The following is a 118733-nucleotide window of genomic DNA, read 5'->3' as shown; positions in this document are numbered from 1 at the left end:
CATGTGGTATGCATTTGGCTTCAAATTTGCATGCTAGCTAGTGTCCTTATCCTTGACTCCCCCCACTTCTCTGACCAGCCTCTTTTAGTGTACTTCTAGCTAGTCCCACTGAAATTTCAGCATCCTGGGGCTAAAGTGAAGCAGGGCTGTCTGCATTCATGTTGGATTGGTGGAGTTCAGTCCGAATTCCCTAACAAAGGCTGATGGCCTGTCTATGAATGTTGGGTCTGTATGTTCCCTTTGGACTTAAACTACTGACGCCTTCTTGCCATCGCTTCTTGATGGTTTTCTTTACTCTTGCAGACCCTGAGAAACTGTGTTTATTGTGTTTGTATTATCTCATTTGCAGCTGCAAGTGGATTTGTGTCATCAGTATATTTCATTATCTCTCAGAAGTGTAGAGAGATGCCCAAATGTTCACAAAACCAACTTACAAGATATCAAACCCCAAACATTTACAACACAAGCTAAGAAATGGAAATAAAACTTGAGAGCAGGAACTTTTAGCTTGTCTCGAAGGGAAAACTTTGGACCACCTGCCATAACAAGAAGTGTTGGATACCTGCTCCTTTACTGGGAGCTCCTCTACTTCCAAGCACCTGGGATGTCAGAGGCAGCAGGCTTGAACATGAAATCTCACAGACCAATGTGCCATTTCTCAGCTACAAAAGGACTGTTTTTTCAAGCAATTTGAGCAGAAGAAATAGCTTCATTTCATGCTGAGCAGAAAGCTCTTTAAGAAACATAAATGTGCAGACTAATAACAATTGTGTAAACAAAAACTGACAAACTGCATCACAGCTGTGTGTTTATGATACTTAATTCCCCAAAGATTCAAGCTTGCGAAATATATTTGAACTCCTTTTGCATTCGGAAAAAAAATATTCAAACCCAGAGTCAAGAAGCCTTTCCTTAAATCTATTGCTTAATTTGGGTTGATCCCCAATTACAATTTTCCTAGGTCAGTATTAACTACTTTAGTGTTCTTTTTAATAAGTATTGTGTGTTTGATTCCAAGCCTTCTGTCATTTAAAAAGCAATTTATGATGCCAGGAGATATAGGTGTGTTTACTTATTTCACAGAAGTGCTAGAATGATGCTTTAGCTGAGGACCATATGGAAAATCCAAGAATATTGTTCATAATGACACTGAAGTTGAAGACTTCTGGCATGGTGTAGCTAGGGGAATTCTGTAATTGCCTGTCTCTCGTTAGACCACAGTCACACCAGTGGTCCTAACAGCTGCATGGTGATATGCAAGAAGCAAGGCTGTCAGAAATTCAGAAAAAGCAGTTCTCATAATGTTATACCAACTGTTACTCTATTAGGGCTGGGTTTAGAAAACCCAGTCTTCTGGGTAATGGTATTTTACTGCCTCAAGGATCAAACAGGATTTCTGAAGGGGTTGGGCCAAAAACAGGGGTAGCAGGAGGAGTCACAGGGGACTGTCACAGGGGATTGAGTCAGGGCAGAGAGGTGAGCTAGGGAACTTCGACGGGGAGCAACTGGTCTCAAAGGACAAGAGCAACCTCTCCTCATGCCCTCCTGTTCCTGTCCATCTTCCCATGTCCAGAGCACTTTGTCCCAGAGCAGCCTTGTCTGATGAGACACAGGGTCACCATCTTCTTCACACAACCATCCACCCCTCAGGGAAGCATCCCTTTCTCCCCCTCCCACTGGGACACCTCTGGGTAGCTGCCATTCCCACTGTGGAGGTGGAGAAAGGCATGGGCCAGGACAGAGCTCCGGAAAGCGGGAATCTGGAGACCCCTGATGATAGAAATAGTTATGAGATGTGCTGCTCCCTTGTCACCTTCACTCTCCTCCCAGGCTGCTCACAGCAGCAGCACTGGGAGCAGAGACCTATGGAGGTGGGAAGGAGACATCCCTGCTCTGACCCCTGCAGGCAGGACAGCCTCCGCCCCTGCCACCTCTTTTGCTCCTTCACTGAGCCTGGTGAGGTGCCAGGGATGGCCCCATGCCCCACACCATGCTGTGTAGCTGTGATACCCTGTCTGAGCACAGCAGTGAGTACGTGATTGATATGTGTAATCTAGGAACTTATTAAGCAATCACACTCCCAAGACTTTACTGCAAAATTAAATGCTTGTAATTAACTACATATTAAAGTCTTGAAACAGGGCCAGTTCCAAACTGCAAACCTGCTTGCTACTTGCCAATTTGCTTTCTCCTATGTTTTTTTCTTTCTTCCCTTTCGAATTCACAAGCTTTCTTTGAGCTGTACTCCACATGAAACCTGCTTAACTTGCCTCTTCCTTCTTATCCAGGCATGAAGCAGCTCCCACTCCTGAAGAGCTGCTGGTCCAAAAAAAGCTTCTACACGTGGGACAGAAGGAGTCAGTGTGTTTAAACCAACTCAGAAGTGGCCATGCCCAGGCTGAGAACAGCGAAATAGGTACCACCTCAGCCCCTGACAGGTAGCTTTGGGTGCAGTTACCCAGTATGTCGTGACAGCAAAGCCTACCTTCACCACCAGCAGAAATGCATGTTATGATGCAACCTCAGTCCCCAGTTCACCCCATCCTCAGTTGTTTATCAAGTCATCTGAATAGGATCTAGCCTTGTAATACCCATACTGTTTGCACAGCTTGTCTCAGGTAGGTCCTGCTACCTTTACAGCAGGTATCAGTAGTTCAACTATGCAAAAGAAGTAACAAACCTAAGGCTTAGGCTGCAAACCCTTTCGGGATGGGGCTTGTTCTTTGCAGTCACACAGGGCTGCTCAACAGGAAGTTGAAGCCCTGGGAGCCATGGGCTTCCCAGTCTGGGTGGCTGAGGTGTCAGGCTGGGTAGAGACACAGGGATAACCGCAGATGGCATGTGCTGTACCTGTTCTGTGACATCCCAGAGCTGGGAAGGCTGGTCTGGCCAGCTCCATCCCTGGCTCTGCTGATAGATGTAGTTATCCTTCCAGACACCTCTTGGAGGAATTTTGTAAAGTGCTTGGGTGGGTGGGCTCAGGAAAATTCTCTGATCAGCGTTTAAGAAAACCTGTGTGTTTTTCCTGAAGTGCCTAGCACACCCTCCAGGCTCTGTGCCAGTAGTTACAGGGCTGCCTGCACTCCTTTGCTCACTTCAGTAACCTGTTATCAGTGCACCCTTTGATAAGAGTGGCTCTACAAACCCCAAGCACACTGTGGGGTGACCTTGCCATCTCCTTGGGAAGTCAGATCAAAGTAACAGGACCCGAGGGACCACAGCACAGGTTCACAACAAGCCAAGCTGCCCAAGGACCAGCTCCTTCTCCCTGGGTAGCTCAAGCATCCTCATCCTGGCCCAAACAGTGCTCACACAGCGCCCCAGCAGCCCATGAGGCCAAATGCCAGTGGTACAGGAGCTCGGCATATTCCTGCTCTTGGCAAAAGTCATGCCACCTCATGACTGCAGAAATGAAACCTTCAGAGGACAAACTCCAGAAACACGTCATGCCCTGTGCCATGGCAAAAGCTAAGGAGTAAGAACTGTGGACTGAGCTCTCTTTGTCACCAAGGGAGATGTTCCTAGGTTGCACAATACTAGGTGGTAATTAATGTTCAAGGAAGAAATGAGTTCAAGCTGTGACTTTTGGATCTAGATGCAAATAATCTTAAACTAGAGGGCTTTGCCAAATATAGTGTGGTTATCATCTAAGAAAAATGTGTTAGTAGTACGTGAGCCAACCATGAAGTACACTTTGTTTCTCTCAGTTATAAAATAAGTTCTCATGGTGCAAATAAATATCAGGTGCAAACATGAGCTTTTTGAAATAACTTGAGCAGACTAAAAACAAGGTGCATAGGCTCCCTCTACAGTCAGTTCTTAGAGATCCAGGTCTCAGTGCTGACACAAGCTCCAGCTGCTATTAGCAGCTCTGGGTGTACAGATCTGCCATTAAGCACCACTGTAGGCTCCTGCTCCACAGGTGGATATATATCCAGAGGTAACTAGATGTTACATGTTCAGCTTTTACATGGCTGACATCAGCCCAGGTGAAACAGTATGCAAAACTACAAGACAGATGATCTTTCCATCGCCACAAGGACACCCTGCTTCTTCCCAGCTTCCCTCTCCCAGCAGCTTGAGCCATGTGGTCCTGTGCCTTCCTTTGTGCTGAATTTTCCACAGCCCTTCACTGAGCCCCTGCAACTGACTACTGCAGACAGCATCAGCCTCTGTCTACTTAGCAAGTTGACTCATTCATGGTGTACAGGACCAACAAGTGCCACGACAGGCTGTAGGAAAGAGGATGAGGCCCTTGCACCAAGAAACCAGACTGGCTAAGCCTGGCTGAAATACCTGCACCCCACTGAACAGGCAGTGCATCTCAGTGGTGCATGATTTGCTGTTTTTATGGATGTGACCAGTGACCCTCCATCACATTCCTCTGAATCAAGCATGTCCTGCTCAGGTACATGGCAGCATGGGATTATGACAGACAGTATGCTCAGAGCTCCCTGTTGAAAATCTGTGTGCTTAATACATTCACAGGAAACAGAGTTAAGAGAAGGTCCAAATACACAGCTAAGTACTGAACCAAAATAATCACTAAATGGCAAGGATGAAAGAATGACTCACTAGAAGGAAATCAATGCAGAAGTGTTTAGTTGTGCAAGAAGGTTTGTAGGACAATGTGTCAGGAAGCACCTGAATGGAAAAGTTCGTCTAAGGCACCTCTAGCAAACTGTTTTAGCCTAAATTCTCAAAGATCTGAAAACCATTTTCTCTGAAGATCTAACCTGCTAGATCTCTCTGCCTCAGTTTCTCAGTCTTCATGAGTGATTTAATGAGAAGATGCTTTCAGATCTTTGCGTTGGGGCTAACAGCCAACAGCTATTTATACAATCATTATCAGTATGCCTTTTATCTGTAATTTTTTTACAGGAGTAGGTTTGGCTTTGTTCACATTTCACCAACACTTCGAGCCTACATCTAAAGCTCAGGAAGGTCAGAGTACAGGAACATTTAGCTTTTGAACGCTGACGTGTTTTAAAGCAGTCATGATAATGGTTCACTACTGCAGGTGAAGGGATTACTGATTATATCCAGCAAACCTGTCATACTTGACACTGTTGCATGAACCTGCCACTGCAGAGTGATATGGGTCTTCTGTCAGGGGCACAGATGCCCTCTGCTAACAGAGTTGATCTGGCTTTTTTCACTTTGCTCGTCTGGCTGAATTACCTGTTACATGCTGATTGATGCTGTGCTGCATCTGTGCTGATAAATGGGTAGGCTGGAGGCAATGGCTCACATCTGTATACACCATCCCCAGTCAAGGTGATCTTTTCCCTCCTGACTACGAGAAACAGCCTGCCTGTCATCACCTCCCCAAACCTGCCTGGGTGTTGTGTGGTGCTAGCAGGAAACAGGCAAAACAGTACTGGGAACCGTGGTAAAGATTAAGCACTGTGGGTATGGGACAGTGCTTGAGCCCATACACAGTCATGTTCAGTTTTTCAGTACAGGGGTCACCCTGACAAGCTCTCGTGCTGCCTCCATTCACATGCAGTCAGATCTACCAGAAGAACTGCATACATGCTCACTGCTTGCTCTGTCCCCCACAAAGTGGAAAAAACCATGCTAAAAACATCTTAAAGATGTCTTACTCAGGTGTGTCAAGGTGACAAGAGTCACCTGCCTTTATATTGGTGGGTTGGACCACTCAGTTCCTCGAAGACTGGTGAGACCATACACAGGAGAGAGTCTGGTAAGGATTATTTGAGGGCAGCTTGGATGACAGCAGGGAAAACCTCTGGACTTTATGCAATATGTAAAGCTACTAGTGGTCACTCCCACTGTAGGACACTTTCCTTCCTGGCGATAAAAGAGGATACTCAAGTGACAGTGGAGGTTTTCCAGAAGAAATAACATTAACCATAATCAGAGATACAACCTTCTGCCAGCATAACTGGCATGTGAACCCCATACTGGCTGCTTTCTTCTTGCTTTCACCAGCATGAAACTACAGTAGGCAGAATCAGAAAAGGGAGTAAAGCAGATTTCTAGAGTTCATGCACTTCTTGTTGCACTTAATTCAGTTTTGGCTGAGACAGGCTTTAGATGGTAACCACTGCATCAATTATGTGCACTGCTGAGTAGTCTGTGTGCAGAAGGGTGCAAGGTTTAAAAACTGCTGGTGCAGTGAGCTCCTTGAGCATTAACGGGGGAATAGTCTGTTCTTGCTTCTAATGAAACCAGATTGAACAGAGATACATAAACTCTTCAGTTGTACACAGTCAAAGGGCTGGTCTTTTCTTAGCTGCAAAAGATATTTATTGCAAAGGAGCAGTCCTGTTTGTGATTCATGAAATTTCCTAGGAATGCTGGTCATTGTAACTCAAGAGCACTTGTTTTTAATAGCCCTTTAAAATATTACATTACTTATCACCTCTGTTTTCCTCACTATTTAGTTTTGTGCTTCATAAAACTCAGAGAGCTCCCTGAGTGCTCCTCAGGGGAAAATTAACCCAGGGACAGCAGCCTGCTCAGAGGCTCCCTTCAGAAGCACTAACCAAGCTACAGAGTCTTTGTCTGGCTTAGAAAGATTTGCAGATGACAGAAAGATGGCAGAACATATTCAGGCAGAAATTGTTGCCCATAGATGTTTTTTGTCCACATCCACACTTTTGATGTTCAGCTGCATCATTCCTCCAGTCCTCCATCATTGAAGGAAATGGGGAATGACATGCAAGGACCTTATGCAACCATGGACATGGGAACACAGCATTAATCACCCCCTCAAGTAAAGAAGGCTGAGGATGTCTCCATTGCTTAATCACACATGTTAGCATTGTCTAATAAATTCTCATTTAATAGCTGTTAAGCATTTATGAGATGGAGCTGCAGCTTGCAGCAGCCTCTGCCATCTGCCTCCCCAGGGTGCAAGGCAGGTCAGGAGGCAGAGGGCAGGATGGGCATGCAAGGGCTGGTGACCGGTCTCAGGGCCACTCTCAGTTCCCTGAGTGTGAGGCAGCTGCAGGCGAACCCCTGCACGTTCCATTTGATCACCTCTGACTCAGAAGTCCCAACTCACACTGCAGTGACTGGTCTGCCTCCCATTTGAGGCACAACACTATTCTTTAACCACTAAGTGCCTCAAAGAAATCTGCCCTGTTGTTGTGTTTTTGCTGTACTGTTTTCTTCTATTCCCTCAACAGAGCATACAAGCAGTCATCTATGTCCCTTGTAATTTTAAGGTTCTTCAGTTTATATGTATATGAGGAAGAGGATCATACTGCTTTCATAGTACTTAAGGCCTCTGAAAATACTGGACAGAGGAATTACCACCTGCCCAACACTGTGCACTGACAGATTCTCAGTGACAGACTGAAATGGCCATAAGCTAAGACTACAGATCCTGCATTTCAAGTATGTCATATATAAAACAAATTAACAACAGAAGTCAAAAAGAAGAGCCAAAGTGTGTTTAGAAATGGCATTTAGGAAACAAAGGTTGAGATGCATGGCTTGACAATTGACAAAGTTAATTATTTGTCTGTGAGTTTTAAGCAAACACTTCAGCTATTATTTAAGCATGCAGTGATGTCCAAAGCCCTGGAAGCAACCGAGTTAGATACTTTCATGATCTGTGACAAACAAAGATGCCAGCTTTGGATGACATTTTAGAGCAGGTCGGAGAATTCGACTTCTTTCAGAAGAAAGCCCTCTTTGTCTTATGCCTGCTTTCTGCTACTTTTGCTCCCATTTATGTGGGGATTTTTTTCCTGGGATTCACCCCTGAACATCGCTGCTTCAGCCCCGGGGTGGCTGAGCTGAGCCAGCGGTGTGGCTGGAGCCTGGAGGAGCAGCTGAATCACACAGTTCCCGAGTGGGATGGCCACGGGGCCAGCTTTGACAGCCGCTGCAGGAGGTACGAGGTGGACTGGAACGCAACAGGCATCAGCTGCACTGACCCCCTCGGCAGCCTGGTGGGCAGTGGGAGCACCGTCCCCCTCGGTCCCTGCCGGGATGGCTGGGTCTACAACTCCCCAGGGAGCTCTCTCGTCACCGAGGTAAGACATAGCTTGTCCAGAGAAATCGCTCCTGTCTGCACAGCTTAAAGATACAATATGCTGGATTAATAAAGTTTGCTTTTGGTGTACTGTCTGAGTCTGACTGCTAGTAAACCCTCAATATCAGAACCTGCTAGGCACTTAGATCAAAGATTCATATACACAACAAGGGGAAATTATTGCTTTTCCTGGCAGCATAATACTGCAATCTTGTCATCAGTGGCTATTCTCACAATTATTTCCATTACCAAACAGAGGGTAGCACCCCCTTAGCCCAGACTGAGGAACTGTACTTTTGAGTGATAATCCAGACACTCGTCCATAATGAGCAAGAAGCAGAGGACACGTCTACATTTCTCACATAATGCTTTAGCAACAGCAGTGCTGCTTTATCTCAATTTACAGTATCTAAACCACATAATCTAGACTATAAAAACTATGCAAACCAGTACTAATAGTCTTAAAGCCACGTAGAGTGAGTATAGGAATGACCTCCAAAGAGATCTCTTCTACTTCCCCACCACTGCCAAATCTGTATTAGCTATACCTAAACCATGCCTAGCAGATGTTTGTGTAACTCGATCTTAAAACAGTGCATCGCTGGATGCTTCACAGCTTCCATGAGCAGGGCATTCATATTTCCTTGCTTCACTGTAATCACTGTTACAAAGCAAGTCCACCCTGTTTTCTCTTGGGACAGATGGGCTGGGGCAGAGAAGAGCACTCCAGCTGTCCTCCACACCCGGGAAACTGAGCTGAGCTGTTTGGTGTGGCCCCAGCAAACTTGTCTGGGTTAGAAAAAGATTAAATATGCAGCCAAATACATTAATGCTTCTTTCTGGGCTGAAGGCTAATTACACTTGAGTGAATATTTCCAGCTGTAGAAAAGTTATTACCAATTTGCCCTCCTCCCTTTGTTGGGTGTGCCCTGACAACCTATTAATTGTAAATCAAAAGCAAGTGGCCCTTCCCTGCAGAAAAAAAGTCAGCCCAAGCCTGGGCCTTTTGCCAGTACTAATGAGGTGAGGGATACCCCAGCTCCTGGCTCCACCCCAGCAGGGCTCATGGCAGCACCTCCATCTCTCTCGCCTGGCACTGCTTTCATGCAGCAAGGAAACACATGGATTGAAATAGGTCTTGGCATCTGGGAAGCTGACAATGCTCCAAGTGTCGTTCAAATTTCAAGCAGATGGGTGGGGACAAGAGGATGAGATTTTTCTGAACTTTTTTATTTGTTCTTTCAGAGTTTTCTTCCTTTCTCACTCTCCATATGTGTCATTATGCAATAATTTTCCGGGATGTAACTTTTTCACAAGGTTTGGGAAAATCCAACCAAGATGCATCGCAGATGTCAGCTTAAGAGGTTAGAGGGTTTCTTTCCTGGAGTCTATTTTCTCGCTGATGCCGTTGGTTTCCCTCCTTCTCAAACAGGCATGGTTTGTAGGGAATGTCCCTGTGCTTCTAACTGTGTTTGCCCTTACAGTTTAATCTGGTGTGCGAGGACTCCTGGAAGCTGGACCTCTTCCAGTCATGTGTGAATGCTGGGTTTTTTATTGGCTCCATGAGCATTGGCTACATAGCAGACAGGTATGGGGTGAACCCTTTACTCTGGTTATTTGCTTTCTGATGTTGTTGAACAGCATTCACAATTTAGAAGGAAAATGAATGCAACCAAAACCTGATTGAGAAGGTCTGTGTGTCACATAAAAGGGAGGTGGGTGGCGGTTTCTAAGATCCTGCTTTCGAAGGCTGTTTTGCCCCAAGAATCCACAGAAATGCCAAGGTATCCCTCCACTTTTACAGCTCTGAGGAATTCGCACAAGTGAAGAGATTTTGTTTTCTCTCACAGGTACAAACTGCAACACAAGCTCAGAGTCCAAGATGAAATTTTAACTCTTGTACCAAGAACTATTTGCTCATCTTTGTGATAATTTTGTTTCACATTAATTTTAACAGTATCCAGATGGCCATAAATCAGTTTCAAAATAGGAGTTTTTCTCAGATACAGAAATAGAAGTAGTTGTTTCTTCCTAAATTTTATTTGATTGTCCTTTTTTTTCAGCTGAGTCTGTGTTTAGCCAGTTCTAGACCTTATTGTCCCTCATTTCCTCTTTTCCATCACAATTGTCATTGTGCTGTATATCTGCCCAGTGGAATTTTTTTTTTTAGGTTAGATTCTGAACAAATTTAGTGCTTTGTAGCTGATCTTCCTCTGCATATTTACCAAATTTTTCAGTAAAATAACAAGAGAGAATGGGACTGGAACTTGAAGAAATGGAGGTAACAGGGAGTGAACAATCCTTCTGGAGGTCCAGTCTGTCCTGATTTTTGTTTTTTTTTTTACTTTGTATTCTCAATAACCTTTTCCTTCCAAGACTGACCCCAAAATTGTCTCTGTTGAACAGATATTGCTATTGTTCCCTTCTTTTCACTGTCCCACTTCAAGGGGGAAGGGCCACAGCCATCCCCTGTAGTAGTTCTGCAGTGTCACAAAATTAGGATAGGCTTGTGTTTGTCTCATTGGTCCCTGCTCCCTAGTTTCAGTGCAGGCAAACACACCATCAGTTAGGTTGTGCAGACAAATCTGCTTGTGAAGAAGCCCATCTATGCACAGATTGGACAGACTGCTTTCCCATCTTCATTAAACCATTACCTCACTGCCAGTGAGCCAGACCAGCTTTTTTATAAGCTTTCTGCTTAAATGGATTTTTCATCAGTAGACAGTGATTTACTAAAGTAACCTTTTGTGCCCACATCTTGTGTGTGGCTACACCTCTGGCAAAAGAGATTCTCAGGTGAAAGACATCAAATGGCTACAGCAGTACTACAAAAATACTACATCCAGTCTTCAGTCCTGGGGTCTAGTCCTCTCTCTGTTTTCAAGGACAAAAGTGGACAAATTTATGACAATTTTGGCTTTTCTTTGCATGCATTTTGGAAGATCTTTGTTTCTTTTTTTCTTCTTTTTAATCAGAAACGTTTGTCACCCCCCTCATCCTCTCTTTCCCTCAAATCCAAGTTCTTGTTTTCTGACTAATCTCCTAGTAAATTTGAAAGCATTCCCTCCTTTTGCCCGGAACTGAGGCTTGGATGGTGATGCACACTCCTACAGGCATAACAGGACATGAAATAGCAGTGAGCAGATTCCATGAGCATCAGAAGCACCACATTTCAGATCCCTTTCCATGCCGTCATGTTCACTAGCAAAGGCATTTCTTGCCACCATATGATGCTGAGAGCCAACAAAAGCCAGAGCTTCCAAATTCATAGCCATTTATATCCGAAATGCTCTCCCTTTGTGTCAAAATACTGAAGGATCTTTTTACAAAGGCTTTTTTTGAAGCAGAAGTAGGAAAATACATGAGGAAGTAGGATATAATTCCTCCTAAGATAAAACACATGTATGTCAGTGTTAAGGGGTCTTCACTCTGCTTACACCACTCTGTCCCAGCTCACTGCTGCTCCTGCACTGCGAGCACCTGAGAGCAACACAAAATACCATAACAAAATGTATTGTGCTCAGGGTAAAAACAAAACCAGAACTCTCAAATGTGGTCTGATGAGGCTTTCTTGGGTAGAACTTTCAGGCAAGTAAAACATATCTGTTTGTCAGGCTCATTAGAGGAGGAAATTTGAGTGATGGGATCTGCTGATGTTACTGTGGAGAACAAAAGACATGTATTTTGGCTAGCACTTATTATTGCACTATTTTTGTTAGTGGATATTGACTAATTCAATGGTTTTTATAGTTCATACTTCTAACAGAATATGCATCTCTTTTCAGCTAGAAAACAAATGCTTTTCTAGTGTTCCAGCCCACTTATTTCTTTTGGAAACCCTCTACTTCTGGCCATCAGGGAGTCACGGCAATGGAGGGAATGACAAATAACAGGGACGCACAAAACCCTATTCAAGAAGAGCTCAGTAGTCAGCCAAGGTTGATAAAACATGTAAAGATCACAGTTAGCAAACAAATCCCCATTAAAAAGCTCTGGCAGCTTTGAAAGATGGGTTGGGGAGCCAGATCAGAGCAATCTTGAATTAATTGCCTTAGTCATTAACCAAAAGTGAGCAATGACCTGAAAACACAAAACCAGGGGAGTTTCCTGAACCTCCATTGGGATTGAAAATGTGGCAAAGGGAATAACAGATATAGGCTCCTATTCAAAATGAGCAGAGACCCTCTCCAGCCTCTTCAAACCCTTTGGTCTGCCACGCTACCCTCCCAGGAGATGAGCCTCTTTCTTTTTGTTTTTTCCCTCTGCAGGTTTGGGCGCAAGCTCTGCCTTCTGGTCACAGTCCTCATCAACGCGGTTTCAGGGGTTCTGATGGCCTTTGCACCAAGCTACACCTGGACGGTGACCTTCCGCCTGATCCAGGGACTGGTCAGCAAGGGAGGCTGGCTCACAGGCTACATCCTCAGTTACACAGTTTGCAATTGCACCTTCTGGGCTGGGACCCTTGTTTAGCAGCAGGGCTGACCCCCACTGGTGCCATCTGATTTCCTGAGCCCTGTTGTGTAACGAGAGCAGACAGTGACACTGTGGTACTTACTGCCAAACTGCGCCTCTTTGCTTAAATGCAGGTGCTTGTGACCTGAGCTTGCACCAGCTCATAGACATAAATGGAATAATTAGGAGGCAGCTCTGAAAACTAAGAAACGTTCATACTTGGAGAGCACATGCCAAAATGATGGGCAAGGTCTAGAGGCACAAACAAATTGAAAATACTGTGAAGATGTGTAGCCCCTTTCTGGGAACGGCAACAAGCAGTGATGTAAGACAACACTCATGTTTCACAGCCTTGGTGCCAAAATGACTTTTGCTGTGCTGATCCAGCTGCTTGGTGGGTAGGGAGGTTCTGTTCCCAAGCCATAGGGGAGGAGGGAGATGGAGGCAAACAAGTCACATCAGTCGATTTTATTTTGCCATTTATTTCATAGCTTGAAGGAGTGGGTTGAAGAGAGCAGCCTTTGCCCTGTGTTGATGGGTGAGGGCCTGACACTCAAAGGAGGGGGCAAAGTCCGCAGCTGACCAGGGCTGGGGCTTGCCCTGTGACCGAGATCAGCTCTGCTCTCCCACCCAAACCCATGGCCGTGTGCCATGACCCAAGGACACAGCTCAGCACAGGGGCTACACGTGGTCTCAGCTGGTAGGAGTTATGCTCCCCTGGCTCTCCAAACCAATATGTTTGCTCATATGACTTGTCTTTGCAGTTGCAGAATTTGTTGGTTCAGACTACCGGAGGGCAACAGGCATCATTTACCAGCTTGCCTTCACCCTGGGACTCCTCATCCTCACCGCCCTGGCTTACGCACTTCCACACTGGAGGTGGCTCCAGCTTGCGGTCACGCTGCCCAGTTTCTTTCTCCTGCTCTACTATTGGTAAGTGCCTGCTGTTGCAGCTCCCAGTAATGCCACACCACACTGACAGGGTCAGGGGACAGTGGCTGAGAGCTGAAGGTTCTCCTTAGAGAACAGCTGCAGTGCTACAAATAGGATTTCCAAGATTATATTAGAAGAGATTTGGCCTTTTTCTGTTCCCTCTGCCCAAGGGTTTACTCTGACTCACCTAAGAGCAAGGGGCTACCTGCAACATGGTGTAATGCTTCTGTGTTTGGAGTCCTTGCCACACATCACAAAATAATATGTCATTATTTCTTGACCAGTCCTTGAGCTACTGTGGGAAGGGAGTTTTCTAACCATCTATCATAATTGGTTTTGATTGTTTGGGTTTTTTAATGCAATCGGCACAGGGTTGTTTGTGGTTTTCTTTAATTGATTAAAAATGCTTCTTAGAATATAACTAGATCAGGGAAAAGAATTGGGATGTGATCTTTTTTTTTGAAAGGTTATTTTTAGCGTGGTAGAAATTAAGGATCAGATTTTGAGCTATTCTTTTTTATATCCATAGACTATTAGCTATTTCTAAAACTCGTCAAGAGAATTTATCTCAGACTAATGTTTCCAAACTATAATAAACTGGGTTTAGATTTAAAAAAAAGAGAATAAATTCAGGCAAGGCTACCTTGCCACTCAAATGGAGCACAAATCAGAGTGCAATCACTGGCAGCCACAGCTACCACTGAGTTCAATTCCACCTGTGAATCCTCAAAGCACTGTAGGATCCTAGCCTGAGCAACTCAGTTCCATGTTCATTTTCCAGGTACCAGTAATGCGCATTTTCCTTCCGTGTAGCTGTTATGCTTATATGTGTTGCAGGTGTCTGCCTGAGTCTCCCAGGTGGCTCATAGCTCAAAAGCAGAATGATGAAGCTATCAAAGTTATTAAGCACATCGCCAAGGGAAACAGGAAGAAGCCACCTCTTTCTTTCCAGGTGACTGCACTGCATTTGCTGCATGTGTGCATACTTCAAGACAAATAATGTTATGAGTTTAGGATTGTGTTGGGTTTAGAGCAGGGAGCAGTCGAAATCATTGCAGCTTCCAAAAGCAAAGGCAAGTGAGTTCCCATTTACTGCCTAGGAGCCTCACAGAGAGTATTTGGGAGATTTCATGACTTTAAATTCCAGAACATCCTTATTCATTACTTTTTTTTAAATGTTGCTTCATGCCATACACAACTACAACAGATATGAAGATTGTCTGTATAAATTTTCGTATTTCCTTTACCCAAAGTACTCTGGAGAAATCATTTTGCCCTCAGTTACTTAACTGGCAAATGAAAACCCTCATCCTCCCATCAGCCTAAAGGAAAATATTCGCTGTAGTGCTCACCACCTTCTCCTCCTCCCACTGTGACCTCTTGTCCTGTCACTTCTGTTCCCAGAATCTCAGCTCTGAAGAGGAAGATGGAGAAAAGTTGAAACCTTCGTTCTTAGACCTGGTCAGGACACCTCAGATCAGAAAATACACATTCATTTTGATGTACAGTTGGTAAGGATGGGAAGGCTTTTGCAGCCCAAATGGAGGTGTGTGATTTGGGGTCATTAAATCATTGTCATTGATTTAAGCCTGTTTTGCTCCTGACCAGCTGCAAATCTCAGTTCTTTGCATAAAATGTCTCCCAGGGGGGTCGGCTTCATTTGCACCCTCTTCTCTGCCCAGGTTCACGAGTTCTGTCCTCTATCAGGGGCTCATCATGCACATGGGAATAGCTGCTGGGAGCATGTATCTGGATTTCCTTTATTCTGCTCTTGTCGAGTTCCCAGCCGCCTTCATCCTCCTGCTGACGTTGGATCGAATCGGCCGTCGCCACACCTGGGCTGCAGCCAGTGTGATGACAGGGGCTGCTTGCCTCATTGCAGCGTTCCTGCCAGACAGTGAGTTCTGCAAACCTCCTCTGTCAAGGAATTCTCTCCCCGTCTCTTGCTTTTTGCCCTGGAAAATAGAAAAAGATCCTTGATAACCTGGCCCATGTCAGTACTGTGATCCAGTGCAGTCAAATACCATAAAAGCAGCAGTATTTATACCTGCTAATGAGAGGCTGGAGAAATGGGGCAAATCAGATTTCCAGAATGGCATCAAATCAGATCATAAGTCTGCAGGTGCTAGGTCATGAAGAATGCCATGTTCACATGTCCACAATTTTTATCTGACCAGAAGTTGTATTTTAATGCACGATTCAGGGGTTTCATCCAAAAATCCCCACACTTTCTGTTCCTAAAAAGGAAAAATGTGTAGGCACATGCACACACTTAAACAATGTCTGGGTACAGTAAGTGCTTTCTGCCATCAGTGCTGCTGCCATGAATGTAGGATGTCAAACAACCACGGTGACCGACACTCGGCTTTGGTTTAGCTGAGCGCCTGCTCCAAGATCATTGTCTCAAAGCAGTGCATCACTTAAGGGCCACCAAATGAAATTCCTTTCCTTTTGTTTTATGGAATATAAGTAGACTGAAACTACAGCTATTACAGTGCCACACAACTGTGAGTTCATTGGGGAGACAAGAACAAACACACAAAATGTTATAGTAAAATGTTATATGCATAAACCCCAGAGCACCCAGACAATGGAAAACCATTTTAGGACGCAACTGGGGAGCGCAGTGGCTGTGCAAGGTGCAAGGGCCCTGCTGAGGGAGTGCAGGAGTGGGTGTCCTGTGGCCCCACAGCTACTGCCTGTGCCAGGGCATGGGGCACAGTAGTGCCTGAGAGAGCACCTCACTCTGGGGACAGAGGTGTGGATGACTTGGGACCTAAAACCCCACGTGGCAGACAGAGGTGTCCTGGGCTGACTCTCTGTGTAGGGCTAGGACATTCGTTTATTTGCAGCAGACATCTGCAGGTGTGAAAGCATTTATAGATCACCCTCTGAGGTGGGGAGGCAAACACAAACTTGTCCCAGCTTGAAAGCCATCACAAGCCTCTGTGCAAAGGTACAGAGTACCTTCCTGCTAAGCAGATTTCAACTACCAAACAATGCCCTCTGTTAAGTTTTATTGCAAGCAACAAGTGGTGCCCTGTGTAAGCTTTTGTTTAACACACTAGATAACCCAAACTACTTTGTGTCATGAATTTCTCCTCTCTGTGACAGCAGCCTAGCAAAGTCTCATGTCTTGGTTATTTGCTTGAATCAAAAGACAATTGCATTCTGAATTCTTTGTTGAGTGAAACAACAGCATCATGCTTTACTGTTTCATTAAATTAAATATTTAATGCTGTTTTATGTCAAGAGCAGAAGAAAACCATAGTTTTGTATTCAAACCTCAATGTGCACAATGTCTTTCCAGGTCTTTATTGGCTTAAAATGACTGCAGCTTGCTTGGGCAGGATGGGAATTACCATGTGCTATGAAATTATATGTGTGGCAAATCCTGAGCTGTATCCAACATTTCTCAGGTAAGTGCACCACCTTCTGTCAGCAGGTAAAAGCACTGGGTGTTTCTCTTTGACAGACCAAGAGACTGGCTTACAGCTAAGGATGTCATGGAAGATGAATTTGCTTGTATAAAGCACACCTGGCAGAGCTGGTGATGTGTGTGTGTATTTGCATGTGCACTGCAGGAACCTGGGAGTCCTTGTCTGCTCCTCCCTGTGTGACCTCGGTGGGATCATAACACCTTTCCTTGTGTACAGACTGGCAGACCTCTGGCATGAACTGCCCCTGGTCATCTTTGGTAAGAGCTGGAAGAGGGGTTGGTTGGCCAAAGCTGAGATGAATTAGTTTGGTGATTTATTTTCTGTCTTTAAAAAAAAAAAAAACGCGGAGAGATGCATACACATGTACACACGTTTAAGATACAGCTTGGTGAGTCTGTTCATCTGGGTGTTTGGAAGTGGTAGCAAAGTCACCTCTTAGCCCCTTCTGCGCTGAAGGGGACCCCATGCTTTTGGGATAGCCCTTTCAAGCTTTGACTTTCTCCTGCTGAGCCCTTTCCAAGGGAGGAAAAACTTTGGGTTCTGTCCCTCTCATAGGCAGCATGGTTACCTGAACTGAGGTGCCAGCAACATGACCTTGTCTCCCTGCAGAAAAGTTATACTCCATCTCAGGGTGGCCAGTCTATCAAGGATGCCCTGGCAATTTAGGATGGCAAAGGAGCATGTCAGCCCTAATGTTAAGGTTTCTATCACAAGAAAAGGGCTGCCTTGAATGTCAGCTGCTGCACATACTCAAACCTGTGTGCCTGCATGAACCATCTGCCCTCACTAGGGTCACAGAGGGTCTAAAACTAATCAGAAGGTGAAACTGGCCAGGTGGACTGGTAGTAACCTTTCATGCATGTCCTAATCAAGCCAAAAGTAGTGATGACAGCTAGCCAGTGTCACCTCAATCCCATGCCAGCTGGACAATCATAAGCAAAACCTGCTTCCTCTGCACTGTGTGCCTGAAGCAAGGAAGCCAGACTCCCTCTGGGTCTGTGCCTCAGGACAGCTTTCCAGGGCTCAGATGTACCTCAGAAATGTCAGCAATTACTCTGACAAATAAGAATCATGCAGATAAAAATCCAAGTGTTATTATTACTTTGAGGCACCCTTATTCTGCCACTGGGGCAGACATTGTCTGTCCATTGGGGCATTAATTAGTGACTTGGAATTAAACATAGGCATGACAATTGCACTGCCTTTGTGATCCTTGTTCTGTGCTTGCAGCTGTGATTGTTCTAATCAACAGTGGCTTAGTTTTGCTCCTACCTGAAATGAAGGGAAAAGCTCTGCCTGAGACCATTGAAGACGCTGAAAATCTGCACAGGTATGGTGTTAAACAGTGTCCTCTAAAGCAACTCACCTTCACATCTGCAAAATCTGCTTTAGAATCTCCATTTATTGTACATATCTGGAGATTTGTTGGGTTTTGTTGTACCCATATAAATACAGTTGGTGTCTGGTGGGTGACACATCCCTGATTGCAATATCAGGCTCTGGGCTCTCCTGTATGATCTGACTGGAATCCATAAACACCTTACATATGAGCCAGACATTGGGAAATGGTGTGGAAGGTAGTGCCATGGGCCACCTGAAAAGCATTGATCAGTGAGGGGACTGTTGATATCCCCAAAGATGCTCTCACAGCAAGGACAAAGCTGGCTGAGATGTGGTTTTAAATCTGGGAAGCAATTCAGTGACTGTCCTGTGGTTTCAGTGCTCTTGCCTTTTGGCTCAACCTGCAGCTTCTGGAGCACCTCCCAGGGTTGGGGGTAGAGCTCCACAAACACTGGAAGGGTTGCTTAAATTTACTGAAGCTCCTGTGAAGCCAAAAAATACTTGGCCTGGTAAAAAACTGGGTGTGGGAAAAAAAGGACCTAACGTGGCCAGAAAGAGATGGCAATGTAGCACAGCATAGAGCAGGGACAACATGCCTCTAGGAAACATTAGGAAAATCATACATGCAACCACACACCCAGATGTCACTTTAGAATCCACTTAGAATAAGAGTTTTTACAGTAGGAAATGCCAGAGTTGAAGTTTCTAAAGGTACCGTTGGGATATGATTTCCAGACAGCAGCACAGTTGCAATGAGGCCACAGAAACTCTCAAATTTGCTCCTTACTCTGCTGCTCTTCAAAATAGCCTAACCTCGTTTGAGCAATTGCCAGTGCCAAGATAACAGTTAAACCTAGTTTTGTTGAATGAATGCAAGAATATGGATTATGTGGCAGATCATGCTGTTAAACACCAGGAACATCATCTGTTTTTTCCTCTTTCCTTCCACAGGCAGGAGAGAAGTAAAGAAAAAAACATTTATCTCCACGTTCTGACTTCCGAAGTTGCCCCAAAGTAAGGGCTCATTTTGCCCTGGATCTGCCTTTGTTGGGGCAGGGAGGCAGAAGAGGGCCAGCAGAGCAGCCACAAGCCTGGACCTCATCCCACATCCAGAGGATGAGCCATCCCACTGCGATGATCTTTCCCTGTTGCACTCCCCCAGCTGCCAGCACTCTGACACTTGGGGACTTCTGGAGCCAGAAGCATTTCTGCTTCACTCCCTCATGGACCATGTTGCAAATTTTTTCTATTTGCCTCCTGAACACTTTCATGTCTCTGGTGTCCCAGGCCATCTGGCAGCAGCACCTCATATGACATGAGTGGGAAATTGATAAAGGAACACTTTCTTCTCCTTCTTATAAAACTAAAAATCTCTTTGCGCTGCTCACTCACAGCTCATTTCTATAGCAAGTAGGAGTGCAGTCATGAGCCCAATTCACTTCCTTCAAGCTACACCTGACTCTGCACAAAAGTAACACATAGGCAGTATCTGATTTACTGTCACAATTCCCTCTACATCCCTTAAAATCTTTGAGCTGTTGGTTGGTCTATGGCTCCTGCTTCCCAGCTCAGCTCTGTGATTCAGCTCCTGCCACCCAGGCAACAAGCACTGCCACTGTAGAGACCACTGTGGGAGCCTGAGGCATCCACAAGCTCCTTTTCCTTCCTAGTTTTGCTCTTCTTCTTCCAGAGAAATAAGGACAAAAAATAAGCACTTTTAAGTCCAAGCTGACTTTTAAGATTTGGTATTCCGTAATTTGACAGGATATTAGGCAAGCTGGAAAATTAAAAGGAAGAAAATGAGGAATTGGAGGCAGTGAAGCCTCAGGATGCAGTGGGCTGCATACAACTGCACCAGCATTTGGGATCAGTGACAGGGAAGGGGCAGGAAGCCCCACCACCATCACCCCCTGGGACCAGCACAAACAGTAACAGGACACTGTGCCCTGCGTATTAAAACATATTAAAGTTTGTGTTTATGCATGAATGCTTTCCTAATGCTCAGAGCTTGATTATTTACATGGCCAAACTCCCAAACATCTGTCAGAAAAAAGGACTGAGGCAGGGGGAAAGATAAGTCAAAAAAAGGATATGGGTTTTAAAGTTGATCTCCCTCCATACCATGCTGGAGAATCACTGCGCTAGTGCCTCTGAAGGTTGAAGAGTCCTCTCCGCAGCTTTTGGGAAGCTGTGATTCACAGCATAGTCATCAACTTTTGTACATTCTCTGGATCTGAGTTTGCCTCCTGACCAGTTCGAGTTGTGGGAAATGGCCCAGTTTCTTAATATTTTAAAATATTAAGAAACCCAGCGGTGTAGGGTAGGGATGGGATAGGAGCACCGAAGTGTCTGAACAACAGCTATCCTTGCGTGTTGGCGTTTGGATTTAGGTGTTGACAGCAACAGCAGAGGAAAAGAACAGTGCTTAGAAAGGTGCAGCCCTTGGCCACAAGATCATCTGCCCATCAGAGGCTGCCATGGAGAACACCAGAAACTTTGTAAAAGTAAAAAGCAATTCTTCCCAAAACCCAGCTGGTGGGTGGGTACCCCAAAACACGGAGCTTTTACGTTCTCTTCAGGCACGGTTGATATAAAGTCCAGATTTAAGTAATTAGGTGAGGGACAGGGTCTTCTTAAGGGGCCAGTCCCACTTTCATTTACCTGCCCTGTTTACATGCTGCCAGGCTCCTTGACAGAGTCAGATGGTGCTTGGTCCTGAAGCACTCCTTCCCAAGCTCCAAGGACAGCCCTGCCACTGGGCTGGTTATGCTCCAGCAGCCCCAGGAGCAGACAGGCTTCAGCTGCTCTTAAGGGGAAGGGAAGCTCAAACTGTGTGACTTGAGGCAGGATGTGAGCTTCAGTCACAGTCTGGGGGAGACACACTCCTGCCACCCCACCAGGACACAATGCTGCTGCTCCACATTTTGAGAGCAGCCATTTGCAGCTGGACCAGCTTTCACATCTCTTTGACTTCCCAACTCCAGGAAGCAATCCATGAATGGACAAAGGTCACCAGAAAGGAAATCAGTGACGGACATTTGCCCTTGTGTTTATTAAGCTGCCACCAGAAGCAGATGCCACTATCACTTGTAGGTGACTGCAAAGCAAAGGCACACCAGAACCTGCCACCTCTGTAGCTCCTGCTGTGGCAGTAGCAGTGCTTATGGAAATAAATACCAGTGGGATGGGTAAGGGTCTTGGGACTCAGCTTTTTTAGTTACTCATTTATTCATCTCAGTATTTGCTTTGCTTGACTTGTTGCTACCTCCCCCGTTTTCTATCTGCAGAGTTTTCAACAGGTTTTATATCAAAGAACTGTAAGTCAGAAGTTCTGATAGATTTCTATTAGTGCAGAGCAGAGACATGTCTGCAACTGCAGCAGGACACCTGCTCTACCAAACAGGTAATTGCACCCACCCTGTCCCTCTTGCCCTCTCAGCACAAGCTTGTTCCCCCCTGATCCTGAAGCAAATATTAGTTTTGCAACTGCCCAGACCAAAGTCATGTCATTCCTGATCTGTCTGTACCCTTCTCAGGGCAACCTTGCCATGGCCCTGCCTCAGTGAACAACATGCTTCCCTGCCTTGGAGGCCCTCACAGCAACACTGAACATTAACTGAGGCTCAGGTCAGCTGAAAGCTGGTGCAAGGTCACTGGGATGCAATCCTGGGGGAATTTCACCCTGCCTGCTAGAGTCCAGCAGTGCCTTGCTCAGCTGGGAGTTCTCTCCCTGCAGCTGATTATCACTGGGCAGAGGTTATCTCGTACCCTGATCACAGTAGCCTTATGGAAAACCAGTGTTTCCCAGCAGTGACAGGGACCAGCAACACTAACAGGAAAAGGGAGCCACAGAAGGATTGTTTCTGTTTTGATCTGCAACCAAAGGTTGGTTACAGCCACTCAGTCGGAGGGACTAGGAAATTTGTGAAGGTGCTGGATATTTCCTGGAAGACCCAGTGCTGCCCCTCATGCTCCCTGAGGCACAGGACCCTTGGTCAGGGTCCTGCAAGTCCCCAAGCCTGATCCCAGTTCATTCCAAAGAATGCCCCAACAGGACACGCATATAATGATATTACTTTATGAAGGAAATTAGTTTTTCTCCTGTGCATTCTTTTTTGTGCTCTGGAGTTGCCACATGCCCACCCTTGTGAGTAGCCAATAAAATAGGAGAAAATAAAATCAGTTTTTAAAAAACTCTGTGCAAGTCGTCACACGACTGACCCAGGTTTGTAGTTACCTTGATTCTACAATGGAGATAAATCTCTGTTATATTGTGCTGCCCCTTGGTAAGAAAAATCAAGTCAGACTTTATGGAGGCTTACAAAGTTTTGTCGGGATGGATCCCACCACATTCAAGTTAAGATCTCTTGAAGTCCACGTTGAAGTCCACACAGGTGATACAAAAATTCCCCAGCCCTAAAATATGTTTCTCTTGGTGTACAGCTATGCAGCAATAGGGACAATTCCCTCAGAAAACCCTAAACATTGTAAATAAAGGATATGCAGAGAAATTGAAATAAGACAGGCAAGACTTTTGAGGGGGTATTTATTCTAAGTGGCATTTCTGTGCTACTGCCCTAAAGCAGACTACCCAGCAAGAGTTACACCTTCTTCAGCCACATGTTACTTCTGATCCTTGGACATGGAGATAGATTTTTTTGGCCTTTGGAGCACTTTGCCTGCAAGGGTAACAAGACATGAACATCAGCCAGGAATGAAGGTGTTAAGTGAGCACCTAACTTCAAGTTCTTTACCTGCTCTGCCTTGGCCCCAGGAAAATGATCATATATTCCTTTAAGTTTGTCCTGGCTCCTCAGCAGATACTGGTGCTCCACGCACCACGTGTGAAGCTGCTATCAAGACTGTCCTTTTTCTGTTCAATTGTTAAGGGTTTTTTTTTAACACAAATGCCATTTATAATGGTGTTGCAGCACGTTGGAGAGGCAAGTGCAGCTATTCACAGGCCAGTAAAGGCCTAGGCTACTTTTCAAGATGCCTAGGTAAATGTGTGGTAAAAGGAGTCCAGAATCTGTCCAGTTAGAGTCTGGAAATTACTCAGCGACTTCTTGGAATCAAAGAAGGCAGCCAAGTAATCCCTGGGCTTCCCTCTGGACAGGGATTTTGCCCAATTTCAAGTGAAAGCTGCTAAAAGTTCATCATCATGACTTACCTGTGAAAGTTTTCAACATCCTCCACAGTTTCAGGCAAAACTCTTCCTTTGGTTTCAGGCAGAAGCAGCACCAATCCACCCGCAGTCAAACCAAGAACAGCTTCAAAACAGAGGCACAAAGCTTGTAAACATTTATCAAGCACTTTCTACTGCCAGACAGAAAGGACTCGTCAATGGCACTTTATTTTGTTCCTCATGCAAGATGTGCACCTCAAGCCTCTATATGCAGAACTGCTGTGCTGGTACAAAAATGGAAGCTGTGGCTGCCCTGTGGAGACAGCGCCAAGCCAAGTCCTCTTGTGTGTTATGCACTGAACTAGGACACCTCTAACAGGGCAGACAATCCTTCCTTTGTAGAGGAAAGAAGTTTTTTTAGTGCTAGAGCATGCCAGGAAACATATTCCATTTTTATGCTATTCACATAAGATTAGAAAATGTGTACAGAATGTATTATCTCTTAAAAAACGTGATCAACTTCTCCACTGATAATTTCTTTTATCCAGTTCATACATGTTTGGTATAAATATTTTTAATGTACTAAGCACCCTTCTAGATGTCCTGTCTGTTAAAATCTGCATATTGCCATTCAAGGTACTTCTCTATAAATAATGTGCTGACCTAAGATTCATAAAAATGTTGCAGGCCCTGACCTGAAAGTTCAGGTCACTAGTCTGCAAAACTTATCTTGCATTTATTTACCAGCTGCTTTCCAAATAGCTGGAGAAGAGCCAGTTAAAGTGTCAGAAAAGCTGAAGCGTAACAGCCGTACTTGTACTCCATTAAATAGGCAATTATGTGAAATTCTAGGGGTTCACTGCTGGACAGACAATATAATACACAGAAAAGCAGTAAATCAGCATTGAAGCCATCAAATATTCATCTCATCAAAATTTTTCTGAGCCCTTTGCCATCTGTCAAGTATGTATTTGGCTCTAACTTCCTTTAAAATACAAGGAGAAATCATAGGGGCAAGGAAGACATGGAATGCATAAACAAGTTCCAGCTTGTCATAAACTGAAGGCTAAGGCCTTGTAGAGAGCAATGGGCTTCTGCTGAATTTACAGCAGCTGCCTTGGTGGCTTTTCCCTCCCTTTGGAACTTGGGTCCCCCTGCTGCACCCTGGGCAAGGAGGTGCGGTGGCACTTACTGAAGACAATCAGTGGCAGATCGTGCCAGACTTCCACCAGTCTGTAGACAATGAAGGGGACGAGGACTCCACCAATATCACACAAAGAGGAGCAAACCATCACCCCAAGATTCCTGGTTTGGCAGCAAAGGGATCATGTTAGTGTCAGAGTACTGCAGCTGGAAAGGGATGGATCACAACTCTCACCCATGCACAGGAAAGATCCAGGCACGCTGTGGGACTTCAGATCCCTCACCCACCCTAGTTCTCCCAAGGTTTCCTTTTATTTTGTTCATGTGAGTTTCCCCTTGTGTAAATGTACATTTCTTTTCTTTATTAAGCTATGTTTTTAAAGCATTTTAGCTGTGCTTCACCTACTTTATGTTCAACAGTACCTGTGTAGTTCTGACACATTTGAGGATAACTAAATTTAGCATAAAACATAACATACACATCAGCCTCAATTATTTGTTTCCAGGCCAAATGCCAGCTGGGAAGAGGATACACCTACCTGATATAAGTTGGATACAGTTCAGTGCTTACAAAGCAAACCATTTCAAAAGCCATTGTAATTCCCATTCTCCCAATGCAAGCAGCAACCACTTTTAATGAATGCATGTCTGCAGAGAAAATACATTCAACACATTTAAAAGTATCCCAGTGATTTAGCAGGTGTCAATTAATACAGCAGTGTTATTTTGTGGGACTTCTGATCCCATGTCAGTTGATCTTCTCAAGGGACTTTGTTTCACCCATGTGAGTGAGGGAACAGTGAGCACCACATGAACAGTGGCACAGGGACCCTCACAAAGCAGCATGGGGGTTCCAGATGACAGGGTGGGAAGCCCCAGAGGGCTTCACTCAGGGGACTTACCCTCTGGGATGAGGGCTGTGGCAAGGCAGGCGGCCCCAGCCACCACATTCGACACAGCCCAGGGGTAGCGCCGCCCGAGACGGTCAATAGTGACAATGATGATGAAGGCGGCTGGGAATTCAACAAGTGCAGAATAGAGGAAATCCAGATACATGTTCTCAGCATCCATTCCCATGTGCATGATGAGCCCCTGGTAGAGGACAGAGCTTGTGAACCTGGGCAGAGAAGAGCATCCTGGATTTGTTAGTCGGTCGGAGAACAGAGGTCTGCGTCCTGATGGAGTTTGCAAATCCAGAACTCCAAACCAGCTCTCTAGCGTTATATTCTTACCAGTTGAACATCAAAATGAGTGTGTTTTTTCTTATCTGTGGTGTCCTGAAAAGGTCCATCAGTGAGGGATTCTGCTTTCCACAATCTTCTTCTTCAAATTGAATATCCTATGGAAGAGCCAGTACATAATACATTAAATTTCTTCTGGGAGGAACTGATGGAAGGTACTATCACATGCTGCTTACTTACATGCACGAGCAAACCCTGAGCTCACCTGAAAATGCGAAGGCATCTTTTTCCCGTTTTTTTTAGCCATATCACTGACAATTTTCATAGCTTTTTCATTTTTCCCTTGAGATATCAGCCACCTGGGAGACTCTGGGAGGCACCTACAATGCGAGTAGATGCCATTATATGACAAAACATAAAGCCTACCTATTCTCCCATGCATGGAGACTTTGGAGGGACTAAATAGAGGCAGATGGATTTTTTTTTTTTGGTTGGGTGGGTTTTGTGAGCTACTTCCCACTCCTGCAGTATGGGGAAAAGTACTGTATCCCATGGCTGAGACTGGAAAAGGAACAGTTGAGATAGTGGCTTTGGTCAAAGAGGAGTTTACTAAAGATAAGTCAGGGAGGGGCTTTGAGTGAGAGTGGTGCTCTCATCTTATGCAGCCCATTCACCACAAACCAGCTCCTCTTAGGGAGCCATTTTTCACTTCCGCTATTACAGGTTAAGAAGTAGTAAACAAGATAGAACTGGCTTACCAATTCAAAAATATGGAAGAAGGAAGGCAACAAATTTCTTTCTACTAGTCCTAACCCATCCAGACAATTTCTCAAATCCAAAGCACTCAAACCAAAAAATGTCAATTAAAAAGAGAAGAGAGAAACTAAAATGAAGGAGTACCCAGGTGCTTTTTTTTGGTTGGATGGCAAAAATCTGCAACTTTTTTCCTTAAAAGAACATGCTAACAACCTGTTAGAGTTGTTAGCACTAGATGGTCTCTCAGTAACCATATTTTCAATGTAAGGACAACTAAATTATGCCAAGGCACATATTTTCTTTTATGAAATGCTTAAAGAAAATAATAAATTATATTAATCCACTTTTCCTCCAGTGTTTTTTCAAAGTGGTCTGCTTTTTAAACACAATGTCAGGTGAGGTGCACAGGCTAGGATTCAACAAGATCTCAGTTGCTGAGGGGTCCTATTTCCCTCTCCTTTTTGCCGTGAACCTCCTCTTTGCACCAAGAGATGTGCACAACCAAAAAGGAGCGCCCAGTCTCTCTCAGTATCAAGCCTTGGGAAGCAGGAGAAGCTGGGGTTTTTTGGGTCGTGGGCAGAGCTACAACAAAAGGGCCCTTACCAGTAGTAGAGCAGGAAGAAGCAGGTGGGCAGGGTGACAGTGAGCTGCAGCCACCGCCAGTGAGGGATGGCGTAAGCGATGGCATCGAAGACCAGGAGCCCGACAGAAAAGGCCACCTGGTAGAGGATCCCCACCGTCCTCCGGTACTGCGGGCCCACCACTTCTGTCACTGCAAAGGCACACACGGACAGGTGAGCGCCATGGCTGCTCCACACAGGAGAAACCTGCTTCGAGGGGATGCTGGAAGACCAGCACTACAGTAACACCTTGGAGAAACATTGGTCATCATGGGCATCCCAGCATAATGCTTCCAGACAAAATCCCCTGGTTTGCTTTTCTGGCACCCAAAGTCCAGTAGGGAAGAAAACACTGCTGCTGGTAGTACATTGGCCTAAGACATCCTGGAACATCTGCTGTGGAGATCTCTGAGTAAATCAAGCATTTGTACAGACAGATTTTGTTGTGAAATCTAATGCCAACATACATAATGTCTCCAACCCAACAACAAAGCTGAACATTTGGTTTCCTAAGTGCAGTGTTTCGGCCTGCATCTCACTCCAAGGACATAAGGAAAACCGGTTTCACATGATGGCACAGAGCTCCCAGGCCAGGGTGGCATCACGATGCATTTGCACTTTGCAAGTCAGCATCACAGTACCACATCACACATTAACTCTCTATTAACAAGACTTTAAAGTAACTATTCCAGCCAGCAGGCACAAGCACACTCAACATTTTGTGTGCAGTTGTGTGATTCCAAGAAAGAAAACTCATTAGAAAAAGAACAGTAAGGAAATAATTAGCAGCCAAAGGAACTGCTGAGTTTTGGAACTACAGATTAGCTAATGCTGCTCAGCTAAATTATGCACAAAGACATCTCCTCAGGCTCAGTAGAACTGAGCCAGAAGCAGCTGAAGGGCAGACAAGTGCCCCAGCAGAGCAGGACAGCAAGGTTGTTCTGTCCTTGTATCCTTCCCTGGACATTCAGTATTGCCCACCCTCAGGGAAAAGATGAAAGTTTCATAGAGCTTTGGGGCTGCTCCTGGATAGCATTTTTTCAGGAGAGAGTTTTAAGAGAATTCAGGAGTAACAAGATGTAACAGAGAAAATATCAGGATAGGGCAAATCATTGTCCTGAAAAGGACTTCGTGCTCTAAAATGGCTTAAAGTTCCCCAGAAGAGGGGATGAAGATTTCGTATGTGCCAGGAAAAGATTTAAGAGCCCAAGCGAGTATCCAGAAATGCACAGGAAGGAATAATCGTGTCCTAGCAGAAGACATTCTGGACTGTGGGATAGGTACTTTTATTTTAGTCATATCAGACATCTGGATAACTGCATTAGCAAGATGCCCCCACTGAAAGACTTAATGGAAGTTTAGGGCACTGACTTTTACATTTTTACCACTATCACAGCGAACTGCATCTCTCAGAGATATTTGGTAGAGCCTTCTGACATCCTAACCCAGTTAAGGTTCTATCAGTCAGCTTTTAAAATACTTAATCTGCTGCTTCAGTGATTGCTTGCAGTTGGGTAGTTTGGACAGGAGACTGAACATCACTCCAGAAAAATCAGAGAAGTCCCAGGAAGCTCTACCCTGCACCAGAAAATTGTCCTGAGATGGGCAACCAACCGTGCCTCACCAGCAGACACAGCTGGTGCAGGGCTCTGGGAGAGGCACCCACACAGGCTGGGTCTTCCACTGCTTGGCCTCCCCTCAGACTAGTGGATACACACAGGTACACAAACACCTTGTCTTTTCATCAGCAAGTACATGCTGTTCTTCAGATATTTTTAGATGCTGAAGCCTCTGTTTGCCCTTTAATGCTCTTCATGTCATAAAAATGCCGCAAGTTTTCCCCACCCTCTGCCTGCTTCTTTAATGGCCTCCTCTGTCACCATCCTGTCGCTGCCTGGGCTAGAGGGGCTGTGGTCTGCCAAGTCACCTTCCCCAGCCAGAGCCTGACGAGAGGAAGAGGAGCCATGGGGCCCAGATAGATCTGCAAAGGTGAGCTGTGCCATAGGGGAAAGCCTATCTCTACATAAGAGCCCTAATATACCACCATTTGCTCCAGCTTTGAAGGCTACTGCTATTTCTCCCTAATGACAGTGCTTGAAAACATCCTGAGAAGCCAAAGAGGGAGAAAACTCCTTAATAAAACACTGTGGGAGGCATTTTTTTTAAATGGCTTTTTTTCAAGTTTTTTGGAGTTGAGTTCATTTCCTCCATCTTCTGCAGCTAGTCTTGCTCCTGGGAGAAGGTCCTGAACTCACCCAGGATGTAGCCCGCAGTCCAGCAGCCCTTGCTGACCAGCCCTTGCAAGAACCGGATGATGACTATCCACAGGTAGGTGGGCACGAAGACCAGAAGGATTCCACACACAATGTTTGCAAGGATTGTCGTTAAAAGGCAAAATTTACGGCCAAACCTGGATTGGAAAATAATAGGCATGAAGCAAACCACTAGTCATGGAAGCATTTTAAACTAGCAAGAGCTTTGTGTATCTTTGGGGAAAAAATCCAATTTTGCTATGCAAAATAGAGACATGCTTTTTATTCCTCGCCCACTACTCATTACTCTGCTATTCTATTCCATGAAAAGTTAGTGTGCCAGCTGCTCTGCAATTCCACAAAATCTTTCAGGAAAAAAAGAATTGTCCCACATTTACTTCTATTACATTGGGAATGAAAAATAAGTATGGGTTATATATATATAAAGCGGGAGCTCCAAACCAGCATTTCCTGGCTTTGGTTAACACCTAAGGGTTCTGATGTGGCACACTAGGAAGTTTGGGGTGTGCAGTTCTAAAAAAATCCTCGTGGGCTCTGCAGGACTTGCTGAGCAGATCTGTGCTCAGCACCAGGTATAACCTAAAAGGCAGGATACTGGCTCATGCTGCAACTGAATATCCACGGGGACGACCCTCTTTTCAGAAGAGCAGAGATGGTATCAGTTGCACAACCTTTACCTAAGTTTGGCTGCTGAACATGGATAAGGGAGGTCAGAGAGTTTTATGGTCAGCCCACACATACCTGTCTGCAATGTAGCCAATGTTTATGGAGCCAATAAAAAACCCAGCGTTCACAGATGACTGAAAGAGATCCAACTTCCAAGAGTCCTCACACACCAGGTCAAACTAAAGGAGAACACAGAGACAAAAGAGTGAAATGGCTCACATCCACAAGTTTCCTTCGCTTCGGTTAAAGATTTAAACTTGTTTCTGGGTCAATGCCTGTTTTGTCAGCACACAGAAATCCTACCAACTTAACTAATTGTCCAACATTAAAAACTGGAACAAGCCCTTAAGCAGTTTACTGGCATTTCCCATTCATGTCTCATCTCTCTTTTCTGGAAAGAATGTGAGTTACTGTCTGTCCAAACTGACACCCTAACCTGTGTTGGCCCTCATTGATCAAATAAGCATCATCGCCCTGAGTTTTTCAAACAGCTTTTTCTTTGTGATGATGATGGTGAACCTTTCTAAGTAGTTCTTGTTGCCTCATACCTTGGCATGGCACAGAAGTACCCACAGACCACTCAGGACTAGGTGTGATGCCTTTACTAAAAGTATCCTAGATGCCTTCAGAAGCCTGCCTTTTCCAGCTTCCCATGGAGCACTGGTCTCCTGGAGGAGCGTGGAAGTATCTACATCTGCCCTGAGGCATGGATTTTTTTTTTTGTTTCTGTGTTCGTTATACATACAGGGGAAAGAATCCCGACTACCACCACCTCTGCAGCATTGCTGGAAACATTTGGTGGAACTTTCTATGATGAAATCAAGATTGTCATCACAGTTACTGGTTTATTCTTAAAGCACCTAAACTGCTAAAGTACACTAAGTAGTTAAGTACAATTTTCAGTTTATTCACTCCTCCTGAGAACACAAAAGTCATTGGCTTTTCTACAGTTTATTCCTGACTAATGCTGTTTAATTGTGGGAAACATTTACCTTTCCCCCACACTGACTGACATTCATTTTTATTTGAGACCAACTTTGAAAGACTTTATTCCTTAAAAAAAAAAGGAAAAAAAAGAGAAAAAAGAAGGGAATGGGGGAAAGAAATGAAGATCTTTGCATTGGCCAGTTTTGTTTGCAGCCCTGCAAGCTGCACTGTTTACACACCTTCACAAATCGGACCACTCATGTGACAGGAATTTCATTCAGAACTGGACTTTATCTACCTGGGGATTTATTTGCTGAAACATGCTTTGCTCCCCAGCTGGAGATATAAGCCTCCTGAGCAGCCAAAGCAATACTTCACAGCAAGGACAGAGGGAAGATGACTTGTAAAGCCCCCAGCGCAAGTTCACAGTGAGAGACAATCCTTTCTCCAGGTAAGTAGGCGATATTCTAACACAGCCAAGGCTCACCAACCCTCTCCCACACCTCTCACCTTGTCTGTAACAGAGGGGACAGGGCAAAGGGGGCTGTTTTTACCTCGGTGACGAGAGAGCTCCCTGGGGAGTTGTAGACCCAGCCATCCCGGCAGGGACCGAGGGGGACGGTGCTCCCACTGCCCACCAGGCTGCCGAGGGGGTCAGTGCAGCTGATGCCTGTTGCGTTCCAGTCCACCTCGTACCTCCTGCAGCGGCTGTCAAAGCTGGCCCCGTGGCCATCCCACTCGGGAACTGTGTGATTCAGCTGCTCCTCCAGGCTCCAGCCACACCGCTGGCTCAGCTCAGCCACCCCGGGGCTGAAGCAGCGATGTTCAGGAATGAACCCGAAGAAGAAGACCCCCACGTACACTGGGGTGAAGGAAGCAGATAACAAACACAGGACAAAAAAAGTTTGCTTCTGGAACCTGTCAAACTCTCCAATGTGCTCTAAAATGTCATCTAGGGTTGGCATTTTGGCATCAAAACCACATCAAAAACCTCAACTAGGTCCTCTCTGCAACACTGATATATTTAGTTGGCAGCAAAGCTACTTAAGTAACAAAGATATTTGACCAAAAGTCAAGACTAACTCTATAAATTATTAAACTACATGTTGCAAGCTTTATTTTTTAGGTTTCATCTGAAATCAGACCTTAATTCACCCAGGGAGAATTTGCATTTAACCCCTAATCAGAGCGCTTGTATGTTCCTGTTCTCTGGAAAAGCTCCTATGGGCCACAGGCCTTCAGTTTTGTTGGGGGTTTTGGGGTTATTTTTTTAATTAAACAAGTCAGCTCCTCAAATAATAGGCATTTTTAAAGAGCATAGATGGAAAATTCTACCAACATACAAGCAACACATGGGTTTAGTGCAGAATGGCTGGGCACCACAGGTGAGCAAAGCTTCTTAACCAGAATCTGTAAAAAATAGGTGGGTACACTCTGAAAAAGAAGTGTCTCTACGTTGAGCCACATAGCAGTAAAGGAAGAGCTTTCCTGAAAATTCCTGTATCATGTGTGTCTCATCCCTCACCCTCCACACTCTTCCATTCCCATGGAAAACATCTCCCCACCTGTATCAGGGAACACAATTTTCACCTGACCATATTTTTGTAGGGATACAAAAGAGAAAAAGCATTCACTACAGAATTATGCACTGGGAATAGCTGTGGGAAGCCACAATATACAGTATCTATGGCCAAAACACCTATTTTTTTTACCACAGAAGACCTAGAAGACTTTAGGTAGACTTTATTGCAGGCACCCCAAATAAATGCAGTTATATCAGGCCCTAGTGGTACATTGTCCTGCCTATGGATAGATACCAACTACTCCCATATCTTTTGCTGACAACAGCAGCCTTCCATCAGAAAGAAAAGCGTAAGTGAAGGTAACATTTAAAAGACATTAAAGAAGTGAAAAACTGCCCGGAAAGCAATTTGAATAGCTTAGGCAACAATGAAAAATATTTAAAGACACAATACACTCAAAAAAACCCCCAAAAAACCAGAACTTGGTCTTGCTGCTCATCATCTACAGACCAACAGTGGCGCGAGCAGCTGTGAAAGCTGCTTTGCAGGCCAACACTTCAAGATCATTCCCCACATCACACAGATGTAATTTCTCCTCTCCTGCTTCGTCCTCTTCTCCATCAGGAACATCTACACCAAGTTAACAAGAACTCCCCTCCTGGCCACTCACAGCTGTGTCACCCTCAGCCTAGCACAGCACCATCCCACAACAGACCTTTGCCTCCCTGGCTGCAGGTGTTCCGTGTGGAGCTGGCAAGGGAAACACTGATGCAAAAGTGCACAGCAGTCACCACGCTGAGAGCCAGTCCCTGCAAGCCTTCCTCAGCAGGAGAAGGTGTGCAGTCAGCTGGGGCCAATGGAACTGAAGCCAAAGCTTGCCTGGGAAGTGGGTGAAGCTAAGGCATTAGGCTGCATCTTAAAAACACACCCAAAAAACCCTCACATCTTTTCCAAGCAGTATGATTTAAACAGTTGGTAATGGTGTGTTAAAGTTTCCCTTGAACCATGAAAGTTCAACGAACACTGGGCCAGTTTTCCCCATCTCCCACCATTCTCTCTGCAGCCAGCCCAAAGGAGGCTGGGTGGGAGTGTGCCAGGCAGGTGGGTTTCTAAGGGACACTTCCCAAGGAGTCATGTTGCTGACTGGCAAACTTTCTCCTCCTGGCCCATCCATTTGTACATACTCATCTGGGCCCTGCTATCCTCATAACCCTTCCCTCCCTACAGGTAAGTAGAGTATTCTTCTGGGAAAAACAGTCTGGTGAAGCTGGTTTGCATCCAGTTCTCTATGAGGTAAGATTCAGCCAGCCTACCTACCTCCCACTGCTGTCAGATACAAATTCTATCATTGATATTGCTCAAATAAGCACCCCCAGACAGGGCAGCTCTGTTCTACCTACGCCTCGTTAGGCATAGCCCAAACAAAGAGACCACGTGACTTCACACAGGAGAAATAATTTCATGCAGTGGGTTCATGGATCAAACAACTCCAAAATGCCAGCCTTGATGACTTGAGGAAGGGAAACAGAACTCTCCAACATGCATTGAGAGAACTGTGTAATGATAACTGACAGTATTAAAAATACACCATCAAGCCTCTGATTTCCCCCAGCTCACCTAATTCTAAATATGAAAAATGCTGATTTAAGTTTGAAAAGATGAAGCTTAAGCCAAACTGATTTACAGCTCCACTGGTAGCAATACAAGAAGAAGAAAACCCAAGTCTGATAAAAGAACATACCACCAGAGCCTACCTACCTATTCTGATCTTTGTCATCAAACACTGGTTCTCATTTTGAGTGACACAATTGAGGTATAAACCATCCCAGCAGGAAAGGGTCACGCTAGGCTGGTGAGCAGCATACGGAATAGTGTAAGAAGGATTCCAGACTTGAGATGTGGGATTTGGAATACCCACTTCATATCTTTTATTGAAATTGCTGAATACTTTATATTACACTATTTTGATTCAAAATGGAGTTTTTATAAAAAGAAACCATTGTTGAAACTGAATAAGCCAGCCAAAAGGAACAACAAAAAGTTTCAAAAAATTCTGACCAATGCATGTTCTTGTACAATGCTTTGAAACCCTATAATTGTCCATAATTTTATTTAGGAAATATCTGGAGAAGAGCAAGACTGCTAGAGAAAAATTGACTTGCATTCATTACCAGCAACATTTCAAATCAATGACCATGGCCAGGATCATAGCATATGGACTAGAAATCAGGCTATCAGAAAACATTGGCCCAAATTTATTTTCTTGATACTAATACCAGAGAGAGGCATTATGCAGACTAGGGCTTCTCTAGTCCTTGGGCTTTTCTTGGTGATGACAAACTGGGTAGCACAGATTGTATTACAGGAACTCTGCCTCTACATCCTTGAAAACTCTGGTTGTCTGTGCAGTTGGCCTAGTCCAGCCATAATCAAGGAAAAAAAAAATCTTTGGGTGCTTGTCAGCTGCTTAGGCAAATACTGATAAAGTCAGTCATACGACCAGTACCAAAAAAAAAATACCATGCGAAGAACAGCAACCATTTCAGGCTAAAGCTATACAGAATTGTACCTTTCCATCCACACCTTTGAACCAATTATCTGTTTAAATTAGAATGGATATTCAAATTTACAGGATAAATTAGACCAGTTCCAAAATTTACATCAAATCATCCCAACACACAAAAGTTATACTTTTCCTTGTCTCACAATGGGTGAACCCATAGAATAATACCCTGCCGGCAGGAAGAACATGTTACTATCAAGCAAACCTGAGTAGTGAGGATCAATAAATACAAGGAGTTAAAACGAGAGTAGTCAGATAACTTGAATCTCAGAAGCCAGGGGCTTCATTGAGCCTTAATCCTTTCCTTTCAAAGGTTTCTCTTTTTTAAGCAAGCATTTAACATCTATGCTGAGACTTCAAAAAAAAAAAAGTGTCCTGGCTAGAGAGAGTCAACTAACTCAGCCAACTGGATGTCAGAAATCCAGTCATTACTGAACAGATCATTGTAAACAATCACAGAATCTTTCTCTTCTTCCCTTTTCAATGGTTTCTTGTTAAAGGCAAAATTCAGAAAAATCTTTCAGGCTGAAGTCCTCATATTTGGTTGGAAATGTTGTCCCGTTATATATAATCTCTCTATATATATATTTGATTAGGCACAAGAGGGGTTATTAAATATTCAACAAGTCCTCATCACTATCATCATGAAATGATACTGTATTTGTAGAGTTCTGTGCCTTCTGCTGGCCTGGCTTGGCTATTGCTTTCCTTTCCTTTCCTCCATTCAGTAAATAAGACTTGTTATCACTGCCAAGACTGTGTGGCTTCTTTTGTGGGTGCTTGCTCTTGTCTAGTCCTCTTCCTGTTTGAATCTTTACATCTGGAATGGTTAACACTTCATCCTCACTGTCCAGGTCATCCACATGGAGAGAGGTAAGGGCTTCAGATGTAACAGACTTGGTAGCAATGTGACCATTCTCCTGCCCTCCTTTGGCCATTCTTGGATTTGGTGCTGCGACTTCCTCCATAAGCCACTCGGTCTCATTCTCATTAGCTTCTTCTTCGCTGTTTATCTGCAAGAAAAGAAAAGACCAGACTGTATCTGCCACTCCAGACTGACACACACTGATCTCCCCAATCGTCAGACCCCACAGCACACACGACCTTGGTTTAATGTAGCTGTGACAGTAACACTGCAAGAGCATCACTTTTCACTGCACTGAAACAGACTTTGTTCTCTTCTTGTACGTTTGCACGTTACTTGGTGATTTATAGACCGCTCTTCAATTCTTTATCTTCCTTTCCCATTTCACAGTATAAATATATACATATCTCAGCTATGTGGCTTTCCTGATGCCACACAGTACGGTATCCATGCAGTAAAGGAACTAGAAATTAAGGGGGTTATTTATTTATTAAAAAAAAGCTTAATTTAACAAAAACTTTACAAGAAACAAATTTGATTTTGTCACTGTATTACCTTTGTGTATTTGTAGGAAACACCAGATGATCTTCTGCAGCAGTTTGTTATCTTGCTTATTACAATTTCCCTAAAGAAAAGGAAGAATACTACATTAGAAAGACTATATCCACTTACTAGCCCTCACTTTTCTTCATTGGATTTCTACCATCAACATAAAGCATGTCAACAAATGAGCTGCAAACTATCATATTGACCCTGAACCACTCTAACAAAATTCAGTCTGGGAAGATGTACATCTTCCCCCTTGCTAAAGCTTCAGGCTGACTGTTCTGAAACCCCTCTGGCTTTCATATCTAAGGGAAAAACACCCCAAAAGTTGTCTGGAAAGCAGAGGAACGGCAGGACTTGCACTTGTTCCTTGACACTGCTGTATGGATATGGCCTGACTTCATGAAAGGAGAGGGATATCAAATGCTAACGATATTGTCATGCTGTTTTATTTTCCTTAATTAGCAGTTGTCCACAACATAGGCTAGACCAACTCAGTTGTACATCCCAGCCCTCTTTTATATGGGCCTTCAGACAGTACTGGAGAATTTGAAGGAACCAGCAGTTTGACAGTTGATGCTGCCAACTAAAAAACAGAACTCAAATCTCTAAAGTTTACTATTTCCCTTTCACTTTTGGCAGAAAACCAAGTCCTGACAAAGAAACTTCTAAAGACTCTTAATAATTTCTTACCTCCTCTCTTTTTTGTAGAACAGCAAGATTATGAGACACGCAGTGAGAACAACCAGGAGGACACTCAGCACAGCACCAACAGCCTGGCTTCTCCTTGAAAGACCTTTATGTATTTGGGTCTCCTCATCTGTCTGGTGCTGATTGTTTCCTGGATCATTGGTTAATCTAGCAATGTAAATTGAAAAGATAGGATCTATTGATAAATTCTGTTAAACTGGATTAGAAACAGCAGATTAAAAGACAACATGCTACACCATCCTGTCAGTCCAACCTAAGAGCTGCATAAACAGATTTAGGGGATTTCATCTAAGTAAAAAACAACTTGAAAAACACAAATAGATGTACTGTGCCTACATCCCAGTATGCTATCAAATAGTGCACGAAACTACAGTCAAGACTGCAGACCACAATTAAGCACTCCAGAGTTTATACAGCAGCAGTTGTCCACACAAAGCTGCTGTTTTAGAACCAAATCTGCACTTGCATAAGCTGCAACAGCTACAGAAATTATCTTTCATCTGACTGTGGCACAGACCAAACTCCCTCAATGGGTTTAAATCAGAATCAAGAGTTTCCCTTTTCTTTCAAGCTAGCAGGCAGAAAGTAAACACTCCCAGAAGTAGTCACTCCATTTTTCACAGTGAGGCTGCCTACCTGTCAAGAATGCTGTAAGCACTTAGATACAGACACTCTGCTTTTAACACTGTCCCCTCACTAATCAGGAGATTAGCTGATCATATTTAATTGCAGAAATACTTCATTATTCCTTTAAGGCCTGTAATGATTTTCCATTCCAGGCTACAGAAGTGGGCAGATAGAGGGAAAGGACAGTCTTTGTCACAGCTTCAAAGTTTTCCAGACAGTAAGACAAGGGGGACCAAAGACCTCACCCACGAACTGTTTGCTCCTCTCAGTAACACAAAACAGCATGTTCTGTCAGCTGCAGTGGGTTTTACTTAGTGAAAACAATGATACTAATTCCAATGTGCCTCTCCAGCTTTAGGTCCAGATCAGTTTAGCAAGCTTTAATTTAGTGGTCATGTGCCAAACACTGCATACACCATCATCAATTTATCTACTGCTTTTTTAGCTTTTCCCCTTTTACCAATCACTGTGATGAACAAATACAAAGAAGCCTTTGGCTGAGAAGTGCTGACAAAAGCTGCTTTCAGAAAATGGTTAACTACTCACATTAATGGACACACAGCAGATGTGTACCAGGTAAATAAATACTGGCAATCTGCTGTCTCATGAAGGAATTCAGGGATGCCTTCCTTTGCTTGTGGATTGCAGTGGAAGAAAATGGTTGAAGACACAAACTTTGATTTATCTTTACCGCATCTGGAGTCAGATGAAAATATGACATCCAAATCATCATCTACAACGAGAAGAAAACCTTGTAGTTTACTACTTCCTTGAGAACAATGTTAACATTAGACCCTGAAAAGAAAAGTAGCTAGCTGAAGGAAATCATTGCTTATGCAGCAGCACAGAGGGAAACAGGAGACCAAAGTCTTCTATCTCACATTGTTTTTAACAAAGTCTTTCAGTCTTCAAGTGTCCAGCCCTAACCCATATTAAGGCTGTATTTGCAACTGAGCTTACACAGCAAAAAAACCCAATCTAAATTATGCTAGACAGACTTTGGATAGCTTTACAGAAACAGATGAGCACAGATGTTGTTAATCAAGAACCATTTTCTGATGAAGCAATTCACAGAACATCAAGCAAATCTCTGTGGTGAGCAGGTACTTACCGTCAACGTAATATTTGGCATTTCTGGCAGAACCAACTCTCCGAACACGCTGTTCATTAGTTTTCACCTGGCAGATGTTTGCTCCAAAGCATTCGGGGAAACTTGAGTTTATTATACCAGAAAGTTGAATTTGATATACATATTTATCACCATTTGTCCGTTCATCACCAGAAGCTGTGTACAACCTGAGGAAACAGAGGACAAGTCTGTTCTTAAGTCTAAACACACAGGCTGGGGTTATTCCTAAGACATAAAACTGGCAACAGTGGTAGATGCTATCACTGGGTGATACCAGAGCAAGCTGAGTGACCAATTCAGCAACCAGAAAAGATGCAGGACTGTGGCTTCCTCCCTGAACAGTAGAAGTAAGGATTACATTTAGCATAAGTATAATCCTTAGCAAGCACAGAAAGCAAACTTTTCCAGCTACACTGCCCTCAGTGTGTGAGTGAACATGTAAATACCTCCAAAGGTTTAAGATAAACTGAAGACAAAAGCATGATTCAGTGGCTCATACACACTCCTGACTGAGAACCATATGGTGTGATCTGCAGCGACGATAAATGGCACAGCTTAGCAATCTTCTCCAGAAAGGTAACTAGTTCTACCATTCTGTTGGTTTGGTGTTTGTTTGGGGCTTTTTTACTCACTTGTAATAAACATCCCCTAAAGAAAAGTTTTTCCCAGTTGCAGGATTAATGACTGTTCCGTTCACCACCTCTACCTCCTGCTGCTTCACAGCACAAGCTGCACGTGTATCCCATGTGATGTAGTAGGCACAGTTTTCTTCATCAAACCTACCAAAATGAAAGATACAGCTGATGATATCAGGAAAGAGTAACAAGTTTTTAGCATCCTGACAAAAGGAAAAGACAACTGCTAACCCATGTGTGACAACATCCTGCCTAAGCATCACACCGAGAGTAAGCTAAAACAGTCAAGTAGCACTCAAAAAAAGCTACCTGAAGAATTGCAATGGATTTTTCTGCACTTTCATGATTTTAGAAGACCTGGCTGTACCTCAGCTTCCTACTGAAAATTCCAGAATTCCCATAGTGTATCAAAGGGTTTTATTGATATATTTTAGCTAGCGAACATATCAGGCTGCTTTTTTGCAGCATGCTAAACCTGCCTTTTATTTAAGCAGAACAATAGGTATAAGCTAGTGTCCTGGTTCTGGCCAGGACAGCGTTAATTTTTGCAGTAGCCAGGAAAGCCCATGGCCAGGACCCAGAGGTTATTCTATACCACCTCACATCATTGTTAGGAACAGGGGGAAGGACATCTTCTCTAGGGAGAACGGGTCCCTCCTGGGCCAGCACAGCACGGCAGAGGGACCCCAGTCATGTATCGTTGTCTCATTTGAATCATTCAGCTCCTTCTTGTATCCTCTGTCATTGGTATTAATGTTGTTACCGTTTCTTTTCTTATCTCATTTCTGTTTCAGTAAATTGGTCTTATCTCAACCCATTATATTTATCTTCTGTGCCTCCACTTCTCCTCTCCAGCCCTTGGAAGGGGAAAGGGGGAACAAGCAGTATATAGTTTCAGTGGGAGCACTGAATTAGAGAATATCATTCCTAAACCCTGACAGCTAGTCAAACTTTGCTGCCTAGTTCTTTGACTCACACAGAGCATTTTGTTCAGTTTTCCAATTCTACAAGCAATATGGAGTTAATATAGAGACTAAGAAAAAAGTCCTCAAGCTTTCTAAGTATTTGTGATCATGCATATATACCTCACTTTAGACAGATTCTGGTTAAATACACTGTATTGAGGCAGAAATAAACCATGCTTTAGTAGCTCACTTACTGACAGTAAATGTCCTTCAATAAACAGATTTTGAACAGAGTTAAGAGTGGTTGTACAATGACATTGGCTAGGCACATTGAAACAACAGCATCCAAGCCACTGTCAGATCTAATTTGAAATCGGAATGTTTAGATTTTTTCCCAGAAATTTTAAGATAAATACAAAATACGATGTGTATGGAAATGAACAATTGCACAAACTCCAGAAGACCCCATGCCTCGCAAGTACAGACCATGGATCATTTTAGGGACTGTCCAACAGAGCAGACAGTCCCTGTCCTGAGATTTAAGGGTTTACTAGACAGGTACAAAGGAATTGGCCATGAAGATCAGTGGTGTGTAAATTTATTACTCACCTCTGCAGCATGGGCATGCCAACTGTTCTTGCACATTTCAGTTCTATAATTGTTCTTACTTTCTTATTTTTCCTACATTCTTGTCCACTGGAATAACTAATATACACTGTATCACCTAGAAGAAAAAAATGGTGATAAAAGGTTTTTGTAAGCAGCTGTCAGGAGTTTCCTTTGCTCATTCCCTAGACTTCCTTCCTTCTAGCATTCTTTTCCCCTGCATAGACCATATACCAATTACAGTACTTCAGTAATTCGAGGCATTCACACTTGTGATCATTTAAAAATCACTCCTCAAACACCTTTGCCTTTACATTGTACCCTGTGTTCAGGTCCCCAGTATGGCTGTAACAAAAGTTTAAATGTAAAGTATCATTTTTTTAAACATACAAATAAATGAAGATACCCATTTATAAAGGAACTCAGGCAATAAACACAGGCAATACATGTCACTGCTTTTGTAAATGGATGGAAAATTTCCCTGAGCACCAATTTGAAAAACATTCCTTAAACTAGAAGCTTGAATAAAGTTGACATTATTGGTTTGTATTTGTTTTCCTAAGAGTGAAGCCAGTTAATCATCCTTCACATGCTGCTTTAATTGAAGAAGTCAGTAGATGCAGAGTAAGTCTTTTCAAACTGGATGAACAAAAATTACTTCCCCTCTCACAATTATAGAATCACAGATTGGCTGAGGCTGAAAGGGACCCCTGGAGGTCGTCTGGTCCAAACTCCCTGCTCAAGTGGGGTCACTTGGAGCCAGCTGTCCAGGACTATGTCCAGACAGTCTCTGAATACCTCCAAGGTAGGAAACTCCACAACCTCTTTAGACAACCTGTGCCAGTGTTTGGATATCCTCACTGTAATAAAAGGGTCTCTTGATGTTCAGATAGGTAATTCATTTCTTACAGCTTTAATGACAACACTGTTTATTTGCTTCAATATTTTCTCATGGCTTAAGCATCACATTCTGTTTTCATTTTTAAACAGAAGATTCACTGATAAAAATATTTCAAAATAAAGGCTTCAGCATAATTTAAGAACTACTATAGCCAGGACATAAGATTTAATCCTTTAATCTCTAGCTCTCCACAGGAACAAAACAGAACTCTCTACCTGTCACATTCAGCTTCTGTGTATGAACAAGTCCAAGAACTTGAACATCTCCATTGTAGCTTTTCCTGCAAATACTGGCTCTTTCAGGGCAGCCTGTGGGTCCCTCGTGTACCCTCTGACAGAGGTTCACATAGTACCTATACAGAACATGGTAGACAAAACTTCTTTAAAATTCATTTAGGCTAAACTGAAGAAGTGATATGCAAACTTTAGAATCTTCATAGGAAGCTAGACAGGTTGCAAGAAACTAATCTCCAATTAGCTGACAGAATAAAGCATATACTAGGTTTGGCAGATTACTTCTAACTGTCATTTTCAAGTAAAAGACTATGCAAAAAAAAAAATTAATCATTTACCAGATTAGGTCCAAACTAGAAATTGGAACAGAGTCAAGAAATATCCAAAAGTTTTTTCATTTATAAAGATTATAGTACTACCCTAAATTCAGCATCTCCTCGGAGCTATACAAGCTCAGATACGCTAGGGCAGAGAACTGCTAGCGAGGTGGTGAATGAAGTGTTTTGTTACCCCACAGTCTATCATAAGTTTAGAATTAGATGCTGTCATCCTTGCCAGTTCATTTCTATTTCCTCACTGGAGGAGGGAGGCTGGAGAGGTTGATGACTTCCTGACATCCATATTTTCCACTATGCTAACACATCGAGAAATATGGGTAAAAAGTCCCGGTTAAACTTTAGACAACAACTTACACATTTGAGTCAAAAGAAAGCAACTAAGTAATAAAGATTTTTCTTCAACACTATTAAGAATCAAAAAAAAATAGCATTTAAACAACAAAATTACATTTTTAAGATAGAAGTTTAAATAGAAAGCTTTTAAATGGCTTTTAGTTTAGACATATTCATCCTTTTAAAAGGGTTACCAATAGAGGGAAAGGGTGAGAATGAAGAATGTGATTACTCAGTCCCTTCAGATTTTTTATTTATATGAAGTGTTAAGCATTGACAGCTTTAAGACGCTGAGCAGGGACCAAACAGAAATACTATGTCACATTACAACTGTACTGATAAGCAAGCTGCTCCCTCTGAGTTGCTCATTACTCACGAGTTCCCATTGTGGAAAAAGATCCATGATCCTGTCAGGGACGAGAGCATTCTCAAATCATAAGTTCTGTGTTTTTGGACAAATTTGCACTCCATTTTCTTGGGAGGACAAACAGCCTGAGTCTTCCATTCAAATGTCACAGCACAACCAAGAGTCTCACTGAGAAGGTATGGGCTCCCAACACCAGCATTTTCATCACATGTAAAGATAATGGTAGATTCCTTTCTTGCAGTTGCTATAAGGGGAAAGGTTGGAAAAAAGAAAAAGCGTATTTTACATGAGTCTTTCAGGCATGTATGGATTTTAGTGCAGCTAAATCTCTGTGTTAGCTAAGACCCTTGTACATGAAGTATAGGAAGTACTTACTGCTACTACAGAATCCCCATTTTTCATCTCCCTGGTAGTTTTCAGTTGTAGCACACCACGGCCTGTTCTTCCCTTCTGTAATACATTCCTCATAGGTCTTCCCTTTGTACTTGAAGGGGAACACACAGAGCTCTCCCTTTTCAGTCACTGAGAAGGAAAGATATAATCTCTTAACTACACACAGTAGAACAGGAGGCATATCCACATTTGGAACCTTATTCAAAGCCTGTACTTCAATATATTTCTTCTTAAAGAAAGGTCAGTGACAGACAACAGAAATACTGAAACATTGAATTTAAACCCAATTGGAGAACTAGATGTAGCACACAGTTAGCTACAATCATCCCTGCAGAAAAGTTGCACTGTTTCTTCTAGGGAGATACATGTAGACCTTGCAGATTAGTATGATGCTTGTGATTTAGCAAAACTACATGTTTCTTTTGCTATATGTAAAATCTATGTTGCTTCCTCCTGTCACAACAAAACCTCACGTGTTAAGGGAAAAATATCCTGACAAGTTTTGAACATAAAGAATGGGTCTGCTCCAATCTCACCTGGAGGGCACCGATCACCTCCTGTATATTGCAAGATGACTTTTTCATCCTGGTGGCTGTAGTCCATTCTCATTTCCTTTAGGTTTCCAAAGGATGACACGCCACTTTTAGATGTCAGACACACTGCCCCATCTCTGCATTTTCCCTGGGGCAAGCCTACACTGCACACACCAACGTGGTAATTGTTGGACCCAGAAAATACCTGTGTAGAAAATCAGAAACATCACAGCAAGTCTAGAGTTAATACTTACAAAATCACACAAGTGCTTCATAAAACAAGTCTTAGGCAGCACTTGCATAATGCAGGAGAAGATAACTAATTTTGCAAGTCTGGCCTTTCTTAATATGACAAAACTGCAGATAAAGCACACAGGACCACAGATAAAATCTGCTCAGCAGACCTGCTCTCTCATTCAAGACTCTATCAAAGGTGAAGATTTCTCATGCCTTTACCCATCACTGTGTCCATTAAATTTACTTTCAAAAATATTAAAATGTTATACCCTCTAATATTATTTCCTCTGCCAGAAGCCAAACAAGTATTGATACTGACCACAGCACATTTCAGCCTTTTCTCACACCCCAGAATGCTTAAAAGAAACCCTTCCTGCAGTTTTAAAGTGCTGATAGCAATAGGGAATTATAAATAAATAAGTAAATAAAAAACCAAACAAATAAATGTCACACCACCAGAAGGCACTACCTCGAATGATCTTCCAGAAAGGCTGGTCAGGTTAAAAGTATAGTGTAGCTGTTCATCAATCACAGAGCAGCCTAAAGTTTTCACTTTATCAGGACACACAACTGGAGTTTCCCACTCAAACACAAAAGTGCAATCAACTTTCCTTATCATCTTCGGATTACCCTGTTACCAAAGAACACGGGAAGACACATTTAATTTTTGGAGAATTTGTTGTTGTCTCTGCATTTTCCCCCCTCCCCAATAGTTAACCTCAGTTACTACCATGGCTAGACTTCACTGATTGTAGGACAAACACCGTATTATAATCAGTACCTAAAAAACTTAAAAGGGAAGTGCATTCTACCTAGCTCCAGAAAACAATCAAGGTACACAAGCTTTCTTAATTAGGGTTGAGATTTTGATGCTCAGCTCAGTTGCAAGCAACAAAAGTGTGAGAGCTGTGCTTCTTGATGGCAGAGAGCATTAAGAAATTTCACTGAGTTAGGGTTTAAAGAGAATATTGTTTACTTTATCATGTTTTCAACTGAAGTATTAGTATGATCTGTGTAATATTCAGAGCTGCCTCAAGTTTCAGCTCATGCCCTATGTTGACAAAAATGGTTTCATGATCTTCAGCAAGCTCTAGTTTGACAAACATCATATCTAAGTGCTTCTCTACAGTTTGCTGAAGTATTAAAAAAATTCAAGAAGTGCTAGATTCACATCACCATGCAAACTCAATTTAGTGTTCAGGTGTTGACACAAAATAAAAACATAAGCAACTAAATGCAAATTTTTAAAGTTGTGTGTGATTATGGAAAACGTTACAGCATAGGGAGAACACTTCACAGTAATACCTGTACAGTTACACTGGTTCTTGTGTTAGCTTGAGGTACAAGTACAAACTTTAGGATCTAAACAAGGTGCAACACAGCATAAAGTTTAAAGTCAGCGATAAGTTATCATTACATTACTTCCATGGAATCTGATCCTTGAAATCATTAGAACCTGTAACTTTCAAGCTTAAAGTTCAGGCAGTCAGTAAAATTTTGGCCAGTTAAGAATACAAATATGGTACTTCTTCTTGAAACAAGTCCATCCATACATTCTGGAAACAAATCCTTGACTTAGTTTTAAACACAGCTAACACCGGTTACTACCCACTTTCCATTACACTCCAATATTAACATAACTTTAATGGATATCTCACCAGACTAGTTCCTTGGCTGCAGTGAAATACAATAACAGAAGTATAGTTCAATCTGTTGCTTATTTGACAAGGAGTAGTGCTGTTGTAAGTGATGTAAACTTCATTTGCTGCCTTATTGAACTGGGGAGGTTCAGTAACACGACCAATATCCTACACAAGCAAAAATGTTATTAGTAGAAGTACAGGACACATCTAGATTCCAGATCAGCCCAGAGATTAGATCAGCTCAGATTCATCTGTTTGGTTTACACAGGAGCACTACTATTGCTCTTTTGAAAACTGCATTCTATACTCAAAGAACAGCCATTACATTTCAATCCTAACAAAACACAAGCTGAGCAACTCAAAACAGATTTTGACAAAACTTGACAAAAGCCAGGGAGGTTCTGCATCTTAGAGGTAGATTCTTCTTTACATCAGTGTGCCAAATTACCAACACATCACTTAAAAATAGCATTAAGAATGAAGTAAGGTCCCTAGATTAATATGGAAATTCATGGGAAACAATCTGAGCTTTTTATGCCTATCTTCTAGAGCTTGCAAACGAGTCCTCAAAAGCAAAAGCCTAGATCTCTAAGGCAGTAACACAGACAAGTTAATCAATCCTCTGTAACAGGCTCACTATTTATGCAGCTGTCAAGTTCTTCCATGAAAGATCTAAGTGCATTTTGAAGCATGCTAGGGTCTAGACTGCTCCAGTTGCAACAGGCTATCACAATATCAATTAAGCCACAGAATGGCTAAGACATCCTGCTTCCCAGTGTCCATATTTGGCACACAGCACTTTGGGACACAGAATTTATTTTTCACTTCATGAAAAAAATTCTCTGTAGCAATTTTTCATATTTATCACTGTATTGAATCTTCTGACATCCAAAAAAAATCAGTGGGGTTCAGAATAGAAAAATACTTCTTCATAGGGAAAAGCAATAAAAGGGAACTTTGCAGAGGAGATTTTAATTCTGCATTCCATTTCTTTAATCCATTGTCAAGCCTCTGGCTCAAATAGGGTCTCTACACAGGGATACTATATTAAGCTCTTAGAGAAATGCACATTTCAGTGATTCCTGGCATGGTACTTACTATTGGCAATCCATTAACAGGAACCATGCAAACAGCTGCTCCAGGTGGGCAGCTGACATCTTTGATAGGATTGAGAGGCTCACAAATGTTGATGTAGAAGTCTGGAGAAACATCTGTACTATCTTCATCCACAAATGCCTCATAATATCCAGTGCGATGGATCAGAGGAGACAGGTCAATCAGGGAACTGCCATTCATTACTGAGCACTTCACCTACAAGAAGGTACATTTATTGCTCTTATTCTTTTACTACTTGCTTTGATTAATTGACAAACATCTTATCCTTCTTGGGGCCAGAAGCATGGCTCCATTCAAAAGTTTCAAATATAAGTAAAGCAGCATTCATTATAATTTTCGCTTGTCTACAGATACTAAACACCTACAAGCAACATATGAAAAACCTTGATAATTTAAACATTCTTATGGAATGGAGTCCCTATCAGAACAATACCAAGACAAAGCTCTGGCACACGTACTCCAGCAAATGTAGTCACTATGAGGTTTTAAGATCGGGCCCCGTCCCTTCCTCTCCTCATCTCCCACACATCATTGGACCACCTCCAACAAACAAGCTTGGTTATAACAGTGTAAAGTTAGTGTATTGCAAGTTGATGGCTTGAGTACTACATTTCCTCAGAACCAATTTCATACACTCTTAACATGCATAAACCTACTGACAGTCTATGTGGAATTTGAGAAATCTATTCTTGTTTAGATATTGGTTAAGGAGCAACTAACAAAATTACCATTTAATTTAAGAACAAATAATCACTGTTGCTACCCAGATATCATCATACTGAAATAGCTTGGGTCACTGTGAAAAAAGTGATCAGAAGTGCACTAAGGATCACCACATGGAACTAACAGGCTAGAAAACACAGTGGGGTTGGGTACTGTTGATTTCTATTGCAGCATGGTACATATTACTGAAGGGGAAACCAGAACTGTGTGTAGCTGAAAGAGGGGACATGTGAAAGTTCCTGCTGGATAAAGAAAAACTGGAAGGTGTTTTCCTAAATGGAAGCCAGAGCTATTGTAGTATAGAAACAGTGATGAGGAGGAAAAACAATTTATTGCAGGGAATGATGGTCACACTAGAGGTAATCAAAACAGCAAAAAGAATGATTAGGCCAATTCACAAAAAGAAATATTCAGGTATTAAGAAAGGATCTAAATTCATCCAATAGCTCATTTAGCCTTCCATTCCTAGTGCTGCCTTTTACTCCGTGCACCCACCAATACTGGTCATTTTTAATTAGCTAAAATTAACTACAGACTATCTCAGAGCATTGTCTGGAGCACCAGTTCAACTAAACTGACCAAATTATGTTGTTACAGCATGTGTCGTACATCAGAAGCAGATTCTAAATTCATGCTATCAAAGTTTATCAGGTTTTGCACTGAGCAAACTGATCATGTACTTGCTTGGCCTCTAGTCACCTGCCTAGAAACAAAGACTATCCCCATGCACAGAGATGCTATCCATCCTCAAGCACTGAAGTATCTTAACCATCACTTCCCAAAATGACACTCTATGGCTTCTATTTGAACTGTACAGAAAAGCAGCTAAGTAGGTTCCACGAAGGGGTTACTCTCAAGTGTTACAAGTTTTAACTTGGCTCAACACAGAAACCAGGATTTTGTCAAGTATTGCTCACCCCTGTTGAAAATGTCAGTATGGAAAGCACACAAGAACTCTTGTATGAATTTGTCTTCTGTACTACAGGAAGAAACCCTTCCCCCAAAGAATTTAAAATATACTGCTATTATATCTAATCCCCCCCAGAAATTTTAAGTCCCACAAGTGTTTTCTGAAAAAGTGATTCTCACCTCTTCTTCACAAGCCAAGGAAGTATGCCAAGAGAAGTAACTAGTGCATGTCTGCTCGTCAAAAGACACAAGAACAGGCCGGCTCTCATCTCCAGCTTCAGACTTGCATACAAAGCTAAAATAGCTTTTATGCCTCAGCACAGGGTCTGCAGGGCAAGGATCTCCATCTTCATAGACAAGCTTTAACACTTGATCTTCATAACTTAAAGTTTTACTCTGTTTTCCAGCATTAACTGGTTTTCGGCCACCTGTGATGCAGACAGCTAAAGTAGAGAGAGAAAAATAAAGAAAACAGATCAAGTCTGATGCAACTGCCCTGAAAAATTGCACCATACAACATAAGCAGCAGGCAACTTAAGATTTTAAGGTCACTTTAATTTTCTTAAGAAGAATAGGCTTTGCCACACTATCCAGAGTTGCCATTAAACTGAGCTGAACTGCAAGGACCAAATGTTGCCTTTAATACTTCATCAACCAGCTGAATGTACTGCATCTATACATGCTTAAGCAACCACAGAGCAGTGTTTGGTTATTGCTTCTCTGAAAACCAAGCAATTAACACAAAATGTCAGGCAGATTTTATGTAATTTTATTAAGATGCCTATTAAAAACCAAATCAATCCAATATTCTTCTAACTACACAAAAATAATTTTCACAACGAACAATATTCCTATTTTAGCACCTAATATGCTTAAGTATTATTTCATATTCACTTTGACAGAAGAGCTAGTAATTCAACCTGCAATTAAGCAGCTTAAAAACCAGTTAATTAAGCAGAAAGTTGACTTCTACTGATGTTTCAGAAGCACCCACATCAGAACAGAAAGCTAGAAAGAGGGCTCGCAAAGGTTTCAAGTGCAGACACAAAGCCCAGTGCGGATGCAGTACAGTAATGCACCACCACTGAGTTCACTCTAGCTGGAAGCTTGTAATGGCTCCATTTTCAGAACATTAAAGACGTGCAATAGAAGCACCTACATTCCTGCCCTCATGTCCAAAAAAATACCCATTCATTAGGAACTAAAGGGACAGGGACTTGAAGTGAGTCCATGCAAATGGTGTTTGGTAGAAATACATGGCCTCATTTCCTAAAACAGTTTCAGGGTTTTTTGCTAGCCATTACAGCCACACAGCTGTTCCCTTCACTCCTTCTGCATTTGAAGTAAAACATCACATTTTACCGTAAACTTGAGCATAAGCATTTCTTTTGGCTACCCTATAGTCAATGATCACAGTACCAGAGAGGATAAGATGCTTACCAGCTCCATTAGCACATGAACTTTTAGCTTCAGCACAAACATTCAACTCAATTATTCTGTTATGTGAATCACTGATGGTATAGCCAGACTCTCGCTTTAATGACGTCAAATCAAAGAGGTGGCCTATAGAGAGATCAGGGAACAACTTAATCTCTTTTTCAGATTCAAAATCAAGACATTTCTTTGTATTATAAGCTTTCGGGAACTTAATTTAGTAGAAAGGTTAACCAGACCCTTTTTGCCTGCTAGCTTAGAAAGGAAAACAGTTACTTACATTAACAGAGGAAAAACTAGTTTTGAACTATGGACTATTTATGTTCCAAGGGATATTGCAGCACAAGATATTTCTGCTGTCAGTAAGCTTGTTAGTCACTCCCCAGAGGATGTGTCACACTGCCCTTTTCTAACAAAGTCCCTCAAGAACACAAACACAGTAGTGCTGCTTCCAGCAGCCTCTTCCACATACAAAATCCTGAGGCCTCCTCCTTACCTGTTGCAGGATTGGTTACCCGACAGTCATTTTGCACATTGCTTTTAAGAGGACATGCAGCAGCAGTGAACCATAAGAAGGTATATTCACAATCTTCAATGGCAGTTATAAGTTCTGGCTTTGATTCCTAAACACAAAACAGTGGAGAGAGTGACATCTCTATAGAGTGATAGTGTTAAGATTCCATGCCAACAGGTTTATCCCTGCAGCCTGTAGCTGAGCTCAATTCAAACACACCAGTCCTAGAAACCAACACATCATCATGGTCCAGTGAATTTATCCAAAGTCCGAGTATTTTACTGTGATTATTTCAAATACACAACAGTACAGAATCACTGTCAGGAGAAATAAAATTAATGAGAGGAGAGCTAAAGGTAGCCTAGGCCAACAGAAAATCCAAAAGGCGATTCAAATCTCATCAAATGGAAGAGTACTTAATGGCAAGGCATACAGATGTGCAAGCGTTAAGAACTACGCAGCCAATAGCATTATTTACTAACTGAAACACTTCCCAACCTGCACTACATTCATCTTCAAGATGGAAGCAGATGATCTGACACTATTACAGATGACAAAATTTGTGCCAACAGACTACAAAATGACCTCTTAAAAATTGCTCAGCATCTAAAATACATGAACACAAAATCCCAGCAGAAGGAACCCACTTACAATTTTGCTTTCATCACACTTGAGGCGCAATACTGTTGTTTTCTTCCGAATTTTATCTGGACACTGATCTCCATTAATGTATTTCAGGACAGAAGTGACATTTTCCCAACGAGGACCATCAGCAACTTCCCCAAGACTGGTACATTTTGTACCCTCAATGAGGGAGGCAGCAGCATCAGAAGGGCAGGAACCTATACAAATAAACAAAAACTGCATTATCACTTCAAATGTTAGAAAGGTGTACTTGCCTGGAATAAAACTCCACTACTTGACTTTCAGGTATATTATGGCTTCTATGGATCTATCTCCAGGCCATTGTCCAAACCATACTCATTGGGGAGTATTTTCCCCAAAAATCACAACTAGCAGCAATTGTCTCACTTCATTTAAGGTCATGCAAAAAGTAGTGGCAGCTACCACAGTGGAAGTAGATTGCTACAGACTGGAAAGCTACAGTCTGGCCTTGCATTGCACAAAACAGAGTCAATCACAAGATGACAGAGAAGTTCTGAACTGATTATTTTAATCTTTAAGAGCTACAGCATACTTTGGATAAGGACAGAAGAGCCAGAGTGATAAAGTTATCAAGAGAAGGTAAGAGCTGCTAGTGAATCTCACCCACTAAGATGGAAATCAGGCCCACAGTCTACCTTTCCCTCTGGCGCTGAAATCACACCACTGTCTCCACATACTTTCCTGTGTGATTTTTCTCACCCAGAGCAGCCACCAGCAGTACTGTCCTACCACTTGCCATCCCTAGCTATAGGAAGAATATATCTTTATTTTGCACTTACGTGTAGGACTATACGGCACTAAGGGCTTGCAGACATTAATGTAGTATTTCTGGGTAGTAGCAGATACAGCAATTGCCTCCCAGTTCTCTCTATGTCGCGTCAGGGATGAAAAGTCATAGAAGTTTCCTTCATCATCCCTGTACAAAAGATTAAAGGCACGTAAAATAATTAAGTACTTTAAAGTTGCAATTCTTAAGTTACTACAGTAATTTTAACCTGATAACTCTAAGCAGGGAATTACGCTGGGAAAAGAAGTCTGCATTGGACTCAGTGCTCCCCAGAAACTTCAAATTCAGTAGAGAGATATATCACTGCACCAGCTATCCCCACAGAAACTGTCCACATGCAAACAGCTCTCAGCCAATGCAAGTGTAATTCCAACTTTTAATTCAAGCATGCTGGCTTTCAGTGCATGGCATGCACACACACAGTTACAGTGCACTGTTTCACCTTAGGGTAGTGACCTATAATGAGGCCAGATGTTCAAACTCTGGGCCAATTATTAGCCACATTTGACCCCACTAACCCAATCTTAATGAGCTAATACTTGGTTGTGACAGATTTAAATGACATTTTTCCTGAAGCATTCTTTGGTGGAAGTTTCAAACCTACAGTTGTAGTCTTACTCAAATTAGATATTGTTAAATAATAACTAGACACTTCCAACAACCTAACATACTCAGCATTCAACCATCAATAAATACATACCAAACAGTACCCTTTTATTACTCTCCAGAAGAACATCAAAGTATTTTTTTTCCAATGAAATTAGTTTTCGGAAGCACAGGTTGCAAACGTTATTTAAAATATTATGCATTGGCATTGAATGCTACATTAGCTGGTCAAAACACAACAGCTAAAGGAGCAGTGGTGCACTGAATTGCAAGAAGGCCGTATTTGTCTCTCTCAACATACAGCTCCATTTTAGTTTTGTGGAAACAACTTACTTGTAGGAGCACTCAGTAGATTTAAGAGGTGGGCAAGCATACTGAGTATGCCATTCAAACATGTAGGTGCAGTCTGGAGTTTCCTTCAAAAATACAGGCTGAAAGAACACAAGACAAAAGTAATTTGCTTTCTCAATTAGACACATTGAAACTGAAATGTCTCAGTCATGCTACAGGAAGATCCAGGAACATACATATTATCTTAGAGCCACACTATGCCTCTGACCAGCTGAAAAGCACGGCTTCTCCCAAACCTGAGTTTATCCACATGCACACTTCTGATAAAAGGGCAGCCATTAGGAATTGTTGCCTCCCCCATGAAATAAGAAAAGTAATTCTAGACACCATTGTTTAAGAACAGGAAGAGATGCACAAATACAGACAGATACTAAAAGCAATTAACCAGCTTAGTCTGGCCATGTAATACCTGCTTTGTTGCATATTAAGCCTTCTACCTTTTATTTCTTACAAAGAAACAGCTGTTATTTACGGAAGAACATCCCTTCCTAACTTCTCCAAGAGTTTTGGTAATGATAGATGTCCCTTAAAGGAACAACATGCCCTGATTTTCCTGGGCAATGATAAAGGTACCATCCATAAATAGGAAATTCAAAACATTCTTCTTTTTTTTTGTCCCCTACCAGGACCATTGAATCACCTGTCTAACCTGTAAATGATCAGGCATGTTCATGTTCTTCACCCTACCCTTCCATACTTTAAAAAAAGAGGGCAACTCTGGAAGACAGTATGTACAGGAAGCATGTTTTGAAACTAACCTCAGATGTAGTCTTGTCACAATAGAATAATATGGCAGTTGATCTTTCATATATTTTATGACATTTTTCTCCACTGGTGTAATTAATCATTATTAAACCATTTTTGAAAGTCAGCTTGTCTGTACGTAAGCCTAGAAGCAAAGAGTTGAGAGAAGTCAACAGCTACAGTAAACACACAACTGCAGTAATGCCTCTGGCAACAGGGTCACACAAACACCAATAACATGCACAATTAAAGAACTGATAGACAGACTTCAATCTTCCTCTAAAACTTGCGATCTAGTTATTGAGTGACTACTCCAGTACAGTAAGGTTGAGCTCATTTGTAACTGAGTGTCAAGGTAACTACATGTATGACATTTTATCTGCACATTGAGCAGAAGCAGCGAGGTGCTTTATCTCATTAGATGTATAAGATTAGCAAGAACCCTTCTTCTATTACACCCTGGCTAATCTTCCCATTCCCTAGGTTTGTTTCAGTAAGTGCAGTACCTGCTACTTTTCTGAAAGTACTGTCCATCTTCTTTACTTGACAGGATGCAACACTGTGACCCTCTGCAACACTGTGACCCTCCGCGCTGCAAGGTTGTGTTATTTCTCCACAAACTCTGAAGTAGTAGTCATACTCATCTGTGCTCACTTTTATGTCATTATTGGAAAGTGGCTTCAGGTTAAAAACGTGACCATACCTTGGATCTTTCACCTGGCAATCCTTTCCTTTAAAGAGAAGTTAAGAATTTAAAATACAACTTAAGATCTACTAGCCTTGCCAAATACAGCGGGAATAATTAAGGCTTACTAAAACAAATAAGGCCACAAAAATGAGTAGCTACTTTAGTGCCTTAACACTGAAGAACCATCTTAGTTCAGCTAAGGAACTCATTTCGTGAAGTCACCAATATCTAGAACTACGTGACTATGTATAAATGGCACATTTCTTTTATAACTGTCACTAAAGCAAGATGCAAAAGTCACACTGTAATTCAAAAACTACCTCAGAGTGGTCTCAAGTGCTTCCTTCAGCTGTGATGAAGGTTAAGTACAGAATCAGAGACACTAAGTCCAGAACTTGCTTAATTATCTAGAAAGAACAGCAAGGTCACAAAATCAAAGCAAAAGGTGTCTGAGATGTCAGTCTTGTATCTTCTTTTAACAGCTCTGAAGTTTGCTGATTTAAGAAAATAATCGGTCATAGGAAATATTTACTCCAGCTAACAAATCTACAAAGATGTATATAAAAGAAGATTTAGGAAAATTCTTGTTTCATGAGTCTCATTAGCTGATATATGTCAGTGACTTTGCTGTTGATCAACTCCTCAGTTTTAAAGTGACTCTTTACTAAATATTCTGAAGCTTTTTTAAAAAAATCATCAGATTGTATCACATGAACATTATGCTCTTCTCAATTATACAAGTTGGTAACAAGCTAAAGACATCAGTTTCCCTCCCTTCAAAACAACAATTCAGTCACCAGTGTCCTGCACAGTAATTATGTGCTACAGAGCAGTAGTTTGTGAACATTCCTCATGCCACGTGAGATCACTGGCAGTTTCAATAATGTCTAGGACTGTTGCGATAGATCCTTTACAGGAAGTCCAGATGTTTTATAAGGAATTATCTACAAGCTGCAAAAAAAAGCCTGCAAAGGCAAAGAAGATGCCTACACACTTAACCCTCCATCTAAGAGATGATAATCAAGTACCAGAACTAGAACTTGTGATTCTTTGTTGTACATCCTGGAGTCAAATGCAAACCGAGACTCTCTCACTGGTCTCTCCCCCATTGTTTAACAAGGGCCAAGTTTAAAGCCTTGCTTCCAGTCTTCAGTGAGGGACAAGGGAATGACTTGCCAGGCATAGAATCAACTCTGTTCTCATGAAACCTGATGCTTTAATATTTACTAGCAAGTCTGTCTGTGATTTAATAAGGTAGTACAAGGGTTTCTTAAACCAGCATTATTACACTACCTTCTTTCCCTAGACAGGCAAGTACATTTGCCTGTCATTGTGAGATAGGATTTGTAGTTAGTTTAAAGCTCCACAAGCCAACACTTTTTACAGAAAGATTCACAGGGCAAGAAACCAACATAGCTTCCTAAGTATTTACTACTTGTACAGTTTGATTGAGAATTTAAAGCTCAGCTAACTACACTTACCTTCTGCTTTGTGAACAGGACATGCTGCCAAGGTCCTCCAAACAAAGACAAATTCACAGTCAGTCTCTTGCTCCAACACTGGTGATCCCTGCAGAAAAGAGCCATATGAAGGAGGCTTACTACAAGTAAGCCTTACTTACACTGCAAGTCTCAAAACATACATGCATGGCGCTTTTTTTTACTGCAGTTTCACAGTCTAAGATCTCCACTATCAAATTCCAGTACTCATGTTCAGCAAAGAGCTGCTTTTGGTGGCTCACAGGATTCCGATAGTTCACTGTTGTGTTCTACAAGTTCAGTAAGGCAGACAGAGCTTTATTAAGAAGAGACAAGGAAAAACCCGGTATGTAAGTTTTTACGTTTTAGAACCAGTCTCTCCATTTTAAGAGGAGCAAGCACAGTCTATTCTGTTACCAGCACTAAAATTCTCATTAACAACAAGTAGAACAGAAAATTACCGTTGTTTGATCACACTGGAAGATTATACGTGTAGAGTAACGCTGATTATCTTTGCATGTGTCACCATTCAAGTAGATAATGCTTAATGACCCATCAGTAGCAGCCTGGGGGTTTATCTGAATGACTCCAAGGTTCTTGCTTTTATCAGCGTATTTCACACAAGATCCTATGGCACCACCTACAGGAAAAGAACTGGGTTTTAGCTCAAAGCTTTGACAACTAGAGTTAAATTTAATGTAAAATAATGTAACAGGGTAGCTTTAAGAGAGCTTTGAAGTAAACTGTCTCAAACTCCTGAAGCAGAACACAACACATACATATTCATAAATACAGATAGAGACATTGTGTACCTAAAGCCTCTGAGGAATAGAACAAGTTACTGTCCTGCAAACACTGAAATCTTTCAAACTCCACTGATTTATCTGGTTCCACAGACTTGTAAAAGACTACAGTAGTGTTAAATACATTAAACTGGCTAGAAATGCAGTAAGACAAGGTATAAGCTTCTCATTCTGGCCTCATTCAGTTAGGAGATTTCAACAACAGTTGACTTTCTGTACTAGTTTCAGCTGGGTAGTTAATTTTCTTCACAGTGGTGAGTATGGGGCTGTGTTTTGGATTTGTGCTGAACACAGGGCTGATAACAGAGATGTTTTTGTTACTGCTGAGCAGGGCTTACACAGAGCCAAGGTCTTTTCTGCTTTCATACTGCCACACTGGCAAGGGGGTGGGGGTGCACAGGAGGCTGGGAGGAGACAAAGACGGGACAGCTGACCCCAACAGACAAAAGGGATATTCCAGACCATATGACATCATGCTCAGTATATAGAGTGGGGGGAAGAAAAAGGAAGGGGGGACCATTTGGAATAATGGTGTTTGTCTTCCCAAGTCACTGTTACACATGATGCAGCCCTGCCCTCCTGGACATGGCTGAACACCTGCCTGCCCATGGGAAGCAGGGAATTAATGCCTTCTTTTGCTTTGCTTGTACGCACAGCTTATGTTTTGCCCATTAAACTGTCTTCACCTGAAACTGCTCACTTTCACCCTTCTGATTTTCTCCCCGATCCTACAAGTGAGGAAGTGAGCAAGCAGCTGCATGGGGCTTGATTGCTGGCTGGGGTTAAACTATGACACTTTCCTATCTTCTTTAAAAAATAATAATAAAATCACAGAACCCAGCAATACTGCCCTCCATGCAATTTTCCCAAATGCATTCACATACATCTCAATGCGAGAATCCTGATAAGCATTAAGACTGCTCTCAGTTTGCAAAAGTCTGTTTATTAATACTCCTGACACATGTCACCCAGGTCTAAGCTATTTCCATGATTAAACAGACAGAGTCAATAAACCCTACTAAAATATGCAGGAACATCATTCTGACTATAAGGTCTTGCATCAGAAGCCACAAGTCAAGAAGTGCTTGCCACTTGGCTTACCAGGACATCCAGTCACATAGGGCAAGGGCTTGCAGACATTCAAGAAAAATGTTCGCTTTTTTGCTTCCTTTGAAGTGTCTATAGGAACCCATGGCTCACCCTCTTTGCTCAAGTCACTTAAGTCATACTCATTGCCAGCAGCATCTGGAAGAAATGCAGTAAACTGAGAGAACTTACAGCAGAACTGGGTTTGAAATGTTACCGGTTTCACTGACAAATATACAATTCAAAATAATTTTCAGAATCCCATTAGATACATATTATGAGAACGTACTGTTGCCACCAGAACATCACGATGCCAAACGCAGATCATAGTTCCCCTGACAGTTACTTCCCAAATGTAACTTCTCCACAATTCACAGGTGTATTTTTACAGATGTCAATACTAAATTAACTCATTTGCTTCAGAGCTGGGCTGAAGCAGCATCAGTCACAATAAGGATTAGTTTTCAAAGTAATTATCAGCTTTCTTGTGTATACCACAACATTTTAAATTAGCTTCTTTCCCTGTTTGTGTAAGTTAAACCTGCTTCAATTTGCCTCCTCTCCTACCCTACAACTTCTATAAAGATTTTAAGTCTTACAAATGTCTTCACAATAGGTATTTTTAAAGCCCTCCACTGACCAGAAGTTTGCTGTTCAGTTAGTCCTTCCAACACAGGACAGAGCCTGCTCAAATTCCAGGTACTTACCTGTAACCTGACAATCTACAGGAGCAGGAGCACAAGCAAGAGCTGTGTGAAACTCAAAAAAAGTATCATGGACATCCAGCACTGTGTTTATCTCCTCACGCACAAACTTAAGCTCTCCAGGATATGAATCATTACAAATGAAAGTCACTCTGAACATGTCTGATGTTCCTGTAAAACAAACATTTATCTGCTGATGGTTCTGTTTGGAACACCTGAATTTAAGTTCGAGCTAATACTTGACGTCACAATTTTCTAACAGTTTCTTATTACTAACTGCTTCAAGGATAACACTACCTTACTCATTATGGGTCTTAGCTATAAATATGCAAACGTTCTTTAGAAAGCTATGAAAAATTGCCTAGGAGCCCCAGCTACGTCTACAAATAAGAGACCAAAATGCCTTGACACATTTCAAGAACATAATTACCTTCACTGACCTGTGTTCCCTATGTTCTTTGACATATATGAAGAAACACAAAAGCTTTAAATTACTGCTTTTAAATTACATCACACAAAGTTCTGGGTTTGGGGGTTTTGTTTGTTTGTAAGAAGTTCAGTGTAATGACTGCAGAACAAATAATACTGATCCTATCAAAGCACTATATTTTAAGCTCTGTTTAGTTCTCAAGAAGTGACAGAATTATGTAAGGGAGTATTATGTGTCATCAAAATGCTTAGTAGTGTTATAAAAACTGTAGAACCTCTCAAAGCAAAATACGTAAGAGCCCAATCATTGTTTCATATTATGTACAAAAATGTCACAACTGAGAAAATAAGAGATATCACCCCAGCAATTTGTACAGAGGACAAGCACACAGAAGCATCTGAGGGTCCTGAATTCAAAACCCAGTTTTCCCGAAGTCTTTTATTGCTAAAATGTCATATTCCTTTCTATGAAGCTCAGTTTCAGTATAACTGGAGAGCATGTAACATCAAAAAACTAGATACACATTTTTCATTTGTTTTATCTGCAAAAGAGACTTAAATTCATGAAGTAGATATACATGAAGTATTAGAGCACCAATTCAAAAAATTCCATACAGGAGAGTATAAGCTTACTGAAAACTGACCTTTCAGATATGAAACAACTTTAGAGAGCACTATCCATGAAACTGAAAATAAAAGCTATTACTTCACTTAGAAAAAGAGCCAGATTTAATTTTATTTGACTATCCATTTCTCTATGCAAGGACCACTATTTTTCATCTGCTAAGGAAAAAACCCTATACTGTATTGAGTCACTTTCCTAGAGTTTTGAAATGCACATGTATTACTGAAAACTGAGTCTTTACCATTCTGTGTAGCTTTTTTTCTTCCTGAAATTTCCATATGAACCAGTTTGTTTAAGTAATTAATACCAAGCCAAACAGACTTCAGTACATGAACAAAAGAAAGAATGAAGACCAGTCACACTAACTTTTTACAATACAAGCATCCATTTCCACTGCGTATTTCCGGAACTCACCTGACTCCACATGAAGAGGACCTCTGTAGGTAAGAGTGAGAAACCCTTCACTGGACAGAGAGAGGGTTTTGTCCAATTCCACCCGCCTCACAGGTGTCAGATTTTCTCTTTCACACCCAGCAGCTGTTTTGCCATTGATTTTACCACAATATGGCAAGTGTCCACAAATGTTTAGCTAGAAGGTTTGAGAACATGTAGATATACAGAATATTAACTGCATCAGAAAAACAAGGTCCACGTAGCCATTTCTACATCAGTAAAACTCCCTTGCCAAGAACTATTTCAAACAACATGGTTGTCTTACAGTCTGGAAACGACAGACATTTCAACTATAATACAGTAACAGTATCCTCAATCTTCAGATTACAGGGTCCACAAATTCTCCCCACTAGAAGTACAGGGTGTGGTTCAGCAAGTTCATTCTTGGCCTAAGATACCACTACAGTTTTATCTGTGACAGCCTAGGACTACTGACACATGCAGATTACATTAAAAACACTGATATGGACAGATTAATCCCTTTCTAGGCTTTCCCTGTCGATTTCTTCAGAAACAGCAGGTAAATTGGTAGTACACAACAGAGTCCATAAGGGGAAAATCATCTCAGAAAGGTAGCCTCAAAAGTGTGGCAACCTTATGTTCACCAAGAACCAGAAGTTTAATGCTTTTAAGACCATCTCAGATGAATGAAGTTATCTTTCATTCCTTCTCTCAATCACAGTGCTTTCCTGACAACTCATATTTCCTAGGAGGACTGAGTGAAAGCTCCACTAGATCATTGAGCAACACAAAAACATGCAACAACAGCGCTCATAAACAACAGACTGCACAGTTGAAATCCTTACCAAGAAATTCTTCCCATTACCAGTAGCCGAATAGCCCTCATCAGAAGCCAATGGCTGCAGGTTGAACACAAAGCCAGTGTTTGGATCTCGCACAGAGCAGGACTGGAAAAAAAAAATTACAACAGAATTACTTTCTCCTTCTGCATTTCTTCTGTTTAGGTTTTACCTCTAACTTGTTTCAAGAACCAAAGCAGTGATGTAGATATATTCCTAGCCTGCATACCAGAACACCAGAATACAGCTCTGGCAGTAGCTTCATTCAATTCTTTTGTACATTTATTCAATTATTTTTGTTCACTGACATCAGCCACACCAACATATCAAAGTGGAATTTAACAGATGGCATCCATCATATATTAGTAAGAGCAAGGAAATTTTAACTGAGGGCTGTCTTCACACTTATGTGTTGAGACCTGTAAAGCAGAAGCAACTGAGTAGATTTCACAGAATATTCTGCACTGGAAGGGACCCACAAGGATCACTAAGTCCAACTCTTTAATGTATGGCTCATATGGGGATCGAACAGGGATCAAACCCTCAACCTTGGTGCTATTAGCACCATGCTCCAACCGAGCTAATCTGAGGGTTTAGCGTGAAAAAAGAAAAGTCTCATTTGATGATCTGCACAAAACAAGGACAATACATATCCTTACATATAAACTCAGTTTTACAAGCAACGTAGCAAGGGAATGAAACATTCAATTACAAGAGCAAGTAAACTGTTCTCAAGAGAAATCACCTGAATACTTTGGTCAGAAATCAGACATTTCAGAAACACTTCAAAAATAAAGCAATAAGATATCACATGACTCCATCATGATCAACTTAAGATTTCACTTTAGTTAGTTATCTTCAAGAGCCATTTAAACACAGCAACCAAGAGTGCTAGAAAAAAAAAAAATAGTACATTGGGACTACAAATACAATTTACATTCTCCTTTCTCACCTGAGAATCATCTTTTGTTTCCTTGATTGGACAAGCAGCCTCAGTTTCCCATAAGAAAGTGGCCACACAATCCAGAATAGCTATAAACCGTGGGCTGCTACTCTGGAAACAGATTGCAGAGGAAGACCAGAGTAAGTGTAATAGCTATCACTTTCTCATGTTTGAGATTCCACCTTGCAAGAAACTGTCAGGTTCTTCTAAAAAACTTCACTACAAAGGCACACAATTCTCACCCAAATTCCCTCGCCCCGATTTACCTTGAAGGTCATCATCGAAAATTTTGTCTAGTTAAACACTTACCATGTCACCAAGCATTAGCCAAGAACTGAATCTGACATCCAAATATTCAGATTAAATTCAATATTTAACCTAGACATGTGTAACTAGATCTTGTCTCAGTCTAAGCTTTGAAGAGTTTTGGGGTATAATACATAGTCCATAATTAAAAAAAAAAAAAGCAAAAGTAAAGCAACATAAGCCTGTTAGGTGAGGTACCAAGATAACAGGAATATTAATTATATACACTTCATGTCAGTTTTCAGACAAAAGCAAAGCAGTTCATGTCTGCAGGTCATAACTGCTCCATGTCACAGATTTTTCACCACACCTCTTAGGCTAAAGATCATGTGGGTGATGAGAGTAAGACCTGCAGATTCACAAAACCAAGCAAGCTTAAGTCTAACAATCCCCTCAGTCTAAACTTCAATATGTGGAGTTCTATCACTGAAAACTCTACAGATTTAAGAATTCTAGAATTAATAATCTAAGGAGGATGCAGAACCTAAGCCTGAAGATACACTTTACAATATTCTTCCTCTTAAGAGGGTCCGTAATGTTTGCAGTTTTAAGTCCTCATGTATTCTTCATGCTAATTGGACCAGTCTGAAATAGTATTGTCCATCTAAGCTGTTAGTTTTTATCTAGCTCTTATTTATGTAAAATACTGAGACATGTGCTTCTCTATCATCTAAATCAGCTTTGTTTTTATATCTCTGTTTTAACACCTCAAGAAGTCTGCCTTGTCACAAATCTGCTATACACTACACGTCTTCATGTGGTTTCATGTTACAGGATGAAAAACCTACTATGATGAAATAACAACTGGAAGATCATTTGTCCTTACAAGAGTTCCCCTGGAACAGACAAAGTGGATGGTGGTGGTATAAGTAGTTGTCTTTCCATCAGCATTGATGCACACAGAGCCATTTGCATAGGTTAGAGAAACATGTCCAGGTCTTTCAATTACTAGTTCTTTGCTGGCAACACCAAGATTACTAATAGAAGTGACTTCAGAATAAGAAGCCTAGAAATAAAGAAAAGCATGTCAGCAACATTTAAAAAAATAGATACAACCAAAAAGAAAATAACCTGTATACAAGAGTATTGTAGTAGGTATCTTGAGAGTTTTGAAGATAACAAAGGTATAGAGATATCTCTACATTTCTCTCCCATTCTGTTTCACATATGTAACAGACAACCTCCACAACCAGGGTCGGGGGGGCAACAAAGAATCTTAAAACAAATTTTTTCCACAGCTGATTCTAAAACAAGCTAGAAGCAGGACAAAATATCCAGGATGACAGCCTATTCCTAAAGAAATGTGTATTCCTAGCAGTCTCAGACTCCAGCAACTCATACAGAAGAGATGCAGTCTGTCTGCCTTTGAAACACAGGGCAAAAAATCATGAATGTCAAACATGACATTGGTACACTTGTAAAAATTAAAGCTTTGGTCTCTGAAGAGGTGAACAGGAGGTCTATCATTCTGCTACGGATATGCAATGGTATGGGTACACAGAATATTCCTTTGCACAAGGAGTCAGAATTCACAAGGGTGTCTTAATCTCACTTGTGTCTGTTTCAATCTCACTTGTGTCTGTTTCAATCTCACTTGCAGCAAACCAGCTCTGAGCTGGGATGTAAAGGGTACTCACAGAAACAAGCTTGTATTCCATCTGACAGACAGATGCTCGCCGGTCACATCCTGGGACAGCAATCAGGGGTCGACAGACATTTATGTAGTACTTCTTGCGTTCACTTGGTCTTGAATTATCCATGGCATACCAGTTTTCACCTCTCTTCTCAGATTTTGCTAATCTGAGCAGAAAGAGGAAGTTCTACTCTAAGAACACACATTCCTCATAGACTCTCTCTACCCTTCTCAGTCTCAAGAAACAGAGCAACCTTAAGGCATTCCAGAGTAACTTTTCCCCCTCATTTTTAAGTGCTACAATTAAGAAAGAATACTCCTGGGACACACAGCACAGCTGACAAGGTAGTAAGTTTTTATAAGCAAAACCATCCCAAAAAGTCAGTTTGCATCCTAGGAGGCAATTCAACATACTAGAGGGATTTCAACACACTTGCAGTCAAGACTGTTACAACAGGTGAAGCTTCTGGTGCTGTCTACACAGGAAACCAACTTCAGCCAGAACTATCAGCCAGAACACCAAACTAGAATAGCTAAGTTACACTGCATGTGTCACTTTCCTACCTTGACAAGTCATACTGGTCCATGGTGTTGCTATCAGTCACAACACATTCCAGTGGAATTTCTGGACAAGCATGTTCAGTGTACCACCTGAAGTTGTAGGTATAGCTATCTTCTTTCTACAAATGAGCAGAATAGGTCAGAGAGGGTTTCCACACAGACTACTTTGTGACTCATAGCTACTCCTTTATATGTCAAGCTTGCCATCTCCCCTTGGTTTTGGGATATACTTTCTCAGACTGATTTGTGTTGGTCTGTCCTGTTATAGATCTTGTCATTCCCTGTGTCACCAAAAATGCTCTTGCCAAAAAAATCTGCTCTGGTTCTGTTAAACTGCTCTCTGCTATGTTACAGGACACACAGTCCTACGGTTTATTACTTCTCAGCCAGTTTGTTTTTTTCCCAGCTAGAAATAAAAGACAATCAAAAGCACTAATAATTACATGGCCCAGGGACTAGAGGAGAGTGAGGTAAGAATCGGAATCCAGGTAAACAGCTTAGTGTTCACTGGCCAAGGTAAGCTTTATAGCTGCAACAAGAGTTAAATATACCAAGAGAAATAACTATTTCTTTTAGTCTGCTTTATAGGTACTGGATATTTCCACACATAACACTCTGCTGTACTGACCTAGTAGTTATTCTTGTCAGTATTTTAGGATGGAGATCCTTCCTTTCTTCATATAGAACTTCTTACCTGATATTCAGGCTGACCTATTCCAGCATCACGGTCACACAGGAAAGTTATAAGGGTGGATCGCTGTATTTTATTCTCATTGTTGTATGCTGTACCATTTTTGTAGGTCAACTGAATCAGGCCATCATAATATGAAAGCTTGGAACTGGGCAGTCCAAGACTCCAAGACTGATCCTTACTACAAAAGAAAAAGTGAGTTTTGAGAGTGAACAGAATGCAAAATTAGTTCTGTCTCTAAGAGAAGTCTTACAAATAGTAACCACACAAGTAAGTTTATACAAGACACCACAGCAAGATGTAATAATAAAATAAGTTTGATTAGACCTCAGTGAGCTGGGATAAAAAGAATGCTGCCAAAAGGAAACGTAAAACATGAACAGAAAAAGGAAAGGAAGTTACATATTGCTTAGATATCTAGAAAACTTTAATACTCCCTTCTCTAAAAGGGTGACAATACCATCAAGTTCTCATTCTCCAAGGCAGAAGTCAAACTGCAGACACCCTCAACTTGGGGTCAAACTGGCCTCATCCAATTACATATGGGCAGTGAAGACCTAGCACTGCACAACAGCTCTTCGCTAGGTATCAGCTTTGGTTCAGGACTGTTTCTTCACTCTGACTTAACACTGACTCTATCAGACCTAGCTTGACCATCTTCCCCTGAAGAACATTTTAAGGGCCTGCAGTGAACTCTCCTTGGCTGGAATTAACTCAGATAGAGCCAGCTCATATACAGCTGCAAGTGCTTGCCCTGTACCCCATCTCTGACCTGGAACCTGAAATGCAGAGATACTACCTCAGACATAGTTTGTAGGAGGCAAAAGCAATGATGCTGTCGGAGTAGCAGTACACACTGGGACCGTGCCTGCGCAGCACATTTAGTAATGGAGATCATAAAATTGTTAAGGTTGGAAAAGACCTCCCAGATCATCAAGTCCAATCACCCTCAACTTAGCACCACCACCAAATCTTTACCACTAAACCATGTCCTCAAGTCCATATCCACACATTTTTTGAACACTTCCAGGGATGGCAATTCCACCACTTCCTTGGGCAGCCTGTTCCAATGCTTGACACCCCTTTCCACAAAGAAATTTTTCCTACTATCTAGTCTAAACCTCCACTGGCACAACCTGAGCCCATATGGTGCAACACCCAAACTCTGGGCTTCACCTCTGCCTAAGGCAGCCACTGCTCATCCCAAGGGCAGCAAGCTCACATTCTTTAGGCCAGTTCCTGGAATACAGCTGACTCTCAGTCTCTGGATTGTAGGTCGCCTTAATACAGCTGCAGTAGTTAATCTAGAGTTTACAGTGCCTATGGATAACAAAAGGGAGAGCAATGGGCACATTCCATCTCACAAGTTAACTGTAAGTAAGATTACATGTATGTGCATTTGGCTTGAAACAGCTGGCAGTGTAATTACTGCAAATTATATGCAAATTACCTGAGTCTATTACAGGTAGCCCAGTAATTACTTTACATGCAAATTGTTCATTGTTGCACGCAGACAACAACACATCACGGAACAAGAGATCTCTTACAGACAACAGAACTAGTTACTCACCTTTTCGTTACTTGGCAAGCTGCTGACTTTGTGTGACACAGGTCATCAGGCAGGCTGCCACAGACACTTATGTAAAACAAGTACTCCACAGTGTCAACCATATAGGAACTTTTTGCCTTGGCCAGAGGTGATAAATCAAAAGAGAAGCCTAATCAGGAAGGAATAAACTTTATCAGTTCGATTTTGTTCTGATGTCTCTCACAGGTTTTGATTCGGTCAGTCACATGGCTAGTTCACCTCCCCCTGAGTAAGTCTCCTTCTATGTAATTACTGTTTCAGAAACAAAATGGACAAACTAAAAGCATGATTTCTTATAGAGAGAGATTTACTTCAGTAAAATGTGCATTTCATCTATTTTCCTACATTCACTAGCGGAGTATTAAGCTCATGCTGTTCTGATCTTCCATATGCACGTACTTAAAACTGTGGGTGCTTATAGCATTAGGCTGAACTCCCTTTACTCTTGAGCATCAAAAGGACTTACTTGTTGTGGCACAAGTTCTATCCCTAATGACCTTTCAACTTGCTGAACAGAAATACATACCTGCCTGAGGATCAGAGACTTGACAGTCATCTCCTTGAGTTTTAGACAGGACACAGGCAGCAGCAGTATACCAGTCAAATGCATATGAACACTCACGCTCAGCCATCAAGATTGGAGCACTTTCTAGATCACCTGGTATCACAAGAGCAACGTGTTATACATACAGACAGCCAGGCTGCCAACAGGAACTAGGAATCTACACCTAAGAACATTAATTTCCCCTGAAAAGCAGACCAAGATAACTGTTAATGAAAAATAATTTTGATTCCATTTTCAAAGAGGTACTTTAAGTCTTTGCATCCTCCTCCCCAAAATAAAATTTTAGCCCAGAAGTAAAGGTGGAGGGCTCAATCTGCTCCTGAGAACTACCACAATATTTGAAAAAATGTCTACTTTGACACACTAAACTGGTGTGTTTATAACAAAGCAATAGCTGTATTAGGAAATAATGCATAATCTGATCCTAAAAGCCAGCACACTTGGAAGTTTCAACTTCCTAAGGCTGAGGTAGAAGAACACAGGTTTTCTATTTCCCTGAGAGACAGTTAACTATCAGACTATTGTAATCAACATGAACAATATTAACTTCTGCAAATGTTTCTTCTTTTCATAAACTGCCAGCAGTTTAGGTACAAACCATACTTATTGGAAAAGAAGGCTAAAGTATCTGATCTCAGTTCAGAACGACTCTTTCCCATCAAGACAATCTAGGGAAAGAAAGTGCTTCATATAGCTTCCAGATATTTGTGGAGTTTTAAACACTTAAACATACTTCAGTCATGTTTGGAAGAATCTTATTTCAAGAGACCTACTCAAGGGTTTATAAAGAGTACTTGAATAACAGGTAAACAGAACTAAATACCTACAATTACATTGCCATCATTCAAACAAACCACAATGCTTCAAGCTTTTTCATAGAAAGAGATAAAAGACAAAATCACATGCTAATATTTAGCACTCATGTCTGGGCTTATTAGATGACCTTCAGTTTTTAAGTGGATCAATGAACAGGGTGTGGATGTTCTCACCTGGTCTGCATATTAGAGTGAGTACTGTTTGGATTTTTTCTTTAGAACCACAGCTGTCTCCATTTGAATAGATAAGTTGAATATTTTCTCCAACCTTTTTAGGAGAAGATACAAATGTTCCAAGATTCTTACTGTTGTTTTGCTTATCTGTAAAGACAGTAAATAGAGAACTTTTGTTTCTCTGAAAAGAAGTGAAGCTTCTGTTAGATTCTAAGACTTTCCATTTGTCTAGTTAACGAGAAAACATTGATTTTACCTTGCCAAACCATGCTACAAAGCCTAAGGCTCTTTAGTTAGAAAAAGCTACTTGCATTATTTCTTCAAGCATCTTTGAGATCAGTAGAGAAACATGCTCCTAACTTCTGTTTCCTTGAATAAATGAAGGCACTCAGGACAACCAAACGCATTTGCAGAGAAAGTGACAAGCCTTCAGAGGCTTAAAAAAAGCAATGAACCAAAAAAACTCCAGAAACACCATGAACAAAAACCCCTGACTCACCTACAGAACAAATAGCAGCACCATCTGAACAGCTGGAAGCTCCTCCTCTCTTCCACACTTTATGGCAGACATTGATGTAGTAACGTTTCCTTTCTACCTCTGAAAAGCTACTGTCCACAGCTTCCCAGTTCTGGGCTGACTCTGAAATACAGAGGGTTGTCAAGAACAAGTCATCTGGCTAAATTGTTCCAGCATCTCCATGCCAAAATGCCTTTTATTATAGAGGACCCCACATTTCTGTGATGACCTCTCCTTCAGAGCATCCCCCAGCACACAGAAGCCCTAATCTCAGCTCTATTCCCCCACCAGCTGAGATTATACCTGCATCTGTCCCATGAAGCCACAGGTGCCAAATCCTGCCATTTCTGGATGGGTCCAAAGGTATTCCCTTTGCACAAATCACTGGGTGGAAGCTGCTGAGCCATGGTGGGTTCTGACTAGCACTGGTTGCCCAGAGAGATGGTGGATGCCCCATCTCTGGAAGTGTTCAAGCTCAGGTTGGATGGGGCTTTGAGCAAACTGTCTAGTGGAAGGTGTGCCTGCCCATGACAGAGGTGTTGGGATAGATGATCTTTAATGGTCCCTTCCAGCCCAAACTGTGATTCTGTGACTTAAAACCACTTAAGATGGCAGCAACCAAGGCAGTCATTGACATGACTACTTTCATAAGGCACTCAGTCTGTTTGGAATGAGGGAAGCAAACACCAGCATCCCAGAAATTCACTAAGAACAGCAAAAGCTGACTAATATTCAGCTAAAGAATAGCACTAGAGATGGCATGTATACTCAGGACAAAAGTAACTGAAAACTTGTTTTTATTGCCATACCTGAACTGCGGATAAGAGGTGACAAGTCATAGTGTTTTCTCTTATCAGTAACTCTGCAAAGGAGATCTTTTTTCTCTTTAACACATGCATATTTTGTATCCCAAGTAAAAAAATAGGTGCAGTCAACTTCACCGGTGAATACTGGCATTCCTTTACCATCATTACCTTAACATGGAAAGCAGATGAACAGATATTAGGTTTCTAGTGGGGGAAGGGGAAAAAAGCAAGGAGACTTGAGGACTAGCAATGAGCAAGGAAGACAAAAAATCTCTTTGCTGCAGAGGACTTGCGTTTCTGGATTTTTTTTTTACCGTTGGCTAAGAAAAAAAAAGGCTCTTTTATACTTCCATCTTCTCAATCATCAGTGTAAATTTAGACTAGCAGTGCTACTACACAGCACACCCTGCTAGACATTGAAATTACTGTTTACTGTAACAATATTAATTTCTTGTGTTAGCTATGGCTCAAAGCAAACATTCATTTGAGCATAAGGTCTACTAGCAAGCACAAAAGTCAAACCCTGAGCAGAGCTGTCACAGCTTGGTAAACTCACCTGCTGTTTCATTGCACTCGAAGTTAATGATGGTCATTCTCTGAAAGCCAGAACTACACGCATCCCCGTTCGGATAAATTAAAGTGAGATCCCCATCAGAGTATCTGGGTAAGAAGTCAGTTTTAGATAGAAATGTGGGGTCAGACAATCACACAGTGTTCTTCACATAACAGAAGTCACATTCTTGTTCATTTATTAATTGTCTCACTCCATGGGAAAACAAATGCTAGTTCAACATCAATACTGGCACTTCTACAGCAACGACGGCTCGCATCCCCTGATTTTTCTGATCACTTTTCATTAATTTCTATAGAGTTTAAAGAATGCTCTAAAGTTCCTCTAAATATGGTAGAATATCTTTTCCCATTAGTTTATTGTATGGCTGTTTTTGCAAGTGGAGGAAGTCATACTTCCCGGAAGATGACTGCAACAAATCTGTCACAGACAAAAGGGAAGATTGTATCGACATGAATTAATCTCTGTTTTACGATCTCATGCAAACTATTGTCCCTATGTACCACTTGGGAATCAGCTTCTTCTGATACTACTTTACATGTAAAACATGAAAAAAGGAGGACAATAGGCAGTACAGCACAATCTGCAATTGGGACAACTAGGTCAGTGGAAGTCTTCCTGTCTACACAATGGCCTCTGCCAACCTCACTGGCGCCTCTGTTTGTTAATGCTATCCTGGTATACTGTTACAGTTTTTCTAACAAAAAAGTGAGCAAAAATGCTTGCATTTTGTATCAACTATTGGTTACATGATAAGTAAGTAAGCATCCAAGCAGAAAACAAAGACCAGTCAGACCAGTTAGCAGGGCTAAAGAGCACTTACACACCTTAGGGTTTGGTTCGCAAATCTTCCTGCCACTTTTTTCTGGTTATTTGAACGTTTTACTTGGCAAGATGAAATATATTGTGTACCGTCCTTGCAGTTACCTGCAGTGGTTTTCCCACATACATTCAAGTAATAGAAATACTCCTCTTTGTCATCTTTGGCAAAATAGGGTGAGACATACTCTGAATGAATAACAAACAAAAAAGTGTTTTAACACACATCAGGACAGACATGAAACTCCATATATCTACAGAGGACACTTTTTCTGTCCCTAAATATGGAAATACAAAACTGGCTAGTAACAACCACAAACACAAAAGAAAAATATTGAGCTTACCTGAAAATTGCTTAAGTGGACTTAAATCAATGGAAATATCATGTTGCTCATTAGTCAGAAGACAGCTCTTACTCTCCAGGTAATCCCTGTGACAGGCATATTCAGTAACCCACTCAATTTCATAGCGACAATTTGTTTTTGCTGTAAGTTTGGGACCCGCACTCTGATACAGAAGTGAACAGAATTTAAGTTGTAAGTAGAGTTACTTGAAATATGCAAGCAACAGTATCACATTCCTTTAAGATCAGTAACAACTACTTCACCACTAAATTACGTAAGATGTGCAAACATTGTTTCTGTCCTTTCAGAAACAGGTGTTATCAGTGATGTGGCAAACTATTACAAGTCTAAGCAGAAGTAAAGCATGAGACATTAGCAGCAGGACAGGAGAAGCAATAGTACTTTAAAAAGTACTTTTCCTTAATGTGTTGGGAAAAGTAAAGATGCAAAAATCCAAATGGCCTAAGCTTGGATTGTGTTTGCCTCAGAGAAGTTCTCAATGCAGGGAATAGAGATCAAATGTTCTCCGAAGGCAAAGTAGACTTTTAGGCACTGGTGTTTTAGCAACTTTGATTCCCTTGGTCCAAATCAAGACACAGACATTTGAGAACTCTTTAAGCCAACATTTCTGTCAGATGAGTTTTCTGTAGTGAAATACTTTTGCACATCTGGGAGAAGCAGCAGTCTTGGTTTTCATCACTTCAAAGTGAAACGTTAGAAATTCAAATTGTTTCATAAATCTGTATTTCTGCCATCCACTGGAACAATTGGCAGATACACAGGTATCAGGTCAGTGACAGGCACAAGTATCACCAGTAATATTTCTCATACTACAAGAGGGCATAGCTATAGCAAGGTAGTACAAAGTGACAGTAGACAAGAGCCAGGTTTGTTTCTGCAGCAATGAGAGTTAAGTATGGTACTGATCTAGGACAGATGATGGACTAAACATTAAACCAAGAATTACCCAGACAAGAGTTCCCTCCTCATTAACCTGCAATGAAAAGCATCACTATTTGAAATGGTAGAGCATTAGCATTTGTCACTTCAGCCCAGTTCAAGGAGCGTAGGTTGCTGAAATAACCCAGCATCACATCGAAGTGACCGTCACACTGCATTCAAGTTAGGCTAAGACAGTGTCCTACATAAACTGAGCTGTTGCTTAACACTATAGATTTTATTTGAAGTTAAAAATAATTCAGGAGCCTGCTTAGTAAAAGACAGACTCTTGCCATTCAATGACACTTACTAGCTACTATTTTTCCCCTGAGGAAGAACAGATTAAAAAAGAGACCAAGTACCACACAACAGCTACAAGCATGACCATCCTGACTGAAGAGGAAGAGTGCTCATTAGCAAGCAAAGCTCTGTGCCAAGGATTAACTCTACACTAAGCCCATCCTATGCTTAGAAAAAAGCCTTGAACCTTTAAATGGACAACCAAATTCACTGATACAAGAGACAACACACTCCTGGGGAAATTTTTTTCAAGTTCTTGTTACTTCTTAAGTTCTAGAAGACTTTAAAGACCATATCTAGAATCTCACACTCTTCACAAGCTACAAGCCAAGAATATTTATGCTTTCTTCAGGCCTGAATAAAAATTAAAGATAACACACAAAAAAGTTAGTACCAACCAGTTAACACAGAGTAAAACACTGAAGTTACCTCTTCTCCCCTCTTTGATGGGCAAACAAAAGTGATTGTCACTGCTGGATTATGGCCTAGGCAGAAGGCTGGCCTTTCTTCATCATGCGTGTATTGTCTCTCATAACTCAATACAAGCCTAGAAATAGAAAATAACAAACCAAAAAGACAATTAAGACACTGCACTGTACAGAAGAAAGATATTCTTGAAACACTCAATATTTGCTAGACTCTCAGGCAGAATATACCAACATAGCCCTGCTCCTGAAAGCAACTTTTAACTTTTTTAAGGTACTCATTCCTTTAATCTTAAAATTAATTAAAAATAAAGATTAAAATATTCCCAGCAAAATTACTTAATACAGTATCTTCTGGTACCCTACCTAAGACTATGCTGATTGCCTTGTAACCCATATTGTACCAAGAATTTATCTACAGTCACAGGAACACTCGCAGCTTTGCTCTCAAAACTGCTGCTGGAGAGCAGATGTGGCAAAAGTTCTTGTGAGTTTTGAAAGTAATATCCACTCAGGTTTTGCCAGATTCCTATACTTTACCATCTCTCTATGTATAAACTCTTCCCATTCTGCCCCCAGAATTAACAGCAAAATGAACTCATCAGGAAATTTGACAAGAGCAAGGCAACTGGGTCAGATCAGGTGAGGCAGGAGTAGGAGAATAACACATGGTAATTATCTGACAGGGAGAGACAAATAGCAAGATGACTTGGATGAGAGAACAGGAAGATCACCACAACTTCCCAGCTATGTATTATTATTCTATGCAGTTTAACAGGCAGAAGACAACAGCTCCCAGAGCAGCGACATTCTGGCTTCAGATTAGCCACACCTCTAGCTGGCCCTTCTGTACCTCAGGACACAGATATCCAATCACCTTACTCCTTCCCAGGCCACCCTAGTCTGATAGAACACATACAGTGAATATTCCTGAAGCAATGAAGAGCTCTCCAACCCTAGCAGGGGTAAGCTTGCTTGCGTAGCACTTTTCTAGAGCACTCCTAGTTGCACTTCAGTATGAGAACAAGCTTGTGCTTCCTCAGATGTAAGCTACTGCCTTGGTACAGAACAGCTCAGTCACTTTTTTCATGCTGGGGGAAAAAGCCCTGCAACAAAGAACTAACAATTTCATTTGTAAACTAAAATAAAACCCTCAGCTGTACCACAGATAGGTCAGAACCTCCCTGTTACTAATTTATTCTGCTTCCTTTCTTCAGCTGGCATCTGAAACAAAGAGAGTACTGCAGAAGTCAACAGGGGGACTATTGACCCTACAGACAAGGCAAGCAGGCTCAGATGACCTGATCAGAAACATCAGCATGTTAAGTAAGTTCCCTAAGCGCCATTAGATTGTTTGGGTGGCGTTTTAACACGTTTTTTTGTTTGATTATGGTTTGCTTCTGCTGGTGGTGGACTTTTTTGTGGTGGGGTGGTTTTTGGGGGTCTTTTTGGTTGGTTCATTCTTTTTTTATTTGTTTAGAGGGTTTTTTGTTGTTTTGTTGGCTTGGGTTTTTTTTTACTTCAACCTATACTTACAGTACAAAAGGCAGTAAATAGAAGCATCATCAAGAAAAGTTTCTTGTAATTCCAGCTCTACCACCACAAGGAACACTAAGTCTTGCATTGCTTATCTACTTCTTCTGTTAAGAATTCATTACGGCAAAAAAAAAACCCAGAAAAGCAACATCTGGTCCTATTCTCAACTTTTAAAGTACTTCTGAAGAGTAGAGTGAGCCAAATACAGTGCATAAATCCACAGTGAGCCAAATGCATTTACCCTGTGGGCCCTCAGACAGTAGGCAGACAGGACTAAATCTTACCCTACTGCTTATGGGCAGAGAGCACCAATCACCCCTTGCTTCTGAGAGTTCTGCAACTCTGTAAAAAGGAGTCTCTCACAAAAAGGAGAAAATTTGATCTGTTATGGCAGTACCACAGAATGCCTGACAGACTGCTCTGACAGTATTTGAATATTTTTTCTGCTAATGCTTCAACACTGAAGAGGTATTAATGTTAAATTTTAGGAGACTCATCTGTTACCAAGAGTGTTGTTTCCAGGCCAGACGACTGAAGTGCCCAGAGAAGTATTACCACAAGAATTACATACCTGTCTTTGCCTTGAAGCTTCAGCTGCTCCTTTGGATGGCCAACATCATATGCCACACCTTCATGCAACAAGCAAGCAGCACTGCCAGTGGGGCACCTTCTGGTCTCTCCACTTGAAGTTCCTGGTTATAGCACACAGAAAAGAAGTTATACGACTCTGTTTCTAAGCCCTGCTCTACCTGAAGTATCTTGCCATTTTATCTGTGGGTTCTTCTAGAAATACTTCTAAAAAACGGGCTACATTAGAATGTGAAACTGACAAGACAAAACCTGGAGTGCTTGTGATAATTCATGCTGCCCTGGTTGGGGACAGCTAATTCATCCTTCCTGCCAAAGTAGATGCAGCTAGTTGCTAGTACAGCTGCTGGATACACAGGGCTTTGAAAAGTTCTAAAATTGTGCCAAGTATTTCTTTTTTTTCCCATAACCAAGTAATGAGTAAACCCTCCTTACAGGGAAGGTTTTATCCCCTTGTTTCTTATTAACCATCTGATTCAAAGCTGTCAGCAAAAAGTTTCACACTAGTGGGATGTTTAAAAAGAATAGACCTCTCACTAGAATTGGAAGTATTAAACCCTTAACAGGGGCACAAAACACATATTTAACTGCAGAGTAAAAAACACAGTGGGAATATACAGCTAAACTAAGCTTTTCAGCAAGTTTCAAATATGTGATTTTGCTGGTTTAATTCCTTATGCATATAGCTCTAAACTGAGAAGAAGGTGCAACAGTACTTAGGCAAGCACCTAACAGTATTTTAGATGCACCTCAGGACATTCATCAGGAACTGGGCAACAACCTGGTGCCTAAAGGAATAAATTTAGAGCACATGAAGCCCTACGAAAAATATTCGTCCTATTTGGCAGCAAACAAATGCAGATACAAGACAAACTGCGCTCTCCCACTTAGAAAAAGCAACTTAAACTGTACTAACAGTACTTGCCCCTCCAGAAGGGGCATAACTCTGAACACCTCAGTACTTGGAGGGTAGGGAGTTTGAAATAATTATCTAAGTCTTGAGATACTGATCTTTGGACATAGGACAACCTTAATGGAGACAACAGCAAAGAACCACACTACAAGAAATTTACACACTGACAGGTGACATAAGCAACCATTCAAACCTAAGTCCCTGCAGACATTTATGAACAAGGAATCATCATCAGAATCATCCACCAAGTAGTATCCTGAAACTTGGATGAGAGGATTCAAGTCATGTTTCTTGAGATCTTCATCAAACACATAGCAAGGGACCTAGAACAACACCAAAAAAAATTACATGCAAACCGTGCACAAGTAGGAGGAAGTTATGAACAGGCATATATGAAGCCCAGTTAGTATGTGGAAACGTTTTTTTACTTCTGGAAGCTCAAAGCTAGACATGCTGATTAAAAGGAGGCATTCAAAGTTAGACTCTTCTGCTCCAGCTTTTAGAAGAGTTTTACTATAAATATCCATCCAATGCACAGAAAAGGTTGAAAAGTTATTTAAAATTCTCATCTCCACCAACTTCCAACATATAAGCTTTACACACCTATGGAAAACATAGGTTCATGGAGGTTGTTCAGATTAATTTGGGGTGGGGGCAAGTAATTAGAGTAAAATTGTCATGTATGTGAAGAGTAACTTCTGCATAGTACATAGATTACCTCTTTCACAGGTTTAAACAAGTCCTTCTTGCAAGCCATAAAGGTCCTCCATTCAAAATAGTGCACACACTCTGTTGCTGTTACAAATTCAGGGGTACCCTATTTAAATGGGAAAAAAATTATTCTTTGAAGAACAGACTGGTTTTATTTTACACCTGTAGACATTAAGAAGTTTATTCAAGAGATTAAAAAAAAAAAAACAATACAGCACATCACAGAACAAGGGGCATACAGCTTCTTAATGGCACTTGTTAACAGCAAGATTGTTACATAACAGCTTTGTTGGGCAACTCAGGAAGATGCAGGATGCCAAATCCTTAGTCTGCATGTGCACCAATACTCCAATTATCATGTGCCAGTCCTAATACACAGTAACTGAATTCCATCTTTTAGAAGTGCTCACTATGCCAACTGAGAATGACAGAAGCACCAGCCTTATCTGCTTACTAGAAAGGAAGACACAAATAGAAATGCATATGAACAGGTTAACACAGCGAGGCAATGCATGTGTCTTTTACCCTATAATAACAACTGATTAGCAGCCTCTTCCGCTACACAGAAAGAATATCCCTGACATTAGTTGTGTATTTTTATAGGATCATGTTATACACATTTGTATGTATTTCAAGATGGGGGTTCTACCATGGTTCAGAACTGGGTGTTCAACTGAATGTCTCTCAGTGAAAAGACAACAATTTTTCACTTTGCCCTCCATCACCTGAGCTAGAAGCACTTTAGCATACATAAACTGATTCCCTCTCTCATTTAACCCTGCCATAAAAGGGGAGGAAACTAGTTTTTCCAGACACTATTACAAAATCCTTTTACTATGTCATGTGATGAACAGGTATCAGAACTGAGCTAACTAGAAGAAGTCTGAAGATCAGTATGATCTGGTGTTACAGCTGATGTTGAGCAATAATTTTTAATTTAGTTTAACGAGTCATCTGCTGAAACAGAACAAGAAGCATTTAAGTCCCTGCTGCACTGGCACTTTGTTTGAGCTGGCTGGATTTCCAAGAGGGCTTGTGCATAGCAGTGTCAGTGCCAACAGGAACGCCAATAAATACTGCTCCCAGATACACAAATATGTGAACTGATCACAGTCTGTACCAATCTGTCATATCTATTCAGTGTGTGGAGGGTGTAACTCCAAAAGCACTTTGGAGTGAACTGCATGCACACAAGCCCCTAGAAACTTTTCCAAGATCTCCAATCACACTTCAAACAGAGTCTCAAAAACAACTATTTCCTCAGAAGCCCAGCCGGCTGTACGAGCACTGTGAGTTCAACAATGTGCAGACCAAGCCTAAGGCTTACTGTTGTCAACTATGCTGCCCCACAACAGAGGTCAGCCATTTTCTTCAATACTATTCTATTAAACAGTCATGCCAGGTCCACAGCTCAGGCACAGCCAACAATTAAACAACAGCTTGCATTGTTATGGCACCCTGTACAATGCTGACTCATTCCTCCATATTAAACTAATAAAATATTACAGTGCAAACCACGTAAAATCATTAAAGACAAAGAAGAGCCTATAACCAGAGCTAAGCTGCAGACCTGCAACTATTTTCGACTGGGATTGAATTTTGAAAGCCACAATAAATCAGGACCTTAACAGTAAAACATAACTGGCTCTTCTTTAAGCTATGAAGTTCAGTAATCAGTGCATCCAAAAGTACAGCAAGTCTCCTTAAAAAGTAAGTCAGAACTACTTGTCATTTCCACTAAAGATAAGAGCACATTATTTAGACTTACCAGTGTTTTCCCACACAGGAAGTTAATATTGCTTTGAATTTGGTGTTCACTGCCTTGCTGCAAGCAGCTATGTGTAGTGTTGAGCTCCAGAAGACTTTCAGAAACTTTTAGCAAGGCTAAGTCACCTAAGGTTTAAAAATGAGAGGGGGGGAAAAAAGGGTGTTATAACACAACGCCTTCACAGAAGCTCAACAGACAGGGTCTAGTTTCAACCACTGAGCAGCACAAGACACACCAGTCTACTTGAAGACAGTACAACTGAAGATCTTTATGGATCTTCTGATTTGGAAGACCAGATCCAAGTTAAGATAGTGTTTGACATCTCTAATCACACTTCTAATTTCTTAAAGGTTTTTAGCAAACACTTTTTAAAATAAAAGTATAACAGCAGGTGCTACTACAAACTAGTCGCCTCCTTAGGAACAAGGAAAGCTGCTACCAACTAGTTTCAATCACAATTCACTCCTTCCTCCTACCAGCTTCTATTTATCGGTTTCTCAGCCTCTATACCATTTATAATAATAGCATCAGCACAAGATGAGAGAGAGTCTATCATAGAATGGTTTTGTTTAGAAGGGACATAATCAACTAGATCAGTTGCTCAGAGCCCTGTTCAGCCTGACCTTGAACATTTTTAGGGTGGGGCATCTGCAACCTCTCTGGACAACTTGTTCAGTGTCTCACCAACTGCATCATAAATAAACTTATTCCTTATATCTGGTCTGAATCTACTCTCCTTTGGTTTAAAATTATTACCTCTTGTCCTGTAACTACAGGCCCTCTAAGTCCATCCTCATTTTCTTATAAGCCTCCTATAAGCACTGGACTGCTGCAATAAGGTCTCCCTGGAGTCTTCTCCAAGCTAACCAACCTCAACTCTCCCACTCTGTCTTCATAGGAGAGGCGCTCCAGCCCTGTGAGCATTTTTGTGACCCTCTTCTGGACCTGCTCCAACAGGTTCATGTACTTCCTGTGCTGAGGATTCCACAACTGGATGCAGTAGCCCAGGTGGGGTCTCACCAGAGAGAAAGGAGGGGCAAAATCACCTCCCTCGACCTGCTGGCCACATTGCTTTTGATACAGCTGGCTTTCTGGGCTGCAGGTGCACATTGCTGACTCCACTCAATCTTTAATCTACTTAATGAAGAACACACTGGCGCCTGTGCACTGGCACTGTCTGCAGACAAACCCAGCACAGATCCACTGCCTCAGTGCAAATCCTCCACATCTCCCATCCCCTTTAGCACAGGTCACATGCTGCATGAAGAGTAAGGTGCTTTGTCACTGCACATTGCTCTCCTTCCCAGCACTTGACATGAAGGGGAAAGGTGGAGCACATTTCAAGGCATGATGAGCACCAGTTCAAGTCACTGAAATGTTCCTGCTAAAGCCCATTTTGGTTAATATTAAACACCAACCGTTTTTAGATCTTACATGCTAACTTCAGCCTGGTCTTTTTGGTTTTTTTTTTTTTTTTGATAAGTAGATTTTAATTCTGCAACAAGTTTGGTTTGAACTATAGAAAAAGCTATAAAGTGTGATTATTGATCTGCTTCCCCCTTTCCATTTTAGTTCATGTCTACACTAGGGAGAAAGCAAGTCAAATCTGTAATCATTGCAGATAGCTAGCTTTGCACCTATACCAAATGTTGTTTCATTTTAAAAACCTGTTGGAACTTTGCCCAGCCTGTTATCTCCTCACTCGAGGCAAGCAAAACTACACTGCACCCAAGTAATATAGTCTAGAGACCAAGAGGAGCAGAAGTCAAAAAAACTGGGCAGAAAGATGATACATGTGGTTTGTGCCTTTTGTATTTCCTGTGTTATCAAAAGGCCATCTTCAGGTTTTACAGCTTCCAGAACTGATACTAGCCAAGTTGCCATGCAGCTCTCTCAAACCTAAGAGCTACATACTGCTTTGAGAGCAAGAGTTTTACTTATCACATCATTGCTTAGAAGATACTGTCAAGGTATCTTTACTTCCACAGATTAGCAGAAGGAAGCCAACACAACTTTCTAGGCAAGAGATGTATATAGTAACCGTATGCACATGACTTAAAACCTCTCCAGTTGTAAGTGTATACAGCTACAAGCCTCCATTTAGCAGGGAACTTATGGGAGCACAATCTGAGGATGTAGCACTCTATAAGCACTAGTTTCTCTCAGCGCTAAAAACACAGTACATGGCTTTAAAGGCACTTGGGAGCTGATTCCAATTTTCTCAGTTAAAGCAATATTCAAGAAAAAACAAGTTCAGCCAGCATATCTTGTTTACTACAGGCCAACAGACACGCTCTCTTCCCCCTTGCATGCTTACGATTAGTTTGGGAACTTGCTAAACGTTTTAACAAGTCTCTTCAGTGGCACATGCCTCATCACACCCTTGCTCACAGAGCAAGGGATATCAACCCCTCACATGATCAGCTTCCTTCCAGAGCTGCAACCACTTTTACTGCAACATCAAGCTCCCTCTACAACAATCACTCATGTTTCTTCGTGACTTCAGAGATGTGTTCTCTCCACAAAGCAACACACTACAAATCAGCTAGTACTGTTCACAAAATTTAGCAGCAAATACTTCATATAGCACAGTTGTGCTAAATCAGTATCAAAGGCACTGTCCACAACACCTCCTGCTCATTGACTCCATCTGTTTAGCTACTTATCAGGAAAAAAGCAATCAGGGAAGACATCCAATCAGTTGTCCAGAAGAAAGGGGCATTTAGGTGGCAGCTATCATTTCATGTCCACTCATCCTACTGCAGCTGGACAAAATGCACATTTCACCATCAGGTTAACAAACACTTAAAGTAATATCTCCATTTTCTAGGAGTAGTCCAACTACATGGCACATGAGTCACTAGATGTCATGGTAAGTTAAAAAGTTAAATAACTACCATGTTATTTCCATCCTCACTGATGTTCATGAACTAAATATTTGCCTACCCTTGAAAACTTCTAGGATTAATAGAAGTGCAGAGGAGAAAACCCTGGTACATCACACTGACACACAGTTAACATTAGCCACAAGGCTTCCCTGGGATACAGACTGATTACTGCCATGGAGCATATGGCCTTAACACCTCTTAAAGCTGGGAGCAACAAACAGTCCTACAGCTGCCATCCCCGCACAGCTGGTATTTAAAAAACAAATCAATTGTTTACACTGATTTTTTTTTTCTGAAAGAATGAAGAGAACTGATTAAGCCCATATTTGAAGAAAGCTTACAACTCAACAAAATTTATCAGCTGACAAATTGCCCTTCTTCCCCCATATAAAGGTCCTTCAGCTTCCCTCATCTTTGGCATACAGGTAACCTCATGTCATCTGGATTGCTTGAAGACAAGTATGTGGTTTAGCTGGTTTAGGTAACTGGGAATCTATACCTGCCTAGACCAGGATCAAAGAGATTCCTCTTTTCGCACTAGGAGTGATTTTTTTATTTTTTAACAAACAAGCTTGAAAACCCATCAGCATGATCTAAACTCAGTGCGATGGTGATGAAGCTCCAAGGCATCTAGAGGCATGAGCAAGAACAAAACCTGAACAATCTGACCAATAGAACAAAGCAAAATTCAATGACAGTGTTAACTGCACTGCCTTGATTTCTCACTTTATTGCAGGGTAGTTAAAAACCTATCCTACTTGAACAAGATTTGTGGCTTAGCCTTTAAAAGTCACTTCAAACTGCCTCAGCAAGACCACAGTACATCTGCTGCTAAATCCTCTTCCACTCAGTACCACTGAGGCACTCAGGAACTCAAGGTTTGCATATAGAGGAATATTTGATACTGCTCAGTCATCACCCAGCTCTGCTCTCCCTTCCTCTTTCCACAAGAAGTGTGGAACAAAACCTACACAAGCCTCTAGTTCTCACACTTCCCTGACGAGAACAGACTTCCTCCATCTCACTCCACCTGCCACATTCCAGTCTCACCCAAAGCAGCATGTTAAAACAGAAGCTTAGATGCTGCTTTCTTTTCTAATCCACAGGCAACTGAAGCCTCAATGGCATATGATCTGAGACCATCAGCAGGAAATAAAAATGTGTTTCATTCCTAAGACATACAACAAGAATAACAGCATCCAGTGCTCTAAGATGCCACGCTCCTCAGAGTAGATGCTACACTACATGCAGGTGCAGTTTCAATATAAATGCAATCTAACCAGTCATCCCAGAAAACTCTGAAGCCTGAACATACCTTTATTCATGCACTCAGTGATTCTGTAAGCCGGGGTCCCAACATTAATAGTTTTTTGAAAAGCACCAATTAACCACAGACTGAAACCAAAGTATCTCTACTGTTAATAGAGAGGTGTGGGGAGAATAGAAGCTGACTGGCTGCTGTACATTGGCATTTGACATTGACAAATGACATTTGACAGATGAGAAACACCTTCGTCCTCACCATATTCCAGCAGTTCAAGCTCAAGCAATTCAATGAAGACTCACAGCTTCTTGTAAGAGCTATCTGCTAATGGCTGACAAGACTGGAAACATGTTAAATCAGACTTCAGATCTGCAGATACTATGAAGCAGTCTGAAGATATATTGCTCTTCAGAAAGCTACTGCTTTATTCTATTAGAAGTAACAGTCAACTATCAGCCGCCTCTTGAACAGTACTCAAATATTATTGTTAGCCAAAACACAAAAGCAACCTTGAAAGCGACAAACATCCATGAAAATAAGTAACATGAACTCATGAAAAAATACTGTTCAGAACACAAGGTGCTTCTGACTGATGAAATCAAGTGCATGTGTATAGGAATATGCCAGTTTCATATTTAGATCAGTATGCACAAGTCCACCTCTCCTCAAAATACCAAGAACAGCTGTGAACTACCGAAGTCGTGACCAGATTTGACTAGTGTAACCAAAACCAGAGAACTGCATGTAATTAACTTCCTTTCTGTGTGGAACAACTTGAAGACGACACCCAGAATACTTCGCAGTACTCCCAAGATTGCATTACAGAGAGTAACCTGCCTCTGAACAAAGACCTGATATTACATCAGGCCAGGCTGAGTATACTTTAGAGCTGTAACTTAAGCTCTATCCTGTGTTAGTATTTACAAAGTTGTACACAGTCCATATCCTGCCACAGGTAGATGCACTTATGCTACTTGAGATAGCCTTGCATACTTTCACTAGATTACAGTTAACTAGACCATAAGATTTCACAGTCCCATAAAGCGATTATCTACAATCAGATCATGTTTCACCAAATCTCCCCAGTAAATCTGCAACAAAACAAAGTTTTACACTGTTCCAAGAAGGGAAAAAAAAAGAAATCTTTGCTAACACATCAAAGTTTGTAATAGTTATAAGACCACCCACTAACATTGCTCTAAACTACCTACAGACACTTGTTTACTTACCTACAGACAGATAGGTCTTCTTTTTGATGTCATATGCGCAGACTGCACTTGTCCTTCCACACTCTTCAACACCAGAACAGAAATTTATTTTATAAAGCACCTCTTTGTCTGCATCAATTGCTTCCCAAGTGTAACTGAAAAGACAAAAATGCCTGTCAATTGGTATTCAAGTTGTCTGAATTGCATATCACCTAGATACCAGTCCCTGAAATAGCCAAGTTGAAGGCTAAGAGCACCACTAACTTAAATTCCCATTCTGTTCTATATTTGTAAATACCAGAAATCATTTCTATTTTGTTGGGACTAAGAGCAAAACAGATTTAACCACTTGTGGAATGTAATATCAAATCCATTTTTCCCCTTTCTTGAATATCCAATCATCCATTCTTCCCCATCAAAGCTCTGTGAAGGCCACTCTGACTAAGGATCATTACCTGTGATATATTATCCTTGACAACCTGATACATTTCTCAGATGTCTTTGGCAGGCTGGACACTACTGCACCTTAGTATTCTGCCCAACAACAGTGGCAGAAGTGCTAAGTCTAAGTGGAATAGAGCAGCCAGTCTCATCCTGCAGTGGAGCCACCCAGCTTCAGGGTCTAAATTGGGGTTGAGAGTCTTACAGTATTCAGACCAAAAGATGCTAACAGTACATATTAGGGCCTAGCTGCACCTTAAGGTATTTTATATATATATATATATATATGTACACCTCAGTATCTCAATATCTCAACAGAACAGTTTCTGAAGGGTGATGTAAAAAGCTGCAAACCAAGCAAAGCTATCCACAAGACACTCAGTGAAAGATCACACTACCTAGCCACAGACATAGCAGAAAGCCAGCTGTCTAAAAACTGGGAAAGGAACATGAAGCTCAGGTTAAATATAACTGGGAAGAAATCCAAGTAACAGCAAAAAAATATCAAATGCAGCACAGTTCAGAGGCAGAGCAAGGATTCCTTCCCCTCACAGCAGGCACTAGGACTGCAGCAAAATGTGGTCAGTCACATGACACAGTACTGCTCAGCTTTGAGGCAGGCCCAGGTCACCTAGTTTAGAGCCAGGAGCTCTTTAGACAGCCTGGCTTACTATCAGGGTGCTCTGGCCAAGCTCTGTTAAAAAAGCACAGCTCAATAAACATCTGCCGTCACCTTGGCTCAGCTACCCCTCTTTACCACTGGCAGCAGCCTGCATCCTCTGGACACTTGATTTTTGCAAGATAACAGATTCTGCAGCTTCCCTTCTATCCCAAGTGGAAACTTCAGTAGGATTAATAAAGACTCATCATCACATCAGAAAACTGAGGACAGCACAGTGACTTATTAGGCATTCCTGTTATTTACAACTCACACAAAATTTAGTGCACCTATCTGACCCACAGAAGCATTTGTCTTAATGTACAAATCTCAGTTGATAAGAAGCTTCACGCATCAGGTTTGTTTGCCTTAATCTCTAGGTCATATGTGTTGCACCACTCAGCATTATCATACTCCAGATCCCCCCAGGAGGAGAAACCATTCCTGCTCAGCTCTGAAGTCCAGTTTTGGATGAGAAAGGGGCAACAACAGTCCAGCTACTTTATTTTAAATTTTAAATCTTCTGAGAACTCCTCTCAAACCCAGTGCATCCCAGATCTAATCAAAGAGCCAGCAGTAAGATATCACATACTTTTCCATTTTAGTTACTGACTACGGGGCTCTTGGATTCCCTGTACTACAGCAGCCATGTTCATTTCAGACTGCTAATGGCTGGAACAAGCTAGGGACAAATACAAGCAAATTCTCTGTGAACTGAAAAAACAAAGATCTTTATATATTAGTGTATTATTATATTTGAGGCTTTATATCCTAATATAAGGGTCAAAAATAACTTGCCAGGTATTGAGTCGTACCCAAAACACCAATAAAATTATGTATTCAAGGACTGTGTCTCAATCCTAGACAAATATCTGCCATTATTCTTTCCTCATAAGCAGGCAGACCTGACCTTTTACAATCATACTGATGAGCTCTCTCAGCTAGTCTGTTGCATTTCTGAAGTGGATAAAGGCAGTATCGATGCAGGAGGATGATGAGAATTTAGCTACACTACAGAATAACCAAAGTTCAGCAGTGGAATAAAGCTTTTCAACACACAAAAAAAGAAGTTAGAAGAACCTGACTATCTTCAAGGGCTCTGAAAATATCAAGAGATTAATACCAAAGCTGGTTGTACATCCAGGAGAAAATGCATTTCAATCCAAACCCAATTTCTTCACAAGCCCCAGAAAGTTAGCATTTCTCAAATTGAGAACCGAAAATTTCTCAAGGGCTCTGGTACTCTTTTTTTTGACTGGTCTTTGAAGATGACAAAAAGGTAACATATAATATTAAGGCACAAAGTTTTTAATCAAGCTGGGGTGTTCTTCAGTGTGTTGTTGGTATTTATAGAGAACTTGAAAGTTAAAATCTGTTTGTGAGTGGAACAAGAATTTAAGTCCTTCACACAACTGAATTATCATTCAGAGATTAAGGTTTTGTTTCCCCAGTCCATGTTAACATGTTATGAAATAGAGGAAATCAGCATCTTCAAGTCAGTTCACCCACAGTCCAGAAGCAAAAGAGAAACAAGACAAGCAGCTTACAGAACAGAAGCAAAGCAGCCTCTGAAGCCAGATCTTCCCTCTGCCCTGTCACAGGCCCCTGGACAGGGAAGGTTGAGGAATTCTTCAAAACAGTCCACACAAAAGGAGTATGAAATCCAATGTTCAATCATGTTCCAAACCACAACTTCAGGGGCCCATAGAAGTGAAAATCTAGTGCAGTTTCAGAGTAGTATTACTTTCTTGGATGTTACAGAGACTTCTATTTTTTTTTTAATGTGTGGGAGGAGCAAGGTGGGATTTATTCATTGCGAGTAACAGCACCCTGGATGTAGCCTAAGCAGCTGTTCTCAGAGAGATGAAAAATACTTTTGCAGTAAAAGCAAGAATTATTTCTCACACAAGTAAGATTCCTGGCACTAAATCAGTACCTGGGAACAGTTTCAAGTTGCATGTGCTCTACTTTCCAATAAGATACATACAAGCTGACCTCTCCACTGCAATCCATGAGGGAAACAATCTGTTGGCAATCACATTGCCCATCCTGACCATGTGAGTCACATGGACTGGCTTCCTCCAGCTAGCTCAGCATTCACCTCCACCAGTGGTGAAGCCTGATGTAATTACCTCCTTGCCAGGGCCAGACGAAGTTATCTTGTTTGAAGGGCTTAAGCTACCCTGGTTCAATGCAGTTGAGCTAGTTCAGGGAGCTGTTATACCAACAGCTTTTAAAAGCAACAGCCATGATCACAGGGTGGGGTGTGATGCATTCTCTGATAAAGGGAGCTCAGGAAAATTATACTTCACAGATTAAACCATTCAAACAGCCATTTCTGGAGCAATTCAAGGTTGGGGCTCAAACACAATGTCTGCCCTGTTTAAAACTGTCAGTTATTTTTGCTGAAACCACAACATGATGCTTGTTTTCTGATAAACCCAACTGTGAGCTATCCCACAATTGGAGGGATGAAACATACACCCACGTCAACCACCCCCCGCCCTGGGCAGGCGCTCCTGTCTCCTGCCAGCGTTGCTGGCCCAAGCACCTGACACAAGCTGGGCCCAGGGACTGTCCTCTCTCAAAATTAACTCAGCAAAAACAACAGGTGCATGTGTGTGGAGGGGGGACTGAGCCTGGCCAGTTCCCCCTCTGGCCATGCACCAGCAGTGGGAGGCACAGAAGGAGGCAGTGCCAGCTCAGGCCACTGTCAAAAGCAGTTGCGCAAGCAAGGTCCAAACGAGTTATTGAGAATAACCTTGCCTGCAGGTCAGCCTTTCCAGTTACCTAGCTTTGTTTTTGAGACACTGAAGCAATCGCATAAAAAAGTAAATTAATCTACTTTTCAGCAAGCTGCAACATCAAATGAGAGCTCTGCTTTTTTTTTTTTTTAACTAATCAAAGAAGAATATGAAAAAAATAACATAAGAAAGGGAAAAGCAAGCCTAGTTTACTTTGTGATCAGAAGCTGAGGCACTGAAGTCAAGCAAGGTTCAGAAGGCTAACACTTGTCATAGCATGTGCATCCCAATGCCAGAGCCACTTTGAGGTCTGAGCACTAGTGAACCACTTCAAATCAGCAGAGCACCAGAGAAACTACTGCCACCATTCTCCTAACAATAGTTCAAGCTTTTTGGTTCTCAAACTGTTACCCGAGGAATGACTGCTGGCAAGAACAGTACACCCTGCTCCAAACAGCTGTAAAGCATAGATGCAAAGAATCATGCATTTTTTCTCTGGGGAATGCACTGAAATAGCTCATTCTGCTGAGGGGGTGCTACACAGATGACCTGGCAGAGAGACAAGGCAACCTACAACCACAGAGTTGGAAAGCAGATCCACATGTGATTATGCACACAATTTTGTGCCCAGATGCTTCTCAGCTGTCAGAACATTGCAGAGATTAAACGAGTATCCAAAGCTCTTTATGAGCAGTTTCAACCACCACAATCTCAGGCAGACAAGCTCAGGAACAATTTCCAGGATGGCCACTGCAAATTTGACGCTTGCAGCTCACTTGCCACAGAAATCACTATTAGATGTGACTACCATTTTCACATAAATATGTATGGTAAAGAAATCTCTATGTCAAAGCAAGCTCTCCTTACAGGAAATGCAAGCTTGAATGGCACAAAGTACAGCTGTCACTATGCCTCAAGAGCTTTTTAATGCATCCCTACCCATGCTTAATTCTGCCCTAGCTCACCCATCCCCTTTTCCAACTACCACCACACTGTGTGTCTTCAGGCAAGTTTTCTTGCGTGTGCATCATGCATGACAGACTTACAGCTACACCACAAGCTTTTCAGCTTTTTGCATCCAGAAGACATTTGGTCTTTCATGCTGCACTCTAAACCACACCTACTACACCATTTTACAGAGTGTTTAAGAAAAGGGGTAGCAAATTGAAGTTTAAGTACACAAGAGCTACAGAAGGCAGCTCATGTGCTGAGAAATCACATTCAGACATTACAATGGCAGCTTCCCAGGGACATGACACAACCATTCACATCGGTATATAGGTCCAGCAATATCTTATTTATGACATCTCCCACTTAAATATGTCAAAGCACTTAATAGAGCGGAATGAGTGCACCTAAAGGTCACCTCTCTGTACTCAGCATGTGCTTCTTTACCAAGGCCAAGCTGAACGCTAACTCCACGGTTTCAAGCAGCACAGATGAGGACAGTTGTGGTTTCACAACAAGGGCTGAAAAGACAAGTGTTTGAATGAACAGAAGTGTAGGTACAGTCAGCTGTAGGAGTTGTGTTATTAAAAACTATGCATTTAACATAAAACAGAATTGACTTACAACCCCAAAATTTGAAGTCTGCGTAATAGCAATCCTGTGTTGTACAGCAGCTTGAGATTCCCTTACATCCACAAGTCTAAAAATCATTGAAGTTATGCACCAGTTCCTATCCTTGCAAGGGGGCAAAAACATCATCTGTCATTACATCACCTCTCATCCAGTACAGATTTTCAGGCAAAACAGCCCACAGAGGAGGCAGTTTGTATCTGCTGCTCTACCATCACACTCGAAACATATTCTGCCTTTTTTTTTTTTTTTTTTAGAAATAAAGAAAAGTTACATAGCAATTTTTGCAGTGTTATGTGGAAAGTGAACCCAAACTCTCAAGATTTCTTTTGAAGTAGATGGACTTGAATAACAGGTCACAAAATTAACTCTAATTCCAGAATTTTTCCTGCATTGTAACACGAAAGATATAAGGGGAAGAAGAAAAACTCAAGAGAGAGACCAAACTGGCTAGTAACTTCTTATATCCGACCAGTTCCCTGTGTTCTTTTCCAGGCGCTCATATTGCACCAATCCTGGAGAAACCTCTACACAGAAGACAAAAAAAGAATTCCAACTGCAAGTCACATGACAGCACAGTCAGCTGTCGGAGCACACAAGAACAAAGCATAACAAAATCAGAGACTGAAGCCATGTCATTAGACAAAGTTTCAGAGAATGAAAGCTTTTCTTCCTTCCCCAGACCATCCAAGCATACCAGTAGTAAGGCTACACAAAACAATGAAAACCTCCAACTCAAGTTTAAGTAGCCTCATGCCACAGTTCTTGCGCAAAGCAGTTTTGACACCTTTCCTCCTTCTGGCAAAACAACTTTCCTATTCTTACTTAAAGGAAAGCCAGTGCCTCTTCTAATCCCCAGCTGTTTCCTTCTTTGCCCACCTTTTGACATTCATACACCAGACACAGAAGCTGCTGCAGTTTCACCAGCCCTATCACAGCACACAAAACCCAGGACACTGTTTTCTTAACGGCTGTAAAACAAATAAAAACCTTGTCTTAAGCCAGTACAAAAATAGGTCCGTCAGGGACTTCTCCTGCACACCGGCATCATAACTTTTGGCTGAAAATTCCACCAGCAGCGTGTTTGCATTGCCTGCATCATTCCTCACTTGGTATAGTTTTTTGGCAACTATACCCAAGAAAACACTTCAGCACTGAACTCCTTGGGGACTTCCCACCTAACAGACAGCAAGTTCTTGTTTCTTCTTTTACCCATTAGAGATTACTGGACATAAATCCTTCCAAGCAGTTTTTACCCTGCCATGGCACAACAGCAAATGAATGTTTTTGAAGCTGTTCATCTTAAAAGGAAACCTGCTGATTGTGCAAATTATGTGCAAATTATTTTCACTTGCCAGCAACAAAATTAAACTAGCTTAAGTAATTTGCATCCAAAATGAGACTGCATGTCCCTCCATAGCACTCTCAAATATTCCTCTTGTCACAGACCCACAACAAAGCAAAGACAGACATTGACAGGACTTAACACTACTCTCAGAGTAGGAACTGCTTGACAATCAAATAATTCAGGGTGGGTTTAAAAAAAAAACAAACAAAAAACCAAACCAACAACAAAAATCACTCATCAGGGTAGCTAAATTACCTCCAGAAGCTACATGATAGTTTCTCATTTCTGTCTCAATTCTGCAATTAGGGTGGCCATCTGACAAAACCACAAAACCAATTTTTCCCACCCTCATGGGTTATTCTTGCAAGCCAATATATTTTTTTTCCCCCTTTTTCAACATTTAACAATATCATATCCCAGATTCTACCAGGTGGACAGCCCATTCCCTCCAGAGATCCAACCTCTGCCCTTAGTGTTACATTCAGTCCGCTACATTGGTGCCTTCACAGTGACACTGAATGAAATAATGGGTTCTTATATGTACCCTGCATATTGCGGCTAAATAATTTAGAAATTAAGACCAGCAAGATACTGGTGCTAGACTAAATTCACAGCTGAAGTTAGAGCAGAAAAATGTCAAGACATGAATAATGATGACACCTCGACATGGCAGTTTCTGAAAGCTTTCCTACCTCGCCTGTAAGTAACTGAATGGCACATGGTGATGTCCTCAGTAAGAAGCCAACTCTCAAGTGACATCCCTTCCAAACCAACAACACTTCGTGTTTTTCAGACTACACTGAACACAGGCGCAGTCCTGACCACAGGCAACTTACACAGAGCAAGTCTACTCATCCTCTCACCCGCAGATTTCCTGTATTTGCAGAGATCCACGCAGAGAGGTCCCGGAGGGGACCGGCCCCTCAGCCGCCCCTCAGGCTCCCAGTCCTACTGCGCGTTCGCCATGGACCAGCCTCGGCCTCACGCCCGGGGACACGGCCACCGCTTCCCCCGGAGATCCCCGGCCTGACCCTTCCCGGAAGGGGCGACCAATAGCCGGGGCGATCAGGCCCGCGCTGCGGAATCCCGGTGCTGCGCTCCCGCGGAGGGCAGGAGCGGCACGGGCACCAAGAGACATCGCCCCCCCCGCGCCCCTCCCCCCCCAATTACAGCCCTTCTCCAGCCGCCCCACCGCGTCCCAGCGGCCGTCCACCTGCACAAGTCCTGGTAGGAGCCGGGGAGTGCCTCGGCGACCGCCCCGGACGCCGAGAGCAGCGCCAGGAGGGCGCCGAGGAGCAGCGAGGCCATGGGCGCCATGGGCCGAGCTGCCCCGGGACGTCAGGCGGCGCCGGCGGCGCGTCATGTGACCGTCGCGCGCCCCCGCCTCGGTCATGTGACCGCCGCCATGTGCGGGCAGGGCGCTGAGGGGCCGCGCCGCCCCCCCCGGCAGGGCCGCTCCGCGTCCCCCGCAGCCCCTGCGGTGACACCGCGGCACCGCCACCCGCGCACGGGACACCCGCGGTCCCCGGGCTGCGCCTCTGGCTGCTGCCCGGCCGGCTGAGGTGCGCGGCGGCTCGGCCCGTGGGACGCAGTGCCAGTGGGTTGGAGTGTCCCGGAGCGTGTCCTGCTGAGGGCAACAAAGATTAAGGGGCCGGAGCAACTCTTAGCAAGGACAGGTTGAGGGAGCTGGGCCTGGGCAGCCACGAGAAGAGACCTCATTGGTGTCTTTAACTATCTTAAGGGCGAGTGCCGAGAGGATGTTTCCAGGCTCTTCTGCTGGTGCCCAGCAATAGGACAGGAGGCAATGGGTAGAAACTGATGCACAGGAAGTTCCTCCTGTGATGCCTTTTCCTGGTCCTAAAATCAAGAGTCAGACAAGATTAGAAGAAGGAAAAGGGATTTTACCTTGGTATTTATTTTAAGGATCCTTAGGTGCACACGTCCAGGTCAAATGCACCTCAATGCACCCCGCAATGCACGCCCCCAAAATATCTGGAATAACATTATAGGTTTTACTAATTAGCATATCTATCAAAGATTCCCCAATGAGAGTCTCGAGTGAGCCCCCCTACCCAAGGAACCTTCCCCTGGATGGTTCTATCTTAGTTTACAGAATGTGTTCTGGAGAGGACCTTGGGATCTGGGGCACAGTGATCCCTAACTACGAAGCTTCTAAAATGTTTAGTCTCCTAGCTTGACAAACAAGCCCAAGAATGTAGGCAAAAGGCACTAAAGAATACAGAAGTTGTAAAAAGGTATAAAAGGGGTTTAAAAGAAAAGGCAAAAAAATCATCATGGCATCACCTGAACATGAGGAAGAACTTCTATACTGTGCGGGTGACCACGCACTGGAACACGTTGTCCAGAAAGGCTGTGGAGCCTCCCTCACTGGAGACACTCAGGAATGATCTGGACACAATCCTGTGCCATGTGTTCTGGGACAACCCTGTTGGAGCAGGGAGGTTGGACCAGATGACCCACTGTGGTCCCTTCTGACCTGACCCATTCTGTGATTCTGTGGTGTGGTAGTTGGGTCAAAGAAATGCTGTTTGGAAAAAGTTAAATGGGGCTTTAAAAAAGTTATTCGAAATATGCAGTGAAATCAGGAAACTAAACCCGTTAGGGATGAAGACTGAGGAGGCAAAGACAGTGATGTGGTTGGTTCTGGCTGTAAGAGTTATTACTGCAGCAGGGAAGCTGGTGTGGTGTAGAAATTATCCCCATTTCAAACAGAGGGCAGGAGGGGAGGCTTGCACAAGGCAGCAGCTTTGCCAGGAGGAAGTGGAGCACACACTGTCCTACCTCCACTGCCTCCTGGACTACAGAGAAAAGCGATCCAGCCTGGAGCTTGCATAGTTATTTCCAGGACTTAGCAAATTATAACTGCAACATTAAGATTTAAAAGAGATAATTAATTAGCAGTAAATTTTTGTGAAAGGGCAGTTAAGAAGAAAAGTATCTTTGAGAGTGGTAAGAGGCATAAGGATGACAGAATGAAAGAAAACTAAAAATTACACTCATTAAACAGACAGCTGTCTTGTGTGAAGAAATCCTATTCTCTAATTATGAATGCTTTCCAAAAGCCATTTGCACAAAAAAGCAAAAAAGGCCTACAACTGAAATAGTTTTTCTTGCCCCATTCCCTGGCATCCATGAGACTAAGACAGCGCTGAAGATTTGCCTCTCTGGCAGTTCAGCCTGATTCCAGACTGCTGTGATCTCCTTTTCCTCTCTTTTTTCCTCAGATATGACCCACCTTTATGGTAGCATTAGTTCTGCAGCAGGGCAGTCAGCTGGCTAAAGATGCTGCTTTGGCTGAAAGTTAACATGCTATTCTGATTGTTTTGTGCAAGCTGTGTTTTTTGCAGCTGTACCTGTCACCTGACTTACTTGGCTCACTGCATATCTGCACAAACACCACCAGCAGCTTCAGACGGGGGAGAGGAACTAAGAAAAAGAAATAATGAAAGGGACTGAGTAAATGCTACTGTCCTCTACAGTTTTCTACTACAATATAATGGATTATTGTCAATTCTTGCTCTTTTGTTTTAACCTTCAGTGGATTCCTGAAAGCTCCAAATCTGATTACCCAAGAATCCCTGTTGTCTGCTTTTAAGATTCTAGTATGTATAGTTTAAAGACAGCCTTGATTACACCAACTCAAAGGCTCAAAAAGACAAAAGCAGTTGACAAAAAGAATACCAAGTCTGTTATTTCTGTGGTTATGTTTCTTAAACTTTGCTGCTCTGCTGGCAGGACTGGTATCACTCACTCTACACAGAGCAGTGCAAATAGAAAAGACTCAGTGGAAATCATGTCTCTGCTTACCAACTTGAATTAAAAATTTATCAGCCAGGAAATTCACTGCAGACAGCAGAGCAGGCAGACAGGCTGTAGTTGCTGATCTTATTAGCTGCCCGGGTTTCTGCAAGTAGGGCTTTATCCCTGAAATTTTCTTTGTGTAGATTTAAGTGGATGGGTGACTCCACTGAAGACGATGTGACAGCTCACCTTGGTAACTTTAAGAATACATATAAATATTGCAGTGTCAGGGCCTGGCAATGTAGAAACAGTTAATTTCAGTTACCTGCTAAGAGCTAACTCAAAGTTGTTTACTGACAAAAGAATGAAGAAGTTTAGAGTGGCATTCTTCACTCTTTGTACTGCTATGTGTGCGTAGGCCTCTGTATTTGCACAAGACTTCAGAGCATACAGAGAAAAGTTTGTATAAGTTTCTTTGCATACAGAGAAAAGTTTGTATAAGTGAACAGCTACCTAGCAAGAAGGAAAGAAATTGAAATACCTGGGAAAAAATCCCAGTTAGAAACGAAAAGAAACAGACCAGAAATTCTCCTTCCATCTGCTGTGCTAGTACATAAGCATCAACCTAACAATGAACCAATGTTGCAACACAGCAAGGATGCTGCAGAAATACTGAAATACACAGTGTAAGTGCAAATACCTTTAAAATAAAAATATGAAGTAAAAATTTGCATATTCCAATCGTGACTACTTCCATTTACTACATATTTTCCTTAGCTTTTATAATCTGGTGGATGCTGCTGTTCTCTCAAGATTCATGGAATTTCTCCCATGTTTAAAACTAGATACATGCATAGAAATGGGCAGGAGCTATGTGTCAGTCATTTTTGTATCCTAAACTATGTTTTGCAAATAGGCCATAGAAATATGCCATTCTGAATATAATTTATAAATAATAACATAAATATTTACCTCTCATGCTTAATAATACTGGCATCTCAGCTAACCATGTACCATGGCAGAGTGTTAAAATATTCTGAAATTATGTGAATGTCTTAATCTTACCTTTTCCTTTCCCTCAGGAGAAGGTCAGCACGATGGCTGCTAGTTATGTGGAGTAAATCCCAGTACACCTGAAAGTAATGCTGCAATATCCATGTTATGGATGGTTTTCAGTAGGCACAGTGTCATGAATAAGTGATGGATACATAGGTCCTCTAGGATTCTTCTTTTCATCTTGCCAGGTGTCAAATGTTGTATCATTTCTTGTTCTTCTGACTCACAGTCTTGCTTCATGTGGTCACTATCAGCTGTGCAGTTCAGGCTGGCTGAGAGGCAGCACACTTTTACTGTTACTGTCTCAGTTCCCTTTAACACTCTTATGTGATCTCTATTTTTTTCAATAATAGGAACAAAAAAGTTTTCAGCATCCAGAGCTGTTTTAAATTTGATTGTGGGAAGTTCCTTCTCCAGTGAGGTCTGGACAGTTTATTTCTATCTATCTGTAAGCTACAGTATGTTAAAGTAATTGCTTTTATGCTTCATGAAAACTTCATAAGGCTCTTCCGTGGAGCTGCGCAGTTTTCCCAAAACACAGATGTGCCACTCACTGGGTAGTTACTTTTTCTTTCCTGTTCTCTTGCTTGCCATACTATAGTTAAGTCTTCCTAATATTACGCCCCTTGCCATTACTTCTGAATGATCCTTATTCTTTTTGCTGCCTGTTCAGTCTTTCATCCTTTCTCCAAAGCTTTCTACTTCTTTCTGTTCTATGTCTACTGTCCTTAGCATTTTTAAAGGCAAGCTCTTGATAAGAGTTACCTTCTGGTTTGTTGTGAGGAGTTATCCTGCTTTATAACAATTTAAATTAAGCCTGTTGAGGAAAACTGTCCCTGATGACCTTGCTTTGCAGACTTAGGTTTAGGCTTCCCAGTGCAGTTAGAGAGATAATTAATGACATTTCCTAATCTAGCTGGTACTGTTCAATGATACTGCAAAAGAACATCAGCTTTGTCTGAACACTTTGACGTTATGTGAAATCTTTGTCTTGTTGAGAAAGTCCTTATGTGCTGAACTCATACTTGGTGTTTGCACTGAAAAGGGCACTGTTTCGTGCTGTGGCTTAGAAGATTAGTGTTGATAATCTAGAGATGTTTTGGTTTTTGCTGAGCAGGGCTTACACAGCATCAAGGTCTTTTCTGCCTCTCACCCCACTGCACCAGCCAGAGGGCTGGGGGTGCAAAAGGTGTTGGGAGGGGGCACAGCCAGGACAGCCAGCCCCAACTGACAACAGGGGTATCCCACACCATACAGCATCATGCTCAGCATATAGGGCTGGGGGAAGAAGGAGGAAGGGGGGGATGTTTGGAGTGACAGTGTTTGTCTTCCCAAGTCACTGTTACACATGATGAAGCCTAGCTTTCCTGGGGATGGCTGAACACCTGCCTGCCTATGGGCAGCCGTGAATGTATGCCTTGTTTGCTTTGCTTGTGGCGTGGCTTTTGCTTTCTGTATTAAATTGTCTTTATCTCAGCCCACAGGTTTTCTCACTTTTACCCGTCCAGTTCTCTCCTACATCCCACTGGAGGGGGGTGAGCAAGCGGCTCATGGGGCTTGGTTTCCAGCTGGGTCTAAAGCACAGCATTAGCCTAGAGTAGCTGAAAACAACTGTGGATCCTTGTCTGGAAGAAGTGCAAGCTGGTACAAGATATGTAAAGACCACTTTATCACCATGGCAAAAACCTGCAGGTATCTCGTGCGGAAGTGAATAAATGAATCATCTGGAAGTCTTACTGCTCTATCATGTTGTATTTTTATTCTAAAACAATGGGCAACATTTCTTTTTCTAATTCAGTAGTTATTTCACCTAATTCAGTAGTATTATGTAAGGAAATAAGTTGTCATCTGTTCCTTCTTGATTGTTACAAGGTAGCTGATAAATTTCTGGTTTGCTGTATTTTTCCTGCTTCTTTGTAATGGGATTTCTTTCCCATGTAGCTGAAGGGCACTAAAATCAAAATGCTATTTTCAGGATCACACTTAAAAATTAACAAACTTCATACACAGCAGAGAAATTACCAAATTGGTTTTGCTTAAAGCATTAAGGCTCAACCTACATTTTTTTTCTTCATAGTCCTCTCAAGGGAAAAGAACTGAGCAAGAAATTTCTTGTATAATGCGCTATTTGTGGAGAACTAAAATATGTGGTATACTTTATTCAGGTGGTTCTTTTATCACCCTGCCTTGCTAGAATTTATTGATGCATTCTTATTATATATTTATATATTCTGTCCATGCATATATATTTGTTTTTATAGCCTCCTTCATAAATATGTTTAGGCCAGTATTAAACTTCTTCTAGACATGCATTTTATTTCCATTGCATTTGTCTGTAAAATATTTTAAGATATCTGAAGTAGGAGAAAGAAGGTTACATATTAACTTACTTAGAAGAAAAGTAACAATCATTTTTTTCATAATAGATACCACATTGCCCGGGATGTTTTATATTCACAAGTTGCTGAAGGAGATAGCGTAGAGAAAAATAAGTATCAATGTATACATGAAGGCCCAGGTAAGCCATTACAGTATTGAATAAATGGTTCAATTAGAGATTCACATTAGATCATAAAAACAGGTTGCACACGTGGATCACAGGACCAGAAGGAGATCTCCATACTGCACAGATTTGGATCTGTAATATTGCCATCTGAATCAGTGCAGTAATCCAGATTTTCCTTGCCTTTTTTCAGTCAGAGCCAGAGTAAAATGAACAGAACATGTATAAATATGATAGTGAATGTGCTAAGAAACATGCATCAGATAGACATGGAATGACAACTGTCTTGAAGAGTTTTCTGGCATTTTTTCATGTATTGATGTGACATTTAAAGATATGATAGCTGTTATTATAATGGGGAAGGAAATCTTACAGTTCACCCTTACTGAAGTGAATAAACACCATGGTGGAAAAATTGCTAGTAATAAATATTGATATTATCAGACAGTTATTGCCTTAGCAGCTGAAATAAAGTAATATTAGGAAATACCATGTATGTTCTCATCCAAAATAGGATAGAAGGTTTGCCCCACACAAGAGAGAAAATAGTATTCTCTGTATATTATTTGTCTTAACTTCTACCTTCTCAATGTTTAATGTGTGCTCAAGCCTCAGAGCCTGCTCTCTGAAAGAGGTGTTGGAGCTTTCTCATGAGCTAGCAGTAATTTGTCTTTGAAGCACTCAATAAAATTACTTGGAGGGATTTTCTGTGTCTTTTCTTTCTTGCTGCTCCACACAAAGCGATAATGAGGAGACTGACGCTGTTTGATGATGGGCAGTGATGCTGAAAGCTTGTTCAGTCCTTTTGGCAGCATTTTGTTAGTGCTACAGGAGGGACATGATGTCATGAGCATGGCCAAGAGAAGAACATGATGGCTGGAGTGACTCTGAATAGACAGGGTAGGAGGCATCAAATCTCTGCAAAATTTTACAGGCCTCATGCGAATTATGAAACTGAAGGGGAGTGGAGTACACAGTAGGAAACTCAGATGGATAGAAAGCTGAGAGATGCATGGCATATATTTCACTCTGTCTGCCCAAGGAGTTAAAGTAGCTGTGCTGTAGGCTTGAAGTCTTCTGCCACAGGGAATAAACAAGGGAGAACCCACAGGATGGCACATGCAGTGGCTGAATGATGCTTTGAGAGGTGGCATCAAATCTGGACAGAGAAAAGTACAGAGAAAAGTGTCTCCACACTGAATGCTGCTAAGAAACAGAGGCCAGTGTTGTACTGAAATGCTATATATGCTAACAGATAAATGAACCAAAAAAGAGGTGATAATATAGAGAATATAGTTAGTAAGCAGAGCTATATTTACAGAGGACTTCAGCCAGGCCAAGGTTAGCAATAGAGATGTTGTTTACTGTTCAGACACTGGTCTGACAGGCTCAGCCTGTCCCTTGGCTAAGGGCAGGTCCATTCCAGGCCAAGCCCAGGGAAAGAAAAATAATCAAAATTAACCAAAACAAAAAGTACTGGTTGTATATATTTATTTTCACAAAATAAGTACATTTTGCTGAAGTATGTAACTTTAGTATCATCATTGAGCTTAGCATATGCGTTCATCTGAAATACTTCACTTGTAACAAAGAGAACTTTTTTCCTATAAATAATATAAAAAAGTTGTATCTGAAACATGTCACCCTTTGAGTTAAAAAATAAATCCAGATAGACCAAAGACAACATAAAATGTAAAACACCCTCCCCTAATGCATTTAAGCAAATGGGGTTTTTGTTCTAAGATAGAACAGTGACACCAAAGTGTTCACTCCCTCTCCTGCACTTAGCCGTTAAAAGTTTTACATCTCTTTGTAGACTATACCTAAAAATACTGATTCTATAAATATATTTTAATTTATTTGTTACCTCAAAAGTCTGTTAACTTTTATCATTAAAATTGCTGTTTATTTGCTATAATGTCCAATTTTCAAGACTCATGTGTTTTATAAAGCAAATTCTTAACAGAAGAAATAAATAGTTAGAAGTTACTCCAATTCTAGAGATACTTTTTGCCCAGCTCTGAGAGAAAAAAATTAGTTGCTTTGTGCTGCATCTTGCTTAGTGGTGTTAGAATGATGGAATCCAAGTAAGAATTTCATTCTCCTGTTCCTGAAGACAATCATTCATGGTAACCATGAAATACTACTGTGAAAGTGTTGAGGACGTAAAAAAACCCATGTGGCTTCCATGGAGGTCAGACATTTTTGTTGAAGAGAAATCCATTGAAAGTTACCAAGTATAAAGACTTCTAGACCAAAGTCTTTCTGAGCTCATAAGTGTTGAAGGCTTGGAGAGGATGAGAAAGAAGCGTGATACGTGGTTGCTCTGTTCTTTCTCCTCTGTAGGCATCCGCTTCTGAACACTGCTGGAAACAGGATTTGGGGCCAGATGGATACAGTGACAGCCACTCCCTCCCCTTTCCTACCCTTTGTATTTCTGAAACAACTGAAGCAAGGACTCTAGAAATACTTAACTAAACCAGCAGCAGGTCCAGTCTTGTGTATTTAATGAGGCAAGAGTCCAGTTTGGAGAAAAAAAATAGGTTGCAATCATATAATTAAAAATGGAATGGTTATATGCAAGGGAGAAGTATTAGAGTCATGCAGGCTATCTCAGTACCTCTTCTTTGAATTCAAAGTTTTGCACCTACAATACTTTCATTTGAATGTGGATCCTGGTGCTTCGTCTTTCAGGCTTATGTGAGTCAACTGGAAAAGAAAACAATTCCATGTGGACATCACACAAGTGCCTGGGCAACCAAATAGAAAGCAAACTGGCTTTCCTCTTGGATGGGTAGCTAGAAACCGTGTGTAGTGGATTTTGATGAATTATTTCTGCATGGGGTTGGGAAGAGAAGCAGCAGGTACACAAAAGGCAGGCAGCATATTATGGTGTGAGTTACAAACAAGCTCACACTGATTTTCTGCTTTCCCTTGACCTCGTACCGTCTGAGAGTATCTTCTGCTGGCCAGTATCATCACTGCAATGTCTGCTCATAAAACCCAGTGTGTGGATCATGCTCTCCCTGAGACTGCCACAGTGGGAGGGCTTGAGAAGGAGTCTTTCTGAGGTGCATAAGGAGCCAGACGATCTGTCTAGGGTTTTTTGGAGGACCCTGCAAATGAACTGTCCCTCTTACCTATACTCACCCCATGAAGTGACCTGAGGCATTTTACCAGGGAATGCTGTGGGCTCGTGGATTCTTCTCACACTAGGAAAGGGAAGTTTGTTGTGTACAGGGAACAGTACAACTGAGAAGCATTTCAGCTTCCCTTAGAGGATTTCCCATGTTATACTCCAGGCTAGAATTTAACTGGGCAATATCTTCTTCCTCACCTCTCTGCCCTTGTTGTCACAAGGATCATTCAGAAAGTCTGTGAGTCGTAGAGGAAAGCTGCTGCATAAACTTGTTGCATCATTTTGGGCCTGAAACTGCACAGCAGCCTGCCCCACATCATCCTCTCCACCCAGTCAGTAGCTACAAGAGCAAAAACTCTGCTGTGCCTAGGGGAGTGACTTCCCTCCCTGTATTTCTAGTCATATTTTTGCATCCTACAACATTCATTAGTATCAAGTTGATCAGAAGCCTGGTAAAGAGAGCTTTAACAAAGTAAGCTCTATACTGGGCATTACTTTCCTGAATAATTCCTTGTCCAGACTGCACAGCAAAATTAAGTCCCTATTACCCCAGACATTACAAGAGATAACCAAGAGATAATTGCTGTTCTGAAGTGTCTGTAGTGCAAATGTGAAAGTACAACACTGGAAGCAAAATATTATAACCCTCATTTTATAGGCAGGAAAGAGTGGCACAGAAAAATTAGATGCTAATACTGCATTAAAACAGAACCCACATCTCTAAGCTCCATGGCTACTGACCCACTAGATGATCTTTCCTGTTCTACACCACTACAGAGTGCTTACACCATCTGATCTGCACAATGGTATTTCAATATCTCCCACAGTTGCAAATAATTTTTAAAAATGCAAGCTGGTGGAGAATCACATCCTTGTTGTGCAACAAATTGTCACATTTTCCCTGTCTTTTTTTTTTTTTTTTTTTTTTTTTAATCATGGAATCATGTGCTTATTCATTTCCCATGTAATGCAGCCTGTATGCACAGAGAACAGTCACCAGGTGCTATGATAAAGAAGAAAGAACATCCCTAAGTTATTTTTGTCTATTCACTGGGAAATACTAATAACTTTTCAACTGTTAGATGTTCATTCTTATTTGTCCTTCTGGATGTTCATCTCATGCTGAGTGTTAATCTTCTTTGCTCTGTGAACTGATCTATGGACAGTTGTCCAAAATCTGAAACATTTGGAGGCATGGCAAGGTGGAAAGGGGTAAGAAGCTAAAAGTCCTAGAGCACCTATTCAGCTCACAAGCACCCAGATTGCCCTGCTGCATATTATTGCTTCTTCAGATCTACTGCCCTGGCTGCATGCATAGTGATCCTTAACCCAAGCCTGTCATAATAATCTGGATATGTTTAAGCACTGTAAATCATATGCCTTGCCTCACCTGAATCACCCTGAGAGAACTGGGTTACATGTGGGGTTACAGCAGAAGCATGTTTTGAAGATACTTCCTGCAAAGTTGCCCCTCTCTCTGGTTCTCCGTGTAGTTATTGTAAAGGGTCTGGAGGTAAGGGTAGGGAATGGCTTTAAAGGAAACTCTGGGGGGTTTTTGGTGGGGGCTAGATCTACTCTACTATTGAAGTTTATGGCATTTATCAGTGTTGACAAATTTCCCCACAGTCCCCCAGCCCCCAGCAGCTGCATGCACACACATGACACATGTATGTGGACATGACACTCACGCTTTCCCTCTGGCCCTCCCTCACAAGGTGTCCACAGACCTGCTTGCCCTATCCTGCCCTCCCCATCAGCAATGGGGCACTGCTCAGCTGATGTGTCATTCCAGCAGCACAGTAGATCTCTGCGCTGAGAGAGAAGCAGACTCTACTCATCTACCACCTGAACCAGTAGAGGTGACAAGCCTGGGACTAGAGTTTCAAAGACAAAAACTGGAACGAGTGGAGAGGCTGTCGTAGATAAAGGTTTTGATGGATTGAGGGACTCAGGAAGACATAAGGGTAACCTCTTCTTTCTCCCAAGTCTTTTCTACAAGACACATTGCAACACTTCAATGTAAGGAGAAAGGGGCACATGCGTAAAAAGAATATTTATCCTTCTGAGATCTCTGCTCTACATGAATTCCCATCCAGTCCTCTGTCTAAACCTACAATCTTCCTTATTCCAGGACTGGCAGTCTTTCAACAAAGGAGGGGTGGGTTGTATTTTTCTTTCCCCAGTTAGCTATTAAGTGTTCCAATGGAAACTTGGCGGGAAGCTGAAGATGCTGCTTTTGCTTGTGAGGGGAGGTCTCAGTTCCTGCTGAATTAGGAGCTCCATGGGGGCCAGAAGCAAATGTCTGTCTCTTTGAAAGTGCCACAGTGCTCTGACTGCCGAGATCTCCCATGCTGAGTGTGATAAAGCTGATCTGGCCCCATCCTCTCTTTGCTGCTGTCCTCTGCAGATTGGCTATAGTTGGGCAAGTGGCCCTGGGAATTAAACTGCACAAAATACCAGGCCCAGTACCCTGGCATACAGCAGAGGGAGGCAGGCAGCTGGAACAGTGTGGCTGGTGTGTAGCTCCAGTCATTCATTGTGTGAGGCACCTTTCTTTTTTCTGTTTTTCCAAAACTGGTTGTTATAAAACAGAGAGGTCACACAGGGAATGTATTCTCCAGAGAAGAGATAAATATTAAGTGGCTGGGACAGCAAATGTTGGGACTGACTTTCTCATAGACTCCTTGAATATCTAAACCTACAGGAATGCTGACATTTTGGGGATAAGCCAGCCCCACCCTTCATAATTAGGGCAAAAGCCCTCTGTGAGTTGACACCACCCCTGTGTTGCCAGATACTCCTATGTGTCAAGTACCGAATTATCCAAGGACCCAGAGACGAGTTGATGTCAGTGGAAATTATGCAACATATACTTTGAAAACAAACTCTGAAGTAGCCCCTTAATGACAGATTAATTAGGCCATTTAATATATACTTAAATGTCTTGCTAGATCAAAGTTAGGCCCTATGTGCTTGGCTATGCGTGGGGACTTACTCTCATACGTGGATTTCTTCCTCTCTTTCCCCCAGGGACCAGCTCTTTTGGGCACTTAAACAAGCTGGAAGCAGTTGAAACTAAATCCCAGTATGTAACGTGAATCCTGCGTTTAGTGGGTTTGACTTTTAAAAATGCGAATGCACACAGGCCCTGATGACTTCAATAGCATTTATGGGTGCTCGGTGCTTTTATAAATGTCACACTATTTATAAAATATTTCTGTGTTCTTTTTTTATATTCTCTGTTGGCCTAGCTCTTTTCCACTGTGGTATCTTTGATTGGCATAGTCACATCAGGATGTAGCATGTGTTTGAATAATTAAGAAAATACAAATAAAAATAATAATAAAAAAAACCAAATAAAAGTTATCTTTATTCTAGTCCATATTTTTCCACTGCTCACCCACCAAAGATAACAATACCATTTCACCACTGCTTTTTACATTCTGTGGAAGAAAAATACTTTAGTTTTGCAGTGGTTTATTAAATGTTTTTAGTCCAATTATCTGCCCCTAGAGTTTCCCCCCTAAGCTTTAGAAAATTGTTTCGGCTATATCCAAACTCATGCCAACTTCCTGGCTTCTTGGCCGCAACCCATCAGTGAGTGCTCTGCTAAGGACCACTTTGAGGCTCTCCTTGAACCTCTTCTTCTTGCTGCTTCCTACAAAGAAGTAAACCAGGGGGTTGATGCTACTGTTAACGGTGGAGAGAACAATGGTGACGTGGTTCTGCTGGCTGAGCAAAGATGACCAGTGGTGGTAATTCAGAAGATACAACAGCCTCATAGGCATGGCAAAGATGAGGAAAACAATGACTGTGGCCACAATGATGATGTAGAGCTTTGACGAATGAGGTCTCAGGGAGTTACGGTGAATCCTGATAACCAGGATCAGGCTGGATAGAATCATTAGAGGAATGAAGATCATGAAAGTCAGGATCCATGTGAAGATGAGCAGTGCTTGGCAATGGTTGCCATCGTTGAATTGTTCCTTGGTTGAATCATCTTTGCATGTTAAATATTCGGCTACTGTCATGAAAAAAGACAGAGTCCACAGAATTGCACACACAATTGCCGATTGGTGCTGTGACCGGTGGCATCGGTACCAGATGGGGTAAACAATAGACAGACACCTCTCAATACTGATGGCTGTCAGGAGATAGAGACCAGTATTATAGCCAAGAAGGAAGACAATTGATAGTGTGGTGGTTACATAATAGTAAAAACCATATGCGAATCCAAAACCAGCGATGTACTCAATTGACAGAATAAATGTACAAAGCAGTAAGGAGATATCAGCAATGGACAAGTGTGTGATGTACGCAGTGAATGGGTTTCTTTTGATCTGGAAGCAGAGGCACCAGAGGACAATTCCATTTTCACAAAAACCCAGGAAGGAGATGATCATAATTACCCAAAGTGGGGTCAATATCTCCCAGACCCTTTCCTGTGTAGAAATGTTTCTGTGCATTGAGATGTTCTCTGTGCCTTCGCTGGGATGAAACGTTATGTTTGACTCATCCATGGGGAAAGCTCAAGTTTGGATAGCACAGCTCTTCCTTCTGCAAATATGTATAAAAATATACTGTGAGCATTGTGTGCTCCTCCCCTCCCCCTTTTTCCTTCTGTTTTGTGGACCCTCAATTTCTGGTCATACATGAAGGCGTTTGCAAAAGGAACACCAGCTTTGATATACTGATGCTAGCTAAAACCCATTGGGAGCTACTCTTGGCAATGTTAAAGATCACTAAGTCCATCATGCTAGCAGAAATCCTGAGCCACCTTCTCTAAGGGGCTCAGCCTGTGAGTGCTACACCACAGCTAAAGAGATGCTCTTAAAGAGCTCTTGGACAATCACTGCAGTTTCATGATGTAGTCATGACAAATGGCATTGGTGGTTTTTGTTAGAGCCCTGGATTGTTCCCAGACAGGACTCTTCAGTTCCTATTGAAATTAATGGCATTAATTTTAAGTTAGACATATGCATTTCAAGTGAATTTGTCTCATAGGTTTTTTGGTTTAAAAAAAAAAAAATGATACCAACATCAGTTTTCCAGAAAGGGATTTAATTACGTAAATAAAAATAATATGTAGTGTCTCAGCATTGTATTCCCTCCAAGTACAGAGGCGGAGGGAAGGCAAAATGCCACTGTTTTGAGAAAACAATTTCTTACCTGCTTTAGGTGTCATTTATCACAGCATAACATAATTTAACCATGTTTACACATAGCACAATGGTAGGTATCTTGCAAACATTACAAATCTAACCCATCACAGGGAGATGTTGTTCATCACATCATGTTCATCTTCATCATCATCATCATCATCAGAAGCTGTTTAGGTTCCCTGTCATTGTTATAATGGTTTTAACTGTTGTTTTGCTGAGTTATGGGGTAAATTCTCCTTTGTATGTCTCCTTTTATCTCATAACAGAGAGTTAGTAGCATTGGCTTCAGCTGATTTTCATACAAATATTTCACACCCCATTCCCTGTTAACTTCCCAGCTGCCCTGTGATGATACACAGTCACATTCAGGACACTTTTGGATTTACTGATGTTTGTAGGAACTAATTGTTGACAATAAGCTTACCTAGCTGACTTGGTTCATCCATATAACCTACCTTGTTCATTAACATGCCATAATGAGAATTTACCCATACCCTCAAGTAGTTAAGAACATCAAATGCAAGGTAAAGAAGTTTTACTGGGGCAACTTTTGCAATGATTATTTGAAGAGAGCCATTCACCCCAGTCATAGTTGTTCTCTCATAAGCCTTGCATTTCCTGGTTTCAAAACAGCTCCTTAAGACAGGAAATCACAGTCTTAAGAATGAGCATTCTGTAAACAACCTGGGAAGCCTCAGGGTTTGCTGGCATTTAAACCTGTGCAAAAATGTTAATGATGATGCCACCTGTATGCTGACCATGCCACCACCTGAGACAGTTGAAGGCAACAAACAACATAGCTGGAGATGTGGTAGAGAATTGAGAGTGAGTGCAACAAGTGAATGCAGTGACCAGAATGAGTGGCGAGCCTCCCAAGCAGTGTTCTGCAAAAACTGCAGAGGGAAGGTGCTCAAACAGTGTGCTGCTGGAAGCATAGTAAAGTTTCACAGAAAAAAGGAGAGGAGAAACTACTTCAAGAGTTAAAACAAATAGGAACGGAAAAGGAGAATGAAAATACTCAAGTGTGAAAAAAAAAGACTTGGAGTATGAAAATACTCAAGCAAGTTTGTATCACTGTAGAAAAGGAGTTTTCTCTCTGGAGAGTAAAACAAGGAGGAAAAAGTTCTCGACTTACTAAGGTCATTCCCACATGACAGCATTCAGAGATGAGGATGGAAAGAATCCTCTCCTTCCAGATACATCCATGGTTTGTTCAGATTTCCTTGAAGCTGTTGAAGAACTTCCTTGAAGAAGCTGAAGGTTACCTTCTCCAACCATGTGCGTTTGGTAAAAGGGGGAGCGAATAGTGACTCTGACCATGACTCAAAAAGAAGTGTGCAGTCCTCCCATTGCTCCAAAAGTCTGAGGCATGCCAAATAAAGGGTTCCAGGCTCATCATCTGAGGCTGAGCTTCAAATGGCATCACTCAGTAACTGGCAACTCATCTAGCTGAAAGCCTGGGATTTAACTCTTGTGGGAACTGAATGGCAGTATATGGAAAGTTGTCCTGAGCTGCTACAATACCAAGAGACCTAGTTTAAACAAACAAACATGAAGGGAGTAGAAAATCTATTTGGGGATGTTAAGATCCAAAGAAAAAATCTCAATTTAGAACTGTGCCACCACATGCCATCTAAAAAAATAAAAGTTGATTTGCAAATTTGTTTTATATTTCTTTATATGAGAAAACAAGAAAGTAAGAAGGACAGAGGGAGAATGAAAAAGAAGGAAAGAAATAGAAAAAAGATAGGAGATGAAGGAAAAAAGAAAGAGAAGGGAAGAAAAATAAAGAAAAAAGGAAAGAAGGAAAGAAACCACAGAGCAAAGAAAATAACCCATCATTGTGTTAGTCTCATACATCCATTCCTCTAGGTAAAATCTGTATCTTGAGATTAATCTACAAAAAAACAAAAATCCAAACCCAGAAATCTTTTCATGAGATTTAAACAGTCTCTCCTGAAAAGTTCAAACAAGACCAAGAACTTGAAAAGTCCCCTGAGGATGCCCCCTGCTTTTGCCCCAAGTATTAGGTTGTTTTTATATTCAGATATTAGCAGAACAAACATTCTTAGCCAAATAAGGAGAGAGTTTGCTTGGTCTTCTCCTTTAAATGTTTCACTAAAACTACCAAATCCCCAAACGGGAAGAGCAACTAACTAATGTGAAAAATAAATGACCCCAAAGGGAGGGTCAGAATAAAGTTAGGAAAGAAACAGAGTGAAATAAAACAACTTCTAAATGTTTTTTTGTTGTCTTAAGTTGTAATCTACCTTACGTTCAACACCAATGGGACCAAAAATTTCAAGCTACTTCTGAAAAAGGAAAAAACCTGTTCCTTTCCCCAAAAAGGAAATACGCATACAAGTAATGAGAAGAATCATTGTAGGAATCTGTTAATATGTCAGGATTGACCAGGAACTTGTATTTGCAGCCCACTGCAATCCAAAATCAGGGATGCCCTGGCTTCCCGGTCCCCAAGAGGCAGTTGGTTTGTGAGACCTCCCTCATGCACACAGCACCTCCTTCGTGACTGATCCCTGTAGCACCATCACTCACCATCTACACGGCCAGGGCACCAGAGTGAAACCTGGTCTTGAGGGGAATAGGTCACAAATACACCTTGTCCTTGGTGGTTTTGGGAGTAAGAGGAAGGTTGAACAGTGGTGTTTATATCAGATGCTGCCAAGAGTTGGAGCAGCTACTTCTGAATCAGTTTAACTATTCAGATATGAGCAAGGGGGCTATAATAGCAAAACGTGGAACTTGAATAGACCTTGGGACTAGAAATTAGTACTAACAGTAAAGACATGGTGGGCAATATGGAAACTCTTTTAATTTTGATCTAAATGGAATATACAGCAAGATGTCACATGAATGATAATTTATCCTGAAACTTTGACACTAACTTGGTGGGACAGAGCAGCTTTGCAGTACAGGTAAACTGAAAGGAATAACACCTGCAAATATCCTGTATGTAGGAAGCTAGTAGCGTTACCTTTTATCATTTTTCTTTGAGTCTTTGAATAATTTCATGTTCTTCTATCTCCAATTCCTGGAAGCAGAAGGCAACCTGTAAAGAACTTGCAATTCATTCATTAAACACCACCCAACAACCTAGGATTTGTAAACCAGATTAGAGGGGTTTATGTGGTTGGTACAGGTGCCAGGATATAAAAAAGCTTCTGTGTACCCAGGAGTCAGATCTCCCACTATATACTTACATGAGCCATAACAAAAACCCCTCAGGGATGAGCTTTGGTAGCACTTTCAGGAAGTGCAATTTTTCCTGATGGTCACTCGGTCATCACCACTTTCCAGCTGTAATTCATTCCTTGATTACTCAGCTCTAACAAAGGTTTGGAGTTGGGCTTAAGTTTCAGAGTGTGGATTGGACATCTGTGTGCAAACCACTAACAGAGAGCTAAAGGGCACACTGAAAAACAGGGGTTGTAAGAGGGGCAAAGACTAAACAGGAGGCTTTAGAGTACTGTGGAGAGCAAAGAGAGTACTATGGGGACACACTGAGAACAAGCTGGAGAGGGACTTCTTACAAGGGCATGTAGCGATAGGACAAAGGGAAATGGCTTTGAACTGAAAGAGAGTAGGTTTAGATCAGATACTAGGAAAAAATTCTTTATTGTGGGGGTGGTGAGGCAGTGGAATGAGTTTCCCAGGGACGCTGTGGATGTGCCATGCTTGGAAGTGTACCAGGCCAAGTTGGTTGGGGCTCTGAGAAATCTTATCTAGTGGAAGGTGTCCCTGCCCATGGCAGGGAGGTTGGAACTGGATGATCTTTAAGGTCCCTTCCAACACAAACCATTCTATGACTCTACAAAAGGTATGGATCCTAAGGGTCTTAAGACCCCTTAAGTCTCACAGAGAGTGGAAGAGCCATGATGACTTACGGATACTATCCCTCAGTAGGTGATATGAGTGTCATTAAAGTAGGAGTTAGGCATGGGGTAAACTTAAGAGTTAAGGTTACGCTAACCCAAAACCCACCACAGAACTTCCTGGACATCTTTTACCCTACTCATAGCAGCCATGATCCCAGCATATGTCAGTTCCCAGAAGGGTGGTAACTGATGGATTGTGTTTTATAGGCAACAGGCGTGAGTGCTGAATTTATTGTTGGTTTCTGCAAAGCAAGGTGAAAATACATGTCACCAGCAAGTTTTGAAACCAACAGGGCTCATCTGTTCATAGCTAAAAGTAAGGTTATGTAGGAGTTAAAATTCTAGAAGACATCAGACAGAGATGACTAAGTCCAGAATTGGTGTAAGGCTAAAGACTCCTTGGTGGCTGCTCAGTTGTGAGGCCAGTTGTAAAATCCTATTAATGGCAATCATGGGATTGTGTTTTCATGAGAACAGTATGGAATAGCAGGCTCTAAATCAAGGATTACTGCTTAATCCTGCAATCCTACTGAGAAATTTTGACAACTAAAGTTGGTAGAGGTGAATTAATTGTATTATTTTGTGGGTGGTTAAGACCCACCACATTTTGCTGATGAAACTGGATTTAGGGCCTGAAAGCCATGTGTACTGTGGGAAACAGGGAAGAACTTTACCTGAGGAAAGAATAAGGCAGGCAGTGAGAGATGGGGCAGTTTATAGCTGGTGTTGGAACAATACAGACCCCTAAAATAGTTTGGTATGGCTGTTTTCAGATTAATTTTCTGTTCTTTGTCAGAGATGTTTTTGAATGATTCATGGATTTTTGGTTCTGCTCTGAAAATGCTGATGAGAGAAGCGTAATTAATAGCGGACAGAAAGGTAGGGGCAGGTGAGCCCCAAGCTGGTGTGCAGATCTCTGGAAGCAAGGCAAGGAGTCTGGTCCATTACTCTGGTGGTGTTGCCCAGGCTGGTGGAAGGTTAGAGGACTTGTTTACGTGTTAACTTCATGGACTGACTGTCGCGTGAGCAAGGGAAGATTTGGAGATGTTTCTGCTCTGACTTGAGCCGCACCTTCTTTTTTCTGACCTGCACGGCTCTGGGTGGCAAGCCAGAGCTCAGCACTCTGGGGTGATGCCAGCAGCAGCCGGAGCAGAGCTCCAGCTCGGAAGCCCCGGGGCGAGGCGTGTGCTGCTCACCCGCGTGTCTGCCGGGCTGCAGGGGGTCACAGCTGGCTCCACTCCCCACAGCCAGAGGGGGAATCGGCCAGTTTGGCTACAGAAGCTGTACAGACATTCACACAATACCAGCTGGCCGTGTTTGCCCACCTGGGCTCAGCACACGTGGTGTTCTGGATCTGAGCTCATACCTCTGTGTCGTGTCACAGCTGGTGAGGAAGCAGCCAGAGTAAATTGCAGGGAGTTTCCCAAATCAGAGTGAGTATCAGCAAGCAAGGAGCTCTTAGTGTTGCTGTGAGCTTGGGAAAACTAATATAAAATAACAAGGTTTCCTAATGCCCATCTTTATCCCCTGTATCCAGGGGCTTTCAGGCTCCTCAGCTGTCTGCAGACCTACCATCAGTCACAACATGCGTAGCAGGTGATTGTTCTTACCTTGAAGACAGTGGGGTCTGTCCCCAGTGGAAATCTACCCTTGCTAAAATCATTCTGAGTCTTATTTCCTTCTCAGTCGGCTCACTGATGGCACAAATGCTTGCACCAAGCCCAGCATCATCACGCATCAAAAGAGAAAATACACTGCACCTGTCTGCTGGCAGCCCCAACAGCAACCAGGTGTTAGGGCCACCACTGCTATGTAGTGTAAGACAATACAGGAAACAGTCTTTTCTTTCTACATTTTCTTTTCGTGTATGTAAAACAATACGGGAAACCACTGGGGAGACAATAGGGTAAGAATGGCAGTAATAACTTGGCATATATGATTAGAATAGGCGGTTTAAACCACTCTAGCTTTAGTTGTGCAAAGCAGAAGTTACACATTAGAAAATGTGACTGAGGCATGATAGAGATGAGTCAGAGTTCCCCATGATAAAATGTTGGAAGAAAAGCTCTGAATGGCAATTATCCAGTAATGCATACAGAGTAAGACATTTTTTATTACTGATAGTTACTGAAAGAAGGGTCTGATACCATGCTGCTCTCTCTCCCAACCTGCACTGTTTCTGATGTTCCCATCAACAGTTATCCAAATCCTTCTTGAAACAGAGTTGCTTGTCAGACTAAGTTATGTCTGTCAAGTGCCTGCCCTAGTCAGAAAGATTGCCCTGAAATAATCTTTACTCTTGATTGTACTAATCTGTCTTCTTTCTTTTACCCCTGTTTACTTTTATTCTGTATCACATATTCATCATTTGCATGCATTTCCAACCTATCACAGAAATTAGCCATTATTCTTTATTTGCCCTCTGAACTGCAGGAATAGGTGGTTAAGTAAGATGCTTGATGCACGTTACTGTGAAACCTGAATCTCTTTGGTTGGGCTTACTGAACACTCAGGATTTTTCACCTGAAGTCTGGTGGTTCACCTGTCTCCCTGTCCTCTGCACAAGAGAAACAGCTACACTGCTGAGGATTCCTTGCAGTGGAATAATTTTTCAATTATTATTATTTAAATTATTTAAAAGGATGATAATTGCTGTACAGAGGCACCAGTAGCTAAAAAAAAAATAGATATAGATGACACGGGAATTGTTAACAGCCCTTTTTGGACACTCTTTGGACTCAGCCAGGACAGGTCTGTGACTCCTTAGGGCAACATCTTTACAAGTCATCTAATGACATGCTGAAAATGTAACTACTGTGTATGATTGTAGTTAGATAATAAGCAGTAAACAACAAGAGCTTTATAATGACATGTCTGAATGAGGTGTGTATTACTGTGTGATGCCAGGGTTTAAAGAAGGAATTTCCATCAGAGCAGTAAAAGTGGTCTAAAGGTCATGAATTAATTCAGTATTTTAAAAATCAAAATTTCAGTGTGTGTATCACATTGTGGTTCTGCAGGGAAACTGTAGCCCAGTTTTCTCATGTCTCATTTCTCCTTTTTGAACTGAACCTCTCACAGTGCACTATGGAATATGACTTTGTATTACAATCCTCTTTTCTCTTGGCGTCCAGCTGGGAGCATGACTGATAGAGATGAACCAGAGCACAGTGCATCAAAACATCATTGCAGAAGGGAAGTATTTCCTCCTGCTTTAGTATTTTTCCCAAATGCAGAATTTTTAAAATGAAGACTCTCAAGTAGCTAAACTGTTTCCTTTGAGAAAAGTTCTTCTATTATTTTTAATTGCTTCTAATACCCATCTCTTTCCAAAGACAAAACATAGACTCAGAGATAATTTTTATCTTTCAAGGTGACCCAGCTTGAACACAAGTGCAAAACAAGCTCATGCAGTAGGTTTACTGCATGAAGTCAGAAGGTCACTGAGTGAAACCACTGAACTGTCTCTTCTATCAAACATTTATATATGGAGTGGATCTAGAGTCCTAAAATGTAAAAAAGGCCATGATATTTTCTGAAAAAGGAAATTGTTAAAGTGTAGCAAGAGTACAGAACAATGACTCTGAGGGTAGAAATCATGAGGCCTGAGTTTACTCTGTTTCAGACTGCCTCAACGTCATCAAAATTCCTCCTCTGCAAAATGGGAGTAGCATGGGAGCACTGGGAGGCCAGCTTCAAATCTGTGAGACACTTATCTAATATAGTAATATAAATACTAAAAATACAAGGAACTTACCTACTACTTCAACCTCACAAACACAGTAAGAAATTAGTTTGATTCTATTACAGTAAAAACAAGGGGTCTTGGCTTTTTATTTATATATTTCCACCTTTTTCAACTTTCTCCTTTATACCTTCGACAGAAATGGGACAAGATGTTAAACTGTGGTAGTCATCACATGGAAATCCGTGTCATTTAACCAGGTAAATAATTCAGGCCCTGCACATGAACAAAGGCTGCTTTTGAGGACTCCAGGTTCAGGATTTTTAGCTCTTACAGTGATGTAGTGGTGCATCTTGTCAAAGTTCCAGCATAAACATCTATAGTGGCTGTATCATCAGTTTACTCTCAGAAGCAGTATTGGTTTGTTCTCTTCTATTCACAGTTTGATTTGGTAACAAAGTATTTGCCTTGCAGAGTTGAGGTAACACTAAATAAGTTGTGTAGTGGACAACAACCAACCAAATTGCAGCTGGAGATAAAGAACCTGAAGTTCTGCATTTTTTTCGGAATTCCACTTCTTCCTGCATCAAAACTTAAGTTTCCTTCTTTCTCTGAGTTGGAGGTGGTAAAGACATCACTTCTTTTTCCCTCCCCTTAAAAGGGACTCCCAACAACTAAAATATGCTCAGAGTCAATTGAAGTCTCAGTCTTTAGTTAATATAAAATATTTTCCTTAGAATTCAGGTGTTCCAGGAACTACTGCTGCCTCTATTTCCTGCTGAACACATTTCCCAGGACTACATTTTTTATTCCTCGTCATACTTTGCCTTTATCTTTTGATGGCAAGGACACATACTTTTCCTTGCCCTATGAGCAACACAACAGCATCTTTGGTGTGGCTCTTGGCCATCAACACGTGTTGTTGATCACAGTGGAGCCAGAGGCAGGGAGGGCTCCAGGGCATGTCCCAGGTGGGCAGTCGTGTCTGCAGTCGTGCACCCATGGTGGCATGGAGCGGGCCTGAGCCGGCTGTGCAGAGTAGAAATGCTCAGGTTACCACCAGCCCCCAGGCCAACACAGTCCCAGTAAAACCCACAGGATGTAGCCCTGGCAACAAAGCGCTTTCACTGCTCACAAGGCACCTACATGGAAAAGACTGAAGGTTGGCAGCTCTGTGTCATCTATCCTGTTTCTCATTATCTGATTTTTTCTCTCTCTCTCTGATCCTGGCTTAATCTTTTAATACCTTGTTGTGGTTTACATGCACCCACATTCCCACTGACGAATATACATTTTCAGTGAGATTGAGGAGCAGAGTTTACAGGCATGACTCAGGGCACACTTAAATACACTTAATAAGTTTTCTGCAACTACGTTGTTATGTGGATTGTTCTGCTGTGGTACAAAGAAATCAGACTCTAATCTGAGACATATTCTCACGAAAGCTGTTTCCTAGTCCTCCTCCAACTATAGATTGATGGAAGGAGATAGAGGGGTGTCAGTCACAGAGCTATACAGCTCCTCCTCATCAGGCCGAGTGTACCAATCACCCAGATGACTGTATAGTATACAATATGCATAATATTTATACACATATCTTGCCAAAATTAAACTTAGTATTCTCCCAGGTGAAGAAAGGCTTGGTTTCTGATGCTGGGGTATTTTTTTGAGGGACAGGGATGGGGGAAGGAACAATCAGCGAGAGACGAATACAGTTGGTGGTGTAGACGCCGTATGAGTCAGAGCAAAAAAAGTAGATTAAGAGATTAAGAGTAAAATAACCTGATGAACTGTATCTCTTTTTTTCACTGAAGAGTTTTGGAGACATTGTGATGGCTGAAGACCAAAATCAGAGCTGTCTTTTGACACTGCACAGAGATGGAGCGCCAGCATTCAGAGCTGGAAGGTAACTCCAGTGACAGTCCTGAAGCAAAGCCACATGCAGCACCGTGTCAGGATGGCATGGCAGTGGGGTTCATCCCTCACGTAGCAGATGAGTCACTGGAGTCCATGTCTCTTGCACCACGGCTGTAGGTGTGATGACTCTGCTGGGACACAGGAGGCAATATGAGTAGATGCTGGCCAGAATCTGTAAACATGTAGGCGTTTTTGTTCCTGTCACCTGTGATAGTCTCAGTGGGCATCTACTAATTCTGTTTTGGCAGAGTTAAAATACAGTACAGAATATGGGAGCCCAAAACCAGAGAATGAGCCCCAGGCTATAAAGTGCTTCCTGATCCCAGCTAACTAGTTTTACAGGGGTTTCTTGCATCCTCTCAGCTACTTAAGAAAGCTTCCATGTGCACCTCAGGATGGGATCAGGGTGCAGGCTCTGAATACAAAGGCTTTGTATGGTATATAAACCACAGACTCTCCTGAAAGGCAAGGTCAAGTCAGGATGGCATGAGAACGTGGCCTAAATGCCACCTAAATTCTAGCTTGTGTTCAGGCACTTTATTCAATCAAGGCTTAAATTCTTCAGTCTTCACATTTTCATCAGCTGGGAAGAAACAGCTGAGGGGTGGTACTGCCTGTTCCATTATTGCAAATGTAAATCTTTCTCGTGATGATAATTAAACTGTAGGTACGTGATTCCTGAAGGAACATTGTGCCAGGCAAAACAAGGCCAGGCTTTTCAAGCATTCATCTCCTTGTGTCAGTGGTGAAACAGACTTCCCTGGTGGGGAAACATGTGATTGATTAAGCCTAATTATGCCTTCTGGCTTCCAAGAACAGGCTTTATGTTAATGCAAGAGGAGATACAGTCTCTGCCCTAATTCACAGCCAAAAGCACTTCCCCACTGCAGTAACTGGCACGATCTGTAACTGGCAATACTCACATTCTCACTTGTTCCTCACACATCTCAAATACACCATTATATCTATATAATGATATAATATATCATCACATATATATATGTGATGTACACAGGCACATCACCCCCTTGTATCACTCTCGGACGTGGCTGTTGTAGCACCACGAGGCAAATTATGTGTTTGTGCACTTCAAAGCCTTTCTTTCCATAGAAAGTATTGCATAAGAGTCAAAATTCTTTTGGAATAGGCACAGGTGGCCCCTCCCTTCTAGGGTCATTTTTTTCTCATATGCAGAAGCCAAGCTCAGATGAGGATTTGGAAACACTTCTGGGGAAAGGAGGGGAAGCATTTCCTTTTTGGCCTTCTGCCCTAGTCTTTTCTGCTCTTGGTTAGCTGCACAATCTGATGGCTGCAGAAGTCAGAGATGTCCTCTGAGATAGCCCCTTCCTGGGGCTAGGCAAAGGCCTGGGCTGCTAAATAGTCTGTTTGACAGCTGATTTGAAAACAAACAGACCTTTAAATAGTATTTCTGCCATTGCATTGGCTGCAAACTTTCAGCCCTGTGTTGAATTGGACCAAGCAAAAGGAACAAAATAAGCAGTGCTGAAATGACTCTTCTGCCTCCTTTGTCCACCATATTACTCCAATGTCCACAGCTTTGGGTGTTTCTATTTCCCCCTTCCTTCTTTATGCTCTTTTTTTTTTTCTTTTTTCTGTCCTTTCTCTTATCAGTTCTGCAGCTCTCCCTTGAGATGTTCACTTTCTTCTTCTGAACGTCTGAAGTGCCAGACAAGACTTGAGAGACTGGGAAAATGAAAAGAAGAATGATGCAAAGGACAAAAACTCTAAGGCAAAGAGGCATGATACTTTTTCCTTTACTTCAGTGCAGAGCTGTCAAAGCATGAGTAAAACCAACATGACAGTGTGGAGAGTGCAGGCATCTTCAGTATCTCCCTGCCAAATCCTCTTTGCATTTCTACCCAGCAAGCCACTAGTCTGATCATAACCTGCTTCAGACCCTTCTCCTGTCACACCACCAGCAATAAAAGTTCTTCTCTGTCTACATGCTCATTTCAAACTCACCCACTGGCTCCAGGGGGCTGCCTTCATCCCCTCTGTCTACCTCAGGGAGAAAATCTATTTTTGTCCAATTGTTTATGTAAAGTCTTTATTTGGTAGAGGTCTTCCAGGACACAGACATACACACAAATCAGGGAACCTCAGAATTTTCTTCTCCTTCCTAATTTAGGCAGAAAAGAAAACCTTCTCTGTCACCTTAACCCTTTAGATACACTGAGCTTTGAAGAAATGTTACCTTTTTGGAGGTGTTATGCTGTCCCTCCCGTTACAACATCAACCCCAGAGCTTGTTCGAGTGCATGTGGTGACCTGTGTCAGCTTTGTCTTCCACTTTCCTCCCTCACGGCTCATCCACAGACTTGGAACACCACTAACATGCTTGGCAAAAACATAATGAGGTGGATTAGCTGGGAGTCCCCTCACCACGAACACGGTGGCTGCCACTGAATGTGTGCAGTTCTTCACATGCACAACTACCTATTATCTGCAAAAAGTAGTGTGCTGACATTATTTGAGATAATTATGTCTAACACATATCTTAAACATTTTAATTACCACAGCAGCTCCCCCTGAAACCTCCAGCAAAGCTCACCCCTTGGCTTTACTGGGAACAGGACCCAGCCTGATGCTTGAATGTTGGCTTACACTTTTTGTTCTGAAAAACTGAGGAAACTGCCTGTGAAGCACACTTTCCCCCTCCAGTTAGGAAATTATATGATTACTTCTGTTGGACGTTATCTGAAAGTGTCAGAGTGCCTTGGCCTGGCTGACAAGGTTGTATCACCTCTAGCATGACAGTACATCTGGGCTGGAAACTGACCTGGTACCAGAGGACCATGGCTTCTGGACAGCCTGGAAGGAGAACAGGCAGAAAATCCTGAATACTTTCAGGAAAGAATATGATCAGCTTAAAGAAGGGATTTTTTTAATTGCAATAACAAGAAATTCAGCTTTGCAAAGTAAGAGCTCCCTTCTAGTCCTGCATTCCCTCTCTAGCACATTAATGATCTTACTTTGGTGTAGTGCAAAAAAAAAAAAGTCAGTATATTCTCCTTTGCATCTGTTCTGCCCTTGGGAATTCTGGATTCAAGTGCTTTGTGTGCAGGAGTGGCACTAATAA

At 41.9% G+C, this 118733-nt stretch overlaps 4 protein-coding genes across 6 annotated transcripts; 1 reads left to right on the top strand and 3 right to left on the bottom strand.

The window, feature by feature from the left end:
• Positions 1-7601: 7601 nt before the first annotated feature.
• LOC309570122 (solute carrier family 22 member 2-like) lies at positions 7602-15376 on the top strand (the record flags this gene model as incomplete). Its single annotated transcript, XM_082276749.1, has 7 exons — positions 7602-8012; positions 9496-9599; positions 12280-12434; positions 13228-13396; positions 14234-14348; positions 14801-14907; positions 15079-15376. The coding sequence occupies 7 exons, from the start codon at positions 7602-7604 to the stop codon at positions 15374-15376; spliced, it is 1359 nt and encodes a 452-aa protein (XP_082132875.1).
• Positions 15377-15506: 130 nt separating this feature from the next.
• On the bottom strand, positions 15507-31833 carry LOC309586513 (solute carrier family 22 member 2-like; the record flags this gene model as incomplete). Its single annotated transcript, XM_082303455.1, has 11 exons — positions 15507-15633; positions 23348-23447; positions 24495-24607; positions 24985-25093; positions 25348-25562; positions 25678-25784; positions 25892-26006; positions 26986-27154; positions 29258-29412; positions 30017-30120; positions 31423-31833. The coding sequence occupies 11 exons, from the start codon at positions 31831-31833 to the stop codon at positions 15522-15524; spliced, it is 1710 nt and encodes a 569-aa protein (XP_082159581.1). The 3' UTR covers positions 15507-15521.
• A 2001-nt stretch (positions 31834-33834) lies between these two features.
• IGF2R (insulin like growth factor 2 receptor) lies at positions 33835-91865 on the bottom strand. Of its 3 annotated transcripts, none has more exons than XM_082303453.1 (48): positions 91728-91865; positions 83767-83900; positions 78386-78510; positions 76625-76723; positions 76100-76229; positions 74977-75097; positions 72874-72991; positions 71206-71368; positions 70870-71050; positions 70028-70131; positions 69475-69639; positions 68648-68788; positions 68149-68295; positions 67121-67252; positions 66577-66724; positions 65010-65187; positions 64319-64434; positions 63759-63921; positions 62948-63127; positions 61825-61926; positions 60879-60980; positions 60034-60208; positions 58569-58736; positions 57877-58020; positions 56434-56612; positions 55976-56063; positions 54313-54537; positions 53821-53951; positions 53045-53142; positions 52098-52234; positions 51304-51494; positions 50635-50761; positions 50145-50267; positions 48885-49147; positions 47055-47267; positions 45972-46121; positions 44783-44944; positions 44080-44281; positions 43526-43672; positions 43160-43394; positions 42095-42231; positions 40982-41096; positions 39465-39611; positions 38815-38999; positions 38250-38436; positions 37059-37223; positions 36375-36444; positions 33835-35967 (listed from the first exon to the last, which is right to left on the bottom strand). In XM_082303453.1, the coding sequence occupies exons 1-48, from the start codon at positions 91829-91831 to the stop codon at positions 35566-35568; spliced, it is 7419 nt and encodes a 2472-aa protein (XP_082159579.1). In that variant the 5' UTR covers positions 91832-91865; the 3' UTR covers positions 33835-35565. The 3 variants fall into 3 exon arrangements, with proteins under 3 accessions (XP_082159579.1, XP_082159578.1, XP_082159580.1); XM_082303452.1 differs by lacking the exon at positions 91728-91865 and adding an exon at positions 86392-86547; XM_082303454.1 differs by lacking the exon at positions 91728-91865 and adding an exon at positions 85968-85999.
• A 12639-nt stretch (positions 91866-104504) lies between these two features.
• MAS1 (MAS1 proto-oncogene, G protein-coupled receptor) lies at positions 104505-105494 on the bottom strand (the record flags this gene model as incomplete). Its single annotated transcript, XM_082300970.1, has 1 exon — positions 104505-105494. One exon carries the CDS (start codon positions 105492-105494, stop codon positions 104505-104507), a length of 990 nt encoding a protein of 329 aa, XP_082157096.1.
• Between the last annotated feature and the right edge of the window lie 13239 nt (positions 105495-118733).

Source organism: Coloeus monedula, assembly GCF_965178545.1.
Source record: "Coloeus monedula genome assembly, chromosome: 2".
Lineage (NCBI taxonomy): Eukaryota > Metazoa > Chordata > Aves > Passeriformes > Corvidae > Coloeus > Coloeus monedula.
The sequence above is the reverse complement of the archived record's forward strand: the minus strand, read 5'-3'. Positions and strand labels throughout refer to the sequence as shown.

Excerpts from the sequence above, each read along its gene's own strand:
- IGF2R (XM_082303452.1), bottom strand. The coding sequence starts at position 86,522 with ATGATTGAACATTGGATTTCATACTCCTTTTGTGTGGACTGTTTTGAA. Across the intron at positions 39,000-39,464 it reads TTAGGGGATGTTTATTACAA|GTTGTACACAGCTTCTGGTG; the intron begins GTGAGTAAAAAA and ends CTGTTTCCTCAG. Across the intron at positions 35,968-36,374 it reads TTTCCTACAAATACACAAAG|ATAAACAGCGAAGAAGAAGC; the intron begins GTAATACAGTGA and ends CTTTTCTTGCAG.